Source organism: Pseudophryne corroboree, chromosome 10, assembly GCF_028390025.1.
Source record: "Pseudophryne corroboree isolate aPseCor3 chromosome 10, aPseCor3.hap2, whole genome shotgun sequence".
NCBI classification, from domain to species: Eukaryota; Metazoa; Chordata; class Amphibia; order Anura; family Myobatrachidae; genus Pseudophryne; species Pseudophryne corroboree.
In genome coordinates this window covers 361,693,464-361,837,642 of record NC_086453.1, presented here as the reverse complement: position 1 = coordinate 361,837,642, position 144,179 = coordinate 361,693,464, and the positions used below count along the sequence as shown (strand labels likewise).

Sequence of the window (144,179 nt, the reverse complement as noted above, 5' to 3'; positions counted from 1 at the left end):
GATGGGGAAGGACCATATTTCGTCCTAATTTCACTCTCATCACTTTTTCATGCTGTGGGAGTAGGTTAGTATAACATTTCATAACTCCCCACAATCTCGTATAGATGGAGATTCTCATGATAGTCTTTTAAAAATTGTATCCTGGAATGTGGAAGCACTTAACCACTTAGTTAAATGTAGGAAAGTGGTTCCTCATTTAAAACATTTGGCCCCCCATATTACGTTTCTTCAAGAAACACATTGTTGGATGACCCAAGACTTTCCCTATATGCCCCCTGGATTGGTGAGGGGTGTGGGTCATTGAGTCAAACACACTTAGGTTGAAGTCATTAGGTCAACCACTATTGGTTGACATGCAGTAGGTCTACATGGTTGCTAGGTAAAAATGGTCTATAGGTCGACATGTGCTAGGTCAACATGACAAATGTTCGACATGAGTTTTTTAAAGAAAAAAATGGTGTAGTTTTATTTGTAGAGTGACCGGGAACCCCAATTAGTGTACAGTGTCTTCTTGCATGGCTCACTTCCCTCGCCATGCTTCGAGCAAGGTGCCTCGCTACGCTCGGCAGAGGTTACTGTTCACATTTGCAGTCCAAATGGACCATAAAGTTTACAAGAGTTGGAAAATTGAAAAAGAAAAAATGGAAAAATCATGTCGACCTTTTTTCATGTTGACCTTGCATTTGTCGACCTAAAGAGCATGTCAACCTACAACCCTATTGCCCTACAGCATGTCGACCGATAGTGGTCGAACTAATGACTGTCGACCTAATGACTGTTGACCTTATGACTGTTGACCTAACAACCGTATCCCATTGGTGAGTGTATCTCAGCACCACATCACACTAAATCTAGATGGGTGGATATTCTCTTTCACGCCAATTTACAATATTCTATTCACAGGAAGCTTTTAGATCCTAATAGCAGATTTATTTTACTTGATGTATTCATTGACAATACTGTTTATACCCTTCTTAACCTGTACACTCCCAACATTTCTTCTGACTCTTTTTTTTTGCAGCTGTTTTGATGATGCTTCTCTCTTTGGGTGGGCAGAACTGATTGTTTGTGGAGACTTTAACCTTGTCGTCGACCCATCCATGGATTGATCTCAGGTGAGTACTTGCACTGCTGCTCCTGTCACCTTTTTACCTCCTTCTGCTCACAAATTTAATTTGCTTGGCCCTTGGCACATATTACACCCTACTGAAAAATAATAGTCTTAATACTCTCACCCTCACTCATCTCACTTTCGTATTGACCATGGGGTATATTTTCTAAAATTCATATTTTTCCGAATGAGGTTAAAGTTCAATTACGAATGACATCGAAAGTGTAAAATTGCAACTTTTTGAATTTATTACGACTAATTTACTAAGCTGTCGTATTCTGCATTTTCGTATTTACCGATGTCGATCTCATTCGTATTTTTTGGCAGTGTTTTACGTGAGTGAATTGTAAAACACTGCCGACTTTAACACAATGAATCTTGGCCGGATCTGTGAGATCCGTGCTGGGCTTCATTGTGCACCTTTCGTAAAAAAATTAAACATTGTTAAAATTTCAAAAAAAAATGCGTGGGGTCCCCCCTCCTAAGCAAAACCAGCCTCGGGCTCTTTGAGCCGGTCCTGGTTGAAAAAATATGGGGGAAAAATTGACCGGAGTTCCCCCATATTTAATCAACCAGCACCGGGCTCTGCGCCTGGTCCTGGTTCCAAAAATACGGGGGACAAAAAGCGTAGGGGTCCCCCGTATTTCTGAAACCAGCACCGGGCTCCACTAGCCAGATACATAATGCCACAGCCGGGGGACACTTTTATATTGGTCCCTGCGGCCCTGGCATTACAAACCCAACTAGTCATCCCTGGCCGGGGTACCCTGGAGGAGTGGGGGCCCCTTCAATCAAGGGGTCCCCCCCTCCAGCCACCCAAGAGCCAGGGGTGAAGCCCGAGGCTGTCCCCTCATCCAAGGGCGGCGGATGGGGGGCTGATAGCCTTTTTGTCAAAATTTGAATATTGTTTTTAGTAGCAGTACTACAAGTCCCAGCAAGCCTCCCCGCAAGCTGGTACTTGGAGAACCACAAGTACCAGCATGCAGTGGAAAACCGGTCCCGCTGGTACCTGTAGTACTACTACTAAAAAAATACCCCAATAAAAACAGAAGACACACACCTGGAAAGTAAAAGTTTAATTCATACATCCACACCTCCAAACATACATACTTACCTATGTTCACACGAGGGTCGGTCCTCTTCTCCATGTAGAATCCATGGGGTACCTGTTGGAAAAATTATACTCACATAATCCAGTGTAGATCGGTCCTCTTCTGTTCTATTTGTAATCCACGTACTTTGCAAAATAAAAAAACGGACACCCGACCACGCACTGAAAGGGGCCCCATGTTTTCACATGGGACCCCTTTCCCCGGCTGCCATGAACCCCCCCTGACTTCTGTCTAAGAGGGTTCCTTTAGCCAATAAGGGAGCGCCACGTCGTGGCACCCTCCTGATTGGCTGTGTGCTCCTGTAGTGTATGTCAGGCAGCACACGGCAGTGATACAATGTAGCGCCTATGCGCTCCATTGTAACCAATGGTGGGAACTTTGTGGTCAGCGGTTGACCGAAAGTAACCTCACCGCAGACCACAAAGTTCCCACCATTGGTTACAATGGAGCGCATAGGCGCTACATTGTATCACTGCCGTGTGCTGCCTGACATACACTACAGGAGCACACAGCCAATCAGGAGGGTGCCACGACGTGGCGCTCCCTGATTGGCTGAAGGAACCCTCTTAGACAGAAGTCAGGGGGGGTTCCTGGCAGTCGGGGAAAGGGGTCCCATGTGAAAACATGGGGCCCCTTTCAGTGCGTGGTCGGGTGTCCGTTTTTTTATTTTGCAAAGTACGTGGATTACAAATAGAACAGAAGAGGACCGATCTACACTGGATTATGTGAGTATAATTTTTCCAACAGGTACCCCATGGATTCTACATGGAGAAGAGGACCGACCCTCGTGTGAACATAGGTAAGTATGTATGTTTGGAGGTGTGGATGTATGAATTAAACTTTTACTTTCAAGGTGTGTGTCTTCTGTTTTTATTGGGGTATTTTTTTAGTAGTAGTACTACAGGTACCAGCCGGCCTGGTTTTCCATCGCATGCTGGTACTTGTGGTTCTCCAAGTACCAGCTTGCGGGGAGGCTTGCTGGGACTTGTAGTACTGCTACTAAAAACAATATTCAAATTTTGACAAAAAGGCTATCAGCCCCCCATCCGCCGCCCTTGGATGGGGGGGGGCAGCCTCGGGCTTCACCCCTGGCCCTTGGGTGGCTGGAGGGGGGGACCCCTTGATTGAAGGGGCCCCCACTCCTCCAGGGTACCCCTGCCAGGGGTGACTAGTTGGGTATGTAATGCCAGGGCCGCAGGGACCAGTATAAAAGTGTCCGCCGGCTGTGGCATTATATATCTGGCTAGTGGAGCCCGGTGCTGGTTTCAGAAATACGGGGGACCCCTACGCTTTTTGTCCCCGTATTTTTGGAACCAAGACCAGGCGCAGAGCCCGGTGCTGGTTGATTAAATATGGGGGAACCCCGGTCAATTTTTTCCCCATATTTTTTCAACCAGGACTGGCTCAAAGAGCCCGAAGCTGGTTTTGCTTAGGAGGGGTGACCCTACGCATTTTTTTTGCCAAATTTAACACTTTCCCACCCCTTCCCACTGATAAACATGCACGGATCTCATGGATCCGTGCATGCCTATCAGAACACGGTAAAAAAAAGCAGGTCTGTTTTATTTTAGCACTTTTTCACGATTTGTATTTTTTCACGGCAGTGTTTGGCTATTGTCGGCAGTGTTTGTGATTTACACTTTTTAGTAAATGACCGAGTTCTACCAAATTACAGGCGTATTTGACCGATGGTGTATTCATTCGTATTTTTTTACTTGGACTTTCAAAAAAATACGAATGCCCTCATCACTGCCGTGATTTGAGTTTAGTAAATTCCCGAGATGACACTTTGAAGAAAAAACACCATCTCGGTCAAAATCGGGACCTTAGTAAATATACCCCTATATCTTTACTTCTACACATCTTGCTTCTAAGATCACTTACATGTCCATTGCTGATATTGTGATATCATTTCATGCCCTCGTATTGCTACATATTCAGTTAGCACTGCCCCACCATTTTTCTACATGTTGGTGCTTCCCCGCATATCTACGCCACTCCACTGATTTTCTTCTTCACCTCAAATAGATTTTGCTTAATTATGCTTTAGATAATAGTGAACAGGAGGCAGATATGCTGTTGTTTTGGGGTGCTGATAAAGCTGTCCTCAGGGGCCACGTTATGTCTTACACTTATTCCAAAAAGAAAAAATTATCTTCTCAATTGCAAGAACTGCGCACGACACTTACCTCATCGTACTGGCGGTATAAACAGCATGACACCCCTGCTCACAAATAAGCTTATCTATCAGCCAAACAAATTTATAACAGTTTCCTCACTGAATGTGCCCAATTGTCTTATGATTATCAGAAGAATAAGTTTCACAGATGGGGTAACAAATCAAACAGATTATTGGTTAATTGATTAAGGGGCCTAAGCCCTGGACATGGGTTAATGCCATTAATAGTTCCGGGATAATTGTTTATGACCCAGATACCATTTGTGCAGAGTTCATGCATTTTATCACTCTCTCTACACGAAAGGTTATGATGACATTATTGAGGGTCATTCTTTTCTCGAGGAGGCTAAACTCCCTGCCCTTTTCCAAGAGGAAAGGGACTATCTGGTTGACCCCATAACTACTAAGGAGGTCATTGACACAATTTACAGCTTACCAAACAATAAAAGACCTGGCCCTGATGGATTCAGTGCAGAATTTTATAAAATGCTTCAGGTTGAAATGACTCCCACTTTAACGACCCAATACAATCATATTCACACGTCAAAACGGATCCCACTCAGGTTTAATGAGGCCAAGATTATTATAATAGTGAAACTTGGCAAGGACCTTTCCTTGAATAGCTCATATAGGCCGATTTCCCTCCTCAATCAAGATTTCAAGATTCTGACTAAATTAATGGCTACTCTCCTCCAGTTATGCCTCTCTAGAATTATATTACCTGCTCATTTGTTTTTGTTTTTAAATACAGACATTCGGTACAAGGTATGAGGGCTGCTCTGACTGCGATTACCCACACACATACTCACAAATTCAAGAATAACATCCTAATTAATCTTGACGCTGAAAAAGCATTGTACAAAATTGCTTGGTCGCATCTTGACACAGTTTTCAATTATCAATACTTTGGGATAAAATTTTGAGGCTTAGTTCAATCCCTATACACTGACCCTACTGTGCAGGTTATAGTTAACAATATCTCTTCAGCTCCTCTCACCCTAAAAAAGGGGGACAAGACAGATATGTCCTCTCTCCCCCCTACTTTTTAATGTAGCTTTAGACCCCTTAATTCGTTATATCACTCATTTGACTATTTTCCAGGGTATGAAAATTTGTAATCGGGAATTGAAAATTGTGGCATTCTCAGCTAAAATTCTTCTCCTTCCCTCCAATCCTAAGCAATCTATCCCCGCCTTATAATACGAAAATGATTAGTGGCGTGGCCTGAATGCTGCTGAGAAAGGACATGCAGATCAGGAGCTTCTGAGATTCCAGCTCCTTTCTCCCTGCACACATCTCAATTTCTAGCCTCTGTTAGTCCCTCTCCTTCCTATACCCTCAGGCTGCTAGCAGGGACCACTGTGAGAGGTCCGCGGAATCGGGGAATGTTTGTGTACACTCCCACGGATTGCGGCCTACTCACGAGCTGAAGCCGGGGACTAAAGTGCATGGGTGATCTGGGCCTGACTTCTGGTATTGAGGCGGCTGTGCCGCATCACCTCCGGGGGGGGGGGGGGGAGGAAACTGCTTGGTGCTACCCCTGGAGTGTTTCCAGTGGCTCCCTGAGTTTGTGCTCCTTGCTTCCTACCACCATTGCTGCTCAAAGTCTGGGAGTGCTGTGTGGGGTGCTCTATCTGAAGGGGAGCTTGCATCTGGCAGCGACCATCTTAGATTCCTATACAGCAGTGTTTATCTCTTCCCCTTAGCCTCAGCCCTAGGCCAGACTGGGACAAGTAGTCTATGGTGCTGCTCCTCCTGTCCATTCCTCCTCACTACAATCAATATCAGCTGGAGTCAACCCTGGATTTTTGGGTTCTCTTATTCCGTTGCAAGGTACCAGTTTGAGACTTTCCTCTGTTCTGTTTGTGCCCGGCCTGCTGGTTGCATTAGTGCTGTTTATCTCATGTGCTCATATTTGTATGTGTGTCTGATGTAATCCATCCTCTCCATGCTCCCACCCGGGGTTTCCATGTATGAATCTTAGTTTCTATTGGAACCGACATACCTTTGTGTCTGCTGATATATTGATACCTTGTCTTCCTGCATATTCGCTTTGATATTATAATATGTTTGGAAATGCCTCCTAAGAAACTTAAAGGGTCAGTGCCTCCACCGGTGTTCTTTCCTAGCCAAAAACCCACCCATGCATCCTCATCATCGGTAGGAGATCATGCTCCATCTGGTAGGTCTGACCCCGTGGTGGCTGGCGTGGCCCCTCCTCTAGCAGTTTCTGGCATGGACCCCAACTCTTACGGTAAGACACTGTGCCAAGTCCTAGCGGCCTTTAAATCTGAGCTTAATCAAGATCTCTTTGCCGCTGTTCGTGAGGTTAAAGTGAAGCTAACTGCTATCTTGGACCAAATGGACCTCTTGGAGTGTAAAATGGAGGAGCTGGTGGCCTCCCATAATGAGCTTATTTCGCCCCATGACTGGCAGCGTGCCGAAATCAAGGCGATTAAAGACAAAATAGCCGATATAGAGGACAGGCCAAGGAGGAATAATATTAAAATACGTGGGATTCCGGAATCAGTGGCTAATTCGGAACTGCAGGACTATGCCAAAGGTGGAGGACAAGGATCTTCTCATCGACGGAATTCATCGACTCCTCAGACCCCGTCGGTTTCTTCCTCTAACTCCCGGGATATGCTCCTTAAAATCCACTTCTACACCATTAAGAGCAAATCCATGCCGCAAGAACTGCTTCTGACTCCGATGATCTGGGAGGTCTACAATTAATACTGGACTTTTCTGCATTGACTATCTCCAAACGCAGGCATTTATCCCCCATCACAGCAATATTATTCTCACAGGAAATCAGATATAGATTAAGTTTTCTGTGTGAAATTGCTGGTCACCTACGAGAATTCCACTTATGTGGTATTCAACTTGGACACGGGCGTCCAATTGCTTGCTGACTGTTATATACCTGTCACACTACCTTCTAAATCCAGGAAGCAGACTTCGCCTTCAATTGAATGGTCGACTACTTGACTGTATTCCTCACTTATGTTTTAATGTGGTTTTTCATATTTTTTCTGCTTTCAGCTGAGTTTCCAGTGATACCAGAGTTATGCTCCTGATATGTGAGTTTCTTTGCTGCATTTATGTACAGTTAGTTCCTTTAGTTTCTATATAAGTGACCGTGTGTATATATGTGTTTTCTTCCTTATACGGGTTGAGTATCCCTTATCCAAAATGTAAAATACCACATTTTTGGGTCCCCTACTGAGATAATGACATACAGTATATATTATATATTATGTGTATATATAAATACATTATATAGATATATAATATAATATACATATATATGTGTCATTATCTCAGTAGGGGAACCAAAAATATGTGATTTTGAATTTTGGATAAGGGATACTCAACCTGTATATCCATTTATTTGTGTATTGACAGTGGAAGATTGAGGTACTTTGAAGGCTATATTTTATACTGTGTTTGCAGTCCAGTTCTACCCTCAATGCTGCTTTTCGATAGGGTATATTTCTGCACTTAACATGTATGTATATATATATATATATATATTTATTTGGTGCACTGGGGTGGTGAAGCTATTGCTGCTACCCTCCCTTTTTTTTCCTACCACTCTCCTCTACCCTTTGGTAGTGATGCAGACCTGATTTCCTTGGTCCATTTGTTTTTTTATTTCTTTTCCTGTCCTTTCCTTCCCTGTGTTTTGTCCCCCCCACCTCTATGGAATGTTAGTTGTTATCATACTTTTACTTATTGAATGGTATGAATTTATTCCTTAAATGTTAAAGGATTGACTTCTCCTCATAAACATAGGTTAGCCCTGACTTCCAGCATAGGGCTGATGTAGTGGTGTTGCAGGAAACCCATTTCTCAGCATTAGGCCCAAACACTGAAAGATCAGAAATATCCGGTAGGATTTTTTGCAAATGGCCCTTTTAAACACAATGGTGTGGCCGTCCTCTTCCGAAATTCAGTCTCTTTTGAATTGAAATCCCATATAGCAGATAAGAATGTCCATTAACTTATATTAAGTGTTGTACTGGAGGATAGGCCGGTTACATTAGTCTCTTTTTTTCACCAACCCCAAAGTCAAATCAGGTCCCTTTCTTAACTATAATTTGCTCTGCGGTCATGGAGGTCCGCTATGGTGCATTGATTGTTTTGGGCAATTTTAGTTTAGTGGTAGACCCAAAATTGGATAGATCTAACATCACACTACACAGTCTGCCAAGTCCCATAATAGCTCCTCTTTAGCCTTTCATAATTTGGTGTCTGAATATGATCTATATGATCTATGGAGGGTTCAGAATCCGTCCGGATGGGACTATACATATTTTTCGCATGTCCACAATTCTTACTCCTGCATAGACATTATTTTGTGTGATAAATGGACGTTACAACATTCAGACCAGGTGGATATTCTACCTATATCATCATCTGACCATGCCCCTCTCCTCTGCTCCTGGAATGTTTCCCATCAATTTGTTACACCAAGACCTCCCAACCTTATTTCAGATACTCTATCTTAGAAGGCGATAACTGATTGTGTTTCAACTTTTTTGGCCAGTAATTCCCTCTCAGATACCTCTTGGTCCACTTTTTGGTGTTTGCTTAAGGCAATAGTATGGGGCGCTGCAACCCCGGCAGGAGCCAGGATTAAAAGACAGGCATTACAACAAATGGATTTAGAAGCCAAACTTAAGGAAGTTGAGGATAAAAATAAGCTGTACCCCTCTAGTTCCCTTCATAGAGAACTGAATGCTATTATGGGACAACTGCAGAAACTCCACATGCATTGGACTCGGGGCCTAATTCAGACCAACGATCAGGTCTGAACTGCGCATGTGACAGTGCCGCACTGTGTCAGTGCATTGCAGATATCTGATGGCTGTCTTAGCCCTGCGATCGCCTCTTTCTGATTGACAGGAAGAGAAGGTCACTGGGCGGAAGGGGGCAGGCCAACAGCGTTTGGCCACCATTTAGGGGGCACGGTCCGGGCAACGCAGGCATGCCTGGACCGTGCAGTGGGTGGGACATGGTGGCTGCATGATGTCATGCGCAGCCGCTGCAACCCTCACATCGATGAGTAGCTCCCTGCTAGTGCGCAGGAGCTGTGCTGGCTGGGAGCTACTATTCCAGTACAGATGCATCACTGCTGTGCGATGCTTTTGTACTTGTGCAACGGGGCTGGGCCTGACATGCGGGGCAGACTAACCCTGTGATGGGCATCCCCTTGCATGTCAGTGTGCCTGTTCGTAGCCGTGAAAAATGTATTTGTCTGGTAACAGCTCGTATAGGATGCTACCCCGTAAACTTCGTGTTATGCAGGCTAGGAACAGGAAAACATTTAATCTCCCCCCAAGTTACTAAAGTGGCCAATCCGTTTGACATAGCTACTCAATTTGCTAATTACTATAATAATTTATATAATTTATCCTCCGATCCCCACATTTTTCAGCCCAATTTGAAAACTGTTAATGCCTTTTTAATGGACATTAAACTCCCCGCTCTTAATGAGGAACAATTGGCATCCTTGAATGCTTCTTGGTCTCCTTCAAAGGTGGCACAGGTGATTAAGGTGCTTCCTTGTGGCAAAGCTCCAGGTCCAGAGGGCTTCATTAACAAGTTTAATATCTCCCTTAATGACCACCTTTCCTCTACCCTATCTTTTGTATTTAATGAGATGTCTACTCTTTGGGCTTTCCCAAAAGAAATGCTGGAAGCCCAGGTTATCATATTGCCCAAACCTGGCAAAAACCTATCGCACTGTCAAAACTATAGGTCTTTTGCACTCCTGAATGGAGATGTTTAAATATTTACCAAACTTATAGCTACCCATTTGAAAGCTTTTTTGCAATCCTTGATTCATACTGATTTGTGCCAGGCAGACAGGCCACAGACAACACCCATAAGGGATTACAGTTGGTAATAGTACACTTAAATTATGTTTATTTGTGGATGATGAGCCTTCTTTTTGGTATATTATAAAACTATAGTGCAGCTTCCTATTACAGGATTAATATAACTAAAACTGATGCCCTCCCCATTAATATTCTGACCCCGGTTCTTTCTGTTCCTAACTCCCAGTATCCATACAATTTGAGCTCAACTTCACTTCAATACCTAGGGATTCATATTCTCCCTGTCACCCCTTCTGTTTTTGAAGTTAATTTACCTCCGCTGCTTGATAGTCTGTTGGCCTTGACTACATCTTGGCTCTCTTATGAAATCTCATGGTTGGGGAGATTGGCAGCTTTTAAAATGACTATCCTCCCAAAACTTATGAATTCATATCAAACAATACCCATTTATTTTCCTAAAACGTATTTAGATAATGGTCGCACTATATTATTGTATTATGTGTGGAAAGCCAAACCCCCTAGACTGGCCCACTCTAGGATGATCCTTACCCGCAGAAATGGAGACTTGGCTCTGTCTGATCTAGTTTTATATCAGGAGGCTTGTGTGTTAGCGCGACTTAAACATTGGTTGGGTGCACCCTGTCTTGTCAGCTGGGTAGCTATTGAGAGAGCGGGGTGCCTGGATCTTCCCCTAGCAACCTTCTCAAAATACCATCAAGCTTAAGATTTTCATCAATGACACTTCTCCCATCTGTAAAATCATTATGGGTTTGGGATAAATTGATAGGATGCCTCCTTGGGCATTTATATCCATAAGCAGCTTTATCCTTATGCTCTGTTGCTAAATTAATCCTCAAACTTAATCTCTCCACTTGATATGCATGAAACCTACAGTCCTTAGGGGATCTCTTGGATGGTAGAGTTATGTTCCCCTTTTCATTGCTGCCAAACTTCCTGACAGGGAACTATTTCACTACCTTCAGGTACTACATTGGTTTAAATGTTTGCCTACATCTTTGGATAACCTGGGACCTTCAGCTCAGACCATTGTAGCACGCTCAGCACTTCTTAACTCAAATAAAGATAGCTATTTTTTTTTTTTTTTTTTGAAAATATGTTTATTAGTTTTTCCACATAGAGACATAAAGAGAGAAAAAGGCAGAGAAACAATGCAGTACAAAGTGCATGTAAAATGCTTATACTTATGGATTACATAATAGGCAACAAAGGTGTGGCATAGTATCAAACATCACCACTACCCCTGGTGGTGTGTATAGGAGCGAGCAGTGCAGAGGACCATATCAAAGCATCAGCAGTGATGATTATAAACAGCATTTTAGGCCTATAATATATTATTGAAGAAAAACTGCACATTGTCACATATGTGCCAAACCAAAATCAACTAGACAATCATAGAGAAAAAGAAAGAAGAAAGAAAGACAACAAAGACATGGATAAGAAGTGTGAGGGAGGAGGGGGGGGGGGGGGGGGGTTGCAGATGCCTAACAAATATTCATCGTACATGATAAGGCACATTCCTAGGGACTGTGGGGATCAAATCGCTCAGTATCAAGGTACGAAAGCGAGCATCACCCTGATGCCGAAGGTGGATCATCACCAATAGGGATACCTAGTCTGCGGTAAGAATCCCAACTAAGGGAATCAAACAATTTCAGTATATGAGTTCGTTGTGGGGGTAGAAGAGAGTCAATGTATAGTCCCCATTTCTTATAAAAGCGCAAAGCGTTGCGGTCAAGGTCTGGGAGAGTTGATTGGCGTTCAAAGTATAGTGTATTAGTAAGTAAAGACTTGAGGTTACCTAGGGAGGGGGAGGTTCGATATATCCAATGATTCAGAATTAACTTTTTCCCCAGGGTCAATAGTACATATAAAAACGGAATGCAGTATGTCTGGGATGGATGTAAACGCCAGGTTGTAGTATTAAGGCCGAGGAGTGCCGCTGGGTCCATAGGGAGAGAGATCCGGAAGGTGGATTTTATATACCATACTACTTTATTCCAGAATCGTTTAATTTTCGGACAATGCCAAAAGTTATGCATAAAGAGAGCATTTGGTGCTTTGCATTTGGGGCAACGACCAGAGTCTGTAGAGACCATATATTTGCGTTGTCCCGGGGCAATATATGCCCGATGTAAAAATTTGAAGTGGATTTCCTGAAGCTGGGCAGAATGCAGGGCTTTCAGTATAGCAGGAAGGGGGGAGAGGAAGCACTCCACCGATGGGTCCCAGGACCACTCACTCGACCATTTTGACAACATGGGGGGCCAGAATACCTCCGGCTTGCCGGGCAACAAGTCCCGGTATAACCAGCATATCTTATATGAAAAGGTAGGTAACGTGACCAGCAGGGCGGACAAGGGATCCTTTCTCCGCTCGTGCACAGGAGGGATGGGGAGAGTTTGTACAAAATGGCGTACTTGTAGGAACATGAAGAAATCAGATGAGGGCACACCGTGTCTCTCGGCTAGATCCGCGAATGACAATACATGGCCACCCGGGTCGAACACATCACGAATGAGGGCTATGCCCCTAGATTTCCATGTGAGGAATTTGGTATTGTCAAGGGGAGGAGTGAAGCAGGGGTTTCCGCACAATGGGATGAAAGGAGAGTATTCTGGGTTGCGATGTAGGGCCTTGTTAATGGCCCACCAGGAACGATAGGCGTCCCAGAAAAGAATATTAGGGCGTACCATTGGTGGGAGCAAAGCTTTCGGGGTATGTAGCAAAGCCCTTAAGTCGTAAGGGTGTACAAGGCTCTGTTCCATGTCATAATTAACATATGAGGAGGTGCCCCTTAGCCAATCCGAGATATACCTAAAGTTCGCGGCCTGGAAGAAAGCCAAGAGGTCTGGTACAGCCAAGCCACCCTGGGCACGGGGGAGTTTAAGTTTAGGTAAAGAAATCCGAGACCTCTTGTGATTCCACAGGAATTTGGAGAACATTCTATCACATTCTTTTAAGTCTTTAGTAGGGGGCTGGATAGGAATCATCTGGAGTAGATAAGAGATCTTGGGGAATACAATACTCTTCAAAATAGCTACTCTTCCTAGTAGGGACACAGGAAGAGATGACCAGGTGGATAGCAATTGGGAAACTTTGTTAAAAACAGCGGTATAGTTGACTGAGTATAGGTCTAAGATATTCACAGGGATATATATACCCAAGTATTTAAGGCCTAAGGTGTTTCTCTTAAATTGAGTGAGAACTGGCACCGGGGGGCGCTGACAGGCAATCGAGTTGAGTGGGAAGAGTTCAGACTTAGAGGCATTAACACGATATCCCGCAAAAGCACCAAACTCAGAAATAGCCAGCATGATCGACGGGACAGAGGTCTCAGGTCGTGAAATAAAGAGGAGCATGTCATCTGCAAACAAACTCACACGGAGCTCATGGCCATGAACCAATACTCCGGAGTATTCTGGGAGATGCCGCAGTTTAATAGCCAGGGGCTCTATGGCGATAGCAAATAATAGTGGGGAAAGGGGGCAGCCCTGCCTTGTGCCTCGGTGAAGAGGAATAGGAGCCGACAGGTAGCCATTACACATGATGCGAGATGAGGAGGGGGAATACAAATTACGTATCATGTTGATCAGGTCCAGCGGAAACCCAAACTTATCCAGCGTCGTGTATAGGTGATCCCAACTGACAAGATCAAACGCTTTCTCCGCGTCCAGGGAGAGGATGTATTGAGGGTCAGGGTCTCCGCTGGAGTGTAACCAGGTGGCCGCGGCAAGAACTTTACGGATATTGTTAGTGGAGTGTCGGCCTGAGATGAAACCAGTTTGGTCAGGATGGATAATGGAGGGGAGTAATCCTTTTAACCTATCTGCAATAATTTTCGTAAAGAGTTTATAGTCGACGTTGAGCAAGGAGATGGGGCGGTATGAACCGGGGAGATGGGGATCCCTTCCCGGTTTGGGAAGGAGACGTATCAGGGCTTCGTTAAAGTACAGAGGGAGGGAATGGGAAGATAAAATGCTATTAAATACCAGGGTCAAAGGATCCAGCAATTTAAGTATGAGCATTTTGTAGAATTCCCCAGAGAAACCATCGGGTCCAGGTGCTTTCATGGGCTTAAGATGTTTAATTGCCGCTTCCACCTCCTGGGTAGTAATCGGCAAGCAAAGATCCCCCTTCACCGATGTTGATATTTGAGGCAAGGAAACAGAGTCCCAGAAAGAAGTTTTAGCTGCTTGATCGAGGGGAGGGGGGGAGTAAATATCAGTATAAAATTCTGAGAGGATCTGCGCCATGTCCACAGATCTGGTAGCCAACGAGCCATCGTCTCGTTTCAATGTCTGGATCACCGAGGACGGCACTGAACCCCGCAGAAGATTTGAAAGGAGACGGCCCGTTTTATTGCCGTACCTATGAAAACGGTGATTTCTGCTAAATGTATGGCGGTCGCCCATTAATGCCAGTACAGCACCAAACTGAGACTTGCAATCTAAATATACCTTCTTTGAGGCAGGAGACGGGGACTGTTTGAAGTGTTGGTAGGCATCAGTTAGGCAGCGTTGTGAGGTTTTAAATTCAGAAAGAAATTGTTTCTTTCTTGTGGAGGTATATTCCACAAGCCTACCGCGTATAACCGCCTTTGAGGTCTGCCAGAACAATAAGGGATCGGTTTCAGCAATAGCTGCATTATCCAGTCTGAACTCCTCCCAAAATGCCTCCAACCTGTTCCGAAATTGTAGGGAAGAGGTAAAGGAAGTGGGGAAACGCCAGCATTTAAAGGAGCCATAGTCTAATGAGGTGGTAAGGGAAACCCAAACTAGGGCGTGATCAGAAAGAGAAATTGTTTCCATCTGTGCTTCAGCATTTTGGGGAATCAGGGAATCTGAGAGCAATAAGAAGTCTATTCTGGACAGTGTGCCGTGAGCAGCCGAGAGACACGAGTACTCCCTGTCAGTGGGATGAAGAAATCTCCAAGCATCAGTCAGATGCAGTTGTTGTGCAAAAAAGGTGACACCTAGGGTAGGAGGGGAGCGTGCACGAGCGGAGGAGTTCGAATCCATATAAGCGGAGGCCACAATATTGAAGTCTCCGCCCACAATCATTGGACATGGCATAAACGGGCACAGTGTTGTTATGAGACTCTTAAAAAAACCTTTTGAATAAGAGTTTGGAGCATACACAGAACATAAAACATACTTGGTATTATGAAGTAAAATTTCAAGTATTAGGAATCTACCAGCAGGATCGCACAGGGAAGTAATGACTTCAATATGCAAGCTACTTTTAGCGAGGATCAATACACCCCTAGCCTTAGAAGAATAGGGAGCGTCTAAGAGTACCTGCCAGCCCAAAACACCCAATTTTTGGGCCTCTGGGGTGAGAAGGTGCGTCTCCTGTATAAACACCAAATCCATATGTAATCTATTTAAATAGAGTAGAATCTTCTTCCTCTTGATAGGGGAGTGGATACCCCCAACATTCCATGTGCCCACCTTAATAGAAGACATGGGGCTTTGAGTAGTGAGTAATCATACAGGAAGACATCTTACAAACCCATAAGCAGTGTAGGGTGGGAAAAGACACAAGAGGAAGGAGGGGAGGGGGAAGACACAAGGATAGTAGAGACATAGAGATGAGAAGAAAATATTAGACCCACCGGGGGGTCCCACAACAATATTCGTGTAAACAACTTCACGGTATTATAATTAAAGTAATAACCAAGGGCAGCAAGGAGGGCAGTGCTCCTAGCCAGCGACCACTATAATGAGCAGCATAGGGGATGGGGGGGGGGGGGGAGAGAGAGAGGGAGAAGGGTAAGGGGAGTGGGGTATAGGGGAGGGAGAAATAGGGAGTGGAAGGGGGGAGGGGGGGGGGAGAGGGATAGGGGATATGAGTGAGCGGTCAGGATGACATCAGCCTACCCCTAAATGGATGGGCAAAACAGGCATCCAAGCATATAGAACTATATAAAACTAGAAACAGGCATATAGGTATACATTGCTTAGAGGAAGCTTATGTCACTTTAAGATTATATATACATCACCCAGAAGACCACTGAGGGATTAGCGAGAAGGTCCAAATAAGACTAACAGAGGAACTTATAGTCCACGGGGTGGGGATAAGAAATAAATGTATGTCGAGGGTGACTAAGTCCAGGCAACAATGAAGCAGGATAGTTACAGAGCAGTGTCTGTAAAAGACGGCTATTTCGGCACTTGGTCGGAGGCTTCGGTCTCCGAAAGATAAGCGGCAGCATCCTCCGGGGTGTGGAAGTCCTTAAAAGACGTGCCATCGAAAATCCTCAGGCGTGCAGGGTAGAGTAGAGCAAACTTTCGGCCCTCTTGGGCTAATTTTGAGCATGTGGGGGAGAACGCCTTTCGTAGCCTGGTAAGCTCCGGGGAGAAGTCCTGGAAAATTAATAATTTGGCATCTTCCCAAACAAGGTCTCTTATACGGCGGGAAGCAGACCACAGGGCCTCTTTATGGAGGTAGTTGAGACACCGAAATAGCACAGCTCGTGGTCGGTTGGATGCAGCGGAGCGACCAGGGCCTGTTCTGTGTGCACGTTCTACCACGAGATCCGAGCAAATATCTTGAATTCCAAGAAGATCAGGAAGTGTGTGTCGAAGGAAGTGATAAAGAGCTTGGCCCTTAATCGTCTCTGGGAGCCCAATGAGCCTGAGATTGTTTCTGCGCGATCTATTTTCTAGATCGTCGATCTTAGACCATACCAGGTTTTCTGATTTCTGCAGTTTAGCGGAGATGTCGGAGAGTTCAGCGATTTGCTGAAAATTTTCACCAGCAGTATGTTCCACTTGTAAAACACGCTTGGACAGTTGTTTATACTGGCTTTTAATATCCAGGACAGCTTGCTGTAGTGCAGCAGCATGCAGCTGTGCTTGTTCTTGAAATAACGGCTGGACGGTCTCTTTCACCGCTCTAACAATGTCCTCATAGGACAAGGAATGCCCCGGGGTAGAGGCGGGCAGTAACGTGCCTAGGGCAGCGGACCCAGCAAGGGATGGAGAGACGCTGGGCACAGGGGCCGAGGGAGGAGCTGAGGTACCCGCCGTTCGAGCTCCGGTCTCCAGAGAAGCTGCGGCGGCCATCTTGGAAGCCGAGCCGCGGCTTTCAGATTTGGCCCGTGGAGGCTTTCCCTGCATCGTAGGAGCTAGGAATCGGTCCATAGAGGGGGGCCGGATGTGCGGGGAGCGGGCCGGTGTGAGTGACCGCTCAATGGACGCCCAAAATGGGCGATATGTTAGAGGTCAGTGGCCGCGGGCACCGGAGCTTCTAAGCAGCGTGTCACTCCATGCGGTGCCGGAACCGGAAGTCAAAGATAGCTATTTTTGGTATAAAATTCTTTTAGGTTTATTCGATACCACAAAATCTAGGGCACAATTATATCCTATCGCATGTCGAGATGTCTTTATCACACGGAGATGCACATTAAACTCTTACATGGGTTGTAACTATCGCCTGATAGAATTCATACTGTCAGATCTCTGGTTTTGTCTGTCCCCGGCGGGGGCGCTAGTGGGTCAGTGTTGGTGCGATGTACAAAGTGTGGAGGCAGTATAAAAGTCCTGCGCATAGGCGCTGATATTTATTAATGCAAAGCAGATGGTATAATACTGAATACAATGGAAACCGGTAATATGGAAAACTGTGACAGGTAACTGAATCCAAATAACATAAAAGTCTCTTGCAGCAGAATGTAAAATAACTTGATAATGAATGCAGGTGAAATAACAGAACTCCAGTAGTATTTGGAAATACACAGTCTCTGAATAACACAGGGTAAACTGATAATGGTTAGGAAAGCAGAACTCCGGAATATATGAGTAACTCACAGTCTCTGTAAAGCACAAGTCCATATAGCCACACTTAGGCTAAAGCAGGAGACAGTCTCTAAGCCAGTAGATGTTATACGGCTGAGTTGCACAGATGGTATGCTGACAATTAGTGCACAGGTAAGTAATGAGAAAGAACACCTGAGGAGAGTCTCTTACTGCTGATGGGTTTGAAACTGGATGTAGCTGAAGTCCGGAGTAACAGGAGAGCTGTAGAAATGGAAGCTGGAACAAATGAAGTATCAACAGGGGAACGCTGGAAACAGGAACGCAGGAACTGGGAGAACTAGACACAGGGTATGTGACTCGTTGTCCGAGGCAATGAGAGTGAGCCCCGGACAGGAACTTATACCCCTTGCTCTACAGTGATTGGTCGCAGTGTTCTGGCTGGAAACACAGGGCTGGATTAGATGAGTGCAGGAGACATAGCAGCATCCACACGGACCGGATGCCGACACACAGCAGAACAGAAATGCAGGACCAGACTCAGGGGTACTCAGTGACACAGGAGATGACGCTCATGATCAGCGCATCCATACAGCCGCGACTGGGGCCATGACCTCCGGAGGCCTGCACACCAGTGCGCTGGTTGGTGAGACGCAGCAGACCGCCAATTCCTGACAGTACCCCCTCCTTTATGGGTGGACTCCTAACACCCACGAGGCTTGGCAGGGAAGAGTCTGTGGAAGGCTTGTACCAACCGTGGAGCATGCACATCCGTAGCTTTGACCCAACTCCTCTCTTCAGGACCATATCCAGACCAGTCAATTAGGTATTGCAAATGACCGTAGCGATGACGAGAGTCCAAGATCTTTTCCACCTCGTATTTCACGCCCCGATGAGTTTGTAGCTTTGGGCCTACTGGAAGCGCTCTCTGGAAACGATTGAGAATTAGTGGTCTGAGGAGAGAAATATGGAATGAGTTGGGAATTTTCAAATAGGAAGGCAGTTTTAATTTATAAGCCACCGGATTAATAACACTTTCTACTGGAAATGGTCCAATAAACTGTGGGGCAAATTTCATCTAAGGAACTCTGAGGTGGAGATTCCGAGTAGATAACCAGACTTTGTCGCCTGGCTTTAAACTGGGAACTAAACGTCTCTTTCGATCAGCAAACATTTTATACCACTGAGAAACCTTTTTAAGAGATAGATGAATCTTCTTCCAAATTTGAGAGAACCGCTGAAGAGCAGAAGCAGCTGCAGGCACGTCTGTGACGGGTAAATCTTGGAAATCCAGTACTCTAGGATGTTGACCATAAACTGCGAAAAAAGGAGTTGTATCTGTAGAAGTATGATAACGGAAATTATGAGCAAATTCCACCCAAGGCAATAAATCTACCCAGTTATCCTGTGAAAAGGAAATATACAGTCTTAGATAGGTCTCAAGCTCTTGATTTACCCTCTCCGTCTCCCCATTTGTTTGAGGGTGATAGGCCGTAGAGAACTTAAGTTTGACCTGTAGCGCAGAACACAGAGCCCTCCAAAACTTTGCCACAAACTGTACACCACAGTCGGAAATTATTTCTGTTGGAAGTCCATGTAACCTAAAGATTTCACGAAGAAATAACTGTGCCAGCTTTGGAGCAGAGGGTAACCCCATGAGTGGGATGAAGTGTGCCATTTTTGAAAACCTATCAACCACTACCCAGATGGTATCATATCCATTAGAGGGAGGAACATCTGAAATAAAGTCCATTGATACATGAGACCAGGGGCACTTGGGAATGGAATTTGGTAGCAATTGGCCTGCAGGAGCCTGACGAGGAACTTTGTGCTGAGCACATTTGGGACATGAAGCTATGAATTCTTTAACATCTACTTTCATATGAGGCCACCAATAAGTTTGGGACAGAAACTTGAAAGTTTTTAGGACTCCAGGGTGACCAGTAAATTTAGACGTATGAGCACAGGACAGGAGATTTGGACGAAGCTCAGGAGAGACAAACATCTTGCCTGGAGGTGGAACTTGGGATACCCCTGTAGCTGCGAACACCACAGGATTTAATATGGGTCGAGCAGCTTGTTCTGATGATTCCTAAGTTGAACTCATAGAGCGAGATAATGCATCTGCCTTAACGTTTTGTGAGCCAGGTCTAAACATCAACTTAAAATCAAAACGAGAAAAGAATAGGGCCCACCCTGCTTGTCGGGGATTCAGACACTGTGCTACCTTCAAGTAAAGAAGGTTCTTGTGATCCGTGTAGATGGCAATAGGGAATCTTGCACCCTCCAGCAGAGTTCTCCATTCTTCAAGGGCCAATTTGATTGCCAACAGCTCCTGGTCACCAATGGTATAGTTCATTTCTGCGGGCAAGAATCTACGAGAGAAAAACCCTCAAGGGTGAGTCTTACCATCAATGCCCACCTGGGACAGGACTGCACAAACGCCAACCGTTGAGGCGTCTACTTCCAAGATGAAGGCCTTGTTGACATCTGGCTGTTGTAACACGGGAGCTGAAATAAAAGCCTGTTTTATTTTATGAAAAACAGACAGCGCTTCATCAGACCATTGGGAAGGATTTCCCCCTTTTCGGGTTAGGCAGGTAATTGGGGCTATTAATGTGGAAAAGCCCTTAATAAACTTCCTGTAGTAGTTAGCGAAGCCAATAAAACGTTGAACTGACTTGAGTGTTGTTGGAAGAGACCAGTTCTCTATAGCTTCTAGTTTAGCTGGGTCCATTTGAAGGTCTGTTCCGGAAATAATGTATCCCAGGAAAGATATTGAAGAAGCTTCAAACGTGCATTTAGATAGTTTGCCATACAGGTGATTCTGTCGAAGACGTCGAAGAACCTCTTTTACCTGTTGGCGATGAGTAACTAAATCACGGGAAAATATTAGGATGTCATTGAGGTAAACTACCACACACTTATACAGGAGATCTCTAAATACTTCATTGACAAAGTTTTGAAACACAGCCGAGGCATTACTCAAGCCGAAGGGCATCACTAAATATTTGTAGTGGCCATCACGAGTATTGAAGGCAGTTTTCCACTCATCACCACTTCGAATCCTGATTAAATTGTAAGCCCCACGAAGATCCAGTTTCGTGAAAATGGAGGCACCTCTGACTCTGTCAAACAGCTCTGTGATGAGAGGTAACGGGTAGCTGTTTTTAATCGTGATGTCATTCAATCCCCGATAATCAATACAGGGGCGTAGTCCTCCATCCTTCTTTTTAACAAAGAAGAATCCTGCACCAGCCGGGGAAGAAGATGGATGGATAAACCCTTTTTGTAAATTCTCCTTTATATATTCGCTCATTGCTTGCATCTCCGGAACTGAAAGAGGGTATGTTCGCCCTCTAGGTGGCTTGCTCCCTGGGACCAAATCAATGGGACAGTCCCATTCTCGATGAGGAGGTAAGACATCAGCTGCTTTCTCACTGAAGACGTCAGTGAATTCCTGATAGGCCTCTGGAAGGCCAGACTGAGGTTTTACACTTGTGGATTTTATTGGACATACTTGAGCAAAGCATGAATGGAGACAGGAGGGACTCCACGCCGTCAACTGTAAGGTAGACCAGTCAAATTGTGGATTGTGTAATTGAAGCCAAGGCATACCCAATACAATCTCATAGGTAGCTTTTGGTATGACCAGGAATTTGATGAGCTCAGAATGCAGGAAGCCCACTCCCAGAACTACCGACTTGGTCTGCTGAGTGATGGATCCTTCATCAATACGGCTTCCGTCTACGGCAGTAAGATAAACCGGATGAGACAGCTTTGACACTGGGAGAGAAAGTCTATCCACTGCAGCTTGTGTGATAAAATTCCCAGCAGCACCACAATCCACTAAAGCGGACAAAGACTGTACACCATCTGGCATTTCCAAAGTGACAGGCAATATTAGGTCTTGAGATGAAGGAGCTTTATTCAAGGTCCCTAACTTGACTCCTCCTTTGCAAGTTAGGACCTGGCGTTTCCCGACCGAGCAGGGCAGGAACCAATCAGATGACCATCAGCAGCACAATAGAGACACAGTCTTCCCTTTAATCTTCTGGACCGCTCCTCAGGTGTTAAACGAAATTTGTTTACCTGCATAGGTTCGTCAGCAGTAATAGGTGGAGACTGTACAGGAGGCATAACTCGGTGCTTGCGAAGATCACCTCGAGAGTGTTCACAGGCTCTCTCGCGTAAACGTAGATCCAACTTGACACAGAGAGATTAGGGCCTCCAGTTGCTCTGGTAGATCTCGGGTAGTCAATTCATCCTTTATGCGGTCAGACTGACCATGCCAGAAGGCGACAACCAATGCCTGGTTGTTCCACTTCACCTCTGATGCCAATGTCTGGAACTGAATAACGTACTGACCCACAGTACGTGTTCCCTGGCGGATCTGAAGGAGGTCTGAGGAAGCAGAAGTCGTGCGCCCAGGCTCGTCAAAGATGCGTCGGAATGCGGCAAAAAACTCTGTATAATTATTCAGCAATGCATCTGCTCGCTCCCACAGCGGAGAGACCCAATTCAGAGCAGAACCAGCTAAAAGAGAGACAATATATGCAACCTTTGCTCTAGGTGTTGGAAAGTTCTGTGGTTGCAATTCAAAGTGGATTTCGCATTGATTCAAGAATCCACGACACATTTTAGGATTGCCATCAAATTTACTTGGTGTAGGAAGATGGATGCGAGACATTGGAATAGAAGCAACTGGAGAGCTAGAAACTATGGAACTAGGAACAGGAGCAGAAACTGATGGGGACACTGGAGGAGCTGAAATTGGAAATGACTGTTGCAGAGCATCTAAGCGAGAAGACATTTCCTGCAGGTATTGTATAATCTGCTGCTGCGCAGCCTCTTGACCATCTAGTCGTGACACTAAGCCTTGGAGTGTCCCTGACCCCACACTCTGACCACCGTCCGGGTCCATGGGCCTCGGACAAACTGTCAGGTCTCTGGTTTTGTCTGTCCCCGGCGGGGGCGCTAGTGGGTCAGTGTTGGTGCGATGTACAAAGCGGGGAGGCAGTATAAAAGTCCTGCGAATAGGCACTGATATTTATTAATGCAAAGCAGATGGTATAATACTGAATACAATGGAAACTGGTAATATGGAAAACTGTGACAGGTAACTGAATCCAAATAACATAAAAGTCTCTTGCAGCAGAATGTAAAATAACTTGATAATGAATGCAGGTGAAATAACAGAACTCCAGTAGTATTTGGAAATACACAGTCTCTGAATAACACAGGGTAAACTGATAATGGTTAGGAAAGCAGAACTCCGGAATATATGAGTAACTCACAGTCTCTGTAAAGCACAAGTCCATATAGCCACACTTAGGCTTAAGCAGGAGACAGTCTCTAAGCCAGTAGATGTTATACGGCTGAGTTGCACAGATGGTATGCTTACAATTAGTGCACAGGTAAGTAATGAGAAAGAACACCTGAGGAAACTCTCTTACTGCTGATGGGTTTGAAGCTGGATGTAGCAGAAGTCCGGAGTAACAGGAGAGCTGTAGAAATGGAAGCTGGAACAAATGAAGTATCCACAGGGGAACGCTGAAAACAGGAACGCAGGAACTGGGAGAACTAGACACAGGGTATGTGACTCGTTGTCCGAGGCGATGAGAGTGAGCCCCAGACAGGAACTTATACCCCTTGCTCTGCAGTGATTGGTCGCAGTGTTCTGGCTGGAAACACAGGGCTGGATTAGATGAGTGCAGGAGACATAGCAGCATCCACACGGACCGGATGCCGACACACAGCGGAACACAAACGCAGGACCAGACTCAGGGGTACACAGCGACACGGGAGATGACGCTCATGATCAGCGCATCCATACAGCCGCGACTGGGGCCATGACCTCCGGAGGCCTGCACACCAGCGCGCTGGTAGGTGAGAAGCAGCTGACCGCTGATTCCTTACACATACTTTTTGGCCCTTATGTTTGAAATTTTGCTGCAGGAATTGTGGGAGGTGGGTCATATTTTTCATATTTTTTGGACTTGCCCATCTATCCAAAGCTTTTGGTCAGCAATATTTCAACTAATTCATGAAGTGTTGAATTTGTCATTGATTCCCTCTCCGGCCTTGGCTTTATTACACATTTTCCCTGCCAAAGTATTGCCTCATCAGAGATATCTGTTGGGACATATATGTATAGCTGCTAGAGTTGCATTAGGTCAGTGTTGGAAGCAACCATCTCCTCCCTCCCTTTCTCTTGTTGTTATAAAGATTCAATTTCATTATACTATGGAAACTGAATTTATGCCCTATTCATCTCTGGCATACTCACCTATGGTGAAATGGATGGCTTGGCATGAATATGTGTCAGGTGGTGCAGGAGCCTCCTCTCCATATTAAATGTCCCTAGTCCCCTGATTTTCTCTATGTCTCACCGCATTTATGGGGCTATTACCTATTGTTCAGTTTTATAGTATGCCTAATACTTACTTGTATAATTATTTCTTAGTGTGTACTGTACAGTATGTACCTTCTGATTAACATGCTCACTGTATTTGTATGTTTGATTTGTCTGGAATGTTTGCTACATCCCTTTTCCATGGTTTTGCTCCCCCCCCCCACCTCTTTTTCTTTTCTGTATACTATTTTCAGTAAAAAAAAAAAAGCATTTTGTGCTCTTAAAAATTATTGATGATTAAAAAAAAACCTTACAGGTGAATTCAATTAACTGCGGTAACTTACCATGGCTAATGTATCCTTGAGGGTTATCCAAGTAGCTATTGAAGATTTTTTTCTCCTGAATGCAGGCAGGGAAAGAAAATCCCTGAGAACTGACATGAGTAAAACTCTGAAAGCTGACGTGAGAAAAACCTTGAGAACTGACCCATTTTCACAATCGACCCCATGAAAATACATAGATCTGGCAACTTATCCCAGATCCAAGTATTTTTGCAAGAAAATTGGTCAGTTTTCATATGACAAAAACAGGGCTTAAATTGAGTTGCCCAATATAGGCCAACGGGAAAAAATTGTGGTTAAAGCCCATTTTTTCGTGTCAATAATTAAAGGGCACAATTGAGTTCCCCACTTAAACTGTGCCAGTAAATTTGCTGATGGCTGACATACATGTGGTAAATTACAGTCCCATGTCTCTTGGGACAGTTCTAATTCCAGATGCCTAGCAAGGTGGGTCCTATTAGAAAGATGTGGGTTCTTTCTGTGAATGTATGTTGGCTGGAAGAATTGGGGAGTTACTTAGAACACAGGTTCTCAAACTCGGTCCTCAGGACCCCACACAGTGCATGTTTTGGAGGTCTCCTCACAGAATCACAAGTGAAATAATTAGCTCCACCTGTAGACCTTTTAAAATGTGTCAGTGAGTAATTAATACACCTGTGCACTTGCTGGGTTACCTGCAAAACATGCACTGTGTGGGGTCCTGAGGACCGAGTTTGAGAACCACTGACTTAGAAGAATCAAAGCTCTACAGTAATTTATTAATATATTTCAATTGAAAATGTTATAAGGTTACATTAAACTAAATCACAATATATCTTGTTCTCTGTGACATAAATCCTCATCTATTCCTCGTCTCTATGTCATATATTAGTGGAATAATAAAATGATATGTGGGTCATTGTAGTAACTACGAGTCTGCTTAGCGAATGACAACAATGGTCCCTGGTGGGTGACAGAACCACTCACAGATCACACATGTATCTCACACTCTTTAATCACACAGGAAACTGTAAGAAATGACAATTACTTTATCTGTCGATCAGGTTTTAACATCAGCTCAATATAAACGTACAGTAATATATGTGATTATTATTAAGATTTATCATTTGAAAATTGACAGGAAGATCTGGTGTATTTATGTCTATTTGCATCTCATACTTACAGTAGGGGCTGATCTGAGTCATACACTGTGGCCGCTTCTGTTGCTAGGTGTGAGCATCTAAATTTTTCTATACACAGCCACTTCAGCGACATACAGATGTGTCCTCATACACCTTTCCTATATCCTGCCATGTATGGCACGGTTTGGCATGCCATAGAGTCAGTGATTTAGCCATGCTTAATTATGCTACCTTATACATATTTTATTATTGGAAACAACATCCATCCACTCACTGCACGTACAAAAAAGTTTAACCATGGTATGTACATAAAAGGTGTAAGTGAACACATCTGTACCTGCAACACTTCCAACACATTGTCATACATACCTCCCAACATTCTCCATGGTGGCGTAGTTACTACTGCGCCCAAAAAGGGGATATGGACTTGGCAAAAGGAGGCATGACTTCACAGGAATTATGTGGTTGTGATCCACGCCCCCTGTTTTCAAGCCCACACACCGCACACCCTGCACCCATATAATTATACTTATCACTCCACTGTCCCCGCACTGACTGCAGAGCTGCAAAAGTTACAGGGAAAATGTCCGCCGTGGCCATTATCCTTGTGATTTGAGCAGTAGAGATTTTCCCCTGGAACAAGGTGCAGGTGCCAAGTTCTCAGAGACCTGCGCATGCAGAGCAAACTGTGTCATGAAGCCAGAGTCTACCTAACTGCCAAAGAGGAGGTGATCCATACGGAACTTGTATACGGGCCCCCTCTTCTCTGAAACCACACCTGGGAACACCTGATATATTTTCAATACACTTCTATGTGCGTGTGTCAAAGCTACTTCAACTGTGTACAAACACAATCAGGATGTATGCACAGTGTGAAAATGTTTAACTGCACCCAACACAGCATGTGACTCAGAATCAGGCCGTTATTACTCTCTATGAGCTGTAATAAACATAAATGCCTCATAGTCAATGAGGTCACTCACTGCTGTTTTTTTTTGGACTGCACAGTGATCAATAACAAACCCTTCATCAGTGAGAACTTTTCTTGCAAATTTCTCATCATATCTGAACACATGTACCTTGTCCTGCCCAACCATCACATAAGTTGTATTTAAAACCCCAAACAATATCAGGTGTCCTTCAGGTTTTAGTAGCTTCACAAATTTTCTGAAATTATTTATATAATCATCTTGGTCTTTGCTGATTAAATCCAAGAAAGATGCACTGATGACACAGTCTGCTGGTGGGAGCACCTCCGGGTCTGTGAGATTCTCATTGTCAATGTTACATTTCATGATCTTTGTTATTGCTGTCTTCAATGTCATGTCTTTGTCCTGACACTGGTCACTGAAATATACAAACAAAATAAAGTTCACTGGGATCTAGGACTAGCCATGCCACCACATGAGAAATAGGATATAGTTTTATATGGAGATCCAATGGGTGGGAAGGTCTAATTTGGGAAGGCATTGTTTGTTTTCTAAAAGGGTTCCTCACAAGTGTTAGAGATTGGGCATTATTCTACACTTTCAATCAGACACCCCCTTAATCATTCAGGAGCATTTTATATGGCAGTGGTGGGAAACAGGTGGCCATTGTATAACTCTATCCGAAACACTCAGATCCTATCTGCTTTATGCTCTGCTTATAACCCAGCTACAATCAATTATAAAGCAGAGAATAAGACTGAAGATGATCAGAGCATCTGATTGCTTTATTGCTTATCCTCATATAATATAAGTAGTGCATGTGGATTTCAGAGCATTTGTGTCACTTTTGGGTTAGTGGAAGCATTTAGTAACATATACAATTATGATTGGCATGTGGGCTGGTGTGAGGGTTCTAGGCACCCTAGGCAAAGATTTGCATTACTGCCCTAATTCCCCAATACACTCCTTCAAACAATTTCCATAAAACCACACCTGGTCTATGACAATGGGGGCACAGTCATTTTGCACATCCATTTATCAACTCATCCTCAAAGCACCCATTAACACATTTGTCCACACTGTCAGCACTCCCTATTCTCCTGCTATCCAGCATCTACTAATCCAATCTCCATGAGAACTCATTAGGCCCTCTCACAGCACAAATACCTTCCTACCCCACACAATTCCAGCACATATTAATCATTTCACTGCAAGCACTCATTAACCCCCCTCACTGCAAAAATTACCCCTCACCCCTCCCAGCACCTATTTATTCTTTCATTCTCAACACACATTAACCCTGTCACCTGCACTTATTAATCCATTCACCCCCAGCACTCATTAACTCCTCTTCTCACAGCATCCATTAACCTCAATCACACACAAAGAACCCATTAAAGATTCTATTCCTTGCCTGGTTCTTGCAGCTCAATCAGCTCCTCATTCTGTGGGGCAGAGTTTGCATAATTGGCTGTGCCAGAGAGAAGAGGAGAAAAGGGGGAAAAAAAGCCTGTTGTGCTGGTATTCTGGAGGCAGCATTTCACCGCCTGTCGGGATTCCGGTGTCGGTATTGTGATCGCTGGGATCCTGACAGGTGGTCTTGCAATTGCCTCCCTTTGTGAGGTGACCATAACAGCTTCAGGTGGCATTTCCCACATACAGTATTGGGGGATTACTAATTCTGCCTAATTTCTACTCGGGAAATGCATAGAACCTATTTATTTCATTCTGTGTTATAGATCGGATTCAGGAAGAATATCATTTTTGGATACTGATATAATAACTAGTTAGATTTACCTTACCTGCTGAAATTACATAACTACAGTATCTGTATTATTTTACAGAAATATAGAAACATAGAATGTGACAGCAGATAAGAAGCACTTGGCCAATATCGTCTGACCATGTACACACACACACACACACACACACACACACACATACACACACATACACACACACACACACTAGAGATGAGCGGGTTCGGTTCCTCGGAATCTGAACCCCCCCGAACTTCAGCCTTTTTACACGGATCCGAGCGACTCGGATCTTCCCGCCTTGCTCGGCTAACCCGAGCGCGCCCGAACGTCATCATCACGCTGTCGGATTCTCGCGAGGCTCGGATTCTATCGCGAGACTCGGATTCTATATAAGGAGCCGCGCGTCGCCGCCATTTTCACACGTGCATTGAGATTGATAGGGAGAGGACGTGGCTGGCGTCCTCTCCGTTTAGATAGAGAGTGAGACACTTGATTTACTAGTAATTTAATTTTAGTAATTTTGGGGAGCATTAGGAGTACTCAGAGAGTGCAGAGTTTTGCTGATAGTTATACTAGTGACCACCAGTTTTATTTATTATTTAAAATCCGTTCTCTGCCTGAAAAAAAACGATACACAGTCACATACCATATCTGTGCTCAGCCTCAGTGTGCTGCATGATAATATCATCTATGTATATCTGACTGTGCTGAGTGCTCACTGCTCACACAGCTTAATTGTGGGGGAGACTGGGGAGCAGTTATAGCAGGAGAACATAACAGTGCACACTGTTGCTGCCAGTGTGACTGACCAGTGACCACCAGTATATTGTCTGCCTGAAAAAGTTAAACACTCGTGTGGTGTTTTTTTTTTTTTTATTCTATAAACGCATTCTGATGACAGACAGTGTCCAGCAGGTCCGTCATTCATTATATTATAATATATACCTGCAGTAGTGATATATATATATTTTTTATATCATTATCATCCAGTCTATACTAGCAGACGCAGTATGGTAGTCCACGGCTGTAGCTACCTCTGTGTCGGCAGTGCTCGTCCATAATTGTATACCTACCTGTGGTGGGTTTTTTTTTCTATCTTCTTCATACTAGTAGTTTAGGAGTCTGCTGACAGTGTCCAGCAGGTCCGTCATTATATAATATATACCTGTCCTGCAGTAGTGATATATATATATTTTTTATATCATTATCATCCAGTCTATACTAGCAGACGCAGTACGGTAGTCCACGGCTGTAGCTACCTCTGTGTCGGCAGTGCTCGTCCATAATTGTATACCTACCTGTGGTGGGTTTTTTTTTCTATCTTCTTCATACTAGTAGTTTAGGAGTCTGCTGACAGTGTCCAGCAGGTCCGTCATTATATAATATATACCTGTCCTGCAGTAGTGATATATATATATATATTTTTATATCATTATCATCCAGTCTATACTAGCAGACGCAGTACGGTAGTCCACGGCTGTAGCTACCTCTGTGTCGGCAGTGCTCGTCCATAATTGTATACCTACCTGAGGTGTTTTTTTTTTTTTAATCTTCTTCATACTAGTAGTTTAGGAGTCTGCTGACAGTGTCCAGCAGGTCCGTCATGATATAATATATACCTGTCCTGCAGTAGTGATATATATATATTTTTTATATCATTATCATCCAGTCTATACTAGCAGACGCAGTACGGTAGTCCACGGCTGTAGCTACCTCTGTGTCGGCAGTCGCTCGTCCATAATTGTATACCTACCTGTGGTGGTTTTTTTTTTCTATCTTCTTCATACTAGTAGTTTAGGAGTCTGCTGACAGTGTCCAGCAGGTCCGTCATTATATAATATATACCTGTCCGGCAGTAGTGATATATATATATTTTTTATATCATTATCATCCAGTCTATACTAGCAGACACAGTACGATAGTCCACGGCTGTAGCTACCTCTGTGTCGGCAGTGCTCGTCCATAATTGTATACCTACCTGTGGTGGGTTTTTTTTTCTATCTTCTTCATACTAGTAGTTTAGGAGTCTGCTGACAGTGTCCAGCAGGTCCGTAATTATATAATATATACCTGTCCTGCAGTAGTGATATATATATATTTTTTATATCATTATCATCCAGTCTATACTAGCAGACGCAGTACGGTAGTCCACGGCTGTAGCTACCTCTGTGTCGGCAGTGCTCGTCCATAATTGTATACCTACCTGTGGTGGTTTTTTTTTTCCTATCTTCTTCATACTAGTAGTTTAGGAGTCTGCTGACAATGTCCAGCAGGTCCGTCATTATATAATATATACCTGTCCTGCAGTAGTGATATATATATATTTTTTATATCATTATCATCCAGTCTATACTAGCAGACGCAGTACGGTAGTCCACGGCTGTAGCTACCTCTGTGTCGGCAGTCGCTCGTCCATAATTGTATACCTACCTGTGGTGGGTTTTTTTTTTTCTATCTTCTTCATACTAGTAGTTTAGGAGTCTGCTGACAGCGTCCAGCAGGTCCGTCATTATATAATATATACCTGTCCTGCAGTAGTGATATATATATATATTTTTATATCATTATCATCCAGTCTATACTAGCAGACGCAGTACGGTAGTCCACGGCTGTAGCTACCTCTGTGTCGGCAGTGCTCGTCCATAATTGTATACCTACCTGTGGTGGGTTTTTTTTTCTATTTTCTTCATACTAGTAGTTTAGGAGTCTGCTGACAGTGTCCAGCAGGTCCGTCATTATATAATATATACCTGTCCTGCAGTAGTGATATATATATATTTTTTATATCATTATCATCCAGTCTATACTAGCAGATGCAGTACGGTAGTCCACGGCTGTAGCTACCTCTGTGTCGGCAGTCACTCGTCATCCATAAGTATACTAGTATCCATCCATCTCCATTGTTTACCTGAGGTACCTTTTAGTTGTGCCTATTAAAATATGGAGAACAAAAATGTTGAGGTTCCAAAAATAGGGAAAGATCAAGATCGACTTCCACCTCGTGCTGAAGCTGCTGCCACTAGTCATGACCGAGACTATGAAATGCCATCAACGTCGTCTGCCAAGGCCGATGCCCAATGTCATAGTACAGAGCATGTAAAATCCAAAACACCAAATATCAGTAAAAAAAGGACTCAAAAATCTAAAATAAAATCGTCGGAGGAGAAGCGTAAACTTGCCAATATGCCATTTACCACACGGAGTGGCAAGGAACGGCTGAGGCCCTGGCCTATGTTCATGGCTAGTGGTTCAGCTTCACATGAGGTTGGAAGCACTCATCCTCTCGCTAGAAAAATGAAAAGACTTAAGCTGGCAAAAGCACAGCAAAGAACTGTGCGTTCTTCGAAATCACAAATCCACAAGGAGAGTCCAATTGTGTCGGTTGCGATGCCTGACCTTCCCAACACTGGACGTGAAGAGCATGCGCCTTCCACCATTTGCACGCCCCCTGCAAGTGCTGGAAGGAGCACCCGCAGTCCAGTTCCTGATAGTCAGATTGAAGATGTCAGTGTTGAAGTACACCAGGATGAGGAGGATATGGGTGTTGCTGGCGCTGGGGAGGAAATTGACCAGGAGGATTCTGATGGTGAGGTGGTTTGTTTAAGTCAGGCACCCGGGGAGACACCTGTTGTCCATGGGAGGAAAATGGCCATTGACATGCCTGGTGAAAATACCAAAAAAATCAGCTCTTCGGTGTGGAAGTATTTCAACAGAAATGCGGACAACATTTGTCAAGCCGTGTGTTGCCTTTGTCAAGCTGTAATAAGTAGGGGTAAGGACGTTAACCACCTCGGAACATCCTCCCTTATACGTCACCTGCAGCGCATTCATCATAAGTCAGTGACAAGTTCAAAAACTTTGGGCGACAGCGGAAGCAGTCCACTGACCAGTAAATCCCTTCCTCTTGTAACCAAGCTCACGCAAACCACCCCACCAACTCCCTCAGTGTCAATTTCCTCCTTCCACAGGAATGCCAATAGTCCTGCAGGCCATGTCACTGGCAATTCTGACGAGTCCTCTCCTGCCTGGGATTCCTCCGATGCATCCTTGCGTGTAACGCCTACTGCTGCTGGCGCTGCTGTTGTTGCTGCTGGGAGTCGATGGTCATCCCAGAAGGGAAGTCGTAAGACGACTTTTACTACTTTCACCAAGCAATTGACTGTCCAACAGTCCTTTGCGAGGAAGATGAAATATCACAGCAGTCATCCTGCTGCAAAGCGGATAACTGAGGCCTTGGCATCCTGGGCGGTGAGAAACGTGGTTCCGGTATCCATCATTACTGCAGAGCAAACTATAGACTTGATTGAGGTACTGTGTCCCCGGTACCAAATACCATCTAGGTTCCATTTCTCTAGGCAGGCGATACCGAAAATGTACACAGACCTCAGAAAAAGACTCACCAGTGTCCTAAAAAATGCAGTTGTACCCAATGTCCACTTAACCACGGACATGTGGACAAGTGGAGCAGGGCAGACTCAGGACTATATGACTGTGACAGCCCACTGCATAGATGTATTGACTCCCGCCGCAAGAACAGCAGCGGCGGCACCAGTAGCAGCATCTCGCAAACGCCAACTCTTTCCTAGGCAGGCTACGCTTTGTATCACCGCTTTCCAGAATACGCACACAGCTAAAAACCTCTTACGGCAACTGAGGAAGATCATCGCAGAATGGCTTACCCCAATTGGACTCTCCTGTGGATTTGTGGCATCGGACAACGCCAGCAATATTGTGTGTGCATTAAATATGGGCAAATTCCAGCACGTCCCATGTTTTGCACATACCTTGAATTTGGTGGTGCAGAATTATTTAAAAATCGAGAGGGGCGTGCAAGAGATTCTGTCGGTGGCCAGAAGAATTGCGGGACACTTTCGGCGTACAGGCACCACGTACAGAAGATTAAAACCGAGGTTTTAATAGGAAGCGCTGTCCAGTCACAACCAATTAGCACATATTATATTTATTATTTAAAAAAGAAAAAAGCAGCATATATGGCCATATATCACACATAGATATACAAAAATATAATATAATTAGCAATATAATAATCAATAAAAAATAGGATTAAAAGTCCGATTTGTTAATCAGTTAGTAAGGGCATGCAATCTTGATATCGTCATCCATAAGTATTTATTAATATGTTAGTCCATTAGTAAGTGGATCCAGACTATTCCGATATTAGTTTTGCAGAAAATCACTGGTAAGTTTAACTCTGAGGAAGCCGCCGAGTACCCGGAAGTGGAGAGGCGGAGAAACGCGTCACGTGATCGGGCTGCAATCTCTGTGTGAGCTGTGAGCTGCTGCTCCGACAAGCCGTATCTCGTGCTGGAAACAAGTGTTTTTATACACCCACGCTGCTGGAAAGAGAGAGAGGGAGCGCTCCCCCGGCTTGTAAGTCCTACGGGATCCATTTTTGCATATACTGAACATTGGTCTCTAATTTGCAATAGCCCCCAAAAATTGCTAATTACGGGAGGTAGGAGTTAAACTTACCAGTGATTTTCTGCAAAACTAATATCGGAATAGTCTGGATCCACTTACTAATGGACTAACATATTAATAAATACTTATGGATGACGATATCAAGATTGCATGCCCTTACTAACTGATTAACAAATCGGACTTTTTATCCTATTTTTTATTGATTATTATATTGCTAATTATATTATATTTTTGTATATCTATGTGTGATATATGGCCATATATGCTGCTTTTTTCTTTTTTAAATAATAAATATAATATGTGCTAATTGGTTGTGACTGGACAGCGCTTCCTATTAAAACCTCGGTTTTAATTTTCTGTGAATCTGCTTGCTGAAAGGGTTTTTTGCAATAAGCCCTTATTGGGAAGCTGCAGTCGAGTCCCAGAATCACGTCTGCCAACGAAAGAAGGATTAGGCGCCTAGTATATTTTGTGTTGTGTTTGGTTTACCACGTACAGAAGACTGGAGCAACACCAAAAACGCCTGAACCTGCCCTGCCATCATCTGAAGCAAGAAGTGGTAACGAGGTGGAATTCAACCATCTATATGCTTCAGAGGTTGGAGGAGCAGCAAAAGGCCATTCAAGCCTATACAACTGACCACGATATAGGAGGTGGAATGCACCTGTCTCAAGCGCAGTGGAGAATGATTTCAACGTTGTGCAAGGTTCTGCAACCTTTTGAACTTGCCACACGTGAAGTCAGTTCAGACACTGCCAGCCTGAGTCAGGTCATTCCCCTCATCAGGCTTTTGCAGAAGAAGCTGGAGACATTGAAGGAGGAGCTAACACTGAGCGATTCCGCAAGGCATGTGGGACTTGTGGATGGAGCCCTTAATTCGCTTAACAAGGATTCACGGGTGGTCAATCTGTTGAAATCAGAGCACTACATTTTGGCCACCGTGCTCGATCCTAAATTTAAAACCTACGTTGGATCTCTCTTTCCGGCAGACACAAGTCTGCAGGGGTTCAAAGAACTGCTGGTGAGAAAATTGTCAAGTCAAGCGGAACGCGACCTGGCAACATCTCCTCCTTCTCATTCTCCCGCAACTGGGGGTGCGAGGAAAAGGCTCAGAATTCCGAGCCCACCCGCTGGCGGTGATGCAGGGCAGTCTGGAGCGACTGCTGATGCTGACATCTGGTCCGGACTGAAGGACCTGACAACGATTACGGACATGTCGTCTACTGTCACTGCATATGATTCTCTCACCATTGAAAGAATGGTGGAGGATTATATGAGTGACCGCATCCAAGTGGGCACGTCAGACAGTCCGTACGTATACTGGCAGGAAAAAGAGGCAATTTGGAGGCCCTTGCACAAACTGGCTTTATTCTACCTAAGTTGCCCTCCCACAAGTGTGTACTCCGAAAGAGTGTTTAGTGCCGCCGCTCACCTTGTCAGCAATCGGCGTACGAGGTTACTTCCAGAAAATGTGGAGAAGATGATGTTCATTAAAATGAATTATAATCAATTCCTCCATGGAGACATTCACCAGCAGCAATTGCCTCCACAAAGTACACAGGGAGCTGTGATGGTGGATTCCAGTGGGGACGAATTGATAATCTGTGAGGAGGGGGATGTACACGGTGATGAATCGGAGGATGATGATGAGGTGGACATCTTGCCTCTGTAGAGCCAGTTTGTGCAAGGAGAGATTAATTGCTTCTTTTTTGGTGGGGGTCCAAACCAACCCGTCATTTCAGTCACAGTCATGTGGCAGACCCTGTCACTGAAATGATGGGTTGGTTAAAGTGTGCATGTCCTGTTTATACAACATAAGGGTGGGTGGGAGGGCCCAAGGACAATTCCATCTTGCACCTCTTTTTTCTTTCATTTTTCTTTGTGTCATGTGCTGTTTGGGGAGTGTTTTTTGGAAGGGCCAGCCTTCGTGACACTGCAGTGCCACTCCTAGATGGGCCAGGTGTTTGTGTCGGCCACTAGGGTCGCTTAGCTTACTCACACAGCTACCTCATTGCGCCTCTTTTTTTTCTTCTTTGCGTCATGTGCTGTTTGGGGAGTATTTTTTGGAAGGGCCATCCTGCCTGACACTGCAGTGCCACTCCTAGATGGGCCAGGTGTTTGTGTCGGCCACTTGGGTCGCTGAGCTTACTCACACAGCTACCTCATTGCGCCTCTTTTTTTCTTTGCATCATGTGCTGTTTGGGGAGTGTTTTTTGGAAGGGCCATCCTGCGTGACACTGCAGTGCCACTCCTAGATGGGCCAGGTGTTTGTGTCGGCCACTTGGGTCGCTGAGCTTAGTCATCCAGCGACCTCGGTGCAAATTTTAGGACTAAAAATAATATTGTGAGGTGTGAGGTGTTCAGAATAGACTGAAAATGAGTGGAAATTATGGTTATTGAGGTTAATAATACTTTGGGATCAAAATGACCCCCAAATTCTATGATTTAAGCTGTTTTTTAGGGTTTTTTGAAAAAAACACCCGAATCCAAAACACACCAGAATCCGACAAAAAAAATTCGGTGAGGTTTTGCCAAAATGCGTTTGAACCCAAAACACGGCCGCGGAACCGAACCCAAAACCCGAAAAATTTCCGGTGCACATCTCTCACACACTCTCACACACTCTCACACACACACACACACACACACACACACACACACACACACACACACACACACACACGTTAATTTTGGTTGTGAGCCAATAAACCAACCAATATATTTTTTGGGATGTGGGAGAAAACCGGAGCACCCAGAGGAAACTCATGCAATTAAGGGGATAATATACAAACTCCACGAAGGTCCATGGTGGCAATCACACCCACAACCCAGTGCCCAAATTAATTGATTAACAATATCTTATTTGACAGCTGAGGTATGTTATGAACCACAAGATTAGTAGTGTCTTCCATTCAGACAAATTAATTTAAAGTAAAGCACTGCGCTTCTTGTAAACTACAATAAACATATAATACAGTGGCTGCATGCTCAGCAGTAAACATTGGGAGACCTTTACTTTATAAAATATACCTGTACATTTATTTTAAATATACATATTAAAATACAAAAAAAATCACACAATAAAATACAAATATAATAGCATCAGACTTGGTCATTAAGTGTCACTGGTGACTTGCAGGACATATATAGTTCATCAGTGGTCCTTAATGCTCCCTAGTGTTGTTATTCTAAGGTAGCAATATACTGAGAAACTGTTGCTTTAATATCTTTTGCAACTAAGTAGCATTTTTGTTGCACTAGAATTTCCAAATATATGCTACGTACCAGCGCTAGGGAAAATAGATATAGATTATCCTAATAAAAAATGATCCTGCTAAAAAAAATTTCAAAGGACCGATCCAGTTTTACATACAATATATTCAAGTTGATGGTGTTCTCATCTTTCCCTTATGGATAGACACTTACATTCCACTTCTGTCTCGAGTGCAGGTAAGGGTATCTTTATATTGGAAATGATGATTCAGGCGATTCACACACACCCAATCTTACATGTATATTCTACCTCGCGTGCACTTCAAGGATTCTTTTCTGGTCCTTCCTTCAGTTCATACAGGTCCACCAAGTTGATAAAAATTGTACATAATGTGCTTCCACAACATGTGGTTCTGCACAACAGATACAAAAGACTTTCTATTTAAAAGGTTTGAGCAAAAGACCGGATACCGGATAAGAGTCTTTCTATAAAGAACCTGCATGAGTCCCCGCTGCAGTCGTAGGAATCCTCAAAGCTGATGGTAAAAACTGTCCTTTATCCTCACGGTTTTCCGGCTTTAGCAAAAGACGGCTTCAACACGTTTCTGGGAAACTTTCACCTTTGTGAAGAAGCGCCGTCTGAGCAAATGTAATTTTGAACGATGTTAAATATTCACTGCAACCTGCTATAAAAACCACCTCTTATTGCACTCCTTCACAGTAATGTCAAGGCATGGTGTGACTAGAAGGACTGTTTAACATGCAGGGAGGCTAGATGTGAGTGGACACTTCTTTATATCCTTCACTTGTGTACAAATCCCAGGTACAGTAAGCTCACACTAGAGGACTTTATTAGCTCAGTACTGTGTTCATATTTCTCAGTCTCTGATTACTCTAGTATTTCTTTGCAAATTAATACAAGCTATTCCAATTCCTGTCTGTTACTCAGTTCCCAGTTCAGTTCAGCCGCTACTAAATTATACACCTGACGCCATCACCAATCAACATAAGAGCAGACAGTCTCGAGTATTTGATCCCAAAAACCTCCAAAATACAAAACTAAGCAAAGAATGAAACAGCGCTTCTTACTTTGATATCTTTATAAATAAAAATATATACACATATAGAATAAAAATAAAATAGATACCGGCCAGTATCAAAAGTTAACAAAACATTACCATCACAATATTTATAATGTTTATGATGAAAGGGGATCCATGTTTACACATGCGTAAACATGGATCCCATTTCAGTGCGGGGTTCGGGTTAGCGGATTGTTGTTTTGCCAAGTCCCTGAATTATAAATTTTAAGAAGAGGACCAATCTACCGGATTCTTTGTAAGTATTTTTTTTTAACAGGTAACCATCTGGATTCTACTGGACAAGGTAACTGAGTGCTTCGGGTCCACATAGGTAAGTATGTATGTATGTAAGTGTGCATGTATGTGAATTAAAGTTTTACTGTCACAGTGTGTGTATTTTGTTTTTATTTGGGTATTTTTTTGTAGTAGAACTACAGGTACCAGCGGGCCTGTTTTTTCCTGCATGCTGGTACTTGTGATTCTCCAAGTACCAGCTTGTGGGGGAGGCTTGCTGGGACTTGTAGTTCTACTACAAAAAAAAACAATATTCTTTATTTACACAAAAGGATATCAGCCTCCCATTCACCGCCCATGGATGGGAGGGGACAGCCTTGGGCTTCACCCCTGGTCCTTGGGTGGCTGGAGGGGGGGACCCCTTCATTTAAGGGGACCCCACTCCTCCATGGTACCCTGCCCAGGGGTGACTTGTTGGGGATGTAATGCCGGGGCCATCGGGACCAGTATAAAAATGTCCCCCGGCTGTGGCATTATCTCTCTGACTAGTGGAGCCCGGTGCTGGTGTAAAAAATACGTGGGACCCCTATGTTTTTTGTCCACCATATTATTTGCACTAGGATCAAGTGCAAAGCCCAATGCTGGTTGTTGAAATATTGGGGAACCCTAGTCATTTCCCCCCCAATATTTTTACAACCAGCATCGGCTCAAAGAGCCCAAGGCTGGTTATACATAGGAGGGGGAACCCACACAATTTTTTTTCATTTTTAGGGAAAACGAAAATTTTCACACAGATCAGCATGCACGGATCTCACTGATCTGTGCATGACTATCGACTATCTCAATACGCTTTGAAAAAGCAGGTCTATGTTTTTCCTGGATTTTTTTACGATTTTTATTTTTTCACGGCTGGGTTTGGCTAATCACAGCATATAAATTCTTAGTAAATTACCGTGTTGTATCAAATAACAGCCGTGTTTGACCGATGGTGTATTCATTCGTAATTGTTTTCTCTGCCGTGAAATATATTACGAATCCTCTTATCACTGCCAAGATTGGTGTTTAATTAATTCCCGATTTTGACACTTAGAAAAAAAAAACACAAATCAGTCAAAATCAGGAGTTTAGTAAATATACCCCACGGGCTCATCTCTTTCCAGAATCGAATAATTTTATTAGATCTTATTCCCTTATGGGATGTATACAATAAATAAAGGTTTTAAGATATAACCCTGCGCACTCTCACCGCAGCCAACTCAAGGTACTACCCTGGTGTGTCACCTAACACACCTAGGAACAATTATAAGCAAAAAAGATTTGGACAGAACCTTAGGTGGTGCAGATAATCAACAATACTTCGATGTATTACCCGTAGGGGTCAGAGTCCATCAATTTCATATAGGAAGGTCCATATATGAGTCCGTTTCCAAGGAGTAACATATGGAGAAAGCACAATTCATACACAACTGTTCAGTACAGCTCCTTAAGGAAACTTAAGGGTGGATTTCAGCCCAGACTCCTTCCACTAAGTAGTATTCGGGATGTGCAGTTTTATTCGTAAGGTTCACCTCAGTGGTATATGTGAAATATGGCTCACATGTATGCTTACTTAAAAAAGCTGATATAACACCTATAAAGATTTATTTTGCCCTTCTATGAGTGATGTTAGTATATTAAAAAATTGTGTGCGGTCATACACCCATATTCAGATTCCTTGGCATGAAATGCTCACATTTGTGCTTACATCAAAGTGCGAAGTACTCTCATATCAAGTTTTCTTTCAATATCTCCAGATGTCATCCTCTCTCATTCCTTCGATTTGCCTTGTGCTCGGTAATAAGCACACAAAAAAACCGAGGGAATGTATGAGGGTACATACAATATTTATTGAAAAAAATAAAAATAGAAATCTTTGCTTAAAAATCACAAAACCGATTCCACATATCACAATAGATCAGTGATGCAAATACCAAGTGTAGCAGTTGACAAACATGAGAATAAGATGGTAACCCGGGGTGTCTCACCGCTTTTTTGCTGAATACACAGGTAAGGTTTTTCCTCAGTTTTCACATGCTTCACCAACGCATTTCAACTCAGGTAAAACTTTGTCAAGGCCCGTATTTTTTGCACCAGGACCAGGCGCAGAGCCCGATGCTGGTTGTTGAAATATGGGGGAACCCTAGTCATTTTTCCCCCTGACATTTTTACAACCAGCATCGGCTCAAAGAGCCCGAGGCTGGTTATACATAGGAGGGGGACCCCACACAATTTTTTTTTTTTCATTTTTAGGGAAAACGTACTTTTTCCCACAGATAAGCATGCACGGATCTCACTGATCTGTGCATGCTTATCTCAATATGCTTTGAAAAAGCAGGTCTATTTCTTTCCCGGGGTTTTTTATGGTTTGTATTTTTTCACAGCTGGGTTTGGCTAATCACAGCATATAAATTCTTAGTAAATTACCGTGTTGTCTCAAATAACAGCCATGTTTGACTAATGGTGTATTCATTCGTAATAGTTTTCTCTGTCGTGAAATACATTACGAATCCCCTTATCACTGCTGAGATTTGTGTTTAATAAATACCCAATTTTGACACATAGAAAAAAAACACAAATCAGTCAAAATCTGGAGTTTAGTATGTATACCTCACGTGCTCATCTCTTTCCAGAATCGAAGAATTACATTAGATCTTAATCCCTTATGGGATGTGTCCCTGGAAATAGCCTCAAATCCTGTTTTGCTGTAAGCAGGTTAGTTCACCATGCAAATCCTTCCTGATTAGAAGCGCTTTCTTTAGTATTCAATAAATATGAGTTTAAAAGCACACAAGCCAAGCAAATTAGCCTAGAAGTCCAGCACAAGCTTGGATCATTATTGTGGGTTAGTTTGGATTAAATCAGCATGTTTATCTTTAATATGCAGTTCATTCCAAAGAAATGTTAGACTTGTAAGCAATAAGCATTCACTTGTATGCACATATGCAATGCAGCACAATTCAAACTCCAGCAAGTACTTAGGGTACAGTCAGCACTGCACCCATATATTAGTACCTGTCCCCATTGCTGAGATAATTTATGGCTGTTTCCGGGATCATGCTGGTGGAAAATTTCCAATTCCTTGCCCCTTAGCACTGGGGTAGCTGCATGAACCAATAGACCAGCCAGCTCCGCAATGTTGAAAAATGAGCAGGTGAATGCTGCAGATAGGAAGTAACAGCCTTTCTTATACAAATGCGTTTCTCCACCTCTTGGACAAGTTTCAGCGGCTTCTTCAGTGTCAGAATGCCGCTAAGGCTAACATTTCTTTGGAATGAACTGCATATTAAAGCTAAGCATGCTGATTTAATCCATATTAACCTGCTTACAGCAAAACAGGATTTGAGGCTATTTCCAGGGACACATCCCATAAGGGATTAAGATCTAATATAATTCTTTATTTCTGGAAAGAGATGAGCCCATGTGTGTAGTTTTAGGTGTTAATAGAACATCATAAACATTATAAATATTGTGATGGTAATGTTTTGTTAAATTTTGTTACTGGCCGGTATCTATTTTATTATTATTCTATATGTGTATATATTTTTCTCCATAAAGATATCAAAGTAAGAAGCGCTGTCTCATTCTTTGCTCAGTTCAACCTCGCAGCACTTTGACTTTCTCAGCAATGTTGATCCTAGTTTAGATTTACTTGAACCATTACACCACTATACACAGCAAAACCCAGCATCAAGCTAATCTGGTTCCAGCCTGGATTTTGCCCATTCCGATCCCATTCCGGTATCCTGAGAGGCCAGTCTCAGTCTGATCAAAGTGGTCTCTTCATTTTCCAATGTATAACTGCTCCTGTACTAGGAACCCAGGCAGAGGACTGCAACCTGCATGCAGGGCACAACGTAGTCAACATTTCCTTGTTAGGGTCCCTGGCGAACACCACCAGCACATTAGACACCGCGCCTCTGCATTGGGTTAAGTCAACTCCTTGTACAGGAAAGTCCATATTTCCATCCAAGAACTGTGACATAGAAGATGGTATATTGTACTGCCTATTTTACTCTTTAATCAAGAAAAAGGGAAAAGTAAAAAAGTATCAGCAATAAGACTTGAATTTGTTATTATCCTGTAGTGTTCAAGTTATTTCTGATACCCCTTTGTGTGCTGGGAGAAACTTTTTCTTGTTTAGAATAACCCCTCCCTTTCATGCACCTGAAAAGTATTACTAAGTTACTTGAGCAGCTTCCATTTTATATTCCTAGTTTACTCTCTACTGTGCATCATGTACAGTAAATGGTTGTGCAAGAACTAATGGTTGCAAAGGAGCTTTCAAATATATAGAGCTATCAAGTCACCAACTCTTATCATGAGAAAGATGGAGGATCTGACAAGACAACTGACACTATATTATTCCTTTACAAGCAGTGAGTTATTACTTTTATTTACAGGAGATCTGTTTGAGAATATGCCTTATAGGATAGGGTGTGAAATGTTTGGCTGAGATATTGTATTATTGACCATCTAATTGGCTCACAAATTATTTACCCTAGATGTTGCTGCTTTACAATCAATGGTGGGATTCAGCCAATGATAACAATACCCTTTGGCACAAAAAGGATACAGTATCTTTCGGAATAATTTTAAAGAAAAGAGATTTTTCTATAGTTGAAAGCATAACTCAGAACCAAGGTAAATACATTAGAGATGTTAAAGAAGAAGACATTAAGTAGTTTACCAGGGTGCACTCTGACTCAAACAATTACTATTAAAAGTTTATTACTTGAGGGACCTGCAGAAGCAGCTCAGATGTCTGATCACTCGACTCTCTCAGATGGTCCTGTATGTTATAGGGAAGTGGTCCAGGCAATGGGGTCATATATTGGTAATTGTTATATCTTACCCTGGTCATGTTTATGATCAGCTGGCTCAGCATTAATGTCATGATTTACAGCCTATCAGGACTTGATATCATCTCATTCATTGTTTGTCCTTTATAATGGTGTATATATTTTACGTTCCATGTCTTTTTATGAAACTCTGCATCTTTGCCATTTTATATTTTGTGACAACTATTATCTGTATCTCCTGGTTGACTTGCTTAATAAAAAGAATTAAAAAAAAAATACTTTATTTGTATGCATTAAAATATCTCATTATTTCATTGTTAAAACAGTGAAATCTAAAATAAAGGATAGTGAGAAGAACAGAAAAAGTCTGTATAATATAAAATTATCCCAAATTCACTGTTATCAACAGTATTTGTCATTTTTTAAATCAATTCTATGTGAGCACAGTGGTTGTTATCTTTCACAAATTATCTTGTTGCTCTTATATTCCACTAAGGCCATATACCTATTAGTGTTCTTCAGTTTGCATAAGGGGTAACAATTTTTTCAATTGGTTCTGGTGTGACAGATTCATACACAAACTCTTATAGTTGGGCTATCAATAATGTGATATGTTACTAAAAAATGTTGTCACTTATCGTGACTTTTTCAATAAAAATTCTGAAATATGTATCATTATTTCTCTAACGTCCTAGTGGATACTTGGGAATGTACTTTAGTACTGTGGGGTATAGATCGGGTCCATTGGAGCCTGACATTTTAAGAATTAATTAGTGTGTGCTGGCTCCTCCCCTCTATGCCCCTCCTAGCAGACTCAAGGTGCCGGGTGCATATCTCTGGAGCTCCAGATAGTTTTCTTCAGAATTTGATTTAGTTAATTTTTTTTTGAGGCAGTACTGGTTGGCAACCAGTCTGCCTGTGTCGTGGGACTTAGCAGGGACCAAACTAATTTAATATAGAGTTAGTGGTATCCCCATTTACAGGCCAGTAAGCTCCCGAGGTGCTGTTTCTCACACTCCCAGAGTGTGAGCCCATGCTGGCAGCATGCCGCCACCCCTAACAGATGCAGAAGACAGATTCAGTGAGGTGAGTGTTACACCGTAGTCCCGGTTAGCATGTCCCAGGTGACAATGATGGCACAAGGGCGTGGTGGTCACAGGCCACGTGCTGTTGTGCCCGCCGCGGACCCACATGGGCTGAAAAAAGGGGGTTGTTCTCTCTTCTTTTACTTCAAATCTGCTTTTTACACACAGTACAAGCCAGTATAATAGGGACCACGCACCATGAAAGGGGGGGGGCTTCCTGGAGAGTGGAACCAGTGACCAGAAGGCACCATTTCCTGCTGCTGCTACAGGCTGAATGCTGATGCTGCTCCTCAACAAAGGCCACGGAACCACCACTGTACTGGTACCTGGGGGTCTAATAGGAAGGGGAGAGTGCATATATATACAGCGGTTACACCGCTGTCCACTTAGCAAACAAATCTATATATTATATACCCAGTGGTATATTATATATAGATTTGTTTGCTAAGTGTGGTATCAGGTGCTGGTCTCAATCCTTTCTGTGTCACCCTATACAGAGCTGTTTGGGGTTACTGTGTCTGTGCATTAATTGTGTTGTTTACATTGTGTTCTTATTAACTATGTGTTATCTGCTGTGTCCCCCTCAGGTAACACTAAGTTTACACCTCCCTCACAGTTATCTTTACTGTGTTCCCAGTGTTCTCTGCCTTCACAGGCCAGTGCTATGCAGAAAGCTGAGTGGTTAGAATCATTTAAAACAATGATTGCTAATATTAATACTGAGTTAGCTATGGCTAAGCATGAAAGACAGACCTTAAAACAGTCTAAGGATGATTTCCTAGTTAAGGCTGCAGACCGCAGACAGTCTACTCAGCCCCCTCTGGTGGTCTCTCATAAATGTATGCTTCCACAGGAACTCTAGTCTGACTCCGAGAATGACTTACTGGAGTTGGATGAGGCAAAGCTGGAGGTGGACAAGGATAATTCTCTGTCCCCTGGAGTTGAGTCCATAATTTTTGCCATTAAGGAGGTCTTCAACTTACAAGATAAGGAGGCTGAACCAGAAAAGGAATTGTATTTTAATGTAACCCAAAAATGGTTATTGAATTATTTTCACTTTTCTGCAGAGGACAGAAAGGTTTGGGAAAATCCCCCATCAGTGGATACTTCAGTGTCCAGGCTGTCACATAAAATTGTACTGACTGTACCTGGGGCTTTCTCTCTCAAAGATCCAGCCGACCATAAAATTGAGACTACACTAAAATCAATTTATACTGCAGTGGGTGTAGCTCAAAGGCCCAATATTGCTTGTGGCTGGTTTCTAGGGCCATGGTAAAATGGTCTGCAACTATGGGTGGTCTTCAGTTTGCTGGCTGTTGGGACCCTGGCGCACAGTATACTGGTGCCGGCATCCCAACAGCCACCATACCGATACCTTTTCTCCCTCTTGGGGGTCCACGACTCCCATGGAGGGAGAATAGACAGCGTGGCGCACATAGCGACCACTGTGCCAACAGCATGGTGATAGCATCGAGCCCACAAGGGGCTCATTTGTGCTCACCCAGCTGTCAGTATGCCGGCAGTCAGGATTCCTGTGCTGGTATGCTGGCCACCTGGAGTCCGGCCGCTGGCATACCCTACTACACCCTGCAAATATAGTGAATGGGTTGGACTCCCTGCTGCAGGAGGAGATAATTACCCTACTGAATCATATACAGGATGCGGCTAACTTTATGAGTGAAGCCAATAAGGAATTAAGCCTCATCAATGGCCGTATTACAGCTATGGCGGTTTCGGCCCTCAGGGCTCTGTGGCTTTGACAATGGTCAGCGGATGCTGATTCCAAAAAAAGTGTAGAAAACCTTCCTTTTGCGAGGGATGCCCTGTTTGGAGAGGAGCTGAACAAGTGGATCTCCCAGGCAACAGCGGGTAAGTCTACCTATCTGCTGTCTGCTGCACATCCTACTAGATATCCCTACCCAGGGCCCTATTTGCACTTGTTTCATGCAGCAAGATTCAGAGGCATAGCCAGAGGTGCCTTCAATGCTACTAGAGGATCTCGTGATAAGTCCCATAAGCTAACGCCCACTGGTTCTCTGTATAAGTCCTCTAGATCCTCATCCACTAAGCTCTCCATGTGACGGTTGGCCCCAACAGAAAGGCGACTTCCAGGTAGGTGCTTGACCTCAGCACTTTGCCCAGTCTGGGGACTGTCCTGCCAGAATCCTTTGGTGAGGGATCTCATATCCCAAGGATTCCCGTTGGAGTTTCAAGCACTGCCTCCTCTCAGATTCTTCAAGTCAAGCTTGCCAGCTTCATCCGTAGCAAGGGTTAGCTTGCAAGATGCCATTCAAAAACTACTACAAACAGAGGATTTTGTCCCAGAACCTGCTACATCACACGAACAAGGGTTTTGCTCCAGTTTGTTTGTTGTTCCGAAACCTGATGGTTCGGTTTGACTTATCTTGAACCTCAAATCTCTGAACCCATACCTACATGTGTTCAAATTCAAGATGGAATCACTGCGTGCGGTGGTTCACAGTTTGAAGGAGGGGGAATTCCTTGTATCTCAGGATGTCAAGGACACTTACCTGCATATTCCCATATGTCCTCCCCATGAGGCTTATCTTTAGTTTGCTCTCCTGGACAACCACTTCCAATTCCAGGCATTACCTTTTGGTCTTTTCACAGCTTCGAGGGTATTCATGAAAGTCATGGTGGGGATGAAGCTCCAATTGCTCAGAATGGGAGTCAACATTGTCCCATACTTGGATGATCTCCTGATAAAGGCAATATCCAGTGACTGTCTACTGCACAGCATCGACCTGATGACTCGCCTGCTTACGGATCATGACTGGATCCTAAATTTCCGGAAATCTCACCTGAACCATCACAAAGACTTCAGTTCCTGGGAATGATACTGGACAAAGTGTCTCAGAAGGTGTTTCTTTCATTAGACAAGGTCATGACTATCCAGACTATGGTCTGCTAGGTGCTCAGGCCCCGAAAGATCTCAATCCATCTTTGCATTCGCCTACTGGGCAAGATGGTGGTCTCATACAAGGCCATCCAGTATGGCAGGATTCATGCCCATCCGTTCCAGCTGGATCTGCTGGACAAATGATCTGGATCTCACCTACATACAGTATGCACCAGATGGTAACTCTGTCACCAAAAGCACAAATTTCCCTGTTATAGTGGCTGCATGTCCCTCAACTTGTGGAGGGATGGAGTTTCAGTTTCTAGCCATGGATACTACTGTTTGATATCATTATAGGCTATAAAGGTGGCTTTTTATTGGAGTATCTATAGTATCAGTCAGTTAATGTAGCTGCTATTGATGATATATAGTATCCTATAAGCTCACTTTATTTCAGCCATACACCTATAAAGTGGGAATAGTACCTTAGGCGAGCCCGCTGCGTGGAAAGCGCAGCGAGCCCGCAAGGGGCTCTATTGCGATTTCCCCATACTACAGTATGTGGAGCCTGGGATCCCAGCATTGGTATGGTGACCGGCAAGATCCCAAACGCCAGTTACCCGAACCCATCCCCTGCTATTGATGATATACAATGTGCTGTAAAGATACTGTATTTCAGTAACAACTTCAGTGAGTGAGTATATATTAATCAGCTGTTTAATGCAGTATACACATTAATTATGCAGCTGTTGGTATTATACCATAGAGAATTTGATCAAACTTCTGAGTCATAGCGTCTCCTACCCCCATGTGCCGGCTCAGTGTGCTGCACCTCTGTGTCTATGACACAACTCAAGTGCACAATCTGGAACCTGATCCCTACAGGAAGAGGTGGGCCATGAGGCAGTGGGGCTCGCTGGAGGATTTCCCTGTACCCCTTTGGGCCAGTCTGACTCTGGCCAGATCAGAAAAATGGAAATACAGATTGCATCAGTTAAATATGAAGCTTTGGCACCGGGAAGGCATTACACTTGTTTATATTATCAGAAACATAAGAACTAGAATAAAGTCAGGTACATTTAATTCTTTGAGATATTTTTTTAACTATGACAGTGGTTATTAAACTGTGTGCCGTGGCACCCTGATGTGTCTCAGCCTCAGGGCACTTGCAATGATGCCTTGGATTTATGGTCCAGGACTAATTCAAATGATTTATGGTCAATTTAATGGGCAAAACCAGAGCTGGTGGCTGCTAATCATAATATATGTGGACAAACAGAAGCAGATCTTGCCCCTCACCACACAATTGAACTTAAGGATAACATAAAAAGGCAATTTACTTCATTTTATATTTTTTTCTTAATGACTCAGTAAAGAAACTGTTAGCCTATGGGTGCCGTGAAAGGATTTCTGGTACTGTAGGACACCATGATTCAAAAAACTATGGAAACCACTGGATTAGGAGATTTACAGATATTGTAAGCTTGCAAGAGCAGGGACTTATTTCCTCATGTGCCTTTCCTTTTCTTACTTACACAATCTTATACTCCTTACTGCCTTTGATGGCACCTAACCCCAGGTTTTCTATACCTGTCCTAAATTGTCTTGAACTGTAAGTGCTGATTTCTTGTTTGCTCATTTGATTATGTACTGTGTAATGGGTGCTGCTGATAAAGGATAATAATTAGTGATGTGCACCGGAAATTTTTCGGGTTTTGTGTTTTGGTATTGGATTCGGTTCCGCGGCCATGCTTTGGATTCGGACGCATTTTGGAAAAACCTCCCTTAAATTTTTTTTGTCGGATTCAGGTGTGTTTTGGATTCGGGTGTTTTTTTTTTTACAAAGAAAACTCAAAAACAGCTTAAATCATAGAATTTGGGGGTCATTTTGATCCCATAGTATTATTAACCTCAATATCCATAATTTACACTCATTTCCAGTCTATTCTGAACACCTCACACCTCACAATATAATTTTTAGTCCTAAAATTTGCACCAAGGTTGCTGGATGGCTAAGCTAAGCGACCCAAGTGGCCAACACAAACACCTGGCCCATCTAGGAGTGGCACTGCAGTGTCAGACAGGATGGCAGATTTAAAAAATAGTCCCCAAACAGCACATGATGCAAAGAAAAAAAGAGGTGCACCAAGGTCGCTGGATGGCTAAGCTAAGCGACACAAGTGGCCAACACAAACAACTGGCCCATCTAGGAGTGGCACTGCAGTGTCAGACAGGATGGTAGATTTAAAAAATAGTCCCCAAACAGCACATGATGTAAAGAAAAAAAGAGGTGCACCAAGGTCGCTGGATGGCTAAGCTAAGCGACACAAGTGGCCGACACAAACACCTGGCCCATCTAGGAGTGGCACTGCAGTGTCAGACAGGATGGCAGATTTAAAAAATAGTCCCCAAAAAGCACATGATGCAAAGAAAAAAGAAGTGCAATGAGGTAGCTGTGTAACTAAGCTAAGTGACACAAGTGGCTAACACAAACACCTGGCCCATCTAGGAGTGGCACTGCAGTGTCAGACAGGATGGCAGATTTAAAAAATAGTCCCCAAACAGCACATGATGCAAAGAAAAAAAAAGGTGCAATGAGGTAGCTGTGTGACTAAGCTAAGCGACACAAGTGGCCGACACAAACACCTGGCCCATCTAGGAGTGGCACTGCAGTGTCATACAGGATAGCAGATTTAAAAAATAGTCCCCAAACAGCACATGATGCAAAGAAAAAAAGAGGTGCAATGAGGTAGCTGCGTAACTAAGCTAAGTGACACAAGTGGCCGACACAAACACCTGGCCCATCTAGGAGTGGCACTGCAGTGTCAGACAGGATGGCAGATTTAAAAAATAGTCCCCAAACAGCACATGATGCAAAGAAAAAAAGAGGTGCAATGAGGTAGCTGTGTGACTAAGCTAAGCAACCCAAGTGGCTGGCACAAACACCTGGCCCATCTAGGAGTGGCACTGCAGTGTCAGACAGGATGGCACTTAAAAAAATAGTCCCCAAACAGCACATGATGCAAAGAAAAAAAGAGGTGCACCAAGGTCGCTGGATGGCTAAGCTAAGCGACACAAGTGGCCGACACAAACACCTTGCCCATCTAGGAGTGGCACTGCAGTGTCAGACAGGATGGCACTTCAAAAAATAGTCCCCAAACAGCACATGACTCAAAGAAAAAAAGAGGTGCAATGAGGTTGCTGTGTGACTAAGCTAAGTGACACAAGTGGCCGACACAAACACCTGGCCCATCTAGGAGTGGCACTGCAGTTTTCTAGCGAGAGGATGAGTGCTTCCATCCTCATGTGAATCTGAACCACTAGCCATGAACATAGGCCAGGGCCTCAGCCGTTCCTTGCCACTCCATGTCGTAAATTACATATTGGCATGTTTACGCTTCTCATCAGACGCTTTTAATTTTGATTTTTGGGTCATTTTACTGATCTTTTGTAGTATACTTGATGACACAGAGGTAGAGCAGTGGACTACTGTACCGTACTGCTATATATTATATACTGGTGGTCAGCAAAATTCTGCACTGTCCTCCTACTATATATACTGTGCACAACTAAAATGCACCACAGGTATGGATAGATAGTATACTTGAAGACACAGAGGTAGGCAGAGCAGTGGACTACTGTACCGTACTGATATAATACTGGTGGTCACTGGTCAGCAAAATTCTGCACTGTCCTCCTACTGTATACTACAATGCAGCTACGAGAAATGGAGCGTTTTTCAGGCAGAGAACGTAAATATTTTAAGCACACTGAGCACAGATATTTGCAAGCACACTGAGCACAGATATTTGCAGCACACTGAGCACAGATATTTGCAGCACATTGAACACAACTGAGAGAAGGCTGCACGTCCTCTCCCTATCATCTCCAATGCATGAGTGAAAATGTCGGCGACGTGCGGCTCCTTATATAGAATACGAATCTCGCGAGAATCCGACAGCGGGATGATGACGTTCGGGCGCGCTCGGGTTAACCGAGCAAGGCGGGAGGATCCGAGTCTGCCTCGGAACCGTGTAAAATGGGTGAAGTTTCGGGGGGGGGGGGGGGTCGGATTCCGAGGAACCAAACCCGCTCATCACTAATATTAATAATAATAATAGCCAGGCTCATCATTGCTGCAATGCTTACATACATGCATACGCATCAAAGCAATGACTAGCCATGTCTGGCTATGCTTATTCACACCCATCAATAAATCCATGCCATACATATGCATCGCATGCATGAATATACACACACCCAAGCAGACGTGTGCGCGCATCACAGCAACTTAGTCGCATCCATAACTAGGCGCAGCCACAATGAGTGTGTCTACATCTGTAACTGCTCATAGTAGAAAACAGGAAATTATAGGAGGTGTCGGCATTTACAGTAGATCACAACAAGCAGTGTGCCTCAATAAATTGTATATATGATAACAGCACCTGAGAGATTTCTATATAGTCTACAGTACTGACAAGACTGAGCGTTGGCATGCTTCAGGATGAAGAAGGTCCCTATGGTGAGGTCAGAAGATGTTGGTCTAGGCTGGAAGTGGAATGACTTTCCAATACTTTGAAGCCACAAGTTATGCCTGAGACCCATCTATGTGATTCACCCGGAAAGTATTTATTATGTTACTAAATACAATATAGGGAAACAGACATTTATTGTAAGTTCTGTGCAGATTATATCATTCCCTCATATACTCGTTCCCACTAATGCAGAATGCTGCATCCAGGGGCTGGCTGGTAACTCTCAGCCTGGGGGGCAAATGCAACCAATTGGCCCCTGCTTTCCTACCAGCCCTTACCTGCTTATCTGTTACACTCAGGTAGGTACTAGAGGTAGGTGTTGGAAGGTAAGTATGCCTTTATAAGTTGCAGGTAAGTGCTCAGTATCTATAGAAGTACCTTGTCTCTTTTTGACTCTACAGGTCTCTTTAAGACTCCACTCTTCCCAAAGGGGCAAGGATGGTTCCACAATAAGGACTTCTTGGAAGATTTACCAAGGACTCCACAACATAAAGAACTCACAATAGCAATATGTAATTTAAATAGAATTACATTACAACAATGGGCCTAATTCAGACCTGATTGCTAGGGTGCATTTTTTTACATCCCTGCGATCAGGTATTCGCCACCTACAGGGGGAAGGTATGGTGTGTGCAGGTGTGCGATCACTTGTGCTGGAGAGCTGCACAAACAGTAGTTTGTGTAGTCTCTGCACAGCCCAGGACTTACTCAGATGCTGCGATAATCTGGGCCGGAGCTGATGTCAATGATAGCGGTGACGATCAGTGGCGCTGGTCCAGCTTAGTATTAGCAGAATACACAGCAGCAAGGCAGGACTCTCCCCTGTGAGGATTGAGGGGATATCTACAATACTTCCCTACAGGTATTTCAGCCGACTCTCTCATCCACTGCAATTCTCCATTTTTTCCCTGCAATGTAGAATTACACCAGGGAGGATCTGTTTTTTTTCGCGGGACAGCAGAAGTTGGCGCTACTGTTCTTTATTTCCTTGTGTGGAAACTATCCCGCTCTCATTACACCCATTCACTGTCAATTGACACATGGGGTAACAGTAGAAGGGCTGCTCTCACATACACACTGAGACACCTGTATATCTCTCCTGCTATATAAATTTGACATTCTATGTCAGTGAATGCAATTATTCTGAATTATTTGAGATATTATTTTACACTAAGTACTGCGGAATATCCACTTATAATATATTTCAAATTTGTATGTGCACTTAAGCAATAACTTTCTGCCTTTGAAAACTACACGAGTCAGAAAGCTTTATTATTGATACCTATCGTAATCAAAGGCACATTTAAGTGAGTTGTGTTGTTATCATTATTTTTTTAGAAATATGCTGTTAACTGCATGATACTGCCATCTTGTAGTTCTTTCTGATTGCTGTGATATATTCACAGAAATATTTATTAGCAAGATCTGTGTGTATTCAAGCTTCATTCATATACCCTGTAAACAGCTTAAGTCAGTGATGCCTGATTCAATCAGTATAAACTATTGACATCTGTGTCTGCTAAGGAAACACTGTGGCTAGATTTTTGTCAATTTGTTTAAATTTAAGGAACGGGGTAACAAATGTTACCAATTAGCAACTTGTACTGTTACAATCAATGTCTTTTCACACAGTAAATATATGTCTAAGCTGGCTACTCACATGGATTTACTTTCAACTATTCCAGTTGTTATAGATGAATATTTTTACACTTCCTAAGCCGTTTCTAGTGACTGCTGCCATGCAACCAGTGTCACTCTGACAGGCCTATTATAGACTGGTATTACATATTCCAATAAGGGTCTCATTCTTCTAACAATACCTACAAAAAAATATTTTTGGCTTGAGACTACACTGTCCACAATTTGATGGATATTAAAAGATTATATTTTCGCATTTGAAACTAATTTTTTCCTGTATCTACGGAAGAGTATTTACACTACTGTGGAACTGCAAGTTTAATTACTACTTGCTCATACAGGTGAATATATAGTAAATAAGAATTGTCTTGTATGTTTTTTTATTTTTAAACATTAGTGTGTAATTGTCATAATATTTTATATAGAACCAAATAAAAGTTATGTTTTAATTTACTAATTTTTCACAATACAATAAAAGAGTACACCCCCAAGAAAGCCTTCTTATAGGCCCTACACATTGGCCGATCCGCCGCCGAGCTGCCCGACGGTGGATACGGTCGACGGGCGACCCAGCGGCAGGGGGGGGGGGCAGTGACGGGGGGAGTGAAGTTTCTTCACTCCCCCCGTCACACGGCTCCGTAGACTTGCAGGCAAATATGGATGATCTCGTCCATATTGGCATGCATGCACAGCCGACATGGCACCAGCGATGAACGAGCGCGGGGCCGGGCATCGTTCATCGCTGGTGCCTCCACACTGCACGATACGAACGTTATCTCGTTCATTAATGATCTGTGAAGAGACTCTGGCTGGGCAGCTCTGTGAAGAGACTATGGCTGGGCAGCTCTTTGAAGAGACTCTGGCTGGGCAGCTCTGTGAAGAGACTCTGGCTGGGCAGCTCTGTGAAGAGACTCTGGCTGGGCAGCTCTGTGAAGAGACTCTGGCTGGGCAGCTCTGTGAAGAGACTCAGATGGTCCCTCCATGGAACCGGCAAAACTGGACACCCCTCCTGGGGCTGGACACTCGGAACCCCTTCATAGGGATGGACACTCGGAACCCCTTCCTGGGGCTGGACACTAGGAAGCCCCCTCTCAGGCTGGACACTCGGAAGCCACCCTCTTGGGCTGCGGACACTGAAACTTTCTTGGGTTTGCGGTGGGGACAAAACTGAATGAAATGTCCAGACCCACCGCAATAAAAGCAGAGTTTGTTAACCCTTCTATGGCTTCTCTCAGCTTCAGAAAGACTGGGTCGTGGGAAGCTCCGAAACTTGCCTTTGCTTGATACAGGGTAGCTATGTTCAAAATCAAGAACTTCAGATTCACAATTCTTCCTTTTACCTGACGATAGCTTGATAGATTTTGGCAGAGTGGATAATATCTCAGAAGACAGAGCTTGTAAATTATTCAGTTTCATTCTGAAATCTGCCAGTAATGTAGGGTCCAGAAAATGCATTAACTCGGAAGGCATACAACTAATTAGTGATGTAGCCATTTTCCTCAAGTCCTGTATAACCTCAAACCTACTGCACATGTTTTTATGGCCAGTTCATACTGTCACAGATACTAGGCTTCTCTGTGTGTGCGTGCGCAGGAGGTACATGATAATGAGGTATACAGAGACAAAGGGAATGTATATAGATTTATAAATGCAAAATAAAAGAATCCATAGGCATAAACTGTTATCAAGTGATAAGAGACCAGGTATATAAGCAAATAGCTGAGAACATGCAGGATACCAGAGTGCTGGGAGAATGCAGGCCAGCTACTCTGCTACTTGTAGTTAACATGAGTAGACCATTAGTGAAGAACTGGGACAAAGCAGGTCAGCTATGCAGAATAGCAGGGTACTGGGAGAATGCAGGACAGCTATACAGGTTACCTGAGTACTGTGAGAATGCAGGACAGCTATGCAGGATAGCAGTGTACTGGGAGAATGCAGGCCAGCTACTCAGTAGTCCATTAACGATGAGCTGAGAGAATGCAGGTCAGCTATGCAGGATAGCAGAGTACTGGGATAATGCAGGTCAGCTATGCAGGTTACCTGAGTACTGGGAGAATGCAGGCCAGCTACTCAGTAGTTCCTTAATGATGAGCTGTAGTCCATTAACGATGAGCTGAGAGAATGCAGGTCAGCTATGCAGGATAGCAGAGTACTGGGAGAATGCAGGTCAGCTATGCAGGTTACCTGAGTACTGGGAGAATGCAGGCCAGCTCCTCAGTAGTTCCTTAACGATGAGCTGAGATAATGCAGGTTACCTGAGTACTGGGAGAATGCAGGCCAGCTACTCAGTAGTTCCTTAACGATGAGCTGAGATAATGCAGGTTACCTGAGTACTGGGAGAATGCAGGCCAGCTACTCAGTAGTCCATTAACGATGAGCTGAGAGAATGCAGGTCAGCTATGCAGGATAGCAGAGTACTGGGATAATGCAGGTCAGCTATGCAGGTTACCTGAGTACTGGGAGAATGCAGGCCAGCTACTCAGTAGTCCATTAACGATGAGCTGAGAGAATGCAGGTTACCTGAGTACTGCGAGAATGCAGGCCAGCTACTCAGTAGTTCCTTAACGATGAGCTGAGAGAATGCAGGTCAGCTATGCAGGATAGCAGAGTACTGGGAGAATGCAGGCCATCTACTCAGTAGTCCATTAACAATGAGCTGAGAGATTGCTGCCTCAAAGGTAAACTTGATGAACTGGCACAGGAGTGCTTGTGAACAGAGGATAAATAGCAGCTTCCCAGGTGTAAACCACAGCTGCACATAACTAGGTAATCAATGCTACCAGGTCACAGAGTGGGAACTGCTAGACAGTCCAGGAGGCAGAGAGTGACACCTAGAGGCAGAAATTATATATGGCACGGATCATGACAGTACCCCCCTCCTCAAGGGTGGATTCCAGATGCTCCAAAATTGTTTATTTTTCTCTCTCCTCTTCTTAGAACCTTGAGTCCTAAAGATGATAAAACAGAAGAGATGAAGGCCAAAACCACAATCTCTAGGTTAAGGTGAAAAGATGACACCACCTTAGGTACATAACCTGGGTGAGTTCTAAGAACTGCCCAGTCACAATGGAATATTAGGGGGGTAATCAAAGGAATGAGTCCAAAGACACAAGTGGGCGCTGATTAAAAAAGTTTTTTGTAATAAAAAATGAATGAATAATATTATTTCTGATTCTGTATAATATTTTCATATATATGAAAAACAAATCATCCTTTTTGCTGCCCACAATGGTGGACCTGGATATCCACCGTACTGACAAAAACAAGGAAAAGATAATGTAGGCGCTCAAGGGGAATTGTAGTACAACGGCTGCTGGTTTTGTAAATATTCAATTTTGTTTATTGGTAAAAGAGATTATAAACAAGTAGACATTTGAATGACTAAAGTGCCATAAGCAATTAATATGCACAGTTAAATGAAAAAAAAAAAAAATACAACAAGTTAAAACAATATAAAAAGTAATGACTGTGTCCTGGGCCCCAGGACGTATGGATGTTTGAGTACTAACCCTAATTTTTTGTTAGTTCTTTTGCATGCATAAGCCAGCTGTTAGTGGCAATAGGGGTTAGTGCATAATTAGGCTCAATGCACTTTGCGGCAAATAATGCTGGAAATGAATAAGGCCTGTTGATACTTCACCAAAAAGAACTGAAGGACGTGGTGTTCAAATGGTGTGGCTGAATGTGGAGTATGCCAATCCCGCAGCTGTCTCCTGTCTGAATGGCTTGTTTGGTCCACTCACTGGAAAGATGGCTGGCCGCATGGCAGCGGTTCTCTTTTAGCAATGCCTGCTGTGAATGGTGGAGTGTGCTGTCTGCTAGCACTAAGCCTTTGCAGAAAACGGAGACAGGGAGCCGCACGTGTAAGTCCTGGGTAGCAGGGGACACTGCAATGCCGCGATTCTCGGCTTCCGGGTTCGGGGCTTCCGGCTTCCGGTTGCGGTCCACCTGCGTTCCACAGTCGTAGTAGGTCATCTGACGCGTTTCTCCGCCTCCACAATGGGCGGTTTCATCAGAGGCGGTTTCATCATGCCAAGCTGCGGGATTGGCATACTCCACATTCAGCCACACCATTTGAACACCACGTCCTTCAGTTCTTTTTGGTGAAGTATCAACAGGCCTTATTCATTTCCAGCATTATTTCCCGCAAAGTGCATTGAGCCTAATTATGCACTAACCCCTATTGCCACTAACAGCTGGCTTATGCATGCAAAATAACTAACAAAAAATTAGGGTTAGTACTCAAACATCCATACGTCCTGGGGCCCAGGACACAGTCATTACAATGGAATATTAGAAAGGGTTGAAGTCAGGACAAAGTGCCTAAGTCCTACAACCTTCTAGCAGAGGCAATAGCCAGTAGAAATAGGACCTTGGCTTTGAGCCACTTAAGATCCACTGACTCAAGAAGTTCAAATGGAGACTCTTGCAGGGCATTCATGACAACAGACAGATCCCATGGAGCCACAGGAGGTGCATAGGGAGGTTGAATCTGTAACACACCCTGAGTGAATCTATGAATGTCAGGTTTAGATGCAATTTTTCTCTTAAACCACACCGACAAGGCAAATATGAGAACCTTGAGGGAGGCCAGACAAATGCCTAAATCCAGGCCTTGTTATAGAAAAGCAAAGATTCTAGAAGTTTTGAATCTGTAGGCAACATAATTCTTATCAGCACACCAAGTGAAGTTAGAATTCCAAACCCGATAATAAATCCAGGCAGATGATGTCTTATGGGCTTTCAGCCTAGTTCAGATGACAACCTCAGTGAATACTTTGGCCCCCAGGAGTGATGCTTCCAGATCCACGCCGTCAGAGCCAGTCTGGTCAGGTCAGAAAGTATATATGTTACTTGGGAACAGAACCTGGGCCCCAGTGTGTATTGCACTGGTACTTTAGACTACTAGGCTATTTAGCCTATTTGTAGAGATACGGACCCTGTACGAGGAGGTCTGAGCATTGAGGAAGTAGAAGAGGACGCTCTGCCTCAGTTTAGGATGCCCGGAATGAAAACTGCAAATATTGCTGACAGATGGCATTCCGCCCCATGAAGGTTTATTGACAATTCCAACATTGCCATGCATCATCAAGAGTCACCTTAATGGTTTATGTATGCCACCATGGTGGCGTTGTCTGACCATACTGGAACAGGCCTGTTCTGCAGTAAAGGCAGGGCAAGGTTAATACAGTGAACACCGACCACAACTCCAGAATAGTTATCGGAAGTAGTGATTCTTCTCTGGTCCAGTGACCCAGGAAAGAGTGTTGCTCCAACACCTCACCCCCTACCCTGGCATCTGTTGTCAACTAGACTCAGTCGGGGATACAGAATGGACATCTCCTGGTCTGCTTGCTGGACCTGGAGCCACCAGGTCAGCGATAGCCGAACCTCCGGAGTCAAAATGATCATGTGAGACCTGATCTGGTGAGGTAGGCCATCCCACTTGGAAAGGATTATGCAGAGGGTGGGAATGAACTTGAGTGTACTTCACCATGTTGACTGTCACACTATTAGGTCAAGTACTTGCATCGCCCAGTGTAACAACACTTGCAGGAATGGAAGCATCTTATCCTGTCCTGAAGCTTCAGGATCTTCTGTGGAGACAGAAACAGCCATTGACTGTGCATGTCCAGCAATGCAACCAGGTGCACCATGCTCTGAGCTGGGAGCAGTGAGGATTTCTTCCAGTTGATGAGCCACCTGTGGGCTTGTAGGAAGTGTACTGTCAGTTGTAGATGACTGAGGAGGACATTGTGGGAGTTTGCCAGGATCAGCGGATCATCTATATATGGCAGGATCCTGATTCCCTGACGACGGAGATGCGCCGTCATTACGGCCATGACCTTGGTGAAAATCAGTCCAAGTGGCAGAGCCTGGAACTGATTATGTAGGTTGCCAATAGCCACCGCAGATACTGCTTATGACTTGGCAATAAGTATATGCAGGTACACAACCTGTATATCCAGGGATACCATATAGTCTCTGTGTTCCATCACCAGTACTATTGAGCGCAGCATTTCCAAACGGAACTTAGACACTCTCACAAACTTGCTTAGTGATTTGAAATTGAGAATAGTTTGGAAGGACCCATTCAGTTTCATACTAGAAACAGGATTGAGTCGTAACCACTGCCTCTCTGGGACAGAGGTACCTGCACAACCACTGCTATATCTGCAGTCTGTACAGAGTAATTATACTTTGCACTTATACGTAGTATAATCTGATACGGACGTCCTGGTGTCCCTAGGACTTTTTTAGGAGTGAAAGGCAGGTCCTAATTGTGGATGTTGTGTGGCTTTAAAGAATTTTTCCCACATAATAGGCCTTCACTCATCTGTGTACTTTTCTTGTGGCTGACGTGTCACATGGTGACTAAGTCAGGTGGTTGCACATAATCTCATTTGCTGTTGGCCATTGCGCTATATATGTTTACCAACTTTAATATCGTAGATATATAGTGGTTACACTATATATATCTAGGTGACTCAAAGTGGTGAGCTCAATATTTGCGGTCATACCTCACTGGAGATGCCCAATCTCTTCTGACCTTGGAAGCTAAGCAGTGAAAGGCCGGGTTAGTAATAGGATGGGAGACCACCTGTGAACACCCTGGTACTGCAACAAATTGACTCCCCAACACAGTGTCACTTATACACATACCATTGGGCACTCGGTTTTCACATGACCAATGATTGAACTCTCTGCATCTATAATGATCCATAATGGATATTTGCAGAATAAATGACGGTCATATACTACATGAGAGGCAATGTGCAATGATGATTCACTCTAAGTATCATGGTTATCAATTTCCGGCAACTGGTAGATTGTGATATGGATATCACGTATGATTTATAATCTATTTTCATATTTTCGCGAAGCCATTTCATTAATACTCAGATACTCCAGAAAACTAATTTTAATATTTACTTAATAAAAATGCTCTTACCAGTATTAAATATGTCACATTTTCACCCTCTGAATTAGAGTGCTCCCAAAAAAGAGTCTACTTTCCAATACTTCTTTGTTTGGTTTCTCTGGTCAACCATTGCTGTATCCAGGTGAGAACTCACAACCTGCAGCAAAGTGTGCACCTTTAACTGATCCGAGGGGATGACCTTGGCACAAAACTGGTGAGGGGACATCTCTTGAAGGATACTGCATACCCATGAGAGACAACTTCTCTCACCCATGTGCCTGAAGTGGTCATTAACCAGACCTGGGTGAACTGCAGAAGTCAGCCTCCCACCCAAGGGTTCCATAGGTGGAGGCCCACCCCATCATGCAGCAGGCTTGTCTTGTTTAGAAGCATTAGGGTTTGGAGAGAAAAAGAAACAGAGGAATCTGTATTGTTGACGCACTTAAATAGAACTATTTTTTAAAATATAACCTTTATTAGATATACATTAAATTATGTTATGAATAATTGGTCCAGACTACAGTGAAACATAGAATTAAAAAATTGACAATGACTAACATATATGTGAATTAAAGAGATGAAAAAATGTGAATAAAGATTTATTAAAAAGTGTGTCCACGTGTGTTTTGGTATAAGGTCTTATTTGGTAACCGTATGGGCATATGTATTGCCAAAATCTATGATCTTTATTGTCCCAAATGATCTATCCCCACTGAGTCCATATTCCTAGATCATAAGTCACTGTGAAGTGATATTTCTTCACTTTGAGCTGATGGGAATATGGCAGTTCCCGTTTTCAAGTCTCACAGCTCACAATTATACCTGTACTCGACTAATGTTCTATTATGCTGGGAGTATCAGCACTATATATTGCTTTCTTTAGAGGTATGCCAACCCCAATTGTATTAGAAAGCCAACTATCTGTCAGCACAGAACATCACTTGCATAGCCCACACTGTTAAAGGGAGTAGCCCTTAATTTTATACAGTGTGATTGGACTACCCCGTAGGGATATAATGATCCTGCTTCTTATGTATATATATATATATATATATATATATATATATATATATATATGTATATAGTGATAATGATCTTGGTTCAGTGGTTAATAATATGGATAAGATCATTCATTAGATGGCAACATATGCCCTCCCACTTATGTAAATGAGAAGGATATTATTAAAATTTTAATGCCAGGTAATTCAAATCTATACACATTAAGTATAATAATATATGGAGGGATAGAGCTAACCTATCCAAAGGATTAGTTAATATGGATGGAAACAAAACACAACTTCAGACTTTATTGTTGCACATAGAGTAAACTGTGCTGTCTCACTGACAGTTTATGTAATTTTTCAGCTGCTAGCTGGCTTATTAATGTTGCCAGTGAGATTGATACAATGTGCTGAATTAAGTGTGCCTGTGGAGTATGTTGCAATTTTCTTGTTCTCATATATTATCAGTCATGTTTGTTACAAAGAAGTATGACATTCCACTTAGAACAAGAAACTGCTCACATCACACTGATTAAATGGTGCAGATATTGTAACTTGCACAGATACTTAAATAGCTGGTGCTGTTCCAGTATATTATACCATATATAGCACTTTGCAGCTATCTATCATGCCATTTACATATTATATATTATATATGTTCCATCCAAAGCTATTATGGCATACATATTCATTTATTTTTTAAATTTTTTTAATATTTTTTAATATGTAGCCTAAAATCCAATCAGGCTCTGCTGGGTAAAGATTACAAGACAATTTTTTTCCTTTCAGTCAGGCTCTGTTAGCTCGATCTGGTGTGAATAGGCTTATGTAAATTTCTCTTCCTCCTGAGTCAGTGGATATATACTACTAATCTCTCCGCTATCCACTGGCACTGTTGGCATGCACTAATCATTGTATGCCTACTCAGGCATTCACTAGTAATAAGGCTTGGTCTCTCTCATAAGTGGAAACAGTTTTTAGCAATCATATAAATTAAACATTCATATATGTGTACACACGTGGACACACTGTGCCCAACACGCGTGTTTCACTGCGCTATTGCAGCTTCGTCAGGGAGCAACACGAGCGTCTCCCGAGGACGGAAATAAGACTAATCTGTATGCTCCAATCAGCAGCCTGTTTCGTGATCACGTGGGTCTATTGTCCTATTATTGCCCGATCCTTGCCTTCTACGTCACTGATGACTACCACCACTTGTGGTTTGATTTCTGGGCCCACGTGAACACTCAGGAAGTGTCCTATATGGTACTTGTAGAGAAGGGGGTTTGGGCCCACGTGATCGCGGCTTTGTAGTGATAATCAGGAAGTGTCCTGTGCGGTACTCATAACGATGGGGATTGTATCATCTCCGTATCCCCGTCTCTGCATACATTAATAGGTCTCCTTAATGGTCGAGATGGTATTCCAACATGAACTCAATTATTTGTAATTTCATGAGTCTCTATCCTCTTGTTATTATTGCAACTCATCAGTGATCGTGTCACACATATCTCAGTACAGATACCGTTATCAGTCACCCGATAGTAATATGATTGCATGCATGTTCCGGGGCCCTCTCCTTCTTTTAAGGCTCATCAGTGTGGGTATCATTTATTTAGATAATATTCATCTTAGAAGATGTATGAATAATTCAAATAGGTGATATCTTCTTAAGATTACTAGGTATAAATTCGTAATATGTTCCAATTGTCAAATGAGTTAAGTAACTTATCCTGTCTAACTATCAAATGAATTATATGTCTTATTATTCGGCATCTGATGATGCTCATCTCATGTGTGACAGTATAAACATATAAATATATGCCCCGTGGATGATTCGTAAATAGATCAGTATTACATCGAAAGTAAAATCTAAATATGTTTCAGTCATAAGCGGATTTGACATCATATAATCCAGCGTCTAGTAACATAGATCTTAACGGGGAGGTAAGTATCTTCATGGTAAGTATATTGAATAGATAGGTAAGTGAATACTAATTAAATATTAAACCTACAGTCAAAAATGTTACCCTAGTGGTTTTTGTAATGCGTATACATTGTGTCCCTGATTGGGGCTCGCATTGTCAATCGACATTTGTTATCAATGATAAAGAATACATATATGCATACAGGTGTACATATGTATGTGTGTACACCCGTACATGTCCTATACATGGCTGTGGTTTAACGTTGTGTATACAGATGGTGAAAAAAAAGGCTATTATGCATCTATTTAGGGAAAGAAGTGAAGAAAAAGAAAAACAGTTATTCCCGAACGTGTGATGGGAGTGTGACTCCAATAAGGTCAATTGTGGCTGTGGCACTATAATTATTAATGAAAGGAAAATTATCAATATAATTTTCTTTGAAAAAACAGAAGTGAAAGTGTCAAAAAGAAAAACCATTTTCACAACTTGTGATAAAACAAACAAAACGTGACAAATCAAAGTGCAATAAAAATAAAAATATTACAGGTAGATATATCTGCCTTGTATGTGAATAATTGGTGCGGAAGAGAGCGTGATTGTACGTAGGTGTATACTATAAAAAATACACAGATCTCATAAAATACGTATACCTCCATTTTCCTATTTTGTGACTGAAAACATTGAGTATGAATTATCCTAATTCAAAAAAATGGGATATTGCTGTTAGACTCATTCATACCAATAGGATATGTACTGTTGAGTAAGAAGGTTCTTGGTCCAGATCCCCTCCTCTGATACCCACTAACATACATTTGGATTATAAGGCCGGGTAGTTTATGACTAGGAATATTCAGTGTGAGTTGTCCTAATTCAAAAATGGGATATAACTATTGGACTCATTCATGCCATTTGGATGTGTACTATTGAGTAGGAAGATCATCTTTGTTTCGAATTTTAAAAGTTCTTGGTCCAGATCCCCTCCTCTAATACCCATTTGTATATGTCGGATCCCAAATGCTTTAAGTCCTGTTGGCTCTCCATTATGATGATTTAAAAAGTGTCTTGCTACCGGTGGCAGAGACTTAAATCTGGCTTGATCTTTCCTAGCATTTCGAATGCTTCCGATATGTTCCAGAATTCTGACTTTTAGGGGTCTGGACGTTTTGCCTACGTATTTTTTATGACAGGGGCATTCCAAATGGTATACTGTTCCTATAGAGGTACATGTAATTTTTGAGGTTATCATCCATTTTTTGTTATATCTGTCTAAGAAATCTTTAGTGGGTGTCATGTATTTACATGCCTTACAGTTACCACAAGGGTAAGAGCCCTTCTTCCCTGAGTCTTTCGTCGTGGGTTGTGACAGGTGGCTTTGTACTACCTTGTCCCTCAAATTAGGTGATCTTCTCCAGCTGGTCAATGGTTTGCTTGGGAGTATCTTAGACAGGTCATCATCTGTTTGTAGGATTGGCCAATGTCTGGTCAGAATGTTGTTTATTTCCCTCCAATGCACATTGAAGGTACCCACGTATCGTATCGGTTCATCGTGTTTGGTTTTGGTTTTTGGTGTTAGTAACGAGTCCCGTTGGTATGTTTGGACATCTTTAATAGATTTTTTTATTAATCTATTACTATACCCTCTTTTTTTGAACCGTACACTTAGTTCTTCTTGTCTGGTATGGAACGTATCGGTATTGGATCAATTCCTCTTTAATCTCAGTAGCTCCCCTTTCGGGATTCCTCTGATGGTAGCCGGGAGATGAGAGCTGGAGGAGTGTAACAGGCTATTAGTGGCTGTAGGTTTTCTGTAGAGGTCTGTAGATATATTACCTTCTTCATCAATATGGATGGTAATGTCTAAAAAATTGATGGATTTTTGACTCATTTCCATAGTAAGTTTCAGGTTTAAATTGTTGGTATTCAGAATGTTAATGAATTCGCTCAGATCTCTGGAGGGACCTTCCCACAGTATTAGGATATCGTCAATATACCTAAGGTATATTAGTATATTGTCAGTGTATTTTTCTAACGATTCCTGGAAGACCACCTCCCTCTCCCACCACCCCAGGTAGAGGTTGGCGTACGTGGGGGCACATGCTGTCCCCATCGCCGTCCCTCTCACCTGGAGGTAGTGGCGCTCATTGCATGTGAAGTAGTTATGAGAGAGTATGAAATTTAATAGTGCAACAAGATTTTCTTGAATGAGCGCCACTACCTCCAGGTGAGAGGGACAGCGATGGGGACAGCATGTGCCCCAACGTATGCCAACCTCTACCTGGGGTGGTGGGAGAGGGAGGTGGTCTTCCAGGAATCGTTAGAAAAATACACTGACAATATACTAATATACCTTAGGTATATTGACGATATCCTAATACTGTGGGAAGGTCCCTCCAGAGATCTGAGCGAATTCGTTAACATTCTGAATACCAACAATTTAAACCTGAAACTTACTCTGGAAATGAGTCAAAAATCCATCAATTTTTTAGACATTACCATCCATATTGATGAAGAAGGTAATATATCTACAGACCTCTACAGAAAACCTACAGCCACTAATAGCCTGTTACACTCCTCCAGCTCTCATCTCCCGGCTACTATCAGAGGAATCCCGAAAGGGGAGCTACTGAGATTAAAGAGGAATTGTTCCAATACCGATACGTTCCATACCAGACAAGAAGAACTAAGTGTACGGTTCAAAAAAAGAGGGTATAGTAATAGATTAATAAAAAAATCTATTAAAGATGTCCAAACATACCAACGGGACTCGTTACTAACACCAAAAACCAAAACCAAACACGATGAACCGATACGATACGTGGGTACCTTCAATGTGCATTGGAGGGAAATAAACAACATTCTGACCAGACATTGGCCAATCCTACAAACAGATGATGACCTGTCTAAGATACTCCCAAGCAAACCATTGACCAGCTGGAGAAGATCACCTAATTTGAGGGACAAGGTAGTACAAAGCCACCTGTCACAACCCACGACGAAAGACTCAGGGAAGAAGGGCTCTTACCCTTGTGGTAACTGTAAGGCATGTAAATACATGACACCCACTAAAGATTTCTTAGACAGATATAACAAAAAATGGATGATAACCTCAAAAATTACATGTACCTCTATAGGAACAGTATACCATTTGGAATGCCCCTGTCATAAAAAATACGTAGGCAAAACGTCCAGACCCCTAAAAGTCAGAATTCTGGAACATATCGGAAGCATTCGAAATGCTAGGAAAGATCAAGCCAGATTTAAGTCTCTGCCACCGGTAGCAAGACACTTTTTAAATCATCATAATGGAGAGCCAACAGGACTTAAAGCATTTGGGATCCGACATATACAAATGGGTATTAGAGGAGGGGATCTGGACCAAGAACTTTTAAAATTCGAAACAAAGATGATCTTCCTACTCAACAGTACACATCCAAATGGCATGAATGAGTCCAATAGTTATATCCCATTTTTGAATTAGGACAACTCACACTGAATATTCCTAGTCATAAACTACCCGGCCTTATAATCCAAATGTATGTTAGTGGGTATCAGAGGAGGGGATCTGGACCAAGAACCTTCTTACTCAACAGTACATATCCTATTGGTATGAATGAGTCTAACAGCAATATCCCATTTTTTTGAATTAGGATAATTCATACTCAATGTTTTCAGTCACAAAATAGGAAAATGGAGGTATACGTATTTTATGAGATCTGTGTATTTTTTATAGTATACACCTACGTACAATCACGCTCTCTTCCGCACCAATTATTCACATACAAGGCAGATATATCTACCTGTAATATTTTTATTTTTATTGCACTTTGATTTGTCACGTTTTGTTTGTTTTATCACAAGTTGTGAAAATGGTTTTTCTTTTTGACACTTTCACTTCTGTTTTTTCAATGAAAATTATATTGATAATTTTCCTTTCATTAATAATTATAGTGCCACAGCCACAATTGACCTTATTGGAGTCACACTCCCATCACACGTTCGGGAATAACTGTTTTTCTTTTTCTTCACTTCTTTCCCTAAATAGATGCATAATAGCCTTTTTTTTCACCATCTGTATACACAACGTTAAACCACAGCCATGTATAGGACATGTACGGGTGTACACACATACATATGTACACCTGTATGCATATATGTATTCTTTATCATTGATAACAAATGTCGATTGACAATGCGAGCCCCAATCAGGGACACAATGTATACGCATTACAAAAACCACTAGGGTAACATTTTTGACTGTAGGTTTAATATTTAATTAGTATTCACTTACCTATCTATTCAATATACTTACCATGAAGATACTTACCTCCCCGTTAAGATCTATGTTACTAGACGCTGGATTATATGATGTCAAATCCGCTTATGACTGAAACATATTTAGATTTTACTTTCGATGTAATACTGATCTATTTACGAATCATCCACGGGGCATATATTTATATGTTTATACTGTCACACATGAGATGAGCATCATCAGATGCCGAATAATAAGACATATAATTCATTTGATAGTTAGACAGGATAAGTTACTTAACTCATTTGACAATTGGAACATATTACGAATTTATACCTAGTAATCTTAAGAAGATATCACCTATTTGAATTATTCATACATCTTCTAAGATGAATATTATCTAAATAAATGATACCCACACTGATGAGCCTTAAAAGAAGGAGAGGGCCCCGGAACATGCATGCAATCATATTACTATCGGGTGACTGATAACGGTATCTGTACTGAGATATGTGTGACACAATCACTGATGAGTTGCAATAATAACAAGAGGATAGAGACTCATGAAATTACAAATAATTGAGTTCATGTTGGAATACCATCTCGACCATTAAGGAGACCTATTAATGTATGCAGAGACGGGGATACGGAGATGATACAATCCCCTTCCTTATGAGTACCGCACAGGACACTTCCTGATTATCACTACAAAGCCGCGATCACGTGGGCCCAAACCCCCTTCTCTACAAGTACCGTATAGGACACTTCCTGAGTGTTCACGTGGGCCCAGAAATCAAACCACAAGTGGTGGTAGTCATCAGTGACGTAGAAGGCAAGGATCGGGCAATAATAGGACAATAGACCCACGTGATCACGAAACAGGCTGCTGATTGGAGCATACAGATTAGTCTTATTTCCGTCCTCGGGAGACGCTCGTGTTGCTCCCTGACGAAGCTGCAATAGCGCAGTGAAACACGCGTGTTGGGCACAGTGTGTCCACGTGTGTACACATATATGAATGTTTAATTTATATGATTGCTAAAAACTGTTTCCACTTATGAGAGAGACCAAGCCTTATTACTAGTGAATGCCTGAGTAGGCATACAATGATTAGTGCATGCCAACAGTGCCAGTGGATAGCGGAGAGATTAGTAGTATATATCCACTGACTCAGGAGGAAGAGAAATTTACATAAGCCTATTCACACCAGATCGAGCTAACAGAGCCTGACTGAAAGGAAAAAAATTGTCTTGTAATCTTTACCCAGCAGAGCCTGATTGGATTTTAGGCTACATATTAAAAAATATTAAAAAAATTTAAAAAATAAATGAATATGTATGCCATAATAGCTTTGGATGGAACATATATAATATATAATATGTAAATGGCATGATAGATAGCGGCAAAGTGCTATATATGGTATAATATACTGGAACAGCACCAGCTATTTAAGTATCTGTGCAAGTTACAATATCTGCACCATTTAATCAGTGTGATGTGAGCAGTTTCTTGTTCTAAGTGGAATGTCATACTTTGTAACAAACATGACTGATAATATATGAGAACAAGAAAATTGCAACATACTCCACAGGCACACTTAATTCAGCACATTGTATCAATCTCACTGGCAACATTAATAAGCCAGCTAGCAGCTGAAAAATTACATAAACTGTCAGTGAGACAGCACAGTTTACTCTATGTGCAACAATAAAGTCTGAAGTTGTGTTTTGTTTCCATCCATATTAACAAATCCTTTGGATAGGTTAGCTCTATCCCTCCATATATTATTATACTTAATGTGTATAGATTTGAATTACCTGGCATTAAAATTTTAATAATATCCTTCTCATTTACATAAGTGGGAGGGCATATGTTGCCATCTAATGAAGGATCTTATCCATATTATTAACCACTGAACCAAGATCATTATCACTATATACATATATATATATATATATATATATATACATAAGAAGCAGGATCATTATATCCCTACGGGGTAGTCCAATCACACTGTATAAAATTAAGGGCTACTCCCTTTAACAGTGTGGGCTATGCAAGTGATGTTCTGTGCTGACAGATAGTTGGCTTTCTAATACAATTGGGGTTGGCATACCTCTAAGGAAAGCAATATATAGTGCTGATACTCCCAGCATAATAGAACATTAGTCGAGTACAGGTATAATTGTGAGCTGTGAGACTTGAAAACGGGAACTGCCATATTCCCATCAGCTCAAAGTGAAGAAATATCACTTCACAGTGATTTATGATCTAGGAATATGGACTCAGTGGGGATAGATCATTTGGGACAATAAAGATCATAGATTTTGGCAATACATATGCCCATACGGTTACCAAATAAGACCTTATACCAAAACACACGTGGACACACTTTTTAATAAATCTTTATTCACATTTTTTCATCTCTTTAATTCACATATATGTTAGTCATTGTCAATTTTTTAATTCTATGTTTCACTGTAGTCTGGACCAATTATTCATAACATAATTTAATGTATATCTAATAAAGGTTATATTTTAAAAAATAGTTCTATTTAAGTGCGTCAACAATACAGATTCCTCTGTTTCTTTTTCTCTCCAAACCCTAATGAATGTATACTGTAGTTGACAGCACCCCCTGAAAATATAGGATATTATTTACTATTTGAAAAGAGGGGCTTCTTCCTAATGGATGTGTGGTGATGAATCTCACACATCTATAAAATCCTGATACTGTATTGAGTGTGCAGATACCAAACCCACTTGTTTAGAAGCAGGCTGACGGGTCGCCCAGGACTGCTTGTCTTGAGCTAAGTGGTTATGGTAGCACGAGATTGTCTCGGGCATGCCTGAACTTTTGCTTTCCCTTGAGGCCAAAAGGAACAAAAAGTGGTACATTTTGCCTGAGGTGCGGAAGGATTAGTATTTGGGAGGAAGACAGTCTTAGCAGCCGCCAGTTCAGACCCAATTTTAATTAACTCTTCTCCAACTAAAATGTCTCTCTTAAAAGGGAGTACCTCCAAGGTCTTTATGGAGTTCAGGTCCACCTTCGATGACCTCAACCACAGAATATGGCGAGCCAGGACAGATGTATTCAATGCCTTGACCGCCAACACTCCTGCCTCAGAGGACGCCTCCTATTGTAATAAGTGGTGTTGGTAATGTGAGACAGGTATTGTCTGGAATTGACAGATATATCATCGGACAGCTCATCCTCTGTTGCCTGAACCCATGCTTCGATACCTTTAGCAGCCCAAGAGGCAGCATTAGTGGGTTTATGTACAACACCTGTAAGGGAGTAAATAGATTTCAGGCATCCCTCCACATGCTTATCTGTCTTTTCTGAAGGAGAAGTGACAGTGGTGACAGGCAGAGTGGATGACACCACTAGGTGTGCGAAATAAGAATCCACTAGCTGTGAATTTTCCCACTTGTTACATACTGTAACTCTGCGAGAAGATGGTAGTGAACTAAGGCCCATTTAGGGAGAGGGAACGTTTTCCCTGGATTAGTCCAGGGTTCCTGCCTGATGTTCACCAAATGGTCAGAATGGGGTAATAGATCTTTAACCACCTTGTGCCTTTTAAACATATCAGTTTTCTTAGTGACAGTAGCGGATTCCTCAACATCATCAGTGATTAGTAGGATTTGCTTAATAGCAACCACTAGAGCAGGAACATCAATCTGTAATTCAGAGTCCTCGTCAGAAACACCTGATTCAGTGTCTGACAGGACAGTACCCTCCTCTTCAGATAAAACATCTGAGAGATTTGTGGATTCAAAGGAGGAAGCAGCCTGCTTAGATGACCCAGAGACATGGGACTGACCTGGGGTAGATTTTTGTCTGGCCAAGGAATGAGTCAACTCCAGCTGGTTAGACAATTCATCCACCCAAGGCGGATTCACCACAGGGACAATTTGAGGCTGTAATGGCACAGGTGTTCCCATAGGGGGCATTAGGTGTTCCACTACAGTACCCAGTAGATTTGAGAACGCAGCCCAGTATGGCTCCTGAGGTATATTTGCTAAGCTCACGATTTTGTCTGATTTTGTATTTTTTTTTTTCAAAGTGTCATCTCGGGAATTTACTAAACAGAAATCTCGGCTGTGATGAGGACATTCGCATTTGTTTTAATGGCAGAGTTCACAAATACGAATGAATACATGATCAGTCAAACATGCCTGTTATTGTATACAACTCGATAATTTACAAAGAATTCGTATTCAAAATCACTGCCGGCAATAGCCAAACACTGCCGGTAAATATTCAAATTAGTTTAAAAAAGCATTTGTAAAATAGACCTACTTTTTTATCCATATTCTGATAGGCATTCATGGACCAGTGAGATCCGTGCATGCTTATCCATGAGTAGGGGAATGAATGGGTTAAAAATAAAATGAAGAAATTGCATGGGGTCCCCTCTCCTAAGCATAACCAGCCTCGGGCTCTTTGAGCCGGTGCTGGTTTTAAAAATACAGGGGGAAAATAGCGTAGGGTCCCCCCATATTTAAACAACCAGCACCGGGCTCTGTATCCGGTTCTGGTTAAAAAAATACGGGGGGCAAAAGATGTCGGGGTCCCCAGTATTTTTTAAACCAGCACCGGGCTCCACTAGCCAGAGAGATAATGCCACAGGCGAGGGACCCTTTTATACAGGAGAGCGCCATGAAGTGGCGCTCCCTGATTGGCTGGCGGGACCTTCACTGACAGAAGTCACGGGGGATCCTGCCATTCAGGGAAAGGGGTTCCATGTGTAAACATGGAACCCCTTTAGTAGCTTGGCTCGGGTATTCGTTTTTTTATTTAAAACAAGTACGTGGATTACGATGAGAAAGAAGAGGACAGATCTACACTGTATTGTTTGTAAGTATAATTTTATTTTTAAAGGTAATCCGTGGATTCTACTGGACAAGTGGACGTGAATCGCAGCGTTGGATGTAGGTAAGTATTTGAGTGTGTAAGTGTGTGTAACTAAAATTGTACTGTCACGGTGTCTGTGTACTGTTTTTTTGGGGGGGTATTTTTTGTAGTAGAACTACAGATACCAGCTGCCCCTTTTTTCCCCACATGCTGGAACTTGTGGTTCTCCAAGTACCAGCTTGCAAAAACGGCGTGCTGGGACTTGTAGATCTACTACAAAAAATATTCTTTATTTTTACACAAAGGCTATCAGCCTCCCATCCACCACCCACGGATGGGGGGACAGCCTCGGGCTTCACCCCTGGTGCTTGGGTGGCTGGAGGAGGGGACCCCTTGATTTAAGGGGTCCCCACTCCTCCAGGGTACCCCAGTTAGGGGTGACTAGTTGGGGGGCAATGCCACGGCTGCAGGGACAAGTATAAAAGTGTCCAACGACTATGGCATTATCTTTCTGGAGCCCGGTGCTGGTTTAAAAAATATGGGGGACCCCTACATCTTTTGTCCCCCATATTTTTTTAACCAGGACTGGATGCAGAGCCCGGTGCTGGTTGTTTAAATATGGGGGGACCCTACACTATTTTTCTTCTGTATTTTTACAACCAGGATCGGCTCAAAGAGCCCGAGGCTGGTTATGCTTAGGAGGCGGTCCCCACGCAAAAAAAAAAAAATATTTTAACCCTTTAAACACTTCTCATAATGCACACAATGAATCCCTGCACGGATCTCACTGATCCGGCCGGGATTCATTGTTTTATGTCCGGCAGTGTTTTACTAATCACTCCCGTAAAACACTGCCCGACAATACGAATCACATCGACATCGGAAAATACGAAAGAAGACAACTCGGCATTTTAGTAAATTACATGCAGCTTATTCAAAAAGTTGAAAAAACCCCCACAACCGATACAATTCGAGATGAAACTACCACCAAATCAACACACATACAATTCTTAGTGAATATACCCCCTGATTGGGTACAGGAGCTGTGGACTGACTGAGGGATGAATTTCACAGAGTACACAGACCATCATACACAGATTCCTCCTCAGGTAAATCTTTGGAGCTGTCGAAGTCAAAAATATTACATAAAAAGAACATACAAACTCTACACATTATAAGTTGCTATACTTGCAAATACACGCAGAGAGCACAGCAATATATGGTAACACACACATTTACACGGACATGCCACAGAGATGGATTCAACACTTATTTCATGCAGTACATAATTATAATAATATCAAGCGCCAGACATAATGATGATTTAAAATTATATAATGAAGTAATGTCATGTATGTGTATTATTTGAACGAAACCAGATACACCTGTCATATTTGGTATTAAAGCAAGCAGATTAATGTGTAGATTTATTTGATACTTGTTATTAAGTTGTAGGACATTGCAACAAATAATTATGATTAAATGTATAAAAGCTAAAATCACTTTTATTAGAACAATAGATATTCCAAACAGGTAGTGAACAGGAAGTTCATGCCAGCCCTTTGGACGTCCCCAAGGCTGAACCTGTTTAGCATATACAAAGAGACTAGTGACTCATCATGATTGAGAACGTTCCCTCCCCCAAACTAGATAACACATTGCTGATCACACAGGAAGTCAGTTGCTTTTTTGGACTAGACAATGATGTAGTTACTGCCAGATCAGTTCCTGTATTTATTTGCTGAGAGAGAGATATTAAGAGGAGGATGCATTGAAAGATATGGTAATTGTATCGCTGGCCTGTAACTGTAACTGTATGTTTTAACTGCTTACTGTGTGAGTTGTAACCATGTAATTATGTGTATACTGTACATTGTAATATATTGAATCCATATCCTTTTTAATAACAAATTTATACATCAATGAGCTTTGGAACTCAGATAATGTGTGGGTGTATTGTTTTCTCTTATGGAATGCAGTGTTTTGCGATGTACAGCACACTTTTATCGTATATGGTAATAAGATGCGCCTGGCGTCTGCAGTATATATTAGCGCGGGCATTTTAAATATTTGTGAGAAAGCAATTTGGCATTCACAGAGCATACTCTGCATGATGCAGGAACGTCCCCATATTTCCCACCCTTTCTGTTAGACATTGTACACAAATGCAACACAGAGCATATTAGTACGATGAAGCCAGACAGAGTATAATACCTGTGAATAAATCCGTTAGTTAGACTGAGTCCCCAGTACACAACAAATGTGAATAATTCCGGTATTACACAGTAGAATAAACATAATAAATAAATACTGAGACGCACTATATAAATGACCCTGACGCACCTAGTTCCTTAGGGTACAGAATACAGAGATAGAATTTTTGGGAAACACTGAAAGTGAAACCTTACAGCAGAAACAGACACACAGGGGTAAATTTACTAAGCTCCCGATTTTGACCGAGATGCCGTTTTTTCATCAAAGTGTCATCTCGGTAATTTACTAAGCAATAATCACGGCAGTGATGAGGGCATTCGTCATTTTTTGCAAGTCCAAGAAAAAAATTACGAATGAATACACCATCGGTCAAAATGCGCCTGTTTAAGTATGAATCTCGGTCATTTACTAAGAAGTGCAAAGCAAAAAAAAAAAAAACACTGCCGTGAAAAATTACAACTCGTAAAAAAGTGCTAAAAAAAAACAGACCTGCTTTTTTTTTTCGTGATTGGATAGGCATGCACGGATCCATGAGATCCGTGCATGTATATCAGTTGGAAGGGGTGGGAAAGTGCTTATTTTTTCTAAAAAAATAGCGTGGGGTCCCCCCTCCTAAGCATAACCAGCCTCGGGCTCTTTGAGCCGATCCTGGTTGCAGAAATATGGGGAAAAAAATGACAGGGGTTCCCCCATATTTAAGCAACCAGCATCGGGCTCTGCGCCTGGTCCTGGTCCCAAAAATACGGGGGACAAAAAGAGTAGGGGTCCCCCGTATTTTTAAAACCAGCACCGGGCTCCACTAGCTGGACAGATAATGCCACAGCCGGGGGTCACTTTTATATAGTGCCCTGCGGCCGTGGCATCAAAAATCCAACTAGTCACCCCTGGCCGGGGTACCCTGGGGGAGTGGGGACCCCTTCAATCAAGGGGTCCCCCCCCCAGCCACCCAAGGGCCAGGGGTGAAGCCCGAGGCTGTCCCCCCCCATCCAATGGGCTGCGGATGGGGGGGCTGATAGCCTTTGTTGTCAAAGAAAAGATATTGTTTTTAGTAGCAGTACTACAAGTCCCAGCAAGCCTCCCCCGCATGCTGGTACTTGGAGAACCACAAGTACCAGCATGCTGCGGAAAAATGGGCCCGCTGGTACCTGTAGTACTACTACTAAAAAAATACCCAAAAAAACACAAGACACACACACCGTGAAAGTATAATTTTATTACATACATACACACATACATACATACTTACCTTATGTTCCCACGCAGGTCGGTCCTCTTCTCCAGTAGAATCCAAGGGGTACCTGTTGAAGAAATTATACTCACGAGATCCAGGGGCCCAGGGTCCTCGGAGAAATCCTTTGTAATCCACGTACTTGAAAAAAATAACAAAACGCTTACCCGAGCCACGCACTAAAAGGGGACCAATGTTTTCACATGGATCCCCTTTTCCCGACTGCCAGAAAACCCACTCTGACTTCTGTCTAAGTGGGTTTCCTCAGCCAATCAGGGAGCGCCACGTTGTAGCACTCTCCTGATCGGCTGTGTGCTCCTGTCCTAACTGACAGGCGGCACACGGCAGTGTTACAATGTAGCGCCTATGCGCTACATTGTAACCAATGCTGGGAACTTTCTGCTCAGCGGTGACATCACTTTAGGTCAACCGCAGGGCAGAAAGTTCCCACCATTGGTTACAATGTAGCGCATAGGCGCTACATTGTAACACTGCCGTGTGCTGCCTGTCAGTGAAGACAGGAGCACACAGCTGATCAGGAGAGTGCTACAACGTGGCGCTCCCTGATTGGCTGAGGAAACCCACTTAGACATCAGTCAGAGTGGGTTTTCTGGCAGTCGGGAAAAGGGGATCCATGTGAAAACATGGGTCCCCTTTTAGTGCGTGGCTCGGGTAAGCGTTTTGTTATTTTTTTCAAGTACGTGGATTACAAAGGATTTCTCCGAGGACCCTGGGCCCCTGGATCTCGTGAGTATAATTTATTCAACAGGTACCCCTTGGATTCTACTGGAGAAGAGGACCGACCTGCGTGGGAACATAAGGTAAGTATGTATGTATGTGTGTATGTATGTAATAAAATTATACTTTCACGGTGTGTGTGTCTTGTGTTTTTTTGGGTATTTTTTTAGTAGTAGTACTACAGGTACCAGCGGGCCCGTTTTTCCGCCGCATGCTGGTACTTGTGGTTCTCCAAGTACCAGCATGCGGGGGAGGCTTGCTGGGACTTGTAGTACTGCTACTAAAAACAATATCTTTTCTTTGACAACAAAGGCTATCAGCCCCCCCATCCGCAGCCCATTGGATGGGGGGGGACAGCCTCGGGCTTCACCCCTGGCCCTTGGGTGGCTGGGGGGGGGACCCCTTGATTGAAGGGGTCCCCACTCCCCCAGGGTACCCCGGCCAGGGGTGACTAGTTGGATTTTTGATGCCACGGCCGCAGGGCACTATATAAAAGTGACCCCCGGCTGTGGCATTATCTGTCCAGCTAGTGGAGCCCGGTGCTGGTTTTAAAAATACGGGGGACCCCTACTCTTTTTGTCCCCCGTATTTTTGGGACCAGGACCAGGCGCAGAGCCCGATGCTGGTTGCTTAAATATGGGGGAACCCCTGTCATTTTTTTTCCCATATTTCTGCAACCAGGATCGGCTCAAAGAGCCCGAGGCTGGTTATGCTTAGGAGGGGGGACCCCACGCAATTTTTATTTTAATATTTTGCAGTGTTTAATTTAAAAAAAACAAAAAAAATGAACCCCAGCACGGATCACACAGATCCGGCCGAGATTAATTGTAAAAAAGTCGGCAGTGTTTTGCTAATCACTGCCGTAAAAAACTAAAAAAAAAAACACGAATGACATCGACATCGGAAGAAAAGAAAAACCCGAATACGACAGCTTAGTAAATTAGTCGTAATAAATTCAAAAAGTTGCAGTTTTACACTTTCGATGTCATTCGTGATTGAACTTTGACCTGAAACGGGAAAACACGAATCTTAGTAAATTTCCCCCACAGTCACATTAGCAATGCAGATAATTATTATATGACAAAAAAACTGCACTGAACTAATAGGACCATGCTGTGTTTTATTTATATTTTATTTATATATATATATATATATATATATATATATATATATATGTCAACAAAGCATATATAGGGGGCGCTCCATAGTGCATAAAAGTTTTATTTTAAAAATAATACACAGGGTATTTTAAAACCAATTGTAAATATTCGTACCAGAAGGCAACCAGTGTGGGCTGGTTACCACGTGATTCAAGTAAAGGTGATCAATTTGGAAAAGCAGCAGCAAGTGTCAGGCGATCATACCGGATACCTCCACCCGACGACGGCTGGTCTCCCCAGGCTCTCGGGCAGGAATCACACACGTCCCCGACTCCTTGCTCAGCGATACCAACGATCATGTACGTCACCAGACTCCGCCCCAACGCGTTTCGTCATAGACTTCGTCAGAGGGCTGGAGTCTGTGACGATCAGGTCCATTATAAAGTGTTCAGTGTCTAATTTACATGAGTATTGGAGTGATTACACCTGAGCTGCAGGCTGTTGTTTAAAGCTATGGTGGAAGTATACCATAACGATACTCCCTGGTAGTAATTAAGAGCTTGTTAGATAAATGTACAAGAAGATATATATTGTTACATTGTCATGTTATCATTAAAAACCACCTCTCAAATGAAGGTGTACACATTAACGGAACTATTATAGTCTCCATAATTATATAAAACAATTTAGACCATTTATAGGATTTAAGGACACAGTCTGCAGCTTGGTTTACAAAGCCGTAAAAGATCAGATTACATAAGTATAGGGTCTGCAGGATGTGAGCCACAAACTGTCGTATATTAGCATAATAGACCCCTGATGAACACACATTTAGGATATTATACTAAAAACAAGTATTATTTAGATTATTTAGATAGATTATTTCAATTATTCAAACAATTTAAATTAGGATGAATAATAAGCACCGCTAAATGCGGCTAAGCGTAGATAGTGTATAGTTAAATACAAGTTGCAGGGGAAGTGTTCCTTCATTATTTAAATCCTTTTCTAAGATTTTTTTACAATACCACAGTGTGCGGTCAGATCCTACATTATAAAAGCATAACTGGCATAGTGTACACCGGCCTTAATGGCGCAATATATAGAACATACATGGATATAAAATTTTACTAGTTGACATCTGATTAAACAATTCAAATATAAATGGATTTTATACATATAACAATGCGTACCCATTATGCTATTATATGACTAGATAAACAATAAGTACATAAACGACTGGATAATTATTTATATGGGTCTGACAACACAATCACGTAAACAGAATAATATTCAGAGAATTGCCAGAAAGTTATCAAAGGGAGTATATATATATATGTGGGGAGAATATCACTTAAGGAAAGGGGTGATCTCAAACCCTTCATTTAACCCCTCTGGTCTCAGAGTTTTGAGGGTAAGTATCCAGAAAGTTTCTCTGCGTTCTAGTTCTAAGTCCCGGTCTCCCCCATATTTATTCATACTAATGTGTTCGATACCTTTAAATCGAAGCTTCGTCGGATCACTTTGATAGTGTTCCTTGAAGTGTCGTGGAACACTGTGATTTGTGACTTGATTTTTAATGTTTCTAGTATGTTCCAATATACGTACTTTTAACATTCTTTTTGTTTTGCCGATGTATCTGTAACCGCAAGGACATATAAGCATGTATACTACATGGGTAAAGTTACAATTAATAAAACTATTAATTTGATATGTTTTAGTTTTGTTTTTGTCATAGAAGATAGTTTTCTCCTTATCAAGGAGTTTACACACCTTGCAGCTACCACAGGCATGGCTGCCTTTGAGATCATCCAGAAAATGTTTGTCTTTATTCTCTCTAATAGGTGCTAATCGGCTTCTTGATACCAAAGTTTTGACATTTTTAGCTTTCCTGTAAAAAATCCCAGGGTGACTAGGAAGATGTTCCCCTAATACAGGGTCTAGTTGTAGAATATGCCAATTCTTTTTGAGTATCATTTTTATGTTTCCAGCTTCGTTGTTAAAGTCTGTGACAAATGGGCATATATTTTTATTTTTCTCTAATTCCATTTTTGCCACTTTGTCCTTATATACAAGCAGGTCTTGTCTATTCTTATCCCTTGCTCGTTTTTTGGACTGTTCAATTAGGCCTATTGGATACCCTCGGTCCAAAAACCTCTCTGTATAAATTGAAGCTTGTTCATCAAACTTATCAAGAGTGGCACAATTTCGTCTAAGTCGCGTGAATTGAGAAAAAGGAATATTTCTTTTCCAGCTAGGTAAATGACAGCTGGCGAAGTCTAAGTAACTATTACAGTCCACTTTCTTGAAAAATGTATATGTATTAATTTTACCCATAGTTGTCAATTCAGTGCTATCAAGAATTAGGTCTAAAAATTCAATTTTGAACTTATCCGCTTTATATGTAAACTTTAAGTTATATTCATTGATGTTGATATTATCAATGAAGGTCTTAAGTAGTTCCTCACCACCCTTCCATATTATCAGAATGTCGTCTATGAATCTTTTAAATAGGACTATATAGTCCGCAAATTGCCCTATAGATGAATTTTCCCATTCACCCATGTAAATATTCGCTAGACTCGGGGCACAAATCGTGCCCATCGCTGTACCGCATGACTGGATATACCAGTCATCCAGGAATGTGAAGTAATTGTGTACCAATACATAGTGGAGGCAGTCACAGATGAAATTGACCATAGGGGTATTAAGTTCAGGGTCCTGTGATAGTACATTCCTGACACTATTTATGCCTTTTACATGGGGGATGGCTGTATATAAAGCCTGTACATCCACAGTGCACCACATATAATTACTTTCCCATTTAACATTTTCTAAGATCTGCAAAACATGAGTGGAGTCACGAATATGAGATGGAAGATAGGTAACATACTTCTTAATGTGGGTATCCACAAATTCAGACACATTCGACGTAAGAGAACCAATGCCGGCTACTATTGGCCGGCCTGGTGGCCTGATAGGATTTTTATGCATCTTAGGCATGTGATAGAATGTTGCTATTTTGGGATGTAAATTAAGTAGATATTTGTATTCCTCTTGGGAAATACATTTATTCCCTATGCCCTGATCAAGGAGGCTTTTGAGTTCATTAATGAAGCCAGCTGTGGGGTCCTCACTGAGTTTGAGATAAGAGGAATTGTCTTTAAGCAGATTATATGCTTCCTCTATATAGTGAGTTCTATCAAGAATCACTATCCCCCCCCCTTTATCAGCACTTTTAATGACAATATCAGAGTTCTCAGAAAGACTTTTAAGTGCTTGGAACTCTGCTTGTGTAAGATTTGATGACGGATTCTTCATATTTCTCTGTAATTTATCTATATCTTTCCTGCATGTTTGGGCAAACATTTCTATATGAGGTCCCTTTGATTCTAATGGGAAATAGGTGGATTTGCACTTGAGACCTGACCTATTGATTTCCTTAATATCGTTCTGCCAGTTTCTCACGGGAGCATCATTCTTTCTCAAAAAGTGTCGTTTGAGGGTGAGGTTTCTTACATAAAGACTAAGATCTATCTGGAGATTGGTTTTGTTAACATGGCAGGATGGAGCAAATGAAAAGCCCTTTTTTAGAACATTTTTCTGTGTGTCATCAAGTTCTATTTTAGATAAATTAAATATACCTGCATCATGTGTGTCTAATCCATGTTCCTTTTCTTTGAATCGTTTGTTACTGATTCCAGCTCCTCTCCTTCCTCTAACCGTCTTTTTCGACCTATTGGAGACTGTGCCCTCGTGTAGTGATATCTCATTACTTGTTCTTTTAGCCTTGGGGGTCTTTGCTGTTCCTTTTGAAAATCCTGCTGGTCCCTGATCTGATCATCCTTCATGGATGCCAAACGCTCATATCGATTTTTATGAACAAATCCGTTATTACTGGATTTGTATCTATAGTTACCTTGATTACGATCACGGTAACTATTAGTATCATATTGCCTCTGTTTATATCTGACTTGTTGCCAGCCTGCCTCCCTTCGTGCAGTGTGTGAATCATGCCTATCCCTATTAAACCCACGATTATCTCGGGGAATATATTCAGAATATTTTCGTGATATTTGATTATGATTACCTTGTATTTGAGTATTTGTTTTTCTGGTCTCATTTCTGATAATATGCCAATTACGAACCTGGTCATTAAGATAATCAGTTTTATCACGAATAAATTTTTTGCTTTTAGTCTCAATTACCTTCTCTTCTATATTATTTATTTTTTTTATCAATATTGATTTTAGCAGATTTATATTTAGTCATCAGCTGTGTATCTTCCTCTAGTACATTTAGCTCTTTTTCTGTTTCTTCTAGTATTTTCTTTTTTTCACATACTAGTAGTTTAATTAGTTCAAACGAACAGTTGTCAAGTATTCTATACCATTCCTTGAGAAATTTCTCACTATCATAACCTACTGTGGGATTTTTCATCAATCTAAGCCCTCTAGGGACTCGGCCACATTTAAGATAGTTTTCCAGGCTGTTAATGTCCCACCAGGTTTTAGTTTCTCTAATGAGCAATTTCTCAAGGAGAGGAAGTTTGTCCTCATTACCACTGCTAAACACTTCCCCCACTGCACCTGAGGTGCCCTCCATTTCGTTGTCCTCAAAAATCCTAGCACATTCATTAGACCTTTTGGTCTTAAAATCACTGTTTCTGAACATAATGAACCTGTATTTAATTTAAAAATGATATAAGTACCAATTAATAAACACACAAATTATAAATATATAAGTCTCCAAATAATCGCAGCTAAATACCAAGTAGGAGTTTTACAACGAAAGATACAGACAAATATGATATAGCGCTGATTATTGCCTTACAGAGAAAATATAAGATATGTGTATAAAGATACACTAAACATGTGTCCATATATTTGAATCACAGCAACTTCATGTGGATGTTGCCAAAGGCACTAGATCCTCGTTATAATAGTGGGACCGCAGCTCCCCTTCCAACAATCCGAACTCCTCCGGAGAAAAAGTATCTGTCAACAAAGCATATATAGGGGGCGCTCCATAGTGCATAAAAGTTTTATTTTAAAAATAATACACAGGGTATTTTAAAACCAATTGTAAATATTCGTACCAGAAGGCAACCAGTGTGGGCTGGTTACCACGTGATTCAAGTAAAGGTGATCAATTTGGAAAAGCAGCAGCAAGTGTCAGGCGATCATACCGGATACCTCCACCCGACGACGGCTGGTCTCCCCAGGCTCTCGGGCAGGAATCACACACGTCCCCGACTCCTTGCTCAGCGATACCAACGATCATGTACGTCACCAGACTCCGCCCCAACGCGTTTCGTCATAGACTTCGTCAGAGGGCTGGAGTCTGTGACGATCAGGTCCATTATAAAGTGTTCAGTGTCTAATTTACATGAGTATTGGAGTGATTACACCTGAGCTGCAGGCTGTTGTTTAAAGCTATGGTGGAAGTATACCATAACGATACTCCCTGGTAGTAATTAAGAGCTTGTTAGATAAATGTACAAGAAGATATATATTGTTACATTGTCATGTTATCATTAAAAACCACCTCTCAAATGAAGGTGTACACATTAACGGAACTATTATAGTCTCCATAATTATATAAAACAATTTAGACCATTTATAGGATTTAAGGACACAGTCTGCAGCTTGGTTTACAAAGCCGTAAAAGATCAGATTACATAAGTATAGGGTCTGCAGGATGTGAGCCACAAACTGTCGTATATTAGCATAATAGACCCCTGATGAACACACATTTAGGATATTATACTAAAAACAAGTATTATTTAGATTATTTAGATAGATTATTTCAATTATTCAAACAATTTAAATTAGGATGAATAATAAGCACCGCTAAATGCGGCTAAGCGTAGATAGTGTATAGTTAAATACAAGTTGCAGGGGAAGTGTTCCTTCATTATTTAAATCCTTTTCTAAGATTTTTTTACAATACCACAGTGTGCGGTCAGATCCTACATTATAAAAGCATAACTGGCATAGTGTACACCGGCCTTAATGGCGCAATATATAGAACATACATGGATATAAAATTTTACTAGTTGACATCTGATTAAACAATTCAAATATAAATGGATTTTATACATATAACAATGCGTACCCATTATGCTATTATATGACTAGATAAACAATAAGTACATAAACGACTGGATAATTATTTATATGGGTCTGACAACACAATCACGTAAACAGAATAATATTCAGAGAATTGCCAGAAAGTTATCAAAGGGAGTATATATATATATGTGGGGAGAATATCACTTAAGGAAAGGGGTGATCTCAAACCCTTCATTTAACCCCTCTGGTCTCAGAGTTTTGAGGGTAAGTATCCAGAAAGTTTCTCTGCGTTCTAGTTCTAAGTCCCGGTCTCCCCCATATTTATTCATACTAATGTGTTCGATACCTTTAAATCGAAGCTTCGTCGGATCACTTTGATGGTGTTCCTTGAAGTGTCGTGGAACACTGTGATTTGTGACTTGATTTTTAATGTTTCTAGTATGTTCCAATATACGTACTTTTAACATTCTTTTTGTTTTGCCGATGTATCTGTAACCGCAAGGACATATAAGCATGTATACTACATGGGTAAAGTTACAATTAATAAAACTATTAATTTGATATGTTTTAGTTTTGTTTTTGTCATAGAAGATAGTTTTCTCCTTATCAAGGAGTTTACACACCTTGCAGCTACCACAGGCATGGCTGCCTTTGAGATCATCCAGAAAATGTTTGTCTTTATTCTCTCTAATAGGTGCTAATCGGCTTCTTGATACCAAAGTTTTGACATTTTTAGCTTTCCTGTAAAAAATCCCAGGGTGACTAGGAAGATGTTCCCCTAATACAGGGTCTAGTTGTAGAATATGCCAATTCTTTTTGAGTATCATTTTTATGTTTCCAGCTTCGTTGTTAAAGTCTGTGACAAATGGGCATATATTTTTATTTTTCTCTAATTCCATTTTTGCCACTTTGTCCTTATATACAAGCAGGTCTTGTCTATTCTTATCCCTTGCTCGTTTTTTGGACTGTTCAATTAGGCCTATTGGATACCCTCGGTCCAAAAACCTCTCTGTATAAATTGAAGCTTGTTCATCAAACTTATCAAGAGTGGCACAATTTCGTCTAAGTCGCGTGAATTGAGAAAAAGGAATATTTCTTTTCCAGCTAGGTAAATGACAGCTGGCGAAGTCTAAGTAACTATTACAGTCCACTTTCTTGAAAAATGTATATGTATTAATTTTACCCATAGTTGTCAATTCAGTGCTATCAAGAATTAGGTCTAAAAATTCAATTTTGAACTTATCCGCTTTATATGTAAACTTTAAGTTATATTCATTGATGTTGATATTATCAATGAAGGTCTTAAGTAGTTCCTCACCACCCTTCCATATTATCAGAATGTCGTCTATGAATCTTTTAAATAGGACTATATAGTCCGCAAATTGCCCTATAGATGAATTTTCCCATTCACCCATGTAAATATTCGCTAGACTCGGGGCACAAATCGTGCCCATCGCTGTACCGCATGACTGGATATACCAGTCATCCAGGAATGTGAAGTAATTGTGTACCAATACATAGTGGAGGCAGTCACAGATGAAATTGACCATAGGGGTATTAAGTTCAGGGTCCTGTGATAGTACATTCCTGACACTATTTATGCCTTTTACATGGGGGATGGCTGTATATAAAGCCTGTACATCCACAGTGCACCACATATAATTACTTTCCCATTTAACATTTTCTAAGATCTGCAAAACATGAGTGGAGTCACGAATATGAGATGGAAGATAGGTAACATACTTCTTAATGTGGGTATCCACAAATTCAGACACATTCGACGTAAGAGAACCAATGCCGGCTACTATTGGCCGGCCTGGTGGCCTGATAGGATTTTTATGCATCTTAGGCATGTGATAGAATGTTGCTATTTTGGGATGTAAATTAAGTAGATATTTGTATTCCTCTTGGGAAATACATTTATTCCCTATGCCCTGATCAAGGAGGCTTTTGAGTTCATTAATGAAGCCAGCTGTGGGGTCCTCACTGAGTTTGAGATAAGAGGAATTGTCTTTAAGCAGATTATATGCTTCCTCTATATAGTGAGTTCTATCAAGAATCACTATCCCCCCCCCCTTTATCAGCACTTTTAATGACAATATCAGAGTTCTCAGAAAGACTTTTAAGTGCTTGGAACTCTGCTTGTGTAAGATTTGATGACGGATTCTTCATATTTCTCTGTAATTTATCTATATCTTTCCTGCATGTTTGGGCAAACATTTCTATATGAGGTCCCTTTGATTCTAATGGGAAATAGGTGGATTTGCACTTGAGACCTGACCTATTGATTTCCTTAATATCGTTCTGCCAGTTTCTCACGGGAGCATCATTCTTTCTCAAAAAGTGTCGTTTGAGGGTGAGGTTTCTTACATAAAGACTAAGATCTATCTGGAGATTGGTTTTGTTAACATGGCAGGATGAAGCAAATGAAAAGCCCTTTTTTAGAACATTTTTCTGTGTGTCATCAAGTTCTATTTTAGATAAATTAAATATACCTGCATCATGTGTGTCTAATCCATGTTCCTTTTCTTTGAATCGTTTGTTACTGATTCCAGCTCCTCTCCTTCCTCTAACCGTCTTTTTCGACCTATTGGAGACTGTGCCCTCGTGTAGTGATATCTCATTACTTGTTCTTTTAGCCTTGGGGGTCTTTGCTGTTCCTTTTGAAAATCCTGCTGGTCCCTGATCTGATCATCCTTCATGGATGCCAAACGCTCATATCGATTTTTATGAACAAATCCGTTATTACTGGATTTGTATCTATAGTTACCTTGATTACGATCACGGTAACTATTAGTATCATATTGCCTCTGTTTATATCTGACTTGTTGCCAGCCTGCCTCCCTTCGTGCAGTGTGTGAATCATGCCTATCCCTATTAAACCCACGATTATCTCGGGGAATATATTCAGAATATTTTCGTGATATTTGATTATGATTACCTTGTATTTGAGTATTTGTTTTTCTGGTCTCATTTCTGATAATATGCCAATTACGAACCTGGTCATTAAGATAATCAGTTTTATCACGAATAAATTTTTTGCTTTTAGTCTCAATTACCTTCTCTTCTATATTATTTATTTTTTTATCAATATTGATTTTAGCAGATTTATATTTAGTCATCAGCTGTGTATCTTCCTCTAGTACATTTAGCTCTTTTTCTGTTTCTTCTAGTATTTTCTTTTTTTCACATACTAGTAGTTTAATTAGTTCAAACGAACAGTTGTCAAGTATTCTATACCATTCCTTGAGAAATTTCTCACTATCATAACCTACTGTGGGATTTTTCATCAATCTAAGCCCTCTAGGGACTCGGCCACATTTAAGATAGTTTTCCAGGCTGTTAATGTCCCACCAGGTTTTAGTTTCTCTAATGAGCAATTTCTCAAGGAGAGGAAGTTTGTCCTCATTACCACTGCTAAACACTTCCCCCACTGCACCTGAGGTGCCCTCCATTTCGTTGTCCTCAAAAATCCTAGCACATTCATTAGACCTTTTGGTCTTAAAATCACTGTTTCTGAACATAATGAACCTGTATTTAATTTAAAAATGATATAAGTACCAATTAATAAACACACAAATTATAAATATATAAGTCTCCAAATAATCGCAGCTAAATACCAAGTAGGAGTTTTACAACGAAAGATACAGACAAATATGATATAGCGCTGATTATTGCCTTACAGAGAAAATATAAGATATGTGTATAAAGATACACTAAACATGTGTCCATATATTTGAATCACAGCAACTTCATGTGGATGTTGCCAAAGGCACTAGATCCTCGTTATAATAGTGGGACCGCAGCTCCCCTTCCAACAATCCGAACTCCTCCGGAGAAAAAGTATCTGTCAACAAAGCATATATAGGGGGCGCTCCATAGTGCATAAAAGTTTTATTTTAAAAATAATACACAGGGTATTTTAAAACCAATTGTAAATATTCGTACCAGAAGGCAACCAGTGTGGGCTGGTTACCACGTGATTCAAGTAAAGGTGATCAATTTGGAAAAGCAGCAGCAAGTGTCAGGCGATCATACCGGATACCTCCACCCGACGACGGCTGGTCTCCCCAGGCTCTCGGGCAGGAATCACACACGTCCCCGACTCCTTGCTCAGCGATACCAACGATCATGTACGTCACCAGACTCCGCCCCAACGCGTTTCGTCATAGACTTCGTCAGAGGGCTGGAGTCTGTGACGATCAGGTCCATTATAAAGTGTTCAGTGTCTAATTTACATGAGTATTGGAGTGATTACACCTGAGCTGCAGGCTGTTGTTTAAAGCTATGGTGGAAGTATACCATAACGATACTCCCTGGTAGTAATTAAGAGCTTGTTAGATAAATATACAAGAAGATATATATTGTTACATTGTCATGTTATCATTAAAAACCACCTCTCAAATGAAGGTGTACACATTAACGGAACTATTATAGTCTCCATAATTATATAAAACAATTTAGACCATTTATAGGATTTAAGGACACAGTCTGCAGCTTGGTTTACAAAGCCGTAAAAGATCAGATTACATAAGTATAGGGTCTGCAGGATGTGAGCCACAAACTGTCGTATATTAGCATAATAGACCCCTGATGAACACACATTTAGGATATTATACTAAAAACAAGTATTATTTAGATTATTTAGATAGATTATTTCAATTATTCAAACAATTTAAATTAGGATGAATAATAAGCACCGCTAAATGCGGCTAAGCGTAGATAGTGTATAGTTAAATACAAGTTGCAGGGGAAGTGTTCCTTCATTATTTAAATCCTTTTCTAAGATTTTTTTACAATACCACAGTGTGCGGTCAGATCCTACATTATAAAAGCATAACTGGCATAGTGTACACCGGCCTTAATGGCGCAATATATAGAACATACATGGATATAAAATTTTACTAGTTGACATCTGATTAAACAATTCAAATATAAATGGATTTTATACATATAACAATGCGTACCCATTATGCTATTATATGACTAGATAAACAATAAGTACATAAACGACTGGAGGGCTTAGATTGATGAAAAATCCCACAGTAGGTTATGATAGTGAGAAATTTCTCAAGGAATGGTATAGAATACTTGACAACTGTTCGTTTGAACTAATTAAACTACTAGTATGTGAAAAAAAGAAAATACTAGAAGAAACAGAAAAAGAGCTAAATGTACTAGAGGAAGATACACAGCTGATGACTAAATATAAATCTGCTAAAATCAATATTGATAAAAAAATAAATAATATAGAAGAGAAGGTAATTGAGACTAAAAGCAAAAAATTTATTCGTGATAAAACTGATTATCTTAATGACCAGGTTCGTAATTGGCATATTATCAGAAATGAGACCAGAAAAACAAATACTCAAATACAAGGTAATCATAATCAAATATCACGAAAATATTCTGAATATATTCCCCGAGATAATCGTGGGTTTAATAGGGATAGGCATGATTCACACACTGCACGAAGGGAGGCAGGCTGGCAACAAGTCAGATATAAACAGAGGCAATATGATACTAATAGTTACCGTGATCGTAATCAAGGTAACTATAGATACAAATCCAGTAATAACGGATTTGTTCATAAAAATCGATATGAGCGTTTGGCATCCATGAAGGATGATCAGATCAGGGACCAGCAGGATTTTCAAAAGGAACAGCAAAGACCCCCAAGGCTAAAAGAACAAGTAATGAGATATCACTACACGAGGGCACAGTCTCCAATAGGTCGAAAAAGACGGTTAGAGGAAGGAGAGGAGCTGGAATCAGTAACAAACGATTCAAAGAAAAGGAACATGGATTAGACACACATGATGCAGGTATATTTAATTTATCTAAAATAGAACTTGATGACACACAGAAAAATGTTCTAAAAAAGGGCTTTTCATTTGCTCCATCCTGCCATGTTAACAAAACCAATCTCCAGATAGATCTTAGTCTTTATGTAAGAAACCTCACCCTCAAACGACACTTTTTGAGAAAGAATGATGCTCCCGTGAGAAACTGGCAGAACGATATTAAGGAAATCAATAGGTCAGGTCTCAAGTGCAAATCCACCTATTTCCCATTAGAATCAAAGGGACCTCATATAGAAATGTTTGCCCAAACATGCAGGAAAGATATAGATAAATTACAGAGAAATATGAAGAATCCGTCATCAAATCTTACACAAGCAGAGTTCCAAGCACTTAAAAGTCTTTCTGAGAACTCTGATATTGTCATTAAAAGTGCTGATAAAGGGGGGGGGATAGTGATTCTTGATAGAACTCACTATATAGAGGAAGCATATAATCTGCTTAAAGACAATTCCTCTTATCTCAAACTCAGTGAGGACCCCACAGCTGGCTTCATTAATGAACTCAAAAGCCTCCTTGATCAGGGCATAGGGAATAAATGTATTTCCCAAGAGGAATACAAATATCTACTTAATTTACATCCCAAAATAGCAACATTCTATCACATGCCTAAGATGCATAAAAATCCTATCAGGCCACCAGGCCGGCCAATAGTAGCCGGCATTGGTTCTCTTACGTCGAATGTGTCTGAATTTGTGGATACCCACATTAAGAAGTATGTTACCTATCTTCCATCTCATATTCGTGACTCCACTCATGTTTTGCAGATCTTAGAAAATGTTAAATGGGAAAGTAATTATATGTGGTGCACTGTGGATGTACAGGCTTTATATACAGCCATCCCCCATGTAAAAGGCATAAATAGTGTCAGGAATGTACTATCACAGGACCCTGAACTTAATACCCCTATGGTCAATTTCATCTGTGACTGCCTCCACTATGTATTGGTACACAATTACTTCACATTCCTGGATGACTGGTATATCCAGTCATGCGGTACAGCGATGGGCACGATTTGTGCCCCGAGTCTAGCGAATATTTACATGGGTGAATGGGAAAATTCATCTATAGGGCAATTTGCGGACTATATAGTCCTATTTAAAAGATTCATAGATGACATTCTGATAATATGGAAGGGTGGTGAGGAACTACTTAAGACCTTCATTGATAATATCAACATCAATGAATATAACTTAAAGTTTACATATAAAGCGGATAAGTTCAAAATTGAATTTTTAGACCTAATTCTTGATAGCACTGAATTGACAACTATGGGTAAAATTAATACATATACATTTTTCAAGAAAGTGGACTGTAATAGTTACTTAGACTTCGCCAGCTGTCATTTACCTAGCTGGAAAAGAAATATTCCTTTTTCTCAATTCACGCGACTTAGACGAAATTGTGCCACTCTTGATAAGTTTGATGAACAAGCTTCAATTTATACAGAGAGGTTTTTGGACCGAGGGTATCCAATAGGCCTAATTGAACAGTCCAAAAAACGAGCAAGGGATAAGAATAGACAAGACCTGCTTGTATATAAGGACAAAGTGGCAAAAATGGAATTAGAGAAAAATAAAAATATATGCCCATTTGTCACAGACTTTAACAACGAAGCTGGAAACATAAAAATGATACTCAAAAAGAATTGGCATATTCTACAACTAGACCCTGTATTAGGGGAACATCTTCCTAGTCACCCTGGGATTTTTTACAGGAAAGCTAAAAATGTCAAAACTTTGATATCAAGAAGCCGATTAGCACCTATTAGAGAGAATAAAGACAAACATTTTCTGGATGATCTCAAAGGCAGCCATGCCTGTGGTAGCTGCAAGGTGTGTAAACTCCTTGATAAGGAGAAAACTATCTTCTATGACAAAAACAAAACTAAAACATATCAAATTAATAGTTTTATTAATTGTAACTTTACCCATGTAGTATACATGCTTATATGTCCTTGCGGTTACAGATACATCGGCAAAACAAAAAGAATGTTAAAAGTACGTATATTGGAACATACTAGAAACATTAAAAATCAAGTCACAAATCACAGTGTTCCACGACACTTCAAGGAACACCATCAAAGTGATCCGACGAAGCTTCGATTTAAAGGTATCGAACACATTAGTATGAATAAATATGGGGGAGACCGGGACTTAGAACTGGAACGCAGAGAAACTTTCTGGATACTTACCCTCAAAACTCTGAGACCAGAGGGGTTAAATGAAGGGTTTGAGATCACCCCTTTCCTTAAGTGATATTCTCCCCACATATATATATATACTCCCTTTGATAACTTTCTGGCAATTCTCTGAATATTATTCTGTTTACGTGATTGTGTTGTCAGACCCATATAAATAATTATCCAGTCGTTTATGTACTTATTGTTTATCTAGTCATATAATAGCATAATGGGTACGCATTGTTATATGTATAAAATCCATTTATATTTGAATTGTTTAATCAGATGTCAACTAGTAAAATTTTATATCCATGTATGTTCTATATATTGCGCCATTAAGGCCGGTGTACACTATGCCAGTTATGCTTTTATAATGTAGGATCTGACCGCACACTGTGGTATTGTAAAAAAATCTTAGAAAAGGATTTAAATAATGAAGGAACACTTCCCCTGCAACTTGTATTTAACTATACACTATCTACGCTTAGCCGCATTTAGCGGTGCTTATTATTCATCCTAATTTAAATTGTTTGAATAATTGAAATAATCTATCTAAATAATCTAAATAATACTTGTTTTTAGTATAATATCCTAAATGTGTGTTCATCAGGGGTCTATTATGCTAATATACGACAGTTTGTGGCTCACATCCTGCAGACCCTATACTTATGTAATCTGATCTTTTACGGCTTTGTAAACCAAGCTGCAGACTGTGTCCTTAAATCCTATAAATGGTCTAAATTGTTTTATATAATTATGGAGACTATAATAGTTCCGTTAATGTGTACACCTTCATTTGAGAGGTGGTTTTTAATGATAACATGACAATGTAACAATATATATCTTCTTGTACATTTATCTAACAAGCTCTTAATTACTACCAGGGAGTATCGTTATGGTATACTTCCACCATAGCTTTAAACAACAGCCTGCAGCTCAGGTGTAATCACTCCAATACTCATGTAAATTAGACACTGAACACTTTATAATGGACCTGATCGTCACAGACTCCAGCCCTCTGACGAAGTCTATGACGAAACGCGTTGGGGCGGAGTCTGGTGACGTACATGATCGTTGGTATCGCTGAGCAAGGAGTCGGGGACGTGTGTGATTCCTGCCCGAGAGCCTGGGGAGACCAGCCGTCGTCGGGTGGAGGTATCCGGTATGATCGCCTGACACTTGCTGCTGCTTTTCCAAATTGATCACCTTTACTTGAATCACGTGGTAACCAGCCCACACTGGTTGCCTTCTGGTACGAATATTTACAATTGGTTTTAAAATACCCTGTGTATTATTTTTAAAATAAAACTTTTATGCACTATGGAGCGCCCCCTATATATGCTTTGTTGACAGATACTTTTTCTCCGGAGGAGTTCGGATTGTTGGAAGGGGAGCTGCGGTCCCACTATTATAACGAGGATCTAGTGCCTTTGGCAACATCCACATGAAGTTGCTGTGATTCAAATATATGGACACATGTTTAGTGTATCTTTATACACATATCTTATATTTTCTCTGTAAGGCAATAATCAGCGCTATATCATATTTGTCTGTATCTTTCGTTGTAAAACTCCTACTTGGTATTTAGCTGCGATTATTTGGAGACTTATATATTTATAATTTGTGTGTTTATTAATTGGTACTTATATCATTTTTAAATTAAATACAGGTTCATTATGTTCAGAAACAGTGATTTTAAGACCAAAAGGTCTAATGAATGTGCTAGGATTTTTGAGGACAACGAAATGGAGGGCACCTCAGGTGCAGTGGGGGAAGTGTTTAGCAGTGGTAATGAGGACAAACTTCCTCTCCTTGAGAAATTGCTCATTAGAGAAACTAAAACCTGGTGGGACATTAACAGCCTGGAAAACTATCTTAAATGTGGCCGAGTCCCTAGAGGGCTTAGATTGATGAAAAATCCCACAGTAGGTTATGATAGTGAGAAATTTCTCAAGGAATGGTATAGAATACTTGACAACTGTTCGTTTGAACTAATTAAACTACTAGTATGTGAAAAAAAGAAAATACTAGAAGAAACAGAAAAAGAGCTAAATGTACTAGAGGAAGATACACAGCTGATGACTAAATATAAATCTGCTAAAATCAATATTGATAAAAAAATAAATAATATAGAAGAGAAGGTAATTGAGACTAAAAGCAAAAAATTTATTCGTGATAAAACTGATTATCTTAATGACCAGGTTCGTAATTGGCATATTATCAGAAATGAGACCAGAAAAACAAATACTCAAATACAAGGTAATCATAATCAAATATCACGAAAATATTCTGAATATATTCCCCGAGATAATCGTGGGTTTAATAGGGATAGGCATGATTCACACACTGCACGAAGGGAGGCAGGCTGGCAACAAGTCAGATATAAACAGAGGCAATATGATACTAATAGTTACCGTGATCGTAATCAAGGTAACTATAGATACAAATCCAGTAATAACGGATTTGTTCATAAAAATCGATATGAGCGTTTGGCATCCATGAAGGATGATCAGATCAGGGACCAGCAGGATTTTCAAAAGGAACAGCAAAGACCCCCAAGGCTAAAAGAACAAGTAATGAGATATCACTACACGAGGGCACAGTCTCCAATAGGTCGAAAAAGACGGTTAGAGGAAGGAGAGGAGCTGGAATCAGTAACAAACGATTCAAAGAAAAGGAACATGGATTAGACACACATGATGCAGGTATATTTAATTTATCTAAAATAGAACTTGATGACACACAGAAAAATGTTCTAAAAAAGGGCTTTTCATTTGCTCCATCCTGCCATGTTAACAAAACCAATCTCCAGATAGATCTTAGTCTTTATGTAAGAAACCTCACCCTCAAACGACACTTTTTGAGAAAGAATGATGCTCCCGTGAGAAACTGGCAGAACGATATTAAGGAAATCAATAGGTCAGGTCTCAAGTGCAAATCCACCTATTTCCCATTAGAATCAAAGGGACCTCATATAGAAATGTTTGCCCAAACATGCAGGAAAGATATAGATAAATTACAGAGAAATATGAAGAATCCGTCATCAAATCTTACACAAGCAGAGTTCCAAGCACTTAAAAGTCTTTCTGAGAACTCTGATATTGTCATTAAAAGTGCTGATAAAGGGGGGGGGGATAGTGATTCTTGATAGAACTCACTATATAGAGGAAGCATATAATCTGCTTAAAGACAATTCCTCTTATCTCAAACTCAGTGAGGACCCCACAGCTGGCTTCATTAATGAACTCAAAAGCCTCCTTGATCAGGGCATAGGGAATAAATGTATTTCCCAAGAGGAATACAAATATCTACTTAATTTACATCCCAAAATAGCAACATTCTATCACATGCCTAAGATGCATAAAAATCCTATCAGGCCACCAGGCCGGCCAATAGTAGCCGGCATTGGTTCTCTTACGTCGAATGTGTCTGAATTTGTGGATACCCACATTAAGAAGTATGTTACCTATCTTCCATCTCATATTCGTGACTCCACTCATGTTTTGCAGATCTTAGAAAATGTTAAATGGGAAAGTAATTATATGTGGTGCACTGTGGATGTACAGGCTTTATATACAGCCATCCCCCATGTAAAAGGCATAAATAGTGTCAGGAATGTACTATCACAGGACCCTGAACTTAATACCCCTATGGTCAATTTCATCTGTGACTGCCTCCACTATGTATTGGTACACAATTACTTCACATTCCTGGATGACTGGTATATCCAGTCATGCGGTACAGCGATGGGCACGATTTGTGCCCCGAGTCTAGCGAATATTTACATGGGTGAATGGGAAAATTCATCTATAGGGCAATTTGCGGACTATATAGTCCTATTTAAAAGATTCATAGACGACATTCTGATAATATGGAAGGGTGGTGAGGAACTACTTAAGACCTTCATTGATAATATCAACATCAATGAATATAACTTAAAGTTTACATATAAAGCGGATAAGTTCAAAATTGAATTTTTAGACCTAATTCTTGATAGCACTGAATTGACAACTATGGGTAAAATTAATACATATACATTTTTCAAGAAAGTGGACTGTAATAGTTACTTAGACTTCGCCAGCTGTCATTTACCTAGCTGGAAAAGAAATATTCCTTTTTCTCAATTCACGCGACTTAGACGAAATTGTGCCACTCTTGATAAGTTTGATGAACAAGCTTCAATTTATACAGAGAGGTTTTTGGACCGAGGGTATCCAATAGGCCTAATTGAACAGTCCAAAAAACGAGCAAGGGATAAGAATAGACAAGACCTGCTTGTATATAAGGACAAAGTGGCAAAAATGGAATTAGAGAAAAATAAAAATATATGCCCATTTGTCACAGACTTTAACAACGAAGCTGGAAACATAAAAATGATACTCAAAAAGAATTGGCATATTCTACAACTAGACCCTGTATTAGGGGAACATCTTCCTAGTCACCCTGGGATTTTTTACAGGAAAGCTAAAAATGTCAAAACTTTGGTATCAAGAAGCCGATTAGCACCTATTAGAGAGAATAAAGACAAACATTTTCTGGATGATCTCAAAGGCAGCCATGCCTGTGGTAGCTGCAAGGTGTGTAAACTCCTTGATAAGGAGAAAACTATCTTCTATGACAAAAACAAAACTAAAACATATCAAATTAATAGTTTTATTAATTGTAACTTTACCCATGTAGTATACATGCTTATATGTCCTTGCGGTTACAGATACATCGGCAAAACAAAAAGAATGTTAAAAGTACGTATATTGGAACATACTAGAAACATTAAAAATCAAGTCACAAATCACAGTGTTCCACGACACTTCAAGGAACACCATCAAAGTGATCCGACGAAGCTTCGATTTAAAGGTATCGAACACATTAGTATGAATAAATATGGGGGAGACCGGGACTTAGAACTAGAACGCAGAGAAACTTTCTGGATACTTACCCTCAAAACTCTGAGACCAGAGGGGTTAAATGAAGGGTTTGAGATCACCCCTTTCCTTAAGTGATATTCTCCCCACATATATATATATACTCCCTTTGATAACTTTCTGGCAATTCTCTGAATATTATTCTGTTTACGTGATTGTGTTGTCAGACCCATATAAATAATTATCCAGTCGTTTATGTACTTATTGTTTATCTAGTCATATAATAGCATAATGGGTACGCATTGTTATATGTATAAAATCCATTTATATTTGAATTGTTTAATCAGATGTCAACTAGTAAAATTTTATATCCATGTATGTTCTATATATTGCGCCATTAAGGCCGGTGTACACTATGCCAGTTATGCTTTTATAATGTAGGATCTGACCGCACACTGTGGTATTGTAAAAAAATCTTAGAAAAGGATTTAAATAATGAAGGAACACTTCCCCTGCAACTTGTATTTAACTATACACTATCTACGCTTAGCCGCATTTAGCGGTGCTTATTATTCATCCTAATTTAAATTGTTTGAATAATTGAAATAATCTATCTAAATAATCTAAATAATACTTGTTTTTAGTATAATATCCTAAATGTGTGTTCATCAGGGGTCTATTATGCTAATATACGACAGTTTGTGGCTCACATCCTGCAGACCCTATACTTATGTAATCTGATCTTTTACGGCTTTGTAAACCAAGCTGCAGACTGTGTCCTTAAATCCTATAAATGGTCTAAATTGTTTTATATAATTATGGAGACTATAATAGTTCCGTTAATGTGTACACCTTCATTTGAGAGGTGGTTTTTAATGATAACATGACAATGTAACAATATATATCTTCTTGTACATTTATCTAACAAGCTCTTAATTACTACCAGGGAGTATCGTTATGGTATACTTCCACCATAGCTTTAAACAACAGCCTGCAGCTCAGGTGTAATCACTCCAATACTCATGTAAATTAGACACTGAACACTTTATAATGGACCTGATCGTCACAGACTCCAGCCCTCTGACGAAGTCTATGACGAAACGCGTTGGGGCGGAGTCTGGTGACGTACATGATCGTTGGTATCGCTGAGCAAGGAGTCGGGGACGTGTGTGATTCCTGCCCGAGAGCCTGGGGAGACCAGCCGTCGTCGGGTGGAGGTATCCGGTATGATCGCCTGACACTTGCTGCTGCTTTTCCAAATTGATCACCTTTACTTGAATCACGTGGTAACCAGCCCACACTGGTTGCCTTCTGGTACGAATATTTACAATTGGTTTTAAAATACCCTGTGTATTATTTTTTATTTTTTTTTTATTTTAAAGATTTTTATTGATTTTCTAACAAAGAAGTAACATATCAATCAAATAATATGAAGCTTAAGAAGTGTTCTCATATGAGATCATGAGGTTTTACACTCCAATTACCTGTACAGAAGTAGTGATAACTGAATGATGGTCTGAACATAGATAGTACAAAGTTATTAGAATGATTTGTATTCGAGTGTGATTCTTCTCTAGGATCTCAATAATGTAGTAACAGAGGCGATCCTAAGACTCTTCTGACAGGCAAACAAAAGCATAGTGAATGAGAGTAGTAAGAAAGAGTAAAATGGAACATATTATAATAAAAGGATTAATTATAAGAGACAGAGAAGAGGAGACGAAAGTTGGAGACAAGGGACTTTCGGGGGGGAATAGGGGAGGCGAGGGGGGGGGGATAATAGATGGACATAGACCATATTTATGGGATTGTACATAAGGATTGTGACTGAGTTTAAGATCTACTACATTAGGTTGCTAGGGTTACAGCAAGTTTCTCCAAATGTCCTCTTGAGTAGGGTCATCCAGGGTAGATATATATTTTCCCCACTTTTTAATAAAAGAATCATAGGAGAGTTCGGTGTTGAGTGAGAGTGATCTTTTGTCTAAATAGATTAGATGGAGGATTCTGTTCCGTAGTTCTCTAATAGATGGGGCGGTTTTTTGTGTCCAATGTATCAATATGAGCTTCTTTGCCATAGTAAAAACTGTTATAAGAAATGCTGAAGGTGGGCTCTCTGTCTTGGAGAAGTTCCAGTCTTTAAAGTTGAGGCATAAACAGGCGAGTGGGTTAAGATCGAGGTTTAGGGACAATGTAGAGTTGAGGAAAGTTATGATCTTGCGCCAAAACTTTAGCACCTTATTGCAGGTCCAAAAACAATGGAAGAATTTGGCATTGGCCATAGAACATTTGTAGCAAGAGCCAGGATCTGAGTTAGACATATGTCTTCTTTGTGCTGGGGAGATATATATCCTGTTAATAGACTTAAAGTGGACTTCTTGAAGATAAGATGAGTGCAGTGTTTTCATAATTTTCGAAAATTGAGGGGGATTAATAATATCGGCACCCGTAATCCCAGGGATGTCGGCACTCCAAGCCGACGCAAGGTTAGTTAGACCAAAGTCCTTTACTGAATTTGTTATGAGAGTATATAGCGCCTTGGTTGAGGATTTAGGCTTATTGTAAGATTTGAAGATTGTGTCCAGAGGGTGGATATCTTTTAGTGGGGAGTTTAGTGAAGGCAATGACATTGCATAGTGTCTAGCTTGTAGATATAAATAAAAATGGGAGTTAGGAAGGTCGTAGGTTTCCTTCAGGGTGGAGAAGGTGAGAATATTGCCTCCAGGGTCAAAGAGTTTTGAGGCTAGGTTAAGGCCTTTTTGGGACCATTGGCGGAAGGTTGGGTTGTTTAAGGAGGGTTGGAAGTTGGGGTTTCCCCATAGTGGACAGAAAGGTGAATATGTATGTGAGAATTTGAGGTTTTTACTCAGCTTGACCCAGCTGTTGTATGTGTTTCTAAATAGGGAGTGGTTTGTGATGTGAGGGGGTATTAGATGGAGAGGGGCGTGTAATAAGGCTCCTGGGGAGAATGGGTAAAATAGGCATTGTTCAAGTGCCTTATCAGTGAACTTTGAGGTTTCCATAAGCCAATCCGCTATTATCCTGAAGTGAGTCGTGATAGAGTATAATGCAAAATTTGGAATGCTGAGACCACCGTTTGACTTTGGTTTGTATAGCTTTTTTAGGGCTAATCTAGGGCGTTTGCCCTGCCATAAGAACTGAGAAATTCTTTTTTCGAGGGTGCTAAGGTCTTGTTTGGATATGACACACGGTAATAATTGTAAGGGGTAGTATACTTTTGGGAAAATTATAGATTTTAATATTGCTGCTCTGCCTAGTAGTGACAGCGGGAGTTTTGACCACCCATCTAGTTGGGAGTAGATTTTTGTAAGAAGTGGAGGGAAGTTAGCTGAGTATAAGGAGTGGGGATTGTTTGTGATCTGTACACCTAAGTACTTGATCTGAGAGGTTTTTATGCGGAACTGGGACATTAACGGTAAGGACTGGAAATCAGGGGATTGCCTAGATACGGGGAGGATTTCAGACTTAGCAACATTGATTTTATAACCCGCAATCAAGCTAAAAGATGATATTATCTCTAATATCACTGGAAGGGATTTAACTGGGTCAGAAATGAATAGTAACATGTCGTCTGCAAAGAGAGACACTTTTAATTCCAGTGAGGAAACATTAATGCCAGTAAAGTCTAATGCATTTCTAAGGGCGATAGCTAAGGGTTCGATAGCTATGTCAAATAGGAGTGGGGACAGAGGGCATCCTTGCCGTGTACCCTTCTGAATAGGGAAGGGGGGGGACAGAAATCCATTGCATGAGATTTGGGAGGATGACATTGTGTATAGTGTTCTAATAAAGGAGATAAAAGTGGGCGGAATACCAAATCTCTCCATAGTGGAGAACAAGTGGGGCCAGTGTACTAAGTCAAATGCTTTTTCTGCGTCAATTGATAAAATTGCTTTTCCACTGGTCCCTCTTGTTTCCCCACTACCTGTGTGAATTGCTGCCAATACCTTACGAATATTTGTAAGTGAATGCCTGCCCTTGATGAATCCTGTTTGGTCATGGTGTATTATCGAGGGGAGGATGGGGTTGAGGCGGGATGCTAGAATTTTGGTAAGGAGTTTGTAGTCAGAATTTAATAAGGAGATGGGTCTGTATGAAGCCGATATTGCAGGATCTCTACCTGGTTTGAGAATTAGTTTGATAACTGCCGAATTAAAGTGGGGGGGGAGGGTTTCGTTGGAGAGAATAAAGTTATAGACTGATACTAAAATAGGGGCTATACGTTTGTCAAACATTTTATAAAAATCTCCACTGAAGCCATCTGGTCCTGGTGCTTTTGCTGACTTCAAGTCTTTAATGGCCTGAGTGACTTCAATTAGAGTAATCGGTTGAGTTAGCAAATTATAAGAGTCTTTGGGAGCTTGGGGGTATGAAAGTGTGTCCCATAAGGGTTGGGGGGAATTAATAGGTGGGGTAGTTCTGAGAGGGTCAGAATTCGAGGGTGTCTGAGGATGTGAATATATGTCTGTGTAGTATTGTTGCATGTTTTGGGAGATCTGTTTGTTGGATGTAGTGTGAGTTCCGTCTGATTGTAGTAAGGGGTGTACTGTCATAGGGGGTCTAGTCCCGTTAAGGATGTTGGTCAATAACTTACTAGTTTTGTTTCCATATCTATGAAAGCGGTAGTTAGAGTAGAATTGTGATTTGTCTGATAGGGTTTGGAGGGTTTCCTCAAATTTTGTTTTAGCTGCTATGTAAATAGACTTGTTGGCAGGGGTGGATTGTGAGCTATAATTTGAGTAGGCTTCTGTGAGGGATTGTTGGAGTAGGAGATAAGATTTTGAACTGTTCTTCTTTTCCTTATATTCAAAGTTTAGGATCGAGCCCCTCAGGACTGCCTTTGCTGACATCCAATATAATGGCGGATTAGTGGCCAGGTGTTGTTTGTTGTTTTCGTGATAATCGTCCCAAGATTGTGCTATATGGTTAATAAATCTAGGGATTTTAGAGAGGTGTGCCGGGAATCTCCAGGTCTTATGTGTAGATCTCTCATTTTGAGTTTTAACTGTGAGCCAAACCAATGCATGGTCTGATAAGATGATTGGTTCTATACCTGAGTCCAGGACTTGGGAGAATAGGTTATTAGAGAGGGTAACGTAATCTATCCGGGATAGGGAATGGTGTGCGGAAGATAAACATGTATAACCTCTGTCTGTGGGGTGTAGGGCTCTCCAAACATCGATCAATTGTAGGGTCGACAGGATCGTGGGGATACCTAGTTTTGGTAATGTGTAATGGGATCTTCTAGGTTGGGATCTGTCCAAATGTGGGTGTGAGGTCAAATTGAGATCTCCGCCCAGAATGAGATTATTAGAAGAAAAGGGTAATAATTTACGTATTATGAGTTGAAAGAAAGCTTTAGAGTAGGAGTTGGGGGCATAGAGTGAGCATAGGGTATAGGTGGTGGAGTATAATTTTATGGAGGCAATGGCATATCTGCCCTCTGGGTCACAATCAGATGATATAATTTCTAGTGGGAGTGATTTAGAAACCAAAATAGCTACTCCTCTGGATTTTGAGTTGTAGGAAGAAGAGGCTACCAGGCGCCAGTTAAGCATTTGTAGTTTGAGTGTTTCCGGGGGTGTAAGGTGCGTCTCCTGGACAAAAGCAATATCCAGTTTTTGTCTGTTTAAATATATTAATACCTTGCGTCGCTTGGCCGGAGTGCCGAAACCCCCAGCATTCAGAGAGCCAACCCGTAGTGTAGTTACATCAGCTCGCGGCATGTTGAAAATTCTGAACAGAGGGACATCCTGAGGAGCTCGCTGCCAGACCTGTAGTGGGAAATGGAACATAAGGGAAAAAACACGAGGGGTGGGGGTGACAAGACAAGAGAAATAGAGAGAGATATAGGCATATCAGAGTTGTGAACCTCATATTTACAACCGTATCTGCATGCGTTAGTGCATGATACTTCCGCAAATAGGAGAAAAAGAAATAAAAGAGCAAAACACTAAACATGGTGTTTGAGTTTAACATAATATCTTAACGGAGCATAACAGGTGCATCCGTACCCTTATAAACATCAAAATTGCGAGACCTCTTGCGTAAGCCATCAGGGGAGTGTAATAATTGTTCCTTCTGTAAGAATATTGTCGTGGGGCTATCACCAATAGGGAGACCGATGAGGTGATAATAGGTGATATTAGCCGCCACAGTAGGTTGAATGTTTTGTGGAAGAGGTCGGGGGTATAATATCACTAAATGAACAACCTATGCAAACCCGCATAACTGAAGTAGGGAAGGAGTAGCCCTTTTTAAGGAAGAGGCTATGTCACGGTAAATAACTTGGCATGTATATAGACCATGAAGTGGGTCATCAGTGGGAGACATTGGGGGTAGTTGGTACGTCTGATATATCGTCGGCTTGAAACTGCTGCTCCTCTTTCAAAAATGCTTGTGCATCTTCCGGTGTGTTAAAGTCATAATGTTTGTCTGAGAAGAATATGCGCAAACGTGCTGGGTACATGAGGGCAAATTTCTGTTTAGCTGAGGCCAATTCAGAGCAAATTGGAGTAAAGGCTTTTCTAGCTCTCGTGAGCTCTACTGAGAAGTCTTGAAATAGGTGTATGCGTTTGCCTTCCCATGAAAGGTTTTGTATTTGACGAGAGGCCTTCCAAATGGCTACCTTATGAAGATAGTTAAGGCATTTAAAGATTACTACACGCGGTCTCTTTTCATGTGGCTTAGGAATAGGACCGACTCTGTGCACCCTCTCAATTATTAGGTCTTTGCATTCTGACTCGATTTTTAGTATCTGAGGAAGTGTGGATGATACAAAAGAGAGCAGAGCTGGGCCTTTTACGGATTCCGGTATTCCTACCACTCTAATATTTGATCTTCTGGAGCGATTTTCTATATCGTCTACTTTATTCCACAGTTGATGGTTTTCCTTCTGTAGTTTCAAAATAGCTCTCTGTGCCTCTGACATGTCGTGGCAAACCGAAGCTACACGGTGTTCTGTGTCAGTGACTCTTCCCTGCAAGTGGTGTAACTGTTGTGTAATGTCCGCTACTGCCTGTGTTAGCAATGGGGTCATAGTGCTTTTAATAGCATCCACTATGTCCTGGTAAGTCGCTGGGGAGTCTGGCGGACGACGTACCTGAGGAGAATTTGCATCCTCTGCTGCTTCTGCTGCAGCTTTCTTTGAGGCCGGGATGCTGTGAGCCGTTTCAGCGTCCGGCGCCATTGTGGGGTCCGCGCGGCGCTTCTCCTGACGGCTCGACGGGTGCTTTGCGGCAGGCGGTGAAGCCAGATATTTCTCCATCGGAGGGGGAGCAATGTGAGAAGGTCGGGAATCGAGGCTGTGGAGGCTGCAGTAGCCGTTAAATATTATATAAAGTCGGGTACTGTGCAGAGGGGCACGATCACGCTGTGCTCTGCATGCAACCGGAAGCGGAAGTCTCCTGTGTATTATTTTTAAAATAAAACTTTTATGCACTATGGAGCGCCCCCTATATATGCTTTGTTGACAGATACTTTTTCTCCGGAGGAGTTCGGATTGTTGGAAGGGGAGCTGCGGTCCCACTATTATAACGAGGATCTAGTGCCTTTGGCAACATCCACATGAAGTTGCTGTGATTCAAATATATGGACACATGTTTAGTGTATCTTTATACACATATCTTATATTTTCTCTGTAAGGCAATAATCAGCGCTATATCATATTTGTCTGTATATATATATATATATATATATATATATATATAAATAAAACACAGCGTGGTCCTAGACCGGAGGTATATATCAGAATACTCATACAATAAATTTTGTAATTGGTACACATTTTCTTAACTAACGCTGTCTATACAGAAACATGTAGAATACTCAAGTGTTTGTAAAGTCACAGCGATGCACACAGGTGGCTTTACAAGGGTGACCTTGCCCTACAGTCCCATAGACCAGCCGCAGCTATACCTAAGATGGCACCCAGCATCTTAGTCCGGGAGTGTAAGAAAGCTCAAGGGTGGGAAAATCTGCAGTAGATGTCACCCTGGTCTGGAGGGGGGGTGGGGGGGCTACAGGTCAAGCGCTGACTAACCCTATGCTTGGCCTCACCGCTGGTACTGCGGAGCCTTATTAACATGGGCATTAGAACACCCGACCTGTACTCCTATGCCCTGGTGGATATAGTGGGATCCCTGCTCAGTGACAGTGATAGCAACAGGAACATGATTTAATGGCAGGTCCCACCTGGGGGACCCTCTTACCTCCTCCCCATAGCCATGTGAACCAGGAGAGCGTCTGCGACCGTGTGACTAGAGCCAGAGTGTCTCCACCACAAGTACGTGGGTACAGGCCACGGGAATATGCGACCCTGCTTGGGAGGTGATGAAGCTGCAGCGCTGAAGTGTCACCATGACATTCAGCACTGACAGCTGAGTTTTGAAGAAATTTACTATCAGAAAAAGCTTTTTCAGGGCTGCCAAGTGCAGCCCTCCTGTTAGTGACTGCTTTGACAGGCACCAACTCACAACTGAGCTCACAGTGCCTGGAGGTGGGGTTATAGAGGAGGCACCATCACAAACAAACTTTCCTGCTCTACTTTTGCCTAGTCTCCTGTGGCTGCTCAGCTCTTCTTGTCCGATGATGGCAAGCTCCCCAACAGTGGCACACAGCAGCCTGATGCACATGCGTAGTCACACCTGACTGTCAGTGAGAGAGGAGCTCAGGGAGGCAGAGCTGCCTGGCCAACTACTCTTATTCTGTTATTGTGCAGAACAGTCAGGCAGGGAACATCCTCCCTGCCTACCTCCTTCCTGCCTCCCACAGCTGGCCATGTGCAAGCAGTGCATGGCTGCAGGTGGCCCAGTAGCTAAGATGGCAGATAGCACCATGTCCCCCATCCCAGCCCGCCACTGGCTGCATCCCACATATAAAAGTAGATGCCAGTACTTTAATTGATCTGACTTAATAATATGTTCATTCATTGACCACAAGAGGTCAATAACGAGCAGCCAACAGAATGGTTTCCCATACTGCAGCCAGACTCACGACGGGTATGTGCTATAAGACTCCTTTTGATTAATTCATGTCTATATTCTGCAAAGAGCAAATTCATGTCCCTCAGTAAAGGGTTTTTATTTTTACCTATTGCTCTCCTTCAGGAGAGAAGAGAAGATGAATCCATATGGATTTAGGTGATGGATGAAATAGAAACCCAGGGATTTGGGCAAGTTGTTTATTTCAAATGAAAGAGTTAAACAGTAATGGGTTTAGTAATATTAGATAAGTCTGGTGAAATACATATAACAGGAGACCATGGAGGTCATTCAGATCTGATCACTGGGCTGCATTTTTTGCTGTTCTGCATTCAGATAGTCGCCACCTACAGGGGGAGTGTATTTTTGCTGTGCAAATGTGTGATGCTATGTGTACGCCGAGCTGCTATAATTCTGTGTGTGCACTCTCTCCGCAACCCAGGACTTACTCTTCCAGTGCGATTTAATCTGGCTGATCGGGGCTGGAGCTGACGTCGGACACCCTCCCTGAAAATGCTTGGGAACGCCTGCGTATTCCAGAACACTCCAAGAAAATGGTCAGTTACCACTGACAAATGGCTTCCTCCTGTCAATGACCTTGCGAGCGCCCATGCAAATGGATTTTTCGCACCATCCTGTTGCTGACCGATGATCCCCGGTGTTGTCTGACACACAGGTGCATTGCGGTGCATACGCATGCGCAGTTAGGATCTGATCGCCCGCTGTGCAAAAACACACAGCAGCGATCAGATATGAATTACTCCCAATGGCATGAGCTGTACAACAGATATTTCTTTCATCCCAAGATAAATGAGGCCCAGTGTAAAGCATTTGGAATAGGTTACTGAGTACTGACACTGGGGTTACAGTGATAGATGTTTTGGAAAATATGTTTTCTTACCTGTTTCCTTCTGTGAATTTAATATATTCCATTATGTGAGAATAATCAAACGCTCCGGTACGTGTGTTAATCCATTTGTTCAGCTCCATAATACATTGCTCAGAGCACCTCAGCACAAGGATCTGTTTGAAATATCCGCTGGGTGTATATAGATGATGAATGAAGGATCCAATACTGATGTCAATCAAAAGATCTCCCTTAATGTGACCTGCAGGATAAGATCCCAGTGATTACAGAGTGTAATATACTGTAATATGTAGCATCTATAGTACTCTACTATGCATCATTCTGTAATGTCCTGTTACTGGTAGAAATGTGCGAGTTCAGATTAACTTTTTTTTTTGGATTTATCCAGATTTATCTTATTGGTCATCCAAAACAAGTGAGAACCCGCACATCCCTAGATACAGGTAAGCCACTTCCTCACAACACACCTGTTGCTGCTTCACTGTAATGTATGAGGTGTGTAGGTACTTCTCTGATCAGCATTTCCAGAAACTGGAGCCAGTGGCAAACGCAGGATTTAGCGAGGGGGGTTTCCGTGGGTGGGTGGGTGTGTATGTATATGTGCAGGTATGTGTAATAAATATATATATAGATATATACACACACACAAACATACATACATATATATGTACGGAGGCAGGACGGCACTCTTTGAGACTGGTAAACCATAGAAAATCAGCACAGAACGCTGAAGCTGTTTGTCAACGTTTCAGAGTTAGACTCCTTTAAAAGAGTCTAACTCTGAAACGTTGACATACAGCTACAGCGTTCAGTGCTGATTTTCTATGGTTTACTAGTCTCTATGAGTGCCATCCTGCTTCCGTACATTTTATCTGATTCTGAGACGTGCCATTCATCATTTGCAGATATATATATATATATATATATATATATATATATATATTTGTGTGGTCGTCTGGCACTCTGGATGATAAAAAGCAAAGATGCCAGGGTGGCCTCCTGAAATTAATATATCTGGTAATCCTCCTTGGGTCCTGTGATAGGACCTCTATTGAAGAAAAATAGGTGGCACTCCAAGGACTTAAAGTCAAACTGTATTAAAAAATAATAATTTCATGGATCAAAAAACAACGTTTCAAGGCTCTACAGCCTTTCAATCAGGTTATGCATTATAGGTGAGGTGGAAAAAAACAGAGGTATTTTGTTTATTGATCTCACCTATAATGCATAACCAGATGAAAAGGCCGTAGAGCCTTGAAACTTTGTTTTTTGCACCATGAAATTTATTTTTTGAATACAGTTTGACTTTATTTAAGTCCCTGGAGTGCCTTTCCCCTTCTTTTTCTTTCCTCCTTAAAATTACAGATAATTTGATCACTATAAGCAATTGTGTCTAATATGGCGAGCTTTAGCCTGAGCCGTGAACTCAATGATAGACAAGCTAGACTAAAAACTAACACGGAAACTTTATTTGAGAAGGAGATGGCAATTGCAGATACATCGCAAGGCGATTGGATGAATGACCTATTCCAACTCAAACAAACCCTGATAAAACAAACTAAAACTTTCTGGAATAAACTGACATTTGAGAATTACATTAAATTGGCCATAACACTAAGAGGCCTAAGACACCGAGTCTTTCCTGCATTTGAACTTGCAACAGAAACCCTTAAGAATGAGTGGGAGAAGACATTAACAACCTGCTCTCTAAACCTCATTAACATCCTAATTAAACATGACGATCTGATGTTGGAAAAATATACCCAAGAAATCTCAACCCTGGGAGATAAATTAAAGAATTATGAAAATCTGGAAAAATTCCAAACAACATATGATAAATATAAACAAGAGATTGAGGGAATTGAGAAGGAAATCATTAGCCGGAAAAAGAATAAAATACAAAGAGACAAAAATGATTTCCTTACACAAAATATTTATAAATGGACACATACAAGACAAAAACCAGTGACAGAACGTAATACTGGTTATTCAACATCAGAGGTAGAGTCATCAGAGAATGAATCCCCACTAGATCAACTGCTCTCTCGAAGACAACCCAGAGGTTTTTTAGGGGCTACACCCAGAGAAATCAGGGAAACTATAGGACAAGGTTCAAGAGGATCAGAAGGGGAAAGAAAAAGAAAGAAGGGACCCAAAGAATGGAAGGACGATTACAGAGATTCTAGATGGTACAGGAGGTAGACACTGTAGACTCTCTTAGGATTATCAATTTGACGGAAAGAACACTTACTCCCCCACAAATAGAGGTACTCAATAAGGGTCTCTCCTTTTCTCCCACCCAATCCTTTGATAGGTTTAACATGGAGAAGGACCTCAATCTCTTTGCTCGCAAATTACTTTTAAATTTTTTTTTTTGAGGAAATCAGAATAGAGAGAATTGGGAATCATTCCCCAAGAATTAACCCATGAAGATTCTGAAGCATTATCTATTTTAGAAGAAGTTGAAGGAATCCAACCTCATGCAGAAGGATCGACACAACAGAGTCTCAAAATGGAAACTGTACCTAATAGACCAGAGATTGTTTTAAAGAAAAAATCTTCCTTCTCTCCTGACTTCCACATTTGTCCAACAGTGAAAGTATTTGTGAACCTGGTAAGCCAGGATCTAGATAAACTGGAAGAATCTAAAGGAAAGAGAAGATACCAACAGAATTTAAACATCGAATAGAGGAAGGCTCTCAGAGAAATACAACAATGGAAGGATACGATCATAAAGCCCTCTGATAAAGGGGGCAATGTTGTGCTCTAGCCACGTGAAAAATACATACAAGAAATGAAAAGACAATTAGGGGACAGACTCTGTTATAAGAAACTTACCTTCAATCCAAAACAGAACTATCAAGAGATTTACAATAAAACAATTCAGAGAGCAAAAGATAGTGGTGTTATTTCTAAAAGAGATTTTGATTTCCTACAAACTGAGAACCCAAAGGTACCTACCCTATATCTTCTCCCTAAGATTCATAAGGATGAGGTCAACCCACAAGGTAGACCCATCTTATCAGGGATAGGTAGTTTGACTGAGAAGGCGAGTGAATATCTGGATTCACATTTGAGGTAATATGTCATCGGATTACCCTCGTACACAAGAGATACTCTTGATGTCCTTAGTAAGATCCAAGATGTAATATTCAATCCGGGTACATGGTTGATAACCTGTGACGTCGAAAGTCTATACACGAGTATCAAGCATGAGTTCGGGATCCATGCGGTTCAATATTTTTTGAACATGAATCAAACAAGTGATTTCAATAATTTTTTGATCACACTTCTACGATTTGTTTTGACCAAAAATTATTTTGTCTGCAATGGTGACTTCTACCTACAGGTACAGGGGACTGCGATGGGGACTACGTGTGCCCCCACGTACGCTAACCTGTACCTGTGGTGGTGGGAGAGGGACATCGTGTTTTGTGAGGAGAACGATCCATATACTGTCCACATACACATGTGGATGAGATATATAGATGATCTCCACATAATCTGGGGAGGTGACAAACCAACCTTTGAGAAGTTTATTTGTAAGCTCAACTGAAACAAACTCAATCTGAAATTGACGTACGAGATGGATGAGAAGAGGATAAACTTACTTGATGTTACACTGACCCTAGAAGAGGATGGCCACATTTCCTCAGATCTATTTCATAAGAAAACCGCAACAAACAGTATACTACATCATGAGAGCTCCCACCACCCGTCAGTGATTAAAGGACTACCGAAAGGGGAGTTCTTACGTATGAAGAGGAATTGCTCTGAAAAGAACACCTTCCAACTGAGGGCTCAGCAGTTGGGTGACAGACTCAGATCCCGTGTATATAGTAGGAGATCAACCAAATGGGCCTATCAGGAAACCAAAACATACACTAGGGATCAGCTACTTATACCCAAGATCAAAAAGAAGGAAGAGGAGAAAGTTAGATTTATCGGCACATTCTGCCAGGAGTGGCAGGATGTCCGGGGGATTCTACAGAAACACTACGAAATTCTCCGTACTGACCCTGATTTGGAAACCATTCTGGGGGAGGACATTGCGGTTAATTGGAGGAGTTCTAAAAATCTTAGGGACATATTAGTCCAAAGCCATCTGGAAACCGTTAAAAAATTATTGTATAATGAAAAAGGATCTAGCAACTGCGGCTCATGCAAAGCCTGTTCCATTATGGTTAATACAATGGAATACACTGATAAATTTAACAGGGTCTTGCAAATCGGAGAATACATTAACTGTGAAACCTCTGCTGTGGTATACAACTTGAGATGCCCATGTAATAAAAATTATATAGGGAAAACCAAAAGACCTCGGAAGAAAAGACTCCTTGAACACCTGGGAAGTATAAGAAATGCGAAAAGGGATAAAGAACTGATGAAGACACTTACACCAGTGACTCGTCATTTCCTAAGATATCACCAAGGCATTTCTAGAGGGCTGACAGCTTTTGGAATTAAGAAAATCACCTTGATCATTAGAGGAGGAGACATAGATCGGGAGCTCCTCAAACAAGAAACTAGGTTGATTTTCCTAATGGATACCCTGACACCAATAGGACTAAATGAAGAGAATAATTATACATATTTTCTATGATTCAGGAACTGTTTAATAGCCTATACACAACCATCATACATCTAAGATGTTCTCAGGCCTATACATTATTAGTAATGGACTTAAATATATATTTTTAATCTATACTCAGGATCTCTCTCTCGCATTTTGCATATCATTTATATATACCAAGGATGATGCGAAAATAAATACACTTGGAGGATTTTAAAAAGAGATCAATAGCATCTGTAATCAATCTTATTTTTTTGTTTTTCACCTCACTTTAGTGTGTTGTATTCACCATCACTGTTATGTTTTATTTCACCTTAGATCATATACACGATTTTGGACTGATGAGGTTGTTACATACGATTACACTTCTCACTGTTACTCTCATTTTGAAGGGAAAGAATTTCTCTAGAGATATGAGAGATCAATTCTGTACACTATTTATATTTTTCAGGATCCACTATTTGTCCCTTATCAGGGAACACTCACTTTATATCTTTATCTTATTTCATGAATCACATATTTCTTATTAACTACTTATTCACACATCTTGACGGGAAGAAATAAATAAATAATATTAAACTAAAATGTATATGGTTCTTTCTTAGAGATCTATATGATCCAATAATAATGATCTTCCTACCAACTACTTCCTGTTCATCACTTCACATTCGCACCCCCCCCCCTTTTTTTTGGATATTCTGTGGATTATGTTTTAATTTAATTTACCTTAGTCCAAGGATATTACTCCCTATATAATTAGGGTACTATATAACTATAAAAACAATCACATATGAAACGATTACTTCAAGTGTATTTTGATTTCATAATTTAACCCATAGAGCCATGAGTATGGAAGGTTGTTTTCTGACTCCACTGATATCATTAGGGAATTATCATATTTCATAAATAATTATACCTATTCAATATCCCGGGTATATTTGTATATTTCTGTTCACGTTATGATTAATTTAAATATAACGTTGGGTATACATATTTATTCACTTGATGAATTTGTTCCTGAACAGATCCTGACTCAATTATTCAATTATTTTTTGTGTTTTATTAATTATATTATAAAAACATAGAGAAGTGTCTGGATTTTATATAAAAAAATATTTGAGAAATATCCAATTATTGGTTCATTAATTTGGTTTATATATGCCAATATGAGACCAAATATTTATAAGATAAGTATTAATGAAGAATAAATATGACAATTATAGATTTATTAATAAGTTCGGTCCATGTATAGAGGTAACGAATATAAGATCAAGATAATTATAAAAATAAAAATAAATGTTTGATATAGACTATTAACATGAAGAATTTCAGTGCCTAACAAATATACTAATTACATGCAAACATTAAGGCGGAGGTTTCTATTACAGATAGGTATTTGGATAGTCCAGCCTGAATCTAGTCTATCAGACTTAAGATAGACTGAGACTACCTGAGATGATGTCACGGGAAAACCCAGTGAGGGCCGATCACGTGATCGGAGTGTCAGCAGATGAGGTGGCAACATGCTATGGGTAATTTTGAAACAGTTAATCCCATTGGCGGACCGCGGCAATTGCCGGTATTTAAGGGTGAACCAGGAAACAATCTGGTTCTGCCTCTGATGAAGCGAACAGCGAAGCGTGCGTCAGGCTAGCTGCGCACGTTAGGTAGTCACCGGACCATGTATATTCAGATAGAATAGGACAGTTATCTCAGTTGAAAGTGCTCTAACCCCGGCAAGCTGCAGGAAACATAGGAGGAAATAATTAGATGTTATACTGTGTATGTGAGAGTGCTGAGTGTGGAGAATTGTATCAAACAGTGTTCACAAGGCTATTTTTCAAAGCCTTAAGATGTATAGTACCTGATTAATTTACATACGTGTTTAGACTAGAAAGCATCTGGTCGTGTACTTTAACCCCTGCAAGTCGTCGGGGATTATAGGAAAGAAGTAGTGGAACTAGATGCCAAATATCTCACTGTGCAAAAAATACACTGGGCAAAGTGAACTGTATTAAATAAATGTCTATAAGGCTGTATAATAAAGCTGAATAAACGCACAGCATCAGACATTAAATTACATCTAATAGACGTATGAGCCCGTATCAGTGAATTATATAAAAAACATCTATAAGGCTGCACAATAAAGCCTGAATATGTCCACTATCAGACACTCGATATATGTATGAGCCTATATCAGCAGCTATTAAATAACACTGAATGTGTGAAACCCTGCTGAGTAATAAGGAATCATAGGGTGCCTTATATGTCCAGACCCCAGGTGTGAGATTTAAATAATACTATATATACATTTTTTCGGTTCAGTAAAATATAGAAATGAACCATGTATAAATCAGCTTATTAACTCACACCTGGACAAGATCCCTGGTAAGGGATTACTGGTTATTTCACTGCCAGTAATCATTTGTTTAATTCAAATGATACTACATTACAACTGGGACAATGTGTGTTTATTATTTGTGGCAATTCAAAGGCTTGATATTATCAGAGCCTAATCTTTGAATTAACAACAGCCGTTTCTCTTTAAGTGTATACATTTGTTTCCTTATGCACGTATGTTGCCATTTCAGTGGACACAATATGGCTCATGAAACTTAGAGAAACACACAGGTGTTACTGAGATCTTATAAATAGAGTCTGTACATTACTCTGAGAAATAAGTGAATATATAACACATATCTTTGTTTGATCACTTTATTGTTTATTGTATATTATCTCAGCACTACACACAGCCAGTTATTATAACTATATTATTACTACATCAGATATGATGACATCGGGTAATCCTGCCTGAATAATCCTATATTTACAATCCTGGGAGGGATTTGAACATTTTTGGAAACTTTCAACTATCTATAAATTTCGATAGCAAGATATAAGCCAATCCGGTGACATCCAGTGCGCAGCATTTTCATTTTTAATCACGATTTTCTACCTATTTACACCTTTCTCTATTTTTTCTTAATATTCGCTGGTTTTAATACATATCATAATAAAAGTTATATTTTATATAAAATTGCGTGCACCACCACAGGGCATTTCGAACCCTTTCCCTTTTCTTTTGTTGCCTATTTACTGTGCCTGTGGTAGCACCCCCCAAATACTTTGGAACAACACTAACATGAATTGGATAACAAAAATGGGGGTCACTCTCTTAATCCATAACCTGTGCGACTAGCATTATATCAATTTGTCCTTTCTAGTGGTTTATTCCACAAATTCTTTGACCAGTCTGCACGGTTGATTGGAATGACATTATATGTCAGTAATTATTATTGATAAATTATTAAGAGAGGGGGTAAAATCCCTTCCTCCTTTACCAGATTGTAACCTGATTTACAGCCTTTGTAAAATTACAGATAATTTGATCACTATAAGCAATTGTGTCTAATATGGCGAGCTTTAGCCTGAGCCGTGAACTCAATGATAGACAAGCTAGACTAAAAACTAACACGGAAACTTTAATTGAGAAGGAGATGGCAATTGCAGATACATCACAAGGCGATTGGATGAATGACCTATTCCAACTCAAGCAAACCCTGATAAAACAAACTAAGACTTTCTGGAATAAACTGACATTTGAGAATTACATTAAATTGGCCATAACACCAAGAGGCCTAAGACCCAGAGTCTTTCCTGCATTTGAACTTGCAACAGAAACCCTTAAGAATGAGTGGGAGAAGACATTAACAACCTGCTCTCTAAACCTCATTAACATCCTAATTAAACATGACGATCTGATGTTGGAAAAATATACCCAAGAAATCTCAACCCTTGGAGATAAATTAAAGAATTATGAAAATCTGGAAAAATTCCAAACAACATATGATAAATATAAACAAGAGATTGAGGGAATTGAGAAGGAAATCATTAGCTGGAAAAAGAATAAAATACAAAGAGACAAAAATGATTTCCTTACACAAAATATTTATAAATGGACACAACCAAGACAAAAACCAGTGACAGAACGTAATACTGGTTATTCAACATCAGAGGTAGAGTCATCAGAGAATGAATCCCCACAAGATCAACTGCTCTCTCGAAGACAACCCAGAGGTTTTTTAGGGGCTACACCCAGAGAAATCAGGGAAACTATAGGACAAGGTTCAAGAGGATCAGTAGGGGAAAGAAAAAGAAAGAAGGGACCCAAAGAATGGAAGGACGATTACCGAGATTCCAGATGGTACAGGAGGTAGACACTGTAGACTCTCTTAGGATTATCAATTTGATGGAAAGAACACTTACTCCCCCACAAATAGAGGTACTCAATAAGGGTCTCTCCTTTTCTCCCACCCAATCCTTTGATAGGTTTAACATGGAGAAGGACCTCAATCTCTTTGCTCGCAAATTACTTTGAAAATTTTTTTTTGAGGAAATCAGAATAGAGAGAATTGGGAATCATTCCCCAAGAATTAACCCATGAAGATTCTGAAGCATTATCTATTTTAGAAGAAGTTGAAGGAATCCAACCTCATGCAGAAGGATCGACACAACAGAGTCTCAAAATGGAAACTGTACCTAATAGACCTGAGATTGTTTTAAAGAAAAAATCTTCCTTCTCTCCTGACTTCCACATTTGTCCACCAGTGAAAGTATTTGTGGACCTGGTAAGCCAGGATCTAGATAAACTGGAAGAATCTAAAGGAAAGAGAAGATACCAACAGAATTTAAACATCGAACAGAGGAAGGCTCTCAGAGAAATACAACAATGGAAGGATACGATCATAAAGCCCTCTGATAAAGGGGGCAATGTTGTACTCTAGCCACGTGAAAAATACATACAAGAAATTAAGAGACAATTAGGGGACAGACTCTGTTATAAGAAACTTACCTTCAATCCAACACAGGACTATCAAGAGATTTACAATAAAACAATTCAGAGAGCAAAAGATAGTGGTGTTATTTCTAAAAGAGATTTTGATTTCCTACAAACTGAGAACCCAAAGGTACCTACCCTATATCTTCTCCCTAAGATTCATAAGGATGAGGTCAACCCACCAGGTAGACCCATCATATCAGGGATAGGTAGTTTGACTGAGAAGGCGAGTTAATATCTGGATTCACATTTGAGGTAATATGTCATCGGATTACCCTCGTACACAAGAGATACTCTTGACGTCCTTAGTAAGATCCAACATGTAATATTCAATCCGGGTACATGGTTGATAACCTGTGACGTCGAAAGTCTATACACGAGTATCAAGCATGAGTTCGGGATCCATGCGGTTCAATATTTTTTGAACATGAATCAAACAAGTGATTTCAATAATTTTTTGATCACACTTCTACGATTTGTTTTGACCAAAAATTATTTTGTCTGCAATGGTGACTTCTACCTACAGGTACAGGGGACTGCGATGGGGACTACGTGTGCCCCCACGTATGCTAACCTGTACATGGGGTGGTGGGAGAGGGACATCGTGTTTTGTGAGGAGAACGATCCATATACTGTCCACATACACATGTGGATGAGATATATAGATGATCTCCTCATAATCTGGGGAGGTGACAAACCAACCTTTGAGAAGTTTATTCGTAAGCTCAACTGAAACAAACTCAATCTGAAATTGACGTACGAGATGGATGAGAAGAGGATAAACTTCCTTGATGTTACACTGACCCTAGAAGAGGATGGCCACATTTCCTCAGATCTATTTCATAATAAAACCGCAACAAACAGTATACTACATCATGAGAGCTCCCACCACCCGTCAGTGATTAAAGGACTACCGAAAGGGGAGTTCTTACGTATGAAGAGGAATTGCTCTGAAAAGGACACCTTCCAACTGAGGGCTCAGCAGTTGGGCGACAGACTCAGATCCCGTGTATATAGTAGGAGATCAACCAAACGGGCCTATCAGGAAACCAAAACATACACTAGGGATCAGCTACTTATACCCAAGATCAAAAAGAAGGAAGAGGAGAAAGTTAGATTTATCGGCACATTCTGCCAGGAGTGGCAGGATGTCCGGGGGATTCTACAGAAACACTACCAAATTCTCTGTACTGACCCTGATTTGGAAACCATTCTGGGGGAGGACATTGCGGTTAATTGGAGGAGGTCTAAAAATCTTAGGGACATATTAGTCCAAAGCCATCTGGAAACCGTTAAAAAATCATTGTATAATAAAATAGGATCTAGCAAATGCGGCTCATGCAAAGCCTGTTCCATTATGGTTAATACAACGGAATACACTGATAAATTTAACAGGGTCTGGCAAATCGGAGAATACATTAACTGTGAAACCTCTGCTGTGGTATACAACTTGAGATGCCCATGTAATAAAAATTATATAGGGAAAACCAAAAGACCTCTTAAGAAAACACCTGAGAAGTATAAGAAAAGCGAAAAGGGATAAAGAACTGATGAAGACACTTACACCAGTGGCTCGTCTTTTCCTAAGATATCACCAAGGCATTTCTAGAGGGCTGACAGCTTTTGGAATGAAGAAAATCACCCTGAACATTAGAGGAGGAGACATAGATCGGGAGCTCCTCAAACAAGAAACTAGGTTGATTTTCCTAATGGATACCATGACACCAATAGGACTAAATGAAGAGAATAATTATACATCTTTTCTATGATTTAGGAACTGTTTAATATCCTATACACAACCATCATACAGCTAAGATGTTCTCAGGCCTATACATTATTAGTAATGGACTTAAATATATATTTTTAATCTATACTCAGGATCTCTCTCTCGCATTTTGCATATAATTTATATATACCAAGGATGATGTGAAAATAAATACATTTGGAGGATTTTAAAAAGAGATCAATAGCATCTGTAATCAATCTTATTTTTTGTTTTTCACCTCACTTTAGTGTGTTGTATTCACCATCACTGTTATGTTTTAATTCACCTTAGATTATATTCACGATTTTGGACTAATGAGGTTGTTACATACGATTACACTTCTCACTGTTACTCTCATTTTGAAGGGAAATAATTTCTCTAGAGATATGAGAGATCAATTCTGTACACTATTTATATTTTTCAGGATCCACTATTTGTCCCTTATCAGGGAACACTCACTTTATATCTTTATCTTATTTCATGAATCACATATTTCTTATTAACTACTTATTCACACATCTTGACGGGAAGAAATAAATAAATAATAGTAAACTAAAATGTATATGGTTCTTTCTTAGAGATCTATATGATCCAATAATAATGATCTTCCTACCAACCACTTCCTGTTCATCACTTCACATTCGCATTCCCCCCCCCCTTTTTTTGGGGGGATATCCTGTGGATTATGTTTTAATTTAATTTACCTTAGTCCAAGGATATTACTCCCTATATAATTAGGGTACTATATAACTGTAAAAACAATCACATATGAAATGATTACTTCAAGTGTATTTTGATTTCATAATTGAACCCATAGAGCCATGAGTATGGAAGGTTGTTTTCTGACGCCACTGATATCATTAAGGAATTATCATATTTCATAAATAATTATACCTATTCAATATCCCGGGTATATTTGTATATTTCTGTTCACGTTATAATTAATTTAAATATAACGTTGGATATACATATTTATTCACTTGATGAATTTGTTCCTGAACAGATCCTGACTCAATTATTCAATTATTTTTTGTGTTTTATTAATTATATTATAAAAACATAGAGAAGTGTCTGGATTTTATATAAAAAATATTTGAGAAATATCCGATTATTGGTTCATTAATTTGGTATATATATGCCAATATGAGACCAAATATTTATAAGATAAGTATTAATGAAGAATAAATATGACAATTATAGATTTATTAATAAGTTCGGTCCATGTATAGAGGTAACGAATATAAGATCAAGATAATGATAAAAATAAAAATAAATGTTTGATATAGACTATTAACATGAAGAATTTCAGTGCCTAACAAATATACTAATTACATGCAAACATTAAGATGGAGGTTTCTATTACAGATAGGTATTTGGATAGTCCAGCCTGAATCTAGTCTATCAGACTTAAGATCGACTGAGACTACCTGAGATGATGTCACGGGAAAACCCAGTGAGGGCCGATCACGTGATCGGAGTGTCAGCAGATGAGGTGGCAACATGCTATGGGTAATTTTGAAACAGTTAATCCCATTGGCGGACCGCGGCAATTGCCGGTATTTAAGGGTGAACAAGGAAACAATCTGGTTCTGCCTCTGATGAAGCGAACAGCGAAGCGTGCGTCAGGCTAGCTGCGCACGTTAGGTAGTCGACGGACCATGTATATTCAGATAGAATAGGACAGTTATCTCAGTTGAAAGTGCTCTAACGCCGGCGAGCTGCGGGAAACATAGGAGGAAATAATTAGATGTTATACTGTGTATGTGAGAGTGCTGAGTGTGGAGAATTGTATCAAACAGTGTTCACAAGGTTATTTATCAAAGCCTAAAGATGTATAGTACCTGATTAATTTACATACGTGTTTAGACTAGAAAGCATCTGGTCGTGTACTTTAACCCCTGCAAGTCGTCGGGGATTGTAGGAATGAAGTAGTGGAACTAGATGCCAAATATCTCACTGTGCAAAAAATACACTGGGCATAGTGAACTGTATTAAATAAATGTCTATAAGGCTGTATAATAAAGCTGAATAAACGTACAGTATCAGACATTAAATGACATCTAATAGACGTATGAGCCCGTATCAGTGAATTATATTAAAAACATCTATAAGGCTGCACAATAAAGCCTGAATATGTCCACTATCAGACACTCGATATATGTATGAGCCTATATCAGCAGCTATTAAATAACACTGAATGTGTGAAACCCTGCTGAGTAATAAGGAATCATAGGGTGCCTTATATGTCCAGACCCCAGGTGTGAGATTTAAATAATACTATATATACATTTTTTCGGTTCAGTAAAATATAGAAATGAACCATGTATAAATCATCTTATTAACTCACACCTGGACAAGATCCCTGGTAAGGGATTACTGGTTATTTCACTTCCAGTAATCATTTGTTTAATTCAAATGATACTACATTACAACTGGGACAATGTGTGTTTATTATTTGTGGCAATTCAAAGGCTTGATATTATCAGAGCCTAATCTTTGAATTAACAACAGCCGTTTCTCTTTAAGTGTATACATTTGTTTACTTATGCTCGTATGTTGCCATTTCAGTGGACACAATATGGCTCATGAAACTTAGAGAAACACACAGGTGTTACTGAGATCTTATAAATAGAGTCTGTACATTACTCTGAGAAATAACTGAATATATAACACATATCTTTGTTTGATCACTTTATTGTTTATTGTATATTATCTCAGCACTACACACAGCCAGTTATTATAACTATATTATTACTACATCAGATATGATGACATCGGGTAATCCTGCCTGAATAATCCTATATTTACAATCCTGGGAGGGATTTGAACATTTTTGGAAACTTTCAACTATCTATAAATTTCGATAGCAAGATATAAGCCAATCCGGTGACATCCAGTGCGCAGCATTTTCATTTTTAATCACGATTTTCTACCTATTTACACCTTTCTCTATTTCTTCTTAATATTCGCTGGTTTTAATACATATCATAATAAAAGTTATATTTTATATAAAATTGCGTGCACCACCATAGGGCATTTCGAACCCTTTCCCTTTTTTTTGTTGCCTATTAACTGTGCCTGTGGTAGCACCCCCCAAATACTTTGGAACAACACTAACATGAATTGGATAACAAAAATGGGGTCACTCTCTAAATCCTTAACCTGTGCGACTAGCATTATAGCAATTTGTCCTTTCTAGTGGTTTATTCCACAAATTCTTTGACCAGTCTGCACGGTTGATTGGAATGACATTATATGTCAGTAATTATTATTGATACATTTTTAAGAGACGGGTTAAAATCCCTTCCTCCTTTACCAGATTGTAACCTGATTTACAGCCTTTGTAAAATTACAGATAATTTGATCACTATAAGCAATTGTGTCTAATATGGCAAGCTTTAGCCTGAGCCGTGAACTCAATGATAGACAAGCTAGACTAAAAACTAACACGGAAACTTTAATTGAGAAGGAGATGGCAATTGCAGATACATCGCAAGGCGATTGGATGAATGACCTATTCCAACTCAAGCAAACCCTGATAAAACAAACTAAAACTTTCTGGAATAAACTTACATTTGAGAATTACATTAAATTGGCCATAACACCAAGAGGCCTAAGACCCCGAGTCTTTCCTGCATTTGAACTTGCAACAGAAACCCTTAAGAATGAGTGGGAGAAGACATTAACAACCTGCTCTCTAAACCTCATTAACATCCTAATTAAACATGACGATCTGATATTGGAAAAATATACCCAAGAAATCTCAACCCTTGGAGATAAATTAAAGAATTATGAAAATCTGGAAAAATTCCAAACAACATATGATAAATATAAACAAGAGATTGAGGGAATTGAGAAGGAAATCATTAGCCGGAAAAAGAATAAAATACGAAGAGACAAAAATGATTTCCTTACACAAAATATTTATAAATGGACACATACAAGACAAAAACCAGTGACAGTAACATCAGAGGTAGAGTCATCAGAGAATGAATCCCCACAAGATCAACTGCTCTCTCGAAGACAACCCAGAGGTTTTTTAGGGGCTATACCCAGAGAAATCAGGGAAACTATAGGACAAGGTTCAAGAGGATCAGAAGGGGAAAGAAAAAGAAAGAAGAGACCCAAAGAATGGAAGGACGATTACAGAGATTCCAGACGGTACAGGAGGTAGACACTGTAGACTCTCTTAGGATTATCAATTTGACGGAAAGAACACTTACTCCCCCACAAATAGAGGTACTCAATAAGGGTCTCTCCTTTTCTCCCACCCAGTCCTTTGATAGGTTTAACATGGAGAAGGACCTCAATCTCTTTGCTCGCAAATTACTTTTAAATTTTTTTTTTGAGGAAATCAGAATAGAGAGAATTGGGAATCATTCCCCAAGAATTAACCCATGAAGATTCTGAAGCATTATCTATTTTAGAAGAAGTTGAAGGAATCCAACCTCATGCAGAAGGATCGACACAACAGAGTCTCAAAATGGAAACTGTACCTAATAGACCAGAGATTGTTTTAAAGAAAAAATCTTCCTTCTCTCCTGACTTCCACATTTGTCCACCAGTGAAAGTATTTGTGAACCTGGTAAGCCAGGATCTAGATAAACTGGAAGAATCTAAAGGAAAGAGAAGATACCAACAGAATTTAAAAATCGAACAGAGGAAGGCTCTCAGAGAAATACAACAATGGAAGGATACGATCATAAAGCCCTCTGATAAAGGGGGCAATGTTGTGCTCTAGCCACGTGAAAAATACATACAAGAAATTAAAAGACAATTAATGGACAGACTCTGTTATAAGAAACTTACCTTCAATCCAAAACAGGACTATCAAGAGATTTACAATAAAACAATTCAGAGAGCAAAAGATAGTGGTGTTATTTCTAAAAGAGATTTTGATTTCCTACAAACTGAGAACCCAAAGGTACATACCCTATATCTTCTCCCTAAGATTCATAAGGATGAGGTCAACCCACCAGGTAGACCCATCGTATCAGGGATAGGTAGTTTGACTGAGAAGGCGAGTGAATATCTGGATTCACATTTGAGGTAATATGTCATCGGATTACCCTCGTACACAAGAGATACTCTTGACGTCCTTAGTAAGATCCAAGATGTAATATTCAATCCGGGTACATGGTTGATAACCTGTGACGTCGAAAGTCTATACACGAGTATCAAGCATGAGTTCGGGATCCATGCGGTTCAATATTTTTTGAACATGAATCAAACAAGTGATTTCAATAATTTTTTGATCACACTTCTACGATTTGTTTTGACCAAAAATTATTTTGTCTGCAATGGTGACTTCTACCTACAGGTACTGGGGACTGCGATGGGAACTACGTGTGCCCCCACGTACGCTAACCTGTACCTGTGGTGGTGGGAGAGGGACATCGTGTTTTGTGAGGAGAACGATCCATATACTGTCCACATACACATGTGGATGAGATATATAGATGATCTCCTCATAATCTGGGGAGGTGACAAACCAACCTTTGAGAAGTTTATTCGTAAGCTCAACTGAAACAAACTCAATCTGAAATTGACGTACGAGATGGATGAGAAGAATATAAACTTCCTTGATGTTACACTGACCCTAGAAGAGGATGGCCACATTTCCTCAGATCTATTTCATAATAAAACCGCAACAAACAGTATACTACATCATGAGAGCTCCCACCACCCGTCAGTGATTAAAGGACTACCGAAAGGGGAGTTCTTACGTATGAAGAGGAATTGCTCTGAAAAGGACACCTTCCAACTGAGGGCTCAGCAGTTGGGCGACAGACTCAGATCCCATGTATATAGTAGGAGATCAACCAAATGGGCCTATCAGGAAACCAAAACATACACTAGGGATCAGCTACTTATACCCAAGATCAAAAAGAAGGAAGAGGAGAAAGTTAGATTTATCGGCACATTCTGCCAGGAGTGGCAGGATGTCCGGGGGATTCTACAGAAACACTACCAAATTCTCTGTACTGACCCTGATTTGGAAACCATTCTGGGGGAGGACATTGCGGTTAATTGGAGGAGGTCTAAAAATCTTAGGGACATATTAGTCCAAAGCCATCTGGAAACCGTTAAAAAATCATTGCATAATAAAAAAGGATCTAGCAAATGCGGCTCATGCAAAGCCTGTTCCATTATGGTTAATACAATGGAATACACTGATAAATTTAACAGGGTCTGGCAAATCGGAGAATACATTAACTGTGAAACCTCTGCTGTAGTATACAACTTGAGATGCCCATGTAATAAGAATTATATAGGGAAAACCAAAAGACCTCTGAAGAAAAGACTCCTTGAACACCTGAGAAGTATAAGAAAAGCGAAAAGGGATAAAGAACTGATGAAGACACTTACACCAGTGGCTCGTCATTACCTAAGATATCACCAAGGCATTTCTAGAGGGCTGACAGCTTTTGGAATGAAGAAAATCACCTTGAACATTAGAGGAGGAGACATAGATTGGGAGCTCCTCAAACAAGAAACTAGGTTGATTTTCCTAATGATACACAACCATCATACATCTAAGATGTTCTCAGGCCTATACATTATTAGTAATGGACTTAAATATATATTTTTAATCTATACTCAGGATCTCTCTCTCGCATTTTGCATATTATTTATATATACCAAGGATGATGTGAAAATAAATACACTTGGAGGATTTTAAAAAGAGATCAATAGCATCTTTAATCAATCTTATTTTTTGTTTTTCACCTCACTTTAGTGTGTTGTATTCACCATCACTGTTATGTTTTAATTCACCTTAGATTATATTCACGATTTTGGACTGATGAGGTTGTTACATACGATTACTCTTCTCACTGTTACTCTCATTTTGAAGGGAAATAATTTCTCTAGAGAAATGAGAGATCAATTCTGTACACTATTTATATTTTTCAGGATCCACTATTTGTCCCTTATCAGGGAACACTCACTTTATATCTTTATCTTATTTCATGAATCACATATTTCTTATTAACTACTTATTCACACATCTTGACGGGAAGAAATAAATAAATAATAGTAAACTAAAATGTATATGGTTCTTTCTTAGAGATCTATATGATCCAATAATAATGATCTTCCTACCAACCACTTCCTGTTCATCACTTCACATTCGCATTCCCCCCCTTTTTTTTTGGATATCCTGTGGATTATGTTTTAATTTAATTTACCTTAGTCCAAGGATATTACTCCCTATATAATTAGGGTACTATATATCTGTAAAAACAATCACATATGAAATGATTACTTCAAGTGTATTTTGATTTCATAATTGAACCCATAGAGCCATGAGTATGAAAGGTTGTTTTCTGACGCCACTGATATCATTAGGGAATTATCATATTTCATAAATAATTATACCTATTCAATATCACGGGTATATTTGTATATTTCTGTTCACGTTATAATTAATTTAAATATAACGTTGGGTATACATATTTATTCACTTGATGAATTTGTTCCTGAACAGATCCTGACTCAATTATTCAATTATTTTTTGTGTTTTATTAATTATATTATAAAAACATAGAGAAGTGTCTGGATTTTATATAAAAAATATTTGAGAAATATCTGATTATTGGTTCATTAATTTGGTTTATATATGCCAATATGAGACCAAATATTTATAAGATAAGTATTAATGAAGAATAAATATGACAATTATAGATTTATTAATAAGTTCAGTCCATGTTTAGAGGTAACGAAAATAAGATCAAGATAATGATAAAAATAAAAATAAATGTTTGATATAGACTATTAACATGAAGAATTTCAGTGCCTAACAAATATACTAATTACATGCAAACATTAAGATGGAGGTTTCTATTACAGATAGGTATTTGGGAAGTCCAGCCTGAATCTAGTCTATCAGACTTAAGATCGACTGAGACTACCTGAGATGATGTCACGAGAAAACCCAGTGAGGGCCAATCACGTGATCGGAGTGTCAGCAGATGAGGTGGCAACATGCTATGGGTAATTTTGAAACAGTTAATCCCATTGGCGGACCGCGGCAATTGCCGGTATTTAAGGGTGAACCAGGAAACAATCTGGTTCTGCCTCTGATGAAGCGACCAGCGAAGCGTGCGTCAGGCTAGCTGCGCACGTTAGGTAGTCACCGGACCATGTATATTCAGATAGAATAGGACTGTTATCTAAGTTGAAAGTGCACTAACCCCGGCAAGCTGCAGGAAACATAGGAGGAAATAATTAGATGTTATACTGTGTATGTGAGAGTGCTGAGTGTGGAGAATTGTATCAAACAGTGTTCACAAGGCTATTTATCAAAGCCTAAAGATGTATAGTACCTGATTAATTTACATACGTGTTTAGACTAGAAAGCATCTGGTCGTGTACTTTAACCCCTGCAAGTCGTCGGGGATTATAGGAAAGAAGTAGTGGAACTAGATGCCAAATATCTCACTGTGCAAAAAATACACTGGGCATAGTGAACTGTATTAAATAAATGTCTATAAGGCTGTATAATAAAGCTGAATAAACGCACAGCATCAGACATTAAATGACATCTAATAGAAGTATGAGCCCGTATCAGTTAAATATATAAAAATCATCTATAAGGCTGCACAATAAAGCCTGAATATGTCCACTATCAGACACTCGATATATGTATGAGCCTATATCAGCAGCTATTAAATAACACTGAATGTGTGAAACCCTGCTGAGTAATAAGGAATCATAGGGTGCCTTATATGTCCAGACCCTAAGGTGTGAGATTTAAATAATACTATATATACATTTTTTCGGTTCAGTAAAATATAGAAATGAACCATGTATAAATCATCTTATTAACTCACACCTGGACAAGATCCCTGGTAAGGGATTACTGGTTATTTCACTGCCAGTAATCATTTGTTTCATTCAAATGATACTACATTACAACTGGGACAATGTGTGTTTATTATTTGTGGCAATTCAAAGGCTTGATATTATCAGAGCCTAATCTTTGAATTAACAACAGCCGTTTCTCTTTAAGTGGATACATTTGTTTCCTTATGCTCGTATGTTGCCATTTCAGTGGACACAATATGGCTCATGAAACTTAGAGAAACACACAGGTGTTAAGGGCCCTATTCACTGGCCGTCCCACCGCCGAGCTGCCCGACGGCGGATACGGCCGACGAGCGACCCGGCGGCGGGCGGGCAGTGACGGGGGGAGTGAAGTTTCTTCACTCCCCCCGTCACGCGGCTGCATTGAAGTGCAGGCAAATATGGACGAGATCGTCCATATTGGCCTGCATGCACAGCCGACGGGAGACCAGCGATGAACGAGCGCGGGGCCGCGCATCGTTCATCGCAGGAGTCTCCACACTGAAAGATATGAACGAGTTCTCGTTCATTTATGAACGAGATCCTTCATATCTTTCAAAAAATCGCCCAGTGTGTAGGGCCCTTTACTGAGATCTTATAAATAGAGTCTGTATATTGGCCCTCATTCCGAGTTGATCGGTCGCAAGGCGAATTTAGCAGAGTTACACACGCTAAGCCTACGCCTACTGGGAGTGTATCTTAGCATCCTAAAATTGCGACCGATGTATTCGCATTATTGCGATCAAAAACTACTTAGCAGTTTTAGAGTAGCTCCACACTTACTCTGCCTGTGCGATCAGTTCAGTGCTTGTCGTTCCTGGATTGACGTCACAAACACACCCAGCGTTCGCTCAGACACTCCCCCGTTTCTCCGGCCACTCCTGCGTTTTTTCCGGAAACGGTAGCGTTTTCATCCACACGCCCCTAAAACGCCGTGTTTCCGCCCAGTAACACCCATTTCCTGTCAATCACACTACGATCGCCGGAGCGAAGAAAAAGCCGTGAGTAAAAATCCTATCTTCATAGCAAAGTTACTTGGCGCAGTCGCAGTGCGAATATTGCGCATGCACACTAAGCGAAATTTCACTGCGATGCGATGAAAAATAACGAGCGATCAACTCGGAATGAGGGCCATTACTCTGAGAAATAAGTGAATATATAACACATATCTTTGTTTGATCACTTTATTGTTTATTGTATATTATCTCAGCACTACACACAGCCAGTTATTATAACTATATTATCACTACATCAGATATGATGACATCTGGTAATCCTGCCTGAATAATCCTATATTTACAATCCTGGGAGGGATTTGAAAAATTTTGGAAACTTTCAACTATCTATAAATTTCGATAGCAAGATATAAGCCAATCCGGTGACATCCAGTGCGCAGCATTTTCATTTTTAATCACGATTTTCTACCTATTTACACCTTTCTCTATTTTTTCTTAATATTCGCTGGTTTTAATACATATCATAATAAAAGTTATATTTTATATAAAATTGTGTGCACCACCATAGGGCATTTCGAACCCTTTCCCTTTCCTTTTGTTGCCTATTTACTGTGCCTGTGGTAGCACCCCCCAAATACTTTGGAACAACACTAACGTGAATTGGATAACAAAAATGGGGGTCACTCTCTAAATCCATAACCTGTGCGACTAGCATTATAGCAATAAATTCCCCAACACACAATCATGTACATGCAATCACTCACACTAAGGTAAGTTGGTCAGTATAGTATACACACGGTCAGTATAATATACATACCCTCACTGAATGCACGGTGTAAACATTCCATTGGAAATTTAATTGAATCGTCTCCAAAGGCCATGTCTGGTTTGTTAGATAAATATGTTTCCAGATGTTCTCTAGAATCAAAGCCGTGTACAGGATAGAATTTCTGGGTGCTGGAATCCATCTTGTATTACTGTGTCACAGGCTGTCTGACGCTCATGTCTATTAATTTACTGGCTCAGGAATTCTGTTTATATTCACCAGGATACAGTTATTTATATTCATCAGTAACCAGGATATCAGTGTTATCACATGATGGGGTATCAGCCTCAGGAGCTGTCATGGGAATGCAGGTGACAGTGTGATCATCTCCTAAAGCAAAATAAATCATCATACTAATTATTTTTCAATTTATATTTAAATCTTGTAAAATATTTAAGCAATTTAATTAAAATGTTTCTAGTGCAAACACATACTGTATACAGACATTGGGCCTATCATAGTGGAATTAAAATTCTAAGCCATAGTCATTTGTTTGAAAAAAATAAAATAAAGTTTATACAGTGAAAGTAGAATACTAATAATAATAGATAAATGCCAACCAGGATATAATTGTGAGAGAGAGTGGAAGCAGGTGGGGAATACGAAAAGAAGAAAAAGGGAAAAAGGGAAGTTAGATGAAAAAAGAAAATAGAAATAGAAAAAAAAAGAGTAAGTGCATATTCAAATAATATAATAGAAATAATACCTAAGAGATCACAGTGATGATAATTATAGTCCTTCAAATCTTTCCACTTGTTAGAGTAGTTATCAATAAACCTTAATTATGTTTCTCAGCAGTCTTTGTTATGAGTGAAGAGAAGTGAGTCCCATGCTGTTTTGGCAACCATGTATTTTGCTTTTTTGATTAGTATATTACAGTACCCCCTCTTGCATAAAACCTAGGCCAAGTCCTTGCTTTGCATTTTAAAGATGAGATCGTTGGAGCAATTTCTCCATAATCTTATAAACTCACCCTTCCGGACATTTTGTATTGGTGGTGGAAAGTGATGTCTTTTGTAGTGAAGAAGGCTGTTGTTACAGTTGGCTTCCTATATAGGTGAGAAAAGAAATTTCCCTCTTCATAAATATGTCAAAGTCGAAAACATTATACCCACATGCATCACGTACAAACACCACACAGAGTGGCCTCCGTGCGTGTGCTTGTTCTGCCGTACGTGCGCATGCCCGCATGTTGCGTATATTGGCTCACGAAGTCCTGCGTATTAACGCGTGGTATGAGTAAATATGGTAGCATACGCATTCGCACGGAAAAGCCACAAAGACATAACTGACATTTCATCCACATAGTGCATAATTTACACATAGTCTTCACGCACTACACCAGCAAGTTACATTTGCTTCAGAGGTATAACAACAGAGGGATTCAACTTTACAGGATATGAGGGGACAGAATTAGGTTAGGATGTAGTGTTTGGTATCCAGTTGTACAGTATTTCAAGGGCAATATTCCGATGGGATTTTGCAGAAAGTAGCACGCCCCTGCGCATAGATATGCGCAGGAATATATTAATAATATCACACTGTATTTACTGTACTCTCTATATGCGGCAGGAACCCAGTGGAGGATATCTGCTAGTGCACCTGGACCAGGCATCGCCCACCTATTCAAACCGACCTATGACCCCTCATGTACTGTAAATGACCAGTCCTTTGACCAATGAAAGAAGAGATTACAGTTTCCTTTGTTTCATGCTTTGGACCATTCTATAAAAGCCAAGCCTCCTGGCCAGTCTCAGTCTATTCTCTGAAGGTCATCTTTCCAGGATCCGGATCCGGGTGGCGCCGGCGAACAAATGTATGTATCATTGGTTGTAGCTTCTTTTCTCTTGTATTGTTGTATTTCTCTGTGAACCCCTTTTTAAGGAAATATTTGTTGCTGCGTTGGACCACAACATAACATATACAATTGGTGTCGCATTCCTTTCCTGTTAGGGGTTTTAAAGTGTATTCCGCCAGACACGTGTAGCTACTTTGTGCTTACAACATGTCGGCGTGCTTACGCAACGTGTACGCATTTCATAGAGGTTTCACACACATACTTAGCGGTTGCAGCGGCCTGAACATTTGTGTATTTAAGGTATTGCTTTTTCTTCCTGTAAGTTAAACTAACTTAACAATTGGGGGCTCTTTCCAGTTCATCACATACTTACATACTTGCATGCCATAACACACTTTGGTCTACCAACAAAGGGTGGACACGTATCTTAAATAACCTTGTATTGTGTTTGATATCATTTTGTGTTGTTAGGCCACGTCTGTTCTGTATAGTCTTAGAGCTGCTGGTGTAACCTGAGGGACAAACAGGAAAAAGACGTTTTTTTAATCTGTGTGTAATTTTTGGTTCAAAAGCGTACACAAAGCGTACCGATACTTTGCATACATTCTCACATATTGTTGCCATAAGTTATAACAGTCATTATAGATCTGTGTGAAATTGGATACATTTATTTGCTATATATATATTTGAAATAGTGTGTTAAGGGAGTAATTATAAAAACATGTTTAGGTATACACTCAAAAGAGGATTGCCTGTGTGGGTGACTTCTGGCAAGTTTAAGGAACAATTGTGTGTTGTGTTAGTGAGCAGTAGTATTTTGTTGCTCACATTTATCGTGATATAGTGTGGTTTATTGAGTTGCGAACGCACGTTTGTACACATGGTACGGTATGTGAGGACAGCGTACAGGAGCACGTACGTGGTTCAGGGATGTGCACGTGGCGCAGGGACAAGCATGGTAGTGTGTTTATGCAAGGTTGCGTGAAGTTGCGAGCACAAGTTATAACCGCACAATAGCAGTTTAATTTAAGGTGGAATAAAATACATTTATACTATAGCACATAACTATCCGATTTAAAAAGTAGATTTTTATATCTTGATTAAACTGTACTACCTCTAGAACAGGCTATCAGTCAAAGGGAGTGATATTTTTCTGTACAGACAAAAAAATATTGTGTATTTGTATGAGCTGGAAGTAGGAGTGGACGTATTGAACCCTGGAAACTGGGATCCCGTGGACAAAATCCCTGAGCTAGAAGGGGCTCAGCTGTGAGAAGGGTCGCAACCTAGCGCATTTAACGAAGTTTGGCATGTACTAAAACATGCTGGAAGAGCGTAATAGATTGTGATTTGTGAAGTGTTTTAGTGTTACGCTCCAGCTGAGGACTGCGGCTTAAATTTGACCGCACATCCGTGTGTTATACGCAGCGCAATGTAATACTATTTGCGTTATTTTGCGCAGGTGTGTCATATGTGCTTTGTAAAGCATACGCAAATGTGATTGTGTAAACAAGGGGTTTTTCACTGATTTCTTCAGAAAATCTCCCTGGTGGACATTCACTGGAAAGGGTGATCGATAGCATGATTCTCATCCTATAAAAATTCCAGTGGAAAGATACTGAAAAGGAATTTTTCGCTGGCCCTCTCAGGAAAATATTCCAACAGAACCTCCACCGAAAGAAATTACTGTGCTGAAGGGTCTGATAGTAGTCCAAGGTTTGGTACACCGGGTTTTCCACTGTTGGAGTGGGTCGGAGTACAGGCCAGCGGGGGCAGGAGCGAGTGAAAGTGCTAGGTTGACTTTGTGCATTTGGGGATTGTGTTTAAAAGGTCCGCAATGGGAGCCAAGTTCACAAGCGGGAGGCGTTCGGCAGCCAGGGTTCAGGCTGGAGAGCTGATGCCCAGGGGGTCAGCTCGGTTGATAATGTATGGGAAGTATAGTCCACACGCGGAGGCTTTTTGTGATGAGTAGGTATGTATGACTGCTGATGATAGGGCATCATCCCCTAGGATGGGTAGTTTTGAACCAGAGGCACTATAGTGCATAAGGATTAGAATATGTCTGATCAAATCTAGGAAACAAAGGATCAGACATAGCAACTGTTTAAATCTGTGGCAACAAGAGGGAGATGTGCAAAGGGAGCTAGCTCGCACAGCAACTTCTAAACTCGACAGGAATGTGATTGCGAGCACACCATCACCGACACATGTCGATGGGGAGAAAACAGCTACAACCAATGGTACATGGACAAATGATAGGAACATTCATGTAACTTGTATGAATCCTAACCCATGCATATTGCACCCTGGCTTAAGTTCTCTACAAGGTTATAGGTCAGAGGAAGATGATGTAACCAGCCTAATCTCAGCCCTCATCCAAGCAGCCACATTGCAGGAAACTCAGGTGGGCATGGTCCAACCGGTAAGAGCAGTGACGGTGTCTCCCACTGAAGGGATGGGTGAGATCATAGCCACCAGTAAGTGTGAGACTGTTCATTACGCAGAGACGGTAACATCTCACAGTGAGCCAATCAGAAACGGAATGGTTGGGTTACATCCTGTCTGGGTAATAGCAACCCCCAATGGGAGAACCAATAGCCAGGGAGTAACCCTCATCAGGAATACTGCAATGTATTGCCCGTGAACCAGATCAGAACTGCGGTCAATCATTTCAGAATTCCCTGATCCCCGGAGACATTTAGCCAGATGTCAGAAGTTTATTAAGGATCTGTGTAATGCCCATGAACCTACAAAGAAAGATTGGGGGACACTTTTGAAAGCGTTCCTACCCCGTAATATTGACACCCAAAAATTTATCACGGATTGTAAGATAGAGTCAGACGATCCTCTTACTGATGAATACAATCAGGAGATTGTGAAACGAATCAGTGAACAACTAGGATTGTATTTCCCCACAATTGAAAAATGGAGCAAAGTTTTCTAATCAGAGAGAAAATGAAACTACATTTGAGTATTTCCATAGAGCTTTGCAAACTATGGCTAAGTACACTGGGGTATCGGATATAAGGAATGATGTGAATTACAGGGAGGTGGCTGTCTCTGTGCTAATGGACAGGCTCAATAAGGCATTGAAAGTCAGGGTACAGACTTCTTTGCCTAATTGGAGAGGGGTCACAGTAGATACTCTCAGGGAGTCTGCTATTGAGCATGACAGGAATATCTCCAGACACAGAAAAAAACAGGAGAAGAGGTTGAGGATGGTAATCATACAGGTGCTGGAAGGGATGCCCAATCAACCAAGACCCCAAGCCCCTAAAGACTGGAAATGGGCAAGAATATGTAATATTTGTAAAAAGGAGGGACATTATGCCAGGGATTGTAAGAGTAATGGGACACATAGTAAATATAGACCCCCTAGACAAAGAACACGAGCCACGTTATTAAACACATAGACGGGACCAAGGGACATATAGTAAGGATTTAAAGCCACATAGAAAACACTAATTCGGCAAATGGGAAGAACGAGATAAGTGCAACATTACCATTTGACAAAACCTGCTGAAGTTATGATGCTAAACCTTTTCTTTTTTTTTCCCAGCAACGGTGGCCCCTGACAAACTTAACAGAAACTTTGTTAAATATGATATACATATAGTGTGCTCCCACTCAGAAAGTACAAAGTATATTTGACACCCACAAAGACTAATGTTGCATTCCACTGTTCTAGATTCATGTCCATCACAGGTAGAGGAAATTATCTCGCAAAATACCGGGTTCCCCATGAAGTTAGGATGGACAGGACACTGGACTGATGGCTGGGATAGTCCCAGTAGTGATACAACAAGCACAAACTTTAAAGGGAGCAGACCAAGTAGAGAATCAATTCCCCATAGAGCCCAATCCAGTTGTCATTTTAATAAAATCTTCTAAAAATGTATCTGTTACCAACCTCTATGCGGTTGTTCTTCACAGTTTCCTCTTCATCTCCTACATTCACCGACAGGAGGGTACAATACATGGACCCGATTACAGTTCATACACCACATGCCTTATCGGTCTTTCAGAGTTCTGCCCGAACCCGGTATATCTCACCAGCATGATGACACTAGTATTAATGCAGTGTGCCTTGTCATGCACAAAGGGTGAAGAATGGGAATACTGGTAAAGGGAAATTGTGTAAGGACACTAATATGCATAATGGTGTGCAGCCCATTGGTGAATGCAAACCTGACATTTTTTTTCTCTTCTCTTCTCTCTCCTCTAGAGATGTTTTTACACCACACAACAAATACACAACAGTTAAATCAAAATGCTAAATTTGTGTTCCCTACAGGAGAAGGCAGTCTGGAAGGTGAAGGGATATGGTCAGGAGTCCTCAGGACTTTGGACAGATGGACACGGTAAGCCAGTGGCCCCCAGGGCATATCTCCCAAGCCTAGCAGAGGCGGCACACGGTCTGACTCATCTGGGCAATGAAGGTATGTACAAATTGGTAAGAGCATACTGGAGTGCACCAGGGTTCTCTTCTCATGCAGGTAAGAGAGCAATGACATGTCTTACTTGCTTGAGGAAGAATATTGGTAAGACAATACCAACAGAGCCATCCCATATCCTTCCTACAGACGGACCTTTCCAGGTAATACAAATTGACTCCATACAGTTACCACCCTGTAGGAATTTAAAGTATGTATTAGTATGTACCGATGAATTTTCAAACTTGGTAGAGGCATTCTCCGCTGCCACAAATACTGCCGTGTTCACTGCAAAGAAAATCGTGCAGGAATTAGTGTGTAGATATGGTAACCCCAGAATGATTGAAAGTGATAGGGGTACCCAGTTTACAGGTGAAGTCTTTCAGGTCATGTGCAAACTGATGGGTATTAATAGTAAACTGCATACTCCATACCGGCCACAGGCCAGTACGAAGGTGGAGAGAATGAACAGCACTATTAAGAACAAGCTGAGCAAAGTGATGGCTGAAACTGGACTGTTGTGGCCAGAAGCACTGCCACTAGTGTTGTACAGAATCAGAACCACTCCCAGGTCACCGCTTAACTTATCACCCTTTAAAGTTCTTTTTGGACGACAACCCCATGTAATAATAGACCCCCAGGATGATTTGAAGTGCAATAATGAAATAACTTTGCAATATTTGGTTAGGATGAGTCCACAACTGAGAAACAAACAAAGGAATCTTAAACTGGTGATTCCTGACCTAACAAACAGTAATTGTCATGACATTGAACCTGGGGATTATGTGATGATTCGAAATTTTCTACACTCAGGTTGCCTCATTGACAGATGGGAAGGACTGTATCAAGTTTTGTTGACCAGCACGACAGCACTAAAGGTTGCCGAGAGAGAGACTTGGGTCCACTTGTTCCACTGCAAGAAGGTTGCTGACCTGGAGAAAACTCGTGACAAAGAAAAAGGTGAAGAGAACCTCATATCACTAGAGAATCTATTCCGGGAAATCTGAGAGGCAGGACTGTTGGACGGCACTTGAGTGTGGAGAACAACAAAGTCAAGGACAGTTGTCGTAACATTTTTATTTTTTTCACCCCCTCACTGCATTTTTCTTTTTTTTTTCCTATTCTATTTTTTCTCCTTAACGGAATGGATTCACACCAAGAGACTATGTTCCGGCTTTTTCTGGTAACTCTGTTTTTGATCAGGACAATATGTTTTTGTGTGGGCCCCTGAGACATCGAGAAAGTATCTGGAATGGGTTCTGATGGAGCATACGGATTTGAAGGACCCCAGGATCAGCGCATCACTTTGGTCAAAGCTGGTATTAGTAAGAAATCTGGTAGTCACGGAGCTTGGAGGCAATGTGAAGGGTTATTGTCTGATGAATACTGCATATGTAGGTATTGCAAAAACATAGTCTAAGATGGGTGCATCCAGAGATGTCAGTCAAACAATAATATCGACAATGGGCGGACATCCTTTGAGTGATTACCACCCATTAGTGGGTAAGTTCGTAAACCAAATGGAATGCTGGGTGTGCTCACAAGTACCTCAAGGACAGAGTAAGTCGGAAGTAGTGCCATAGCCTTTAACAGTAAATAAGGTACTCGAATTACGGGGGGGGGGGGGGGGGAGACCGGTGGACAAGAAATTCAACATATCTAGGCCCCCTAGCTTGAAGCTCCACCTGTACCAAGTAGATAGGTCACTGTTGTGCTTTAACGTGTCCAATTTCTGGAAACCAGGAAATTGGGAAGTGACATGGAATAACCAGACAATGACCTTCTCAAATAGAGCTGATAAAGTACCTATCAACTCTGAACTTGTACGTAAGATAGCCACAAGTGGGAAGTACTTTTGATGTAGATATACACATGGGATCAAAATTATGTGGGCTGGAAAAGTGTCGCAAGGGTATTGTGCCCACATCATCCAGCCCAATACTTGTACTGAGCAAATGGGAGAACTGGGGACCGGTATCTTTATAAGAAAAATCTGTGATATAGTTTTGTTGCATTTTGTCCCTTATGTTCTCCCAGATGATGCCTACTGCATATGTGGAAGGAAAGCGTACAAGTGGCTCACTCCGAGCTCTGAAGGCTTGTGTTATACTGGCAGAGTACTACCAGAGGTTATGACCATTGCACACGACAGAATGAAAGATACTCACCGCAATGCTCAGAGTCCTTATACTCTTACACATTATGAACACATTGTCAATAGACTTCTCATAGATAGGACAGAGCTCGCAGCCTCTGATTTGATCCATGAATCCACCGGGATTCAAATTCTTCTCACATTAGATGTCACCCGTGCGGCCAGAGGAATTGTAAATTATAGGTACATCCATGCGCTGGCGAACTTGATAGATAATGTCACTGAAATGTATGATGACACCTTCAGATATACGGGTAGGGAGCTACAGGCCTACAAGAAGGAGCTGGTCCAGCACAGGATGGTCTTGAATTATGTCACGGCTGTACCAGGTGGGTACTGTTTTACTCTGGCAACTCAATATGATTTGGAGTTCATTTAGGGGCCTCTTTTCCCTGTTTTTCATTGCAGCACTTTTAGGAGTGCCGTAGTATTCCATCGCTCCCATGAGGGTCCTTGTCATCGTATTATCCATCAACTGTCCTATACATTCCCACAGGTTGTTCCCACCTATGTGGGTTGTATTTTTTATTTTTTCTCTCAGTACATATTTCTCCATTTCTTGTTTTTTCCCCTCCCTGCCCCCATTTCACTGATCTTTCCCCCTCCCTCTTTTTTCCCCCTTCCTCGTGCATATTGACATTTATTTTTCTTTTTTCTTACACATCACCATTTTTATGGTTTGAAGTATCAACAGGAACGGGGAGTTTATCTCGAGTTTATCTCTATTTTTTCCACATATTATAAGTGTAGTGATCTAGACCTACACAGAAAAAGTTGCCTGCTACCATTGGCCTCCTCTAAGACTATTGTTTAGAGAACATGGGACTGGGTGTACACATCCATTCCCATGCACTTATAAGAGGCTATAGCTTCTTGCTACTAGTGATTATTATTATAACAAGCATGTGTGTATATATATATATATTCCTGGTGGTAGTGCCTTCTATTCCCAGTCTCATATATATTATTTTAATTATTGTGTACTGTTTATTAAACGGCATTTATGGTTTATCTATAGGATTGGTACTAATGGATATTGTTGCATTTTATTAATATAACTATTCCTTTGGTTTATCTTACTCTCTAATATGTGTGCCTGCTTTAAAATGTAGGAGGTCAGAGTATTCCACCCTGTTTGAGGAGTGAGAATGGCAAAATTAATCAACAATAATTAGCCTCACCTGTGGAGCAGGTGTAAGTATTGAGCACTCCTACTCCCAGGTATACCTGCCTTTTGAGGAAGACGCCCTGCTGGCGTTGAAACGCGTTAAGGAATACAGGAAATTTCATGAGGACCGGTACCGCTGTGTACTCCCATCTCCATCTGAGCCGTGCACGGGAAACCAGACCGACGGCTGCAGCACAAGCGCCCCAGCCCGCAGCTTCAACCCCGCGCGGCTCTCAGCCACAGCCACTACCACACTGACGGGTGATACGAGCGTCAGACGGGCTGTTGATCGGTGCTTCTGGCCGGGCCCCTGCCACTCCGGCTCCATCGGCAAACGACCAATGTGAAAGGGGACACGGAGCTCCCGCATGCAGTAGCGTCTCGGTGAGGACGCCCGAATCAAGTCTCCCACGTATTACAACACTGCTTCATCCCGCTGAGGCTCTGGTGTACATTATCTCCCTGGCTAACAGGACAACACCAGGGAGCAGGAATCGAAAGCTCCTGCCCAGCGGTAACAGGTTCACTTACCTTATTTTTATTTTTATTTCTATATATTTTTTTCAACTATCTGTCTACATTGCTAATATCTGTTGAACAAACCAACTCCAACCCGGGTCACGGGTACTATCCTGTGGGCATGTCACTGTGAGCTACACAGTTGGAAATTATTCTGCAGCTGCACCTTCAAGTGTGTACATATTGTTTTTTGTGTAATCCCGAGACTCTTGTGTCAACAGTGGCTATTTTTCATGTTTTGAACCTGTATTCTAACCAAATATCAGGTGCTTTGATTTATCATACTGCTGTACAACATTATTGTGATGTTTTAATAATTGTCTTACACCCCCGGGAGGTTGTTGCATTGTATTTAATGTGTATTTTTATTAAATATTTTATACTATATGATTGTTAAGCGCCACTTGGTTTTTTTTGGTACTTTTGTGGATTAAGGGATTGGCAATCCCCTTATACAAGAGGCGGCTGACGATCATATTGCAGTCTCACTCACCTAAGCGCTTAGTGTATTTTCTGTCTGGCAACTCAATATGGTGTGAAGTGCTGAGCATATATTACGAACAGTACCGAGGACCCAATGGAGATCGTCGATCAAAAGATGGACGAGATCTTGCAGTTGAAGTGGGAGTTTAGACGGAAGCACAACCTCACCTTGATAGCTGTGGGTAATGAATTGACCGGCTGGGCCTCATGGTTGAAGCAACTCAAATGGTTCTCTGGGTTAGGAGAGTGGGCCCAAAATGTAATTGCGAGTGTGGGAAAGTTTCTCCTCTGTATCCTGGGTGTCGTCATAATTGTTGGTCTGATATTCAGATGTGTTCAAATTTTGACGTGGAGCAAACACAGGACAAATTTGATGAGTCTAAGGAACGAGGGCGTTGTAACAACGGCAGATTTGATTTATGACCCATCCGTAGAAACAGTGTTGTGATAAGGATTGTAAATGAATTTTATGGCCTGTTTCTTTCACCATTTTTCAGTTTTCCCCTCTACCCAGAGACATCCAACCGGAAAAGACTTCAGTGTACCCAATTTTATGTAAATGTATTTTTATATATCTTACCCTCATCTCTGCATTCTGCAATCTGAAGGTCATCTTTCCAGGATCCGGATCCGGGTGGCGCAGGCGAACAAACGTATGTATCATTGGTTGTAGCTTCTTTTCTCTTGTATTGTTGTATTTATCTGTGAACCCCCTTTTAAGGAAATATTTGCTGCTGCGTTGGACCACAACATAATATGTACAATTGGTGTTGCATTCCTTTCCTGTTAGGGGCTTTAAAGTGTATTAAGCTGCACGTGTAGCTACTTTGTGCTTACAACATGACGGCGTGCTTACGCAACGTGTACGCATTTCATAGAGGTTTCACACACACGCTTAGCGGTCGCAACGGACTGAACATTTGTGTATTTAAGGTATTGCTTTTTCTTCCTGTAAGTTAAACGAACTTAACATATATTAAGTAAAGGTCTAGAAAATGATTTGCATAGGTGAATTTCCTGTTAAGCTTCATCATGAAGTCATGGATTTTTTGTTCTGTTCTATTCAATATCAGTAAAATGTCATTGATGTAATGAATACACATTGGTATAAGTGTGGTAAATTCATCATTGAAATCATTGAAGACATAAACATGTTCCTACCACAATAGGCGGTTCCAGGGGGTGGCACTCGGGCCCGTGTCCCCCCCCCCTGACTTTTCTGTCTTCTTTTTTTTTCAAGAGAACAGCAGCAGCACTACTGCTATTTCCGTCAGTCAGATTTGAGAAAAGAGCTGGCAGGCACTAGGACCCGCCGCTGCTCTAACAGCAAGTTAATGCGGTAACCAATGGGGATGCTGGAGCTGCAGCTCCAGTCTCCCCCTGCTCACACTGCAACCCACCTCCCCCACTGCCAGCCAGCCAGAGTCCAGCCCAGGTGCGGGGTTCAAATGCCAGCATCGAGTAAGCCTGTTACTTATGACAGTGCAGAAGGCTTTATTAGCCCTCACTGCACTGCACAGTTTCCCAGCACTTCCTCCTCCATTTCCTTTACCACCATGCTAGGTTCAGTCAAACTCAGCACAGCTTTGAGAAGTCGGCCCGTGTGATTGTGACAGGGCTGTCCTGCAGAAGTTATATGCTGCTTGTTGGAGATCCAGCTAGCTGCTTCTGCTAATCAAAGATGGGCAGTTTGTGTCCTGCATTTTGAGTCTCACTGCAGTGCCCAAAACAAGGTATGCTGCACCTGCCACCACTAACTAAAAGCTATAATAATTATATTGTGCTGGGGTGCCTTCCAGGCTCCCATAGCTAATGGAACAGGTGACCAACATTTCAAGGCCCAATCAACAAAAAAATACCGGCAGCGCTACTGATGAAGTGATTGGAATGAAACAATATTATATAATATAACAATTTATTTTAATAAAAACCAATAAAACTACTAAAATTAACAATTGCTCTCCTCACAATTATATAAGATGGATTACACACACCACATTCAGTTAATAATTCTGTATATATTGGGATCGCTTGTTGTCTGTTCCTTTAAAATATGCCCAGATAAGTCCACTAATTCCATAGAGGTTTGGTTAAATTAGCACAGTTCGGTTGTTTGGATATTTACTGGTCACCACTTTAGAGGTGGAAAGGCTTCCATACATGAGAGTCCATGTTAGATTGAGAATGTCCTCATTTGTGTTGGTGAGTGCTGGAGATATCCTCTTGTTGCTGCACAGCAAGTTGGTAGTGGATCCGGGACTGGTTCAGACACACACTGGTGATCGCCAAAGCTGAGGTGGTGTGAAACAGAGGTGTCCTTTCACACCACCTCAGCTTTGGCGATCACCAGTGTGTGTCTGAACCAGTCCCGGATCCACTACCAACTTGCTGTGCAGCAACAAGAGGATATCTCCAGCACTCACCAACACAAATGAGGACATTCTCAATCTAACATGGACTCTCATGTATGGAAGCCTTTCCACCTCTAAAGTGGTGACCAGTAAATATCCAAACAACCGAACTGTGCTAATTTAACCAAACCTCTATGGAATTAGTGGATTTATCTGGGCATATTTTAAAGGAGCAGACACCAAGCGATCCCAATATATACAGAATTATTAACTGAATGTGGTGTGTGTAATCCATTTTATATAATTGTGAGGAGAGCAATTGCTAATTTTAGTAGTTTTATTGGTTTTTATTAAAATAAATTGTTATATTATATAATATTGTTTCATTCCAATCACTTCATCAGTAGCGCTGCCGGTATTTTTTTGTTTCTTGTGTTTATACGGGAGTGACTCCCCTGTTCATGTGGTGGCCGCTTGGTGCAGCAATCACATAAGAAGCGCCTGTTCTTCTTACCAAGGAGCTCTTTTCAAGGCCCAATCAGCCTTATCATCAGGGTGAAACATTGGCAATAAACCAGGATGCGTTCCTATAGTCAATCATTACCTGATGGCGTATTCTGTGAGGCCACGCCCCCTGTGATACCACTCCTCTTATCTGGGAGCACGCGTGCCTTAGGTGCATGTAAATATAAATATTACCGTTCCCCTATCATGGTGCCCCCCCCCCCTTTCATTTTCTTCTGGATCCGCCCCTGCCTACCACCATATGAACAGATTTGCATAAGTGGGTGAGCATGCAATGCCCTAGTTTGGAGGAATTTTTTTTTATTAAATACAAAATAATTTCTTTTTAGTAAGAATTCCAGTAGATCCAGAATGAATTTATGGATGTCCGATGTCTTTATTCTAGCCTCAAAAAAATTGATGGCTTCCATTCCCGGTAGATGAATGCTGATGGTGTAGAGGGATTTGATGTCTATACTGGCTAGCATGTGATCTTTGTTCAGTACAAAGTTGTTTATCCTTTTGATGTTAGACTTCCTTGAGATATAGTTCTGTGGACCATAATACAACATTGCACCCTTTATCCAAAAGTTTGATCACAACATCAAGCCATTCTCTGATTTTAATTAAGGGCTTTCTTTTCTCATTAAGATTATCAATCTTATATGCTCAAGATCTCCTAGTCCTATTTATTAGAATATTATTTATGTAAAAAATAAATATACTCACTTCTGAACAGATGTTTGTTTGGTGGGGGAGGGGTACAATGGGAATTTTCTATTGCATTTAAGTCATGGATCAGAAAATATTGGTGTTGGTGAAGCTCCGCTAAATTTCTCCATGGCTTCAAGTTCCTCAGCAGAAAATAATAATTCATAGGTAGAAGAAGATTCTGAATGAGAAAACCAATAATCAATTGTTGGTTGGCTAATATAGGGGTAGATGTATTAAGCCTGGACAAGTGATAAAACAGTGAAAAACATGTGACATTGAGGCTATAGACACCACTTCCCTATCCTCCCTGCTTTACTCCCCTCTCTCTCCTATACTGTCTCTTTCATGCCCTGAACAAGCCACTTCCTATACAATGCTTTATTTCATTCTGCTCATAACTCTGTCACTCCACAAATCACAATTCACCCTCACAGATCAACACCTGAACCCTGGCACACCAAATGCGCCAGATATCTGCAAAAATGCTCACGTACTGCTAAGGGACAGTGGAGGAAGTCACGCTCTAAAGCATACTACCTACATTTCAAACTTATGCTCTCATCCTTCAGTGCTGCACTTTCCCTTGCTAAACAGTCATAATTCAAGAACCTGATCTCCTCCCAGTATTCAAACTCCTGGTGCATCTTTGACACCGTCAACTCCCTCCTCTGTCCTCCACATCTCGTTTCCCCTCAATCTCTGCTCTTGACTTTGCCACTTACTTCACTTCCAAAATTGATTCCATACGTCAGGACATCACAGCCAACCAAACCATCAGCAAACAGCCACCTGCTCTCCCTTGCCATTCATGCCCATCCCTCTTACCAACTCTGACATCTTTCTCCCATGTATATAGTTAGGAAGTAATGGTCCTTATCCATTCATCCCCCCTCCACCTCCCCACTTGGCCCAATCCCCTCATGCCTACTCCGCTTCCTCTCTCTGTTCCCAACTTGCCCACCTCCTCAAGCTCTCCATCTCATCTGGCACTGTCCCCTCGGCCTTCAAGCATACGCTCATCTCCACTATTCTTAAAAACTTACCCTTGATCCACACACTCTCTCCAATTATAGACCCATCTCTCTCCTCCCTTTTGCCTCCAAACTCCTTGAATGTATTGTCTACAACCGCCTTACTGCCTTTCGTTCTTTCCACTGCTTTAGACACTGTGGTCCCACCACTGCTTCTGCAAATCCTTCACACCCTTGGTCTGCGTGATACTAGCTTTCTTCCTTCCTCTCTGACCGTTCCTTCTCTGTCACCTCTCATGACTACACCTCCCCACCACTTGCATTAACTATAGGTGTCCCCCGAGGGTCTGTTCTAGGTCCTCTCCATTTCTCTCTCTATATATCATCTTTGGGTGAGCTCATTACCTTTTTTGACTTACCATATCATCTAAATGCTGATGATACTCAAGTTTACCTTTCCTCCCTGACCTCTACCCTGCTCTCCTCACTCCTGGATCCAATTGTTTCTCTGCTATAGGCTAGTACAAACCAGCTGATACCTGCCAATGCCGGTATTGGCGACGATGGGAAACCGGCAAGGGGTGGAAGGGCAGCATTGGCAAGTGCATACAGGGGGGCAGCCGGGGTAACAACGGCCATGCTGCATATGCAGCATGGCTGTCATTCACTAGGTCCTTCCTCGTCTGTACATGTTCAGACAAGGGAGGGTGTTATTAACAATGCA

At 41.1% G+C, this 144,179-nt stretch overlaps 1 protein-coding gene and 1 pseudogene across 1 annotated transcript; one reads left to right on the top strand and one right to left on the bottom strand.

Annotated features, from left to right (window-relative positions):
* Positions 1–26,769: 26,769 nt before the first annotated feature.
* LOC134965658 (indolethylamine N-methyltransferase-like) lies at positions 26,770–128,501 on the bottom strand. The gene is made up of 3 exons (XM_063941990.1): positions 128,351–128,501; positions 106,589–106,796; positions 26,770–27,190 (listed from the first exon to the last, which is right to left on the bottom strand). Exons 1-3 carry the CDS (start codon positions 128,499–128,501, stop codon positions 26,770–26,772), a joined length of 780 nt encoding a protein of 259 aa, XP_063798060.1.
* Positions 59,970–60,089, top strand: LOC134968138 (5S ribosomal RNA; annotated as a pseudogene).
* Positions 128,502–144,179: the final 15,678 nt, after the last annotated feature.

What these genes read in the sequence shown, in the direction of transcription:
- LOC134965658 (XM_063941990.1), bottom strand. Translation starts at nt 128,501, where the DNA reads ATGGATTCCAGCACCCAGAAATTCTATCCTGTACACGGCTTTGATTCT. An exon ending in ACACCGTGCATTCAGTGAGG is followed by an intron (nt 106,797 to 128,350) that starts GTATGTATATTA and finishes CTTATCCTGCAG; the next exon opens with GTCACATTAAGGGAGATCTT. An exon ending in AAATTCACAGAAGGAAACAG is followed by an intron (nt 27,191 to 106,588) that starts GTAAGAAAACAT and finishes TGTATATTTCAG; the next exon opens with TGACCAGTGTCAGGACAAAG.